Source organism: Papio anubis, chromosome 18, assembly GCF_008728515.1.
Source record: "Papio anubis isolate 15944 chromosome 18, Panubis1.0, whole genome shotgun sequence".
NCBI lineage: Eukaryota > Metazoa > Chordata > Mammalia > Primates > Cercopithecidae > Papio > Papio anubis.
Genome location: NC_044993.1, coordinates 15,588,557 through 15,729,769, shown reverse-complemented (window position 1 = coordinate 15,729,769; position 141,213 = coordinate 15,588,557). Strand labels below are relative to the sequence as shown.

General features: G+C 48.8%; 3 protein-coding genes across 13 annotated transcripts in view; all 3 read right to left on the bottom strand.

Moving 5' to 3' along the window:
- Nucleotides 1-11,555: 11,555 nt before the first annotated feature.
- On the bottom strand, nt 11,556-34,062 carry LOC101008159 (C-type lectin domain family 18 member A). Of its 8 annotated transcripts, XM_017954481.3 has the most exons (16): nt 32,406-32,639; nt 32,240-32,289; nt 31,933-32,122; nt 26,998-27,097; nt 23,999-24,228; nt 23,386-23,477; nt 21,012-21,251; nt 16,451-16,548; nt 15,911-16,032; nt 15,646-15,753; nt 15,055-15,147; nt 14,577-14,683; nt 13,819-13,948; nt 13,428-13,524; nt 12,430-12,521; nt 11,556-11,920 (listed from the first exon to the last, which is right to left on the bottom strand). In XM_017954481.3, exons 5-16 carry the CDS (start codon nt 24,120-24,122, stop codon nt 11,883-11,885), a joined length of 1,341 nt encoding a protein of 446 aa, XP_017809970.2. In that variant the 5' UTR covers nt 24,123-24,228; nt 26,998-27,097; nt 31,933-32,122; nt 32,240-32,289; nt 32,406-32,639; the 3' UTR covers nt 11,556-11,882. The 8 variants fall into 8 exon arrangements, with proteins under 8 accessions (XP_017809970.2, XP_031513956.1, XP_017809969.2 ...); XM_031658096.1 differs by adding an exon at nt 33,868-34,062 and having other exon boundaries at nt 31,933-32,493; XM_017954480.3 differs by having other exon boundaries at nt 31,933-32,069; nt 32,240-32,639.
- Nucleotides 34,063-40,483: 6,421 nt separating this feature from the next.
- Nucleotides 40,484-88,247, bottom strand: PDPR (pyruvate dehydrogenase phosphatase regulatory subunit). 4 transcript variants are annotated; one of them, XM_009198688.3, is made up of 18 exons: nt 87,672-88,247; nt 79,787-80,045; nt 72,859-72,992; nt 70,742-70,823; nt 70,485-70,648; nt 68,755-68,876; nt 67,877-67,994; nt 66,989-67,138; nt 61,839-62,031; nt 60,680-60,804; nt 57,028-57,183; nt 56,692-56,825; nt 55,557-55,705; nt 54,682-54,794; nt 51,894-51,988; nt 49,343-49,432; nt 44,004-44,186; nt 40,484-41,042 (listed from the first exon to the last, which is right to left on the bottom strand). In XM_009198688.3, the coding sequence occupies exons 2-18, from the start codon at nt 80,008-80,010 to the stop codon at nt 40,638-40,640; spliced, it is 2,637 nt and encodes an 878-aa protein (XP_009196952.2). In that variant the 5' UTR covers nt 80,011-80,045; nt 87,672-88,247; the 3' UTR covers nt 40,484-40,637. The 4 variants fall into 4 exon arrangements, with proteins under 4 accessions (XP_009196952.2, XP_017809963.2, XP_017809964.2 ...); XM_017954474.3 differs by lacking the exon at nt 67,877-67,994 and having other exon boundaries at nt 70,485-70,823; nt 87,672-88,245; XM_017954475.2 differs by lacking the exons at nt 67,877-67,994; nt 79,787-80,045; nt 87,672-88,247 and having other exon boundaries at nt 72,859-72,994.
- A 31,493-nt stretch (nt 88,248-119,740) lies between these two features.
- GLG1 (golgi glycoprotein 1) overlaps nt 119,741-141,213 on the bottom strand; it is a 147,985-nt gene continuing 126,512 nt past the window's right edge. The window contains exons 15-27 of the mRNA XM_031658095.1: nt 140,233-140,346; nt 139,307-139,395; nt 137,929-138,046; nt 136,753-136,845; nt 134,347-134,484; nt 131,720-131,843; nt 130,856-130,998; nt 130,501-130,602; nt 128,523-128,630; nt 126,117-126,237; nt 124,592-124,698; nt 120,969-121,132; nt 119,741-119,922 (exon numbers count right to left, since the gene is read on the bottom strand). Coding sequence (XP_031513955.1) covers nt 119,847-119,922; nt 120,969-121,132; nt 124,592-124,698; nt 126,117-126,237; nt 128,523-128,630; nt 130,501-130,602; nt 130,856-130,998; nt 131,720-131,843; nt 134,347-134,484; nt 136,753-136,845; nt 137,929-138,046; nt 139,307-139,395; nt 140,233-140,346 — 1,497 coding nt within the window. The 3' untranslated portion in view covers nt 119,741-119,846. The remainder of the gene's footprint in view (nt 119,923-120,968; nt 121,133-124,591; nt 124,699-126,116; nt 126,238-128,522; nt 128,631-130,500; nt 130,603-130,855; nt 130,999-131,719; nt 131,844-134,346; nt 134,485-136,752; nt 136,846-137,928; nt 138,047-139,306; nt 139,396-140,232; nt 140,347-141,213) is intronic.

Here is a 141,213-nt window from a genome sequence, read left to right as displayed (position 1 = left end):
CCACATCTGAGATTATCTTTGTTTTTTTTTTGTTTTGTGTTTGGAGACAGAGTCTCGCTCTGTCGCCCAGGCTGGAGTGCAGTGGAGCAATCTCGGCTCACTGCAAGCTCCACCTCCCAAGTTCACGCCATTCTCCTGCCTCAGCCTCCCGAGTAGCTGGGACTACAGGCACCCGCCACCACGCCCGGCTATTTTTTTCTATTTTTTAGTAGAGACGGGGTTTCACCGTGTTAGGCAGGATGGTCTCCATCTCCTGACCTCGTGATCCGCCCACCTCAGCCTCCCAAAGTGCTGGGATTACAGGCATGAGCCACCACGCCCGGCCTGTTTTTTGAGACAGTTTCACTCTGTTGCTGAGGCTAGGGTGCAGTGGCGCAATCTTGTCTCACAGCAGCCTCCACCTCCTGGGTTCAAGGATTCTCCTGCCTCAGCCTCCCGGGTAGCTGAGACTACAGGCACGCACCACCACACCTGGCTAATTTTTGTATTTTTAGTAGACGGGGTTTAACTACGTTATCCAGGTTGGTCTCAAACTTCTGACCTCAAGTGATCCAGCCACCTCGGCCTCCCAAAGTGCTGGGATTACAGGCATGAGCCACCGCTACCAGCCCGAGATTGTCCTTTCTGTCTCCTACAACACCTGGCCCACCCTGAAAGTCACATCTTCCCCCTTCTCCAGTCTCAGGATAAACAGCAGCAGCGCTTCTCGGAGAAATCTGCACACCGGACGATACTTTCCAAAGTCCTTTCACATTTTGTAGAGGAACCCTGTGACCTAAGAAGAGCGCATATCTTCACCCCATTTCTCAGATGAGTAAACAGAGGCCCAGGGAGACAAAGTTAACTTGCACAAGGCCAGAAGTGGGGATGTAATCAATCCACGCTTGTTTCCTAGGCATGGAATCTTTCCAATACCCTAGTACTCACCCACACTCTCCCCCAGCACTGTTTCTTTAAGTCTGTCAATGTCTAGCCAGCAGCGAAACCCAAACCTTTGTGTAGCCTGAAACAAACATCTGCAACTGTGCTGGGAACAGAAGTCACACAGCAGGCACTGTGTTCAGGTTCAAAGCATATATAAATGGTGTGTGAGCTGGGCATGGTGGCTCACACCTGTAATCCCAGCACTTTGGGAGGCCGAAGTGGGCGGATCATTTGAGGTCAGGAGTTCAAGACCAGCCTGGCCAACGTGGTAAAACTCCATCTCTACTAAAGTAAAAAAATTAGCTAGGTGTGGTGGCACGTGCCTATAATCCCAGATAGTCGGGAGGCTGAGGCAGGAGAATCACTTGAACCCAGGAGGCAGAGGTTGCAGCGAGCCAAGATCACGCCACTGCACTCCAGCCTAAACAGAATGAGATTCCGTCTCAAAAAAAAGAAAGAATGAATGGTGTGTGGAGAGGCCCAGCCAGGACCACAACAGCCTGCTTCAGGGGCAGCCTTGGGCTGTTCCCACTTACCAGGCAATTTTTATTTCATGCACTTTTTTCACCTACATCAAAGATGTATAGGGGCCGGGCGTGGTGGCTCAAGCCTGTAATCCCAGCACTTTGGGAGGCCGAGATGGGTGGATCACAAGGTCAGGAGATCGAGACCATCCTGGCTAACATGGTGAAACCCCATCTCTACTAAAAAATACAAAAAACTAGCCGGGCGAGGTGGTGGGCGCCTGTAGTCCCAGCTACTCGGGAAGCTGAGGCAGGAGAATGGCGTGAACCCGGGAGGCGGAGCTTGCAGTGAGCTGAGATCCGGCCACTGCACTGCAGCCTGGGCGACAGAGCAAGACTCCGTCTCAAAAAAAAAAAAAAAAAAAAAAGATGTATAGGGCCGGGCACAGTGGCTCTCGCCTGTAATCCCAGCACAGTGGGAGGCTGAGACAGGCAGATTGCTTGAGCCCAGGAGTTTGATAACAGCCTGAGCAATATGGCAAAATCCCATCTCTACTAAAAATATAAAAAATAGCCAGGTGTAGTGATGTGCTTCTGTAGTCCCAGCTACTCAGGAGGCTGAAGCAGGAGAATCACTTGAGCTCCAGAGGTTGAGTCTGAAGTGAGCTGAGGTCACTTCACTGCAGTCCAGCCTGAGTGACAGAGTGAGAACCTGTCTCAGAGAGAGACAGAGGAAGAAGAGGGGGAGAGAGATAGTGGGGAAATCAGAGGTGGAAAAGAGAAAGAGAAAGAAAAAAAGAAAAAGAAAAAAGAAAAAGATTGAGAAAGAAAAAAAAGAAAAAAGGAAAGAAAAAGAAAAAAGACAGAAAAAGGAAAAAAAAAAGGAAAAAGAAAAGAAAAAGAAAAAATGCTGCATCTGTTTGAAGACAAGAGTCAGCTGAAGCTGATTCAAGGCGTGCTGGGAAGTCAGGTGGGCCACCCCTGTGCTTCCCGCGCGCAACCAGATCACCTGGTGGAGGTACCATTGGTTTTGGGCCCCTCTCTCAGCATTCTCCACTGGAGAAGACAGCTCTACAGCAGAGAGCGAGGGTGGGAACCTGCTCACTGCTGTCTGCTCAGGGCTGGGCATGAGGCAGGTGCTCAATAGGGGTCTGGGGAATAAATGAATGAACCATCACGGGGCCAAGCACCTGGAAGCGGGCTGGCAATGCTTGCTCGGGACTCCGGGTTCAGACAGCTCCCCACGTGGAGTTCCTCCTGCATTGCCACAGCTGAGTGCGTGGAGCACGGGTAGGGCAGCTAATGAGCAGGGTCATCATGAATGACAGATGACACCAGGACAGGGGAGGTCAGTAGCCAGATGGGAAGAAAGCAGAATGAAACAGCGGTTGGGGCCGGGCGCGGTGGCTCAAGCCTGTAATCCCAGCACTTTGGGAGGCCGAGACGGGCGGATCACGAGGTCAGGAGATCGAGACCATCCTGGCTAACACGGTGAAACCCCGTCTCTACTAAAAAAATACAAAAAACTAGCCGGGCGAGGTGGCGGGCGCCTGTAGTCCCAGCTACTCGGGAGGCTGAGGCAGGAGAATGGCGGGAACCCGGGAGGCGGAGCTTGCAGTGAGCTGAGATCCGGCCACAGCACTCCAGCCTGGGCGACAGAGCAAGACTCCGTCTCAAAAAAAAAAAAAAAAAAAAAAAGAAACAGCGGTTGGCCAGGTGCAGTGGCTCAAGACTGTAATCCCAGCATTTCAGGAGGCCGAAGCAGGTGGATCACCTGAGGTCAGAAGTTTGAGATTAGTCTGGCCAACACGGTGAAACTCCATCTCTACTAAAAATGCAAACGATTAGTCGGGCGTGGTGGCGCACACCTGTAATCCCAGCTACTCAGGAAGGTGAGGTAGTAGAATCGCTTGGACCCGGGAGGTGGAGGTTGCAGTGAGCCGAGGTTGCACCACTGCACTCCCACCTGGGCAACAGAGCAAGACTAGTCTCAAAAAAAAAAAAAAAAAAAAGGGCCACATTGATGGAAGGACAATAAAGAAATTGAGTCCAGGCGCGGTGGCTCACGTCTGTAATCCTAGCACTTTGGGAGGCCGAGGTAGGTGGATCACCTGAGGTCGGGAGTTCGAGACCAACCTGACCAACATGGAGAAACCCCGACTCTACTAAAAATACAAAAATTAGCCGGGCATGGTGGCACATGCCTGTAATCCCAGCTACTCGGGAGGCTAAGGCAGGGGAATCACTTGAACCTGGGAGGCGGAGGTTGTGGTGAGCTGAGATTGCGCCATTGCATTCTAGCCTGGGTAACAAGAGTGAAACTCAAGAAAAAAAAAAAAGAAAAGAAAGAAAAAAAGAAAAAGAAAGAATAAAGAAATTGGGCCAGGCACAGTGGCTCGTGCCTGTAATCCCAGCTCTTTGGAAGAATGAGGTAGGAGGATTGCTTGAGCCCAGGAGTCTGAGGGTGCTGTGATCACACCATTAAACTCCAGCCTAGGTGACAGAGTGAGGAGCTGTCTCCCCACCCCCATCCCCCAAAAAGAGAAGGTAACTGGGCAAAGAAGTTATTTTTAGTCAAGACTGGCTTTCATCATATTGGCCAGCCTGATCTTGAACTCCGGACCTCAGGTGATCCACCCACCTCGGCCTCCCAAAGCGTTGGGATTACAGGCGTGAGCCACGGTGCCCAACCTTGTCTTCTCTTTTAATCCTCACAATCCTCTCACAAAGCAGGTGTTATTAACACCTGCGTCTTACAGAACGGTTAACAGATGTGTCCGGGGCTGCATGGAGAACTTGAGAAAGCAATGAGATCTCACTCCCCTGACCCGTGACCAATACCCTGTTTCAAGAAGTTAGATGACATCACAGATACTCAGGGCACCCAGATGCAGGCAGGGCCTGGTCCTGCCAGCTCCAGGCCTTGCTGCCTTCACACCAGGCCGCTCTCTACTCACTTCACCCTGCATGGAATGTAATGGTGAGGCCCTGGTCAGAACACGGGGCTGACTAAGCCAGCACAGTAGGCTGAGTCCCAGATCAGGTGGCTTTTTTTTTTTTTTTTTTTTTTTTTTCCCCCTGAGACGGAGTTTCACTCTTGTTGTCCAGGCTGGAGTGCAATGGCGCCCTCTCAGCTCACTGCAACCTCTGCCTCCTTGTTCAAGGAATTCTCCTGTCTCAGCCTCCCGAGTAGCTGGGATTACAGGCGCATGCCACCACACCTGGCTAGTTTTTATATTTTTAGTAGAGATGGGGTTTCCTCACATTGGTCAGGCTGGTTTCAACCTCCTGACCTCAGGTGATCCACCCACCTTGGCCTCCCCAAGTGCTGGGATTACAGGCGTGAACCACTGCGCCTGGCCGCTTTTGTTTTGTTTTGTTTTGTTTTGAGGCGTCTCACTGTCATCCAAGCAGGACTGCAATGGTGGTCTTGGAGTGCAGGCTGGTCTTGAACTCCTGACCTCAGGTGATCCTACCACCTTGGCCTCCCAAAGTGCTGGGATTACAGGCATGAGCCACCACGCCCAGCCCAAGGTGGCTTATTGCAGTGGATGTGAGCCATTATTCTGGTACCCCACATCTGAACACCCTTCCTGTGTTACAGGTGTCCCCAGACTTTGAGACAGAGCTTGCCTTACCTGAAAGAAGCTGAAAATGGCCTTTTAGCTGCCTCCCTTCCCTGGCCTCCCTTGCGGCTTGGGCCTGGGTACTGACTTAGCTCTTCCAATCAGACCCATACACCCAACTTTGTCTTTTTTGTTTTTTGAGACAAGATCTCACTCTGTCACCCAGGCTGGAGTATAGTGGCACAATCTCCCACCTCAGCCTCCTGAGTAGCTGGGACTACAGGCGTGCCACCATGCCCACTAAATTTTGTATTTTTTGTAGAGTTGACGCTTCACTACGTTGCCAGGCTAGGCTCAAGCGATCCTACTGCCTCAGCCTCCCTAAGTGCTAGGATTACAGGCATGAGCCACCATGCCCAGCCTGTTTTGTTTTTAAGAGACAGAGGTCTTACTCTGTCACCCAGGCTGGAGTGTAGTGGTGTGATCATAGCTCACTGTAGGCTTGAACTCCTGGGCTCAAGTGATTCTCCCACTTCAGCCTCTCAACAGGCTAGGACACAGGCACACGCCACCATGCCCAGCTGTTTTTTTTTTTTTTTTTTTTTTTTTGGCTAGACGGGGTCTCACCCTGTTGCCCAGGCTGGTCTCAAACTCCTGTCCTCAAGTGGTCCTCTTGCCTTGGCCTCCCAAAGTGCTGGGATTATAGGCGTGAGCCACCGCACCTGGCCTTCACTTTGAATTAAAGTGGCAAACAGGAAGAAGCATCATCTCAACAAATGATGGTGAAAGCGGCAGCGACTACATCCAGCTTTCACAGGTGGCAGCTTCTGTCCCCCTTCGGGGGTGCCAACTGTAGCTTCTGTGCCAGCACAGGGGTCTTCATCTGGCCAGCTTTGCCCAATGGCCTCTTCCAGATTTGATTTTCTGACCCTTTCAGAGCTCCTGGGAACTAGCCAGTACCTCTGACAAACTCCTTTCTGCTTGGAGTTGCCAGAATTTTCTGTTGCTTAAAACTAAGAACCTATAACCTATATTCTCACAAAAATAGGACCAGGCCTGGACAGAGCAAGAAGCCCCGAAGGAAATAGGAGCAGCTGAAGGCTGGAAAGTGGCCAGAGGACAGTGAAAATCCAGCCGCTTTAAGGGACAGGACACCAGCAGCCCCATGGCGCGCCCTGGCGAGACAGCTAATCCCATTGTCCCCTGGAACAAAGTACCCATCAAAGGCAAGGCTTTGGGGGACCTAATGCCTCCTGCTATAGAAGAGGATAAAGACTGCACTGAAGTCAGTATCTCCTGGGCAAGGCGGTCATGTTAACCGCGCCACACAGCTTAAATGAAAAGAAAGACAAGCTCAGAATCCAAATTCTTGGCTCAAGGCATGGTTACAAAACCGGAGTGTGCCTGGCCAAAATGGTGAAACCCTGTCTCTACTAAAAATACGAAAATTAGCTTGCTGTGGTGGCGGGTGCCTGTAATCCCAGGTACTCAGGAGGGTACTCAGGCTTGTACCCCAGGACGTGGAGGTTGCAGTGAGCCGAGATCGCGCCACTGCACTCTGGCCTGGGCGACACAGTGAGACTTTATCTCCACAAAAAAAAAAAAAAAGAAAACTTGATTGTACCAATATTTTGCAGCTGAGAAAGCAAAAGAGGCTGAGAGAGCAGAAAAAATGAACTGAAAACTTGATCCAATGGATACAGAATGACCAAGGGGACCTACACCTTGAAAGGTCTTTATCTGGTAAACAGTGAAGTGTGGAGACCAGAGGCTATTAAAATTAGGCTGTATGGAAAGATAGGGGAGCCTTAGGTACCTAGCACCCCCTGTCCCCTCCTCAGCCACCCTTGCCAACCAAAGCATCCTCCCTCTTTGTCACTCTGAAGATCCTAGCGGCAGAAACTCCCTGGCAGGAATTAGGTGTCTACGTGGCTGAGGTGTGGCCTGCAGCGATGAGTGGGTCTGTTTCCACACAGCTATAAAGAAACATCCAAGGTTGGGCGCGGTGGCTCATGCCTGTAATCCCAGCACTTTGGGAGGCTGAGGTGGGCGGATCACCTGAGGTCAGGAGTTCAAGACCAGCCTGACCAACATAGTGAAACCCCCCTCTCTACTAAAAATACAAGATTAGCTGGGCATGGTGGTGCACACCTGTAATCCCAGCTACTCGGGAGGCTGAGGCAGGAGAACCGCTTGAACCCAGGAGGCGGAGGTTTCAATGAGCTGAGATCCCACCACTGCACTCCAACCTGGGCAATAAGAGCAAATCTCCATCTCAAAAAAAACAAAAAAACAAACCCAAGGCTGGGCAATTTATAAAGTAAAGAGGTTTAATTGACTCACAGTTCCGCACGGCTGGGGAGGCTTCAGAAAACTTACAACCACGGATGAAGGGGAAGCTGAAACCTCCTCCACTGGGCAGTCAGGAGGGCGTGAGCGTGAGAATGAGGAACTGCCATGCTTTAAAACCATCAATCTCGTGAGAACTCACTCACTGTCACGAGAACAGCATGGGGGAAACTGCCCCCATGATGCAAGGACCTCCACCTGGTCCATCCCTCGACACGTGGGGATTATAATTCGAGATGAGATCTGGGTAGGGAAACAAAGCCTAACCATATCGGTGGGAGGGATGGCAGTTATTTCCAGGGTGGGCTGTATCCTCTTCCTCCAGCCCACATCTCCTGCTTCCCAAACTGGTCACCTGGATGCCCTGGGTGACCTGAGAAGCCAGGTGCTAAAGATGTCAGGACCTCAGTCGGCCTGGGTTCCCCCTTCCCCATTTCACTTGAGAGAGGAAGAGCCTTTCATGAGCAAGAGCTAGCCAGCAGCTAGAATTTCCCTATGTAACACACCTTGTAATGACCCTGCCACAAAGGAGCAAAGGAGTCTCCTTATAAGCCCCACCCCTCATTTTCTCCAGAATTAAATAACAAGTCAGATCCCCGCAAGTCTAGGAGGGTACTGAATCATCAAAAAACTCCAGGGAGAAGATACTGAATCACCAAAAGAAACAAAAGATTTTGCTAATTGATATTGGCTTACAATATATGGTTGGCTAAAAATTTTTTTTAATTGATATTGGCAAAAATCTGGGAAGCTGATCTGAGAATGAATTCTGAGGGTGCAGGATGGGCGAGGGAGGAAGGGGATGTTAGAAAAGGATGAATGTACTGATATTGAGGATTCCACAGGGACAGCTTGAGAAGCTGGGATTACAGGCGGGAGCCACCGCATTAATGTAGTACTTTCTTTTTTTTTTTTTTTGAGACGGAGTCTCGCTGTGTCTCCCAGGCTGGAGTGCACTGGCACAATCTTGGCTCACTGCAAGCTCTGCCTCCCGGATTCACGCCATTCTCCTGCCTCAGCTTCCCCAGCAGCTGGGACTACAGACGCCCACCACCACGCCCGGCTAATTTTTTGGTATTTTTTTAGTAGAGACGGGGTTTCACCATGTTAGCCGGGATGGTCTCGATCTCCTGACCTCGTGATCCACCTGCCTCAGCCTCCCAAAGTGTTGGGATTACAGGCGTGAGCCACTGCTCCCAGTCTAATGTAGTACTTTCAATGCTGAATTCAGGACAGTGCCAGGCAAACTCGGACAACTGGTCAACCTAGCTGTTAAGTAACTAATTTGCTCTAAATCAGTTATTAACCAGCAGGGCCTGTATTCAAATCCAGGTGGGCTGACTTCAGACTCAAAATTGTTTGCTTTTGCCAGTGGTTGTCAATCTTGAGCATGCAAACCGAGAGGCCTTGTTAAAATTCAGATAGCCCCTCTTCAGGGTCTACAATTCAGTAGGTTGGGGCAGGCTAGAATTTGCCTAACAAGCTCTCTGGTGATGCTGACACTGCTGGACTAGGAACCAACTTAGATCTTTGTACTCATTTTTTTCACCTCCAGATAAGGACTTTTTAACTTTTATTTTGTGAGACAAGGTCTCAGTCTCTCTCTCAGGCTGAAATACAGCTTATGATCATGGTTCACTGCAACCTCAAACTCTTGGGCTCAAGCAATCCCCTGCCTCAGCAATACAAATAAACATATTGGAGGCCAGGTGTGAGACTCCACCTCAAAAAAAAAAAAAAAAAAAAAGTAAAGGAATAGGGCTGGGCGGGGTGGCTCATACCTGTAATCCCAGCACTTTGGGAGGCCGAGGCGGGCGGATCACAAGGTCAGGAGACAGAGACCGTCCTGGCTAACACGGTGAAACCCCAAGTCCACATTTGTATAAAAATACAAAAACTTAGCCGGGCGTGGTGGTGGGCGCCTGTAGTCCCAGCTACTGGGGAGGCTGAGGCAGGAGAATGGGGTGAGCCAGAGAGGCGGAGCTTGCAGTGAGCTGAGATCGCGCCAGTACACTCCAGCCTAAGTAAAGAAATAAAACAATGGCTACTACAATAAAGCAGCCTCGAAGGCTGCTGGTTGCTCATGTTTATGGTTATTTCTTGATGATATGCTAAACAAGGGGTGGATTATTCATTGCCTCCCCTTTTTGACCATATAGGGTAACATTCTGGCGTCGCCACAGCATTGTAAGCGGTCATGGCGCTGGTGGGAGTGTAGCAGTGAGGATGTCCAGAGGTCATTCTCATCGGCATCTTGGTTTTGGTTGGTTTTGGCCGGCTTCTTTACTGTTTTACTGCCAACCTCCCATCTCATCCTGTGACTTAGAAATGCCTCAACCGTCTGGGAACGCAGCCCAGTAGGTCTCAGTCTCATTTTACTCAGCGCCTACTCAAGATGGAGTTGCTCTGGTGCAAAGGCCTCTGACAGAAGCTAAACACAGGTGGGGGCTTTCTAAGAAGCAGATCCAATGCCCACTGCCCTTCCTCACTCCCCTAATAGATGTAGGGCACCATGGAATTTTACAGACTGAGGGACATACTCTGGGTGAGAAGAGCTTACCCTATCAAGGAAAAGTAAGTTCCCAGATGAAACACCACAGACACAAACGTATTGTAAGTCAGGCTTTGTACGTTTTCCAAAACTCACTACAGGGATCCCCTTTGAGGTGCAGAATCTTCCTGTATCACGATAATCATGATTCCTTTGCCAAGGCCTTTTGATGTCATGGTCCGTGTTTTCCTCCGGATCCTTGGGCATGAGGAGGCAGGAGAGCCTAGCAGAGTGAGTGACAAACGCGAGGGAGGTGCAGCGGGGAGGGAGTGAGGGCGGCCCAGGGCCCAGCCAGGCGGGAGCCGCGCAAGAGGAGGACCAGCCAGCCAAGGGCGGGCGGCTCCAGAGGAGGCCCGGGACTCCCCAGTTTCCCAGCCTCTCGCACTGCACGCGGATCCCTGCCCTGACGCTGATTCAGGGGGTCAAAGCTTCGGAACGGGGCGGACCGCGGCGATGACTGGAGGCGCCCCCGTTTCTCTGGGTGTGGCCTGCGGACCCCCTCGGGAGCAGGTCGTCCCGCACCGGTGTCTGCCCCGGCCCCCAGGGACACCTGCACCCGCCCCACTCACGACGGTGCGTCCGGTCCCCAACCAGGCGTGGGGCGGGGTGCGAAGGTCGCGGTTCGGCCGCCCAGCCCGTGCTGCCCCCACCGCCCCCAGGCCTCGGGCAGCGCGCGCCAGGGCCACCCACCTCCCGGGCCACCCACCTCCCGCGGGCATGCGCAGGGCGGCCTCTCCGGACGCTGCGGCCGCGGTCCCGGCCCCGAGGGCTGAGCGCCTTCGGGGACGGTAGAGAGAGCTGGAGGCATCTGTGTAATCGCCCCGCTTAGGTCCGCGCTGAGTCGGGACGCAGCACAGCTGCCCGCGCCCGCTTAGACAGGCGAAGCCCTGGGAGGCAGTGGGAGAGGGAAAGACTGGGCCGGCGCGGGGCCGTGCGCCTGGAACCCCAGCGCTTTGGGAGGCCCACGATGGCGGATCACTTGAGCCCAGGAGTTCGAGACCAGCCTGAGCAACATGATGCCACCCCGTCTCTACAAAAAACACAAAAATTAGTGTGGCGCGGCAGTGTGGACCTGTGGTCCCAGCTACTTGGGAGGCTGAGGCAGGAGGATCGCTTGAGCCTGGGAGGTCGAGGCTGCAGTGAACCCTGATTGCACCCCTGCACTCCAGCCTGGGCGACAGAGCCAGACCCTGTCTCAAAAAAGAAAAATAAATAAATAAACAACAGCCAGATTCACTGGGTTTGACTCCCAGCTGTGTGGTCCTGTGCAAGTCAAACTCTCTGTGCCTTCAATTCTTCACCTGTAAACTGGAATAGTGATAACCTATTGTGCGGTGAGGTTTGAGGAGCTGGGTGAGGGAGCGGGACTGCACAGATTCTGACCACCATCGGTCCAGGTGCGATGACACTCCGCCAGTGGGGGCAAGACACACGCGTGGTCTCCCAGACATCCAGAGCAGCTTCTATTAATACCCTGCCTGCCTGGGCCCAGCCATGAGAACTGCCCCTCCCCGAGGCAGAGTCTGGTCTTCTTCTTCTTGGGGAGCCCCAGAACTTCCAGAGAGTGTCCTGGACCATGAAGGCGACCAGGAAAGGGAATAGGTGGATGGAGGCCTCTGCAGTGAATCCTCAGGCCCCCTCTGGTCTCTCCAGGGTCGTCCTGGATAATCTGGATTTCCCTTTGAAATAAGCATGCACAGGTTCAGCTGATTCATAACTTAGTTTAATACCCTGTGGGGTTCATGCCACAGGGAAGCTCCGCTGCCCCACAGGGCCTGGGCCAGGTAGAAGAGAGCAGCCTCTTTGGACCACTGGCGGCGTCTTCTCCTTCAGCGTCTAACACTCACTCCCTGGCCCTCACTGGCCTCCATGCCTCTCTCTGCCCAACTTCCGGCAGAGTGCAAGGTCTAAGACCTCTTTGGACATGAGGCATGTGGTCTTCACCTGGCCCTTGTTCCAGACAGGTGGGCAGACAGGTAAGCAGAGCCGGTGCACCCAGGGCAGGCGAGGGAGCCGTGCGGCCAGGCCTCAAGACCCTGGACCCCACCGGGAGATGTGCTCTTGGGCTGGAAGGAAGCAGAAGAGAGCAGGGCTCGATGGCAGCCCAGGCAGTCCCAAAATGGGGGCACTGCTGCGCTCAGTCTGGAAGTGCCCATGGCCGTGGTTCCTGTGATGCTCCCGACCTTCCTAGCAGGGGCTGCTGGGAGCTGGTGCCATGCCAGGTTTCACCTCTGCCTCCACCATAGCTCATGGGGCTCCCAGGAACACCGAGGAACCCAACAGGTTCCCAGGCAGTAGCTTTCATGACAGGAGGAGAGGGTCCTTGGAGAAATTCCCTGCAGAGCTGCAGCTCTAGGCCTGCCTGTGTGGCCTTGCTGTGTGACACTGGGCCTGTCGTTGCCCCTCTGGGCTCAGGAGCCCACAGGTACAAGGCCCTGAGCAGGGCATCCTCCATGGCCCCGTGTGCCCAGACTTGCTCTGAACCTGCCACCTAGATACCCTTGCAGGCTGGACCAGGTCAGCAGCACCCCCAGGGACAGGGATCAGAGAAGGGGAGCCTCAGGAAGGCCCTCACCAAACTGGCAGATGTAACGGTTTCGGGTTTTGCAGCGCTGGTCGTTCCAGTTGAAGGCAGCTGATGCCTGCAGCTCCACGCAGTTGCCAAACCTGCAGGCCAGGGTGTGGTGCTCAGGAGGGAAGAGTGAAGTCAGGGGTCCGCGAGAGGCCTAAACCCTCCAGCCATCAGGACCCTGCATCTCAGGGGCTCCAGAGCCCCCATCTGCAGATGGGGCTGCTGGGAACCAGGCCCATCCCCGAGCCCCCATCCCTGCTTCCCAGACCACTTCTCAGGGAAGCCCCTTCCTGGGGTAGCAGCTCTGCCTACCCCATGGCAGCACGCAGCCACACCAGCCTGTGGGGACGGTGTGGACTGGAATAGACAGCACACTTGAGATGTATACCTGGGAACCCAACAAGGCCGACTACCTCCAGGCAATAGGCCAGGGGCACAGGCCGGCTGCTGGCAAGGAGGGCTGGCTAAAATCACTGGAGCCCTTGGTGGCCTGGCAGCAGGACCACCTCCACCCCGGCCCTGGGCATTCCTGGGCTTTGAAGAGCAGGGTGGGGCCACATGACCAGAGGGTTCTTGGTACAGGATGGCTGGTGGGTCCACAGGTTCGGGGTTGTATTGTGAATGACTGCAGGGGGGGGTGACAGCTAAGGAATGCTGGCATCAGTGTAACTGATGCAGGCAGAGGGCACGTGGAGGGAGGGGTGAGTGGATGAGAGTTGGAGGGATGGAGTCACAGCCAGAGGACACTGGGGATGGACAGATGGATGGAGGCTTCCTGGGCCCCTCTCTCCCACGTGACATGCCTTCCGGCTTGCATCTCCCTCACCACAGCACTGGCCCACACCAGCTGTGCCCACAACTCTCTGGCACCTGGGCAGGCACCAGCCAGGGCCCAGCCAGGCAGCAGGATGGGGAGGCGGCTCTTCAGTGTAGCCTGGGGGCTCTGCCAGGCAGGCCCGAGTGAGAGGGAGGCCCAGGGGAGGGAGGCACCCCACACTCACCCCTGGTTGTCAGGCTGCCCAAAGGCAAAACTGGTGAAGGCCTGGTGCTCCCCTGTGGCCCAGCGGAAGGAGTCCTTGGCGGTCTTATAGGTGAGCCCTGGGCCGGGATAGTCGAGGTTGGCCCACGGCCAGAGGTCCCCCGGCCCACTCAGACCCTGGAGTCTGCTGCCAGCTGCTTTTCTGGCCCCTCCTCCCAGTGCTGGCAGCCCCCATGTGCTCCCTACCTGGGCCCTCCCCAGGAAAGGGGGTGAGCAGCCAGCCCCGCTCTGGGCTCCAGGCCCTTACCACACCCTCGCCATCTGCTGGCAGCTGCCACAGCCCAGGGTTCCTGCAGCAGGGTGGGGCATCACAACCCCTTACTCACCACACCCCCAATCAGCCGGGCACTCACCGATCCAGAAGTTCCTGGTCTCGAAGTCACTGTCAGTCACCTCGTTGGTGGTCTCCAGGCGGCCCAGGTAGAAGGCGAGGATGTCCTGCACTTTCTGGCTCTTGATCTGGGCCAGCACCCCACCTTTCCTCTGTAACCCCACCCCAGGTCACACAGGCAGGGCTCCCAGGAAGGCTGCCCCTTCCTGCCACCCCTGCCCATGGGCGAGGATGTCACGTGTGTGCTGGCCAGGCTGTCATCACCCCCAGCCCGCACATCCTCCCTTCCAAGAGCAGGAGTCCCCTCTGTTCACATCTGCTTCTCTTCTCCCTGTGCACAGCGGCCTGACCGGCAGCCCACAGGCCTGGGCAAGGTCTGGCCCCTGAGAATGTTCTGTTTCACCTGCACAGTGTCTTCAACATATCTGAGTTGATTGCCAACCCCAGAAATTAACTGTGGTTTCGAGAGCTGCCAGTGGAAGTCTGAGCTGCTGGTTTTATTGAGCAGCCCCGAGCTCTGGCCACTCTGATCTTGCATTCCCTCCTGCAAGGCAACCTGAAACTCCCTTAGATGGAGGTTGGCCTTGACCTTGGCCCCTCAGGTCAATAAGTGACCTCCTGGCTTCTATGAGCCTCAGAGTCCATGACCCCTGCTTTCTGCTGATGAACAGGGTGAGGTCAGAGACATTGAAGAAACCATCTCTCACTCCAGGGTCCCTCCATTAAGACCCTCACTTGAGGCCCTGGGGGGGTCCCTGGGAAGGTAGGGGTGACCGTCACCTGGCATTTCATCCTGGCTCTGTAATAGGTGTCTGCCTCTGAAGACACCATGAAGCAGTCTCCGTCGATTCTCAGGTCACAGGTGTGGAAGGGAAAATGCACCTTGGCTGGGGTAGGGGAGCCTGAGTTTGTGTGCGGACTTCAGAATCCCTGCCCTTTCCTGCCCTGCCAGGGAGCTAAGCCCCTTCCTCCAGCCACCTGCTCCAAAAGAGTGCGTGGTGAGAGTCAGGAGTGTGCTGGTAAGTGTGGAACATTGAGCTTGCTCTCTCTCAAAAGAAAAAAAAAAAATCCATGATTTGTAGCATTTGCCAATTTCTTTGGTGTAAATATCCACGCTGTGGCCGGTTTCAAGCTCTCAACATGTTGTCACCGAATTAGTTGGAAAGAGGGGTACACAGTGGGCTCCTGGGAGCTGACGCCCCATTGAAGGGGGTCTTGGGAGGGGCTGGCTCTTTGGGGGCCCTGGGGCAGGACTCACTGGCACACTGGGCTCCCCCGTAGCCGACGTCACAGACGCACGAGCACTCCTCCTCCCGAAACCGGCCGTGCACACACTGCAGGCTGCACCGCACTGCCAGGGCAGGGCAGTGGGGCAGAGGCTCAGCTCCCAGCCTTCTGGACCCCATGCTGCCCCCAAAGGCCTCGAACATCCAGGCAATGCCAACCACAGCAAGAATACCCCTCCCAGAGACAGAACCCACAAAGGCTTCTGACTGCTGGCATGCCTGGTGTCTTTGGTTTGGTTCCCACTGTAGAGTGAGGCATATCGGAGTTTGGGAGGTGACCTGCCCATAGTCACAGAGTGGGTTAGGATTGAGGGGCGGTGGGGCAAGAAGCCACTTCTGGATCCTAATTCTGTCCTCCTCCCAAAGCCTAAGGGGCTGAACCTGATTTCACTGTGAATCTCCTGCACAGCTCAGGGTCTGGCAAATAGCCAGTGCTCTGCAGTGGGCAGACTCAGGGAGTACACGGTCAGCACCCCTAACACCCTTGAGACTCAGGAAGTGTAGCAGCCCCAGGACCTGCCGCGAGAGCAGCGCTGGGCACACCCAGGTTCCAGTGCCCTCACCTTGGCAGTACCTGCCCGTGTAGCCAGGGGGACAGTGGCAGTGGCAGGTGCTGATGTTGAGACGTCCATGGTTCTGGCAGCTCATGCGACAAGGGTTCCTGGGGACCTCTGGTCAGAGGACGAGGGGACTCCGAGAAAAAGGTCTCCTCCCAGCAGGCCGGGCAGGAGCCTCCCTGGGTGCTGAGGGCCGGGGCTTCTGGGACAGCCCAGTAGGATGCTGCCACCCCTACCCCAGGGTCACCAGACCGAGCCCTCATGCACTCACCACAGAGCCCCCCTGCATGGTCCCAGGCTTTGAAGCAGCCCGAGACGCTGGCTGTGCAGAGCGAACACCAGGCGCCCTTCTTATAGGGGACGATTGTCTTTCCGTTGACCTCCCAGTTGCCTCTGTGAGGACGAGCAGGCACCACAGGGTGTGGGAGGGCCTGGCCTTGGGCAAGGCAGTGGTGGGTCCCTGCTGCCTGCCCCCCTGGCCCCTGCAGTTCCTGCGGCCTGGCCAGAGAGTTAGGGAGCTGGGTGAGATAGAGAGATTCCCTGGGAGAGAAGAGATGACCTCCAAACGAATCCTGGACAAACTCCCTGATACCAGGACTGGTACCCAGGAAGGGGCATCCACAGAGCAGTACCTTCTGCATGGCCACAATCTTCAGCACCCTCTGCCTTTCCTCTCCTCCCTTCTCCCACCAAGGGTGCAGAGGAAGGTGTCGGACTTTACTTTCAGGTGGATAGGGGGGCATCTCACCCTCAGTGAAAGCGCCCCTCCCTGCCTCCCAGACATCCCAGCAGAGGGTGTAGCAGGGCTTACCCAGGGGAGTAGGCACAGACAAAGGCTTCTATCACTGCCTGGTCTGCAGAGCACAGGTGCCGCCCACAGCCCAGCTGGCTTGAGGTGGCCCACACGAGCTACAGGAGACACAGGGGATCAGAAACCCTATCGTGAACTCCTGGGGAGGGGAACACAGCTTTCACTATCATCCAGGCGGACAGAGGGCTCCCTCACCTCCTCGGGGGCTCAGGAGCAGCAGCTGTCCTGGGCAGGGGTAGAAGTATGGGTGGGAATAGTCCAGGAAGGCTTTTTAATTTTTTTTAATTTTTTTGTTTTTGAGATGGAGTTTCACTCTTGTTGCCCAGGCTGCAGTGCAATGGCACAATCTCGGCTCACCGCAACCTCCACCTCCTGGGTTCATGCGATTCTCTTGTTTCAACCTCCCCAGTAGCTGGGATTACAGGTGACTGCCGCCACGCCTGGCTAATTTTTTTTGTATTTTTAGTAGAGATGGGGTTTCTCCATGTTGGACTGGTCTTGAACTCCCAACCTCGGGTGATCCGCCTGCCTCAGCCTCCCAAAGTGCTGGGATTATAGGTGTGAGCCACCATGCCTGGCCTAGGAAGGCTTTCTTAGTTGAGAGGGGAATGGAGAGGGGAGGGCTAGCAGATACCTGAAGGGAGGGGAGATCGTTGATGGGCAGAGGGGACTAGCCAAAAAAAGACTGGGACATCAAGGGCCTTGTGACTGCACTATGACCACAACCCTTCACTTCTTGCACTAGCCCACTCTTTTAAATGTGACTCTGCAGCTTTTTGCAGTAAGGAGAGGTGTCTCTTTCCTTGCTCCTTGAATCTGGCTGGCCCTGTAACTGGTGTTGGCCACCAGAATGCAGCAGAAGCGATATTGAGCTGATTTTGAACCTGGCCTTAAGAGACCTTGCCATTTCCACTCATTCTCATAGAACCATGCTCAGCCACCACATGAACAAGCTCAGTAAAGCCTGGTGGAGGTTGAAAGGCCTCATGGAATACAGATGAACCACTAGAGGCCTTTTTGCACAGCCAGCTCCCAGCCAGCCCCCTAGTTGATTGCAGGCATATGAGTGGGCCCAGCCAAGACCAGAAAACCTCCCTGCTGAGCCCAACCCAAGTGGCTGACATGCAGAATCGTAAGCTGCTAAATTTTGGGGTAGAATGTCATGCAGCAAAAGCTAATGGATACAGCTCTGCAAACCAGTTTAAAGTCTTAGAATCAGCGACAACTTGGGAATAGCACAAATGGCCAAAATATAAGAAAAGTGAAACAAACTCTCCAGTAGAGACTAAAAATTACATGTACAAGACTGGCTTGTAGCAGCCAGATGTGAACATGTGATCATATACATGTATCCAACACTTAAAGAACATGTATTGTTTTTCGGAATGCATGGGACTTCTGCAAACCACAAAGCAAGACTACACATTAGACCACTACGCAAGTTTCAACAAATACCAAAGAATCAACACATCCTACAGGCCACATTCTATGAATCAGTGCAATGAAATTTAAACTGAATAATTTACAAGTAAATTAAGAAGATAACATAGTTCAGAAACTTAAAGATACACTTCAAAATCTAAAACAACATCATGGCTAGGTGTGGTGGTTCACATCTGTAATCCCAGCACTTTGGGAGGCTGAGTTGGGTGGATCATGTGAGTTCAGAAGTTCCAGATCAGCCTGGTCAACATGGCAAAACTCCTTCTCTAATACAAATACAAGAAATTAGCCAGGCATGGTGACATACACCTGTATTCCCATCTACTTTGGACCTGAGGTGGGAAGATCACCTGAGCCCAGGAAGTTGAGGCTGCAGTGAGCTGAGATTGCACCACTGCACTCCAGCCTGGGCGACAGAGCCGGACCCTGTCTCAAAACAAACAAAGACAATATCATGATTGGAAATAGAAAAAACATCCCTAAATAATAATGAAAACATTAAATATCAAAACTTATTGGATGTAGCTGAAATCGTTTAAAGGGAAATTTATAGCTTTAAATGTATATAGTAGAAACAAAAAAGATTTAAAATTAATGATCTAAACATTCATATCAAGAAGATTAGAAACAATAACAGAGGCCGGGCACGGTGGCTCATGCCTGTAATCCCAACAGTTTGGGAGGCCGAGGTGGGTGGATTACCTGAGGTCAGGACTTTGAGACCAGCCTGGCCAACATGGCAAAACCCCGTCTCTACTAAAAATACAAAAATTAGCCGGGTATGGTGGTGGGCGCCTGTAATCCCAGATACTCAGGAGGCTGACATAGGAGAATCTCTTGAACCCAGGAGGAGGAGGTTGTAGTGAGCCGAGATCACGCCACTGCACTCCAGCCTGGGTGACAGAGCGAGACTCTGACTCAAAAAAACCCAACAAAAACAAAATAAACAAAAAACAACTAACAACAAGAAAACAGGGTTAGGTTTTTCACATCTTTGAGTCTGACAAAACTTAAGGAGCCAGGGCTGGGCGCAGTGGCTCACGCCTGTAATCCCAGCACTCTGGGAGGCCGAGGCGGGCAGATCATGAGGTCAAGCGATCGAGACCATCCTGGCTAACACGGTGAAACCACGTCTCCACTAAAAAATACAAAAAATTAGCCGGGCGTAGTGGTGGGTGCCTGTAGTCCCAGTTACTTGGGAGGCTGAGGCAGGAGAATGGTGTGAACCCGGGGGGCGGAGCTTGCAGTGAGCTGAGATCGCACCACTGCACTCCAGTCTGGGCGACAGAGCAAGACTCCGTCTCAAAAAAAAAAAAAAAAAATTAAAGAGCCACAAGATCTTTGGGAAGTGAAAACTGGTTTGCTGGTCTCTCCAGTTGGTGTAATCACTTTGGCAACACCTAGTTGTAGGCACATGTTCTTTTTTTTCTGAGACAGGGTTTTACTCCTGCTGGCCAGGCTGGAGTGCAATGGTACAATCTCAGCTCAGTGCAATCTTCACCTCCCAGGCTCAAGCAATTCTCCTACCTCAGCCTCCCAAGTAACTGGAACTACAGGCACACACCATCACACCCGGGTAATTTTTGTATTTTTTGTAGAAGCAGGTTTTTGCCATGTGGCCCAGGCTGGTCTCAAACTCCTGGGCTCAGGCAATCCTCCCACCTTGGCCTCCCAAAGTGCTGGGATTACAGGCGTGAGCCACCACGCCCAGCCTTATGTAATACTTAAACATGCACAACACACTTGCATAAGTAGTAGAGGTATTCAATATTTCCTGGGATTTCGCTTGTGTTTTTCAGTGCCATACCTTAGCACCTGAACAGTGCCAGGTGTGTATAGAAAATCCTCAACAAATATCTGTTGAATGAAGAGAAAAAATGGAAACTTGCTTGGCAGTGATGCTCCTGAACTTCAAGAAGATTCCCTCCAGGGAGGGACAGCAGGGAAAGGGGAGGAGCGGGGCTTTAGTTTAGTAGCATCTTCTAAACCTAGGTAGTGGGTAAGAGTGGGGCCATTTTAAATTTATGTTTGAGGCCAGGCACAGTGGCTCACACGTGTAATCCCAGCACTTTGGGAGGCCCAGGCAGGTGGATCACTTGAGGTCAAGGGTTTGAGACCCAGCCTGGCCAACATGGTGAAACCCCATCTCTACTAAAAATACAAAAATTAGCCGGGTGTGGTGGCTCATGCCTGTAGTCCCAGCTACTTGGGAGGCTGAGGCAGAAGAATCACTTGAATCTGGGAGGTGTAGGTTCTAGTGAGCTGCGATCACGCCATTCCACTCCATTCTGGGTGACAGAACAAGACTTCGTCTCAAATAAATAAATAAATAAATAAATAAATAAGTTTATGTTTGAAATTATTCATATTTCAGATTGAAAAAAAGTGGCTTAGGCCAGGCGTAGTGGCTCACGCCTATAATTCCAGCACTTTGGGAGGCTGAGGTGGGCAGATCATTTGAGGTCTGGAGTTTGAGATCAGCCTGGCCAACATGGTGAAACCCCATCTCTACTAAAAATACAAAAAAAATGAGCTGGGTGTAGTGGCGCGTACCTGTAATCCCAGCTACTCGGGAGGCTGAGGCACAAGAATCGCTTGAATCTAGGAGACAGAGATTGCAGTGAGCTGAGATCATGCCACTGCACTCCAGCCTGTGGTGACAGAGTGAGACCGTGTCTCCAAAAAAGCAAAAATATGGCCAGGCACAGTGGCTCAAGCCTGTAATCCCAGCACTTTGGGAGGTTGAGGCGGGTGGATCACGAGGTCAGGAGATCGAGACCATACTGGCTAACACAGTGAAACCCCATCTCTACTAAAAATACAAAAAATTAGCCGGGCGTGGTTGTGGGCGCCTGTAATCCCAGCTACTCAGGAGGCTGAAGCACAAGAATCACTTGAACCCAGGAGGCGGAGGTTGCAGTGAGCCGAGATTGCACCGTTGCACTGTAGCCTGGGTGACAGAGCAAGACTCTGTCTCAAAAAAAAAAAAAAAAGTAAAACTAAACAAATTGGAGGAAAAGGAATCCCAACATTTAGGTCAAACTAGCCTCTTCTGAGATGGCCCAGCAGGAGCCTGTATCTGGGAACTGGCACGCTGGCCTCACTGCAACACACTCACCTGTGTGTAGTGGGTGCAGGTGGCATTGCGGGCACACTCCCCTGCCGCGTGGCTGTACCGCTGCCCCTCTGCAAACCACAGGCTGACCACTTCGACAAAGGACGCTGAGCCCGCGGGCAGCAGCTGCACGTTCCAGCCCACTTGCAAGGTGCGCCACGGGGCAGACGCCAGGCTCGGGGTTGGGGTTCCACAGAGGGCTGCCCTGGCTTGAGCCAGTTGGGCCAGGCTGTCACTCCAGTCCTGGGGGAAGCACAAACAGAGACATCTGTGGGAGGCCTTTGACTGCTGGGCCAGGCCTCCCCTACCATCTCTGAGCATCCACCGGGTGCCAGGTCAGGAGGCAAAGAGAGCACTGGATGAGGAGTCCTGCTGGAGGAAGCAGTGGTGTTGTCTGATGCTCGTCCAGGAGGAGCCCGGCCTCTCAGGACTGAGCCTCCATCTCTGAATCCTGTTGTGGGCATCCTTCAGCCCTGCCCAGGCAGTGGGATGGGCTCCTGCTGTCTTTCTCCCATCTGGTCATGTGAGCAGTGCCCACCCCTGACAGACTGGTTCTGTGTTTGGGCCCTGGCCGTTGTCAGAAAGGCTCCCCTACTCCCACCGGGCCATGCTGCCCTCCTGTGATGCAAAACGCCCTACAGCCACGCCTCTCCGCCCTGGTCTCCTGTCCCCGTACCCGCCTCATCGGCTCCCTACCACGCACAGCTGACCCCGCCCCCTCCCTCTTCTTCTTTTTTTTTAAGACAGAGTCTCACCCTGTTGCCCAGTCTGGAGTGCAGTGGAGCAATCTCGGCTTACTGCAAACTCCGCCTCCCAGGTTCAAGCAATTCTCCTGCCTCAGCCTCCCGAGTAGCTGGGATTAGAGCCATGTGACACCACATCTGGCTAATTTTTGTATTTTTAGTAGAGACAGGGTTTCACCACGTTGGCCATGCTGGTCTCAAACTGCTGACCTTAGGTGATCTGCTTGCGTCAGCCTCCCAAAGTGCTGGGATTACAGGTGTCAGCCACCGCGCCCAGCCCCCTCCCTCTTCTTAAACAAGGGGCCTGGCAATCGCCACCCCTGGGTGACCTGCTGCAGACCCCTGATCTCCCGAGACTCCCTGAGCTCATCTGTAAATGGAGCAGGGAGGTGCCTGTAGGATAGAACTCAAAAGCACTGAGTGGGTGCAGGGTGGGGGGGCCCTCAGGGCTGCACCCCAAGCCGACTTTGCCCTGCACTAATGTCCATTGGGGTTTTACCTCTCATGAAGGCTCCCTGGGGTCCCTCAGCAACCCCACACCTCCACAAGACCTTCAGTCTCCACTGTGTCCAGAGAAGGGGTGCCCCAGAGCCCTAGAGGCCCGGAGGGTGCTTGGGGCCGGGCCATGAGGGAGGCTGAGACATGGAGCTCCATTTGCACATTTATGGAAATGAAGTTTTCTAGGACTTTGACGAAAGGGCCCTGGAAAGGGTGCCAACTGCCAGCCATTGACTGCCGCAGGCCCTCCTGGGGTCCCAGGCAGGAGTACCCACCACGGAGGTCACAGCTGGGAGCAGCCCTGGCGGCACAGGGTCTGAGCCTGAGGAGCGGCAGAGCTGCTCAGGGCGGGGAAAGGGAGAGAAGCGACCTCCCCCATTTAGCCACCCCACCCCCACCTCCTGGGAAACTGACCCTAGAGTGCTCAAGGACGCCACCGTGGCCGCCTGCCTCGGAGGAGTTCATGGGAAGCAGCCATGGGGAACCCTCCCGCCCCCACCACCCTGCCCTGGCTCCCTGGCCTGCTAACATGGGCTGGGGCTGCTGGGGTCCCAGACAATGGGGGGCAGCGTTTCTGAGCCCCCAGATGACAGCCCCAACCCAGCAGCCCCAGCCGGGCTGGTGGAGAACACTATACCCCCGATTCCCGGCCCCTGCTGAAAATGTGGACGACTGAGTGAGCAGAGAACATGGGCAAGGCCTGTCCTAGTGGCTCAGATAAGCTCAGGAGGAGGCGCTGGGTCCTTGCACAGAAGCGCCTCCCCAGCCCAGCAGGACCCTCTCCCTCCCTGGCCCGCCCGCCCTGCAGGGGTCCTTCCCTGGAGGAGGGGATCCGGCTCCTGCAGCGGCTCCTGGTCTCCATGGCAACAAGATGCCAGGGAAGGCCCAAGGTCCTGCCCTTCAGGCAAGTGGGAGCCAAGGGGCCCGACCTCCTGAACTGAGGGTGGGAGGTTAAGAAGTTGCAGAGACCTCCAACAACCAGGGCCTTGGTCCCTCAGGGCCAAAGTGCCTGGCTGTGCCTTCCCACCCTGGTCAAGTGGAAGAGTGCCTGGACAGGCGTGGCCTCCCGAGCTGCCCTCTGGGGTCTGTGCCTCCAGCCGCCCCCCTGGCAGAGCCCAGCTGGGTCTGGTACTCACCAGCCTCCGCATGTCAGCCGCAGGGGGCTGGACCCAGCTGCGCAGGCGGTTGTGCAGGGAAAGGAGCAAGAAACTCTCCTTCCTGTTCAGGGCTGGGGTGGGGAGACAAGGGAGTTCTTTCCGTTCTTAGGCAGCCCGAGGATGGGGGCACCTGGACCCACCACAGCAAAATAAGCACGCCCTCGGAAAACAAGATGGGAGAGGAGTATGGTGGGTGCAGGGGACGGGGAGCACAGCGATGCAGCCAGGCTGAGAGAGAGACCAGGTACAGCAGGCGTGGGCTGAGTGCTGGGGTCGGGGTGGCGGGAGGGAACAGGGGTGGGGGCTGGGTGTAGGGGGGCCAGCCCTCGCTCCCAGCAGGCCCCTGTCTGGGGCTCCTCTGGGCCACTGAGTTTCTCCAGGCCCCAGCCACAGACTCCCTCGGGCATTCCTCCTTGACCCCAGCCCTGGCCCCCTTCCTCCTCCTCCCTCCCCAGTCCAGCATCCACCCCTCACCGCCCCAGGCTGTCCCAGGGCTTCCTCATTAAACCACCTGCAGGACTGGCCTGGGGCTCAGGCTTCCAGAAGTCTCCTAGCACCCACTCCACCGAGCTCCTCACCAGGTGTCCCTTACCTCTGGCCATCGGAGCCTGCTCCTGTAGCTGGGGTGACCACACCTCTGCCCAGGTGGTGCCAAAGAAGGCCAGGAGCACAGCCAGGAGGTGCCCCCGGCCAGGCGAGGTCTCCGAATGCAGCATGGGTCTGTTGGGCCTGTCAGGCACTCCGAGCACAGCCTGGCTCAAACACCCGGCTTGTTTCTCAGGCTGGATGGAGCTATTCACAATCTCCAGGAGTCAGGCTGGGCTGGTGGACAAAAGAGGGAGGCTGGTGAGTGAGTAATCAGTGTGTCCAAACAGCCTCCTGTTGGCGCTGGCATGAAAAGAGACGACTCCGGGGGATGCCTGCCTGCTCTGGCCTCAGCCTGGCCAGCCCGCCCCCGACAGCAGGCAGAGTGGCGTGCACTGACCCCGTGGCCCCTGCTAATCATTGTAGGATTATTAGCGCCCTTGGGGAGCCCCCAGAGACCCCGCTGATTGGCCCACGGACATTCCAGGGCTGCGGATTAGTGACCAACGGCTGTGTCCTGGCTGGGACAGTGTCCTCCGAGCCCACTGATGGCTTCCACTCCCCAGTCCTGGGCCCTGGGAGGAGGCTGGGACCTCGGCTATGGTCCTTCTGGTGAGCAGGAACTGGGCAAGACCCCAGGGGAGTTCTTTCCTTTCTCGGGAAGCTCGTCCCAACCCCCCAGCCATGAATTAAACATAGGCAAGAGGTAACCGCACACCAGAGAGGTGCGATCTGTGGGCCTGAAGAGGGGTGGGCTGAGGCCGCACCTGCGCTAGGAAAAGGGTGCCTTAGGAAAGTCTGTCTGGGCAGTGTCGGGGGCTGGGCCCAGCCCCGGTGCCCACTACCTTCACCCACATGACTATGGGCCATGGGGGAGTGAGGCAGGAGGAGTCAAGGCAGGCGGGGACCAGAGCACGTGATGCCCTTGGCTGACTCCAGTCCTGCTCAGATCAAGTCTGCTTCTAGACAGGCGGTGAAGCAGGAGGGCAGCACCTTGCCATGATGTTCCGTGGCCCAGCCGTGGTTGGCATGATCCCACCAGAGTGAGCTGGAGCAGATCTGCACCGTGGGCCACGTTTCTCAGAAAATACAGGGCTGTCCTGTGGGCCGCAGCCTAATGCCCACATTCCTCTCGGGGCAGATCAAAGGTTATTCGACCAGGTCACAGCCTTGCAAACCAACTACGTCCTCCTTCTGGAGTTTGTGTGATCCCTGGCCCGAGCCCGCACCTTCTCGGAGCAGGGTTCCAACTCTGTGGAAGCTCCGCTGAGATGCAGGTAGGGTTGGCTTTCCTGGGGAAACACCAGTGGAATGCGGCTATCGTCATGGGTGCCAGGGATGCGGACGAGGCCAGGCATACAGGACGTGCAGGCAGTCTGGAACTGCGTGTCCCCCACAATACCTAGGGGCTCAGGAGTTTCTTCTCCCTCAAACAGAAACCCAGCACCCTCAGGGTCACCGCATGCGGGTCCTAGCAATGCTTAATAGTTACCTGTTTTTTGGTGTATTTTTATTTTTTAGACAGTCTCACTCAGTCACTCAGGTTGGAGTGTTATAATCTCAGCTCACTGCAGCCTTGACCTCTTGGGCCCAAGTGATCCTCCCACCTCAGCCTCCCAAGTAGCTGGGACCAGGTGTGTGCCACCATGCCTGGCTTATTTTTAAATTTTTTTGGTAGAGACAGGATTTCGTCGTGTTGTCCAGGCTGGTCTCCAACTCCTGGGCTCAAGCGATCTTCCCACCTTGGCCTCCCAAAGTGCTGGGGTTACAGGCATGAGCCACCACACCTGGCCATGCCACCTGTGTTTATCGAGCTCACAAAGCCTGTTTGCATGTGTGAGATCAATTATTGAACTAAAGCCTGTTTGCATGTGTGAGTTCAATTATTGCCACAAGAACCCGGTGCAGTAGCAGGTGGGACGCCCGTCGTGGAGATAAGGAAATGGGCTCAGTGTGTCTAAGGGGCTTATCCAAGGTCACTCAGCGAGGGCATGGAGCATCCCAGCTAATCCAAGGTCTCTGCCTTCCCATTCCCAATGCTTTAGTTCACATCCTGACCTTTCTCAGTGCACTTTCCACAGCTCTGCTGTGCCGGGTAATAAAAGACCCACTTCCTCCTCTTGGGCTTCCATGGCAAACATGGCCAGTTGACCCATATGGTATGATGCCAGGCACTTGGGACAGGTGGGAGAAAAATATATTTTGGGGATTGGGGGGAGCAACTTTTGAAGGGCTCCATGGCCCTGGCTTACTGCAAGAAGAGTCCCAGGCCGGGCACGGTGGCTCATGCCTGTAATCCCAGAACTTTGGGAGGCCAAGGCAAGCAGATCACTTGAGGTCAGGATCTCGAGACCAGCCTGGCCAACACGGTGAAACACTGTCTCTAGTAAAAATACAAAAATTAGCCGGACAGGGTGGTTTAGCTGTAGTCCCAGCTACTCGGGAGGCTGAGGCAGGAGAATTGCTCGAATCTGGGAGGCGGAGGTTGCAGTGAATCAATATGGCACCACTGTACTCCATCCTGGGCGACAGAGCGAGACTCTGTCCCACCCCCAACCCCTCAAAAAGAAAAAAGAGTCCCAGGAGAGCAAGGTTCATGAGCCAGAAGAGAAGCTGAGTGGATAAAAGATTAATGAGACACTGGAAGGCCTAGGCTGGAACCGACACGCTGTGTGACCCTGAGGATGGCACTCCCACTCCTGAAACTCAGTATGCAATGGTGTAGAGCTAGGATGACCCCTCTGCTGGGCCCCTAACCAGGGCATCGCAACTTGGTTTCCAAGGTACTTCCTCCTGGGCCCAGACTTTTTACTGCAGCCTGCTTGGTGGCCGGGGTGGGTCTGGAGAATGGGCAGCCTCATTCTTGCAAGGCAACTTTCCCCAGGTGAGGCTATTACAGGGTTTACATCTGCCACCCAGACTGTAGGATTCACATTTTGCTATATTTTCTTTATCACCTGTGTCTCTATCTATCCCGCCCCTCTCCAGCTCATGTACAGTTGATACCTCTTCTCCCAGTCTGCACTTGAAGGTTATAGCGATCAAGTCATTTTGTCTCTTCCTGAAGCAGCTCCTTTCTTTAAAGCCTTGAAATCTTGTTGATGGTCTCCAAAAACAAAACAAACAAACAAACAAACAAAAAAAAAACACGAAACAAAACAAAACAAAACAAAAAACCATTCAACTCTAGGAGAGTTGTGGCCACATTTTCTTCTAAAAATTATATGTCCAGGCCAGGCATAGTAGCTCACACCTATAATCCCAGCACTTTGGGAGGCCAAGGTGGGTGGACTGCTTGAGCTCAGGAGTTTGAGACCAGCCTGGGCAGCATGGTGAAACCCTGACTCTAAAAAAAATACAAAAAATTAGCTGGGCGTGGTAGCATGTGTCCATAGTCCCACCTACCTGGGAGGCTGAGGTGGGAGGATAGCCTGAGCCGGGGAGGTCAAGGCTGCAGTGAACTGTGATCATGCCACTACACACCAGCCTGGGTAACAGACCAAGATTCTGTCTCAAGAAAAAAAAAAAAAATTAGGCCAGGTGCAGTGGCTCACGACAGTAGTACCAGCACTTTGGGAGGCCGAGGTGGGCAGATCACCTGAGGTCAGGAGTTTGAGACCAGCCTGGCCAACATGGCAAAATCCTGTCTCTACTAAAAATACAAAAATTAGCTGGGTATGGTGGCACACACCTGTAACCCCAGCTACCTGGGAGGCTGAGGTATGAGAATCACTTAAGCCCAGGAGACAGAGGTTGCAGTGAACTGAGATCACACCACTGCACTCCAGCTTGGGCAACAGAATGAGACTCTAAAAAAAAAAAAAAAATTCATGTCTATTTAATTTTTTAATTTTTCTCGAGATGAAGTCTGGTTCTGTTGCCCAAGAAAAGAAGAAGAGGGAGTGCAGTGGCACAATATTGGTTTACTGTGACCTCTGCTTCTGGGGTTTGACCTCCACATCCCAGGCTCAAGCCATCTTCCTACCTCAGCCTCCTGAGTAGCTAGACTGTGGGTGTGCGCCACCAGACCCAGGTAATTTTTTTTTTTTTGAGACGGAGTCTAGCTCTGTCACCCAGGCTGGAGTGCAGTGGCGCCATCTCGGCTCACTGCAAGCTCTGCCTCCCGGGTTCACGCCATTCTCCTGCCTCAGCCTCCCGAGTAGCTGGGACTACAGGCGCCCGCCACTGCACCCGACTAATTTTTTGTATTTTTAGTAGAGACGGGGTTTCACCGTGTTAGCCAGGATGGTCTCGATCTCGTGACCTCGTGATCCTCTCGTCTCGGCCTCCCAAGACCCAGGTAATTTTTATATTTTTAGTAGAGATGGGCTTCACCATGTTGCCCTGGCTGGTCTCAAAGTTCAAGCTATCTGCTGGGATTACAGGCGTGAGCCACTACACCCAGCCCCAAATTAGTATGTTGAAGTTCTAACTCCATTACCTCCGTGTCACTGTATTTAGAGATAGGATCTTTAAAGAGGTAATTAAAGTTAAATGAGGTCATTGGGGTGGGTCCTGATCCAACCTGACTGGTCCCGTTATAAGAAGAGACACACAGAGGGAAGGTCCCGTGAAGACACAGGGAGAAGGCAGCTGCAGACAAGCCAAGGAGAGAGATCCTCAGAGGAAACAAACCCCCCCGCACCTTGATCTTGGCCTTTATGCCTCCTGAGAAAATACATTGTTTTTTAAGCCACCCAGCATGTGGTACCTTGTATGACAGCCCTAGCAAATGAACACAGCCCTTATGAAAAACGTACAGCTAATACCACACTTAACAGTGAGACCAAAGACTTTCCTCCCTAAGATCAAAACAAGGCAAGGATGTCTTTCCTCACCGGTTCCACTAAACATTGTACTACTGAATGTGCAATGTGTGCATTAATTAACAAAAAGACATTAAAGGCATCCATACTGAAAAGAAAGAAGTAAAACTATCTTCATTTGCAGATGATGTAATTCTACTGTAGAAAATCCGAAGGAATGTTTAAAAAAAAAAAAACCCTACTAGAATAAAGGTCTCACAATACAAAATTAACACACCAAAATTCACTGCATTTCTATAAACTGGCAATAAACAATCCAAAAATGAAATTGAGAAAACAGTTCCACACACGGCCAGGCACAGTGGGTGACATCTGTAATCCCAGCACTTTGGGAGACCGAGGTGGATGGATTGCTTGAGGTCAGGAGTTCAAGACCATCCTGGTCAACATGGTGAAACCTCATCTCTACTAAAAATACAAAAAATTAGCCAGGCGTGGTGGAGGGCAACTGTAATCCCAGCTACTCAGGAGGCTGAGGCAGGAGAATTGCTTGAGCCTGGGAGGTGGAGGTTACAGTGAGCCGAGATTGCACCACTGCACTGCAGACTAGGCGATAGAATGAGACTCATTCTCAAAAAAAAAAAAAAAAAAAAAATCCATACATATAAAACTGTAAAACATTGCTGAGAGAAACTAAAGATCTAAAAAAATGCATAGACATTTCACATTCATGGAATAGAAGACTCAATATTGTTTTGTTGTTTTTTGAGACTGAGTCTTGCTCTGTCATCCAGGCTGGAGTGCAGTGGCGTGATCTCTTCCTACTGCAACCTCCACCTCCCGGGTTTAAGTGATTATCCTGCCTCAGCCTCCCAAGTAGCTTGGCTCACAGGTGCCTGCCACCACACCCGGCTAATTTTTATATTTTTAGTAGAGGCAGGGTCTCACCATGTTGGCCAGGCAGGTCTTGAACTCCTGACCTCAAGTGAGCCGCACACCTTGGCCTCCCAAAGTGCTGAGATTATTAGGCATGAGTCACCACACCTGGCCAATTCTTGTATTTTTAGTAGAGACAGATTTCACGGTATAGATGAATGGTAATTCTCCCCAAATTTGTCTATTAATTCAATGCAATGCCCATCAAACTTCCAAAAGATTTTCGTTGTTGTGTTTATTTTAAAGCAGTTGAGAGGCCAGGTGTGGTAGCATGTGCCTGTAATCCCAGCTATTTGGGAGGCTGAGGCAGGAGGATCCCTTGAGCCCAGGAGTTTGAGACCAGCCTGGGCAATATAGCAAGATCCATCTCAAATTGGATCTTAAAATTGAATCTTAAAATTGGATCTTAAAATTTGCATGGAAACGCAAAGGAATTAGAATAACCAAAACACATCTGAAAAAGAATAAAATTGGAGAATGTATACTACCTGATTTCAAAACTTGCTATGAAACTTCTAGTAATCACATCTATAAGATATGGAAAAAGGATAGACATATAGATCAAGGGAACAGAATGAACAATATACAAAAAAACTCTTATATTTATGGCCAATTATTTTGTTTTATTTGAGGGTCTTGCTTTGTCACCCAGGCTGGAGTGCAGTGGCACCATCATTGCTCAGAGTAACCTCGAACTCCTGGGCTCAAGCCATCCTCATGCCTCAGCCTCCTGAGCAGGTAGGACTACAGGCACGTGCCACCATACCCAGCTGCTTTTTTTTTTTTTTCCCAGACAGGGTCTCACTCAGCCTGGGTGACAGAGTGAGACCCTGTCTGGAAAAAGCTCTGGGGTTCAGGTGATCCTCCCACCTCAGCCTCCCGGGTAGTTGGGACTATGGGCATGCAACGGCATGCTCAGCTAATTTTTTGTATTTTTGGTAGAGACGGGGTCTTGCCATGTTGTCTAGGCTGGTCTAAAATTCCTGGGCTCAAGTGATCCTCCTGCCTTGGCCTCCCAAAGCACTGATATTACAGTTGTAAGCCACTGCGCCTGGCCATTTTCTTTTTCTTTTTCTTGTTTTAAGCGAGGTCTTGCTCTGTCGCCCAGGCTGGAGTGCAGTGGTGCCATCTGTCACTGCAAGCTCCACTACTCGGGTTCACCATTCTCTTGCCTCATTTACTCCCGAGTGGCTGGGACTACGGCTTTCCTGCCATCACGCCTGGCTAATTTTTGTATTTTAGTGAGATGGGGTTTCACTGTGTTAGCCAGGATGGTCCTGATCTCCTGACCCTGTGATCCACCTGCCTTGGCCTCCCAAAGTGCTGGGATTACAGGCTTGAGCCACTGTGCCTGGCCTTTTTTTTTTTTTTTTTTAAGATAGGTCTCACTATGTTGCCATGGTGGGTGCAGTGGCTATTCACAGGTGCAGCCATAGTTCCTGTCTCAGCTCCTGGTCAGCCTTCTTCTTTTTTTTTTTTTTTTTTTTGAGGCGGGAGGCTGGCTCTGTCCATGCAGGCTGGAGTGCGGTGGCCGGATCTCAGCTCACTGCAAGCTCCGCCTCCCGGGTTTTTCACCTTCTCCTGCCTCAGCCTCCCGAGTAGCTGGGACTACAGGCTCCCATACCTCGCCCGGCTGGATTTTTTGTATTTTAGTGAGACAGGGGTTTCACCATGTGTTAGCCAGGATGGTCTCGATCTCCTGACCTTGTGATCCATCCCGTCTCGGCCTCCCAAAGTGCTGGGATTACAGGCTTGAGCCACCGCGCCCGGCCCAGCCGCTACTTCTTAAAATGTTTCTCTGGTTCATGTTTCAGAGTCTGGTTCATGACTCTGCTACACTTCAGTTTCAAAAGCTGGTAGCAAAGGAAAGAACATGCCAAGAGCTGAGGTTCTGCTGTGATGAGACCACCCAAGCTCCCTGTATCTATACTAAGGGATCTGTTGCCCAGGCTGGAGTGCAGTAGTGCGCCTCACTGCAACCTCCGCCTCCCGGGTTCAAGCGATTCTCCTGCTTCAGCCTCTCAAGTAGCTGGGATTATAGACATGCACTACCACACCCGGCTAATTTTTGTATTTTTAGTACAGATGGGGTTTCGCCATGTTGGCCAGACTGGTCTTGAACTCCTGACCTCAAGTGATCTGCCTGCCTCGGCCTTCCAAAAAATGCTGGGATTACAGGAGTGTGCCACTGCACCCAGCCTGGATGACTTAGCTTTTCAAGGCTTACAGAAGTTGGTACCTTGTGTAAATAGGCTGGCGAGGTCTGGATGCCAGATGTTCTTCTGAGGTTGCTGTTCTCATAATTGCTGTATTCAAGTATGTCACGCAGTTGAGATGAAATGCCTAGAGCACAGTCGCGGAGTGGGACCAGCTGGGCTGAGGAGGGAATGAAGTACAAACATCCATCGATGTTCAGGGCCCTGAAGCAGCTGGAAAGCGCAGGCGTTCAAATCACCAGAGGCATGGCTATATCTGCTCACATATGATGCTCACAGATGCATGTCCTGGGCATGGAAACAGAGCTCCCCAGACCATGGTTAACTCACCGCATGCATCTGGAGTTCAGAGTTCAGTCCACACCAAGGCGCAGTGGTTACTTTTATAAATAAACAAGTCACAATGAACATAGTTAAAAGATATCAGTACTAGTGGCACTTGGGGACTCCAGCCCAGCTCCCATCACAAGCAACTGGCCACCAGGTCTGGACCCACGTCCTTTGCTCTTGGCCTACTGAGGTCATTCAGTTTTTTTCATCTCCCGCGACCTGGAAACCCAAGGGAGCAGGCCGTGCAATTCATCCTGGAAGAGTAATAGAACAGCTGTCGTGCATGGAAAGATCTTGCAATGGGTCAAGTATTATATTTTTTGAGACAGGGCCTTGATCTGTCGCCCAGGCTGGAGTGTGGTGGCACGATCATGGCTCATTGCAGTCTTGAGCTTCTGGGCTGAAGCGATCCTTTCACCTCAGCCTCCTGGGTAACTGGGACTACAGGCACGCACCACTCTACCTGGCTAATTTTTTGATTTTTGGTAGAGACTGGGTCTCCCTAAGTTGCCCAGGCTGGTCTTGAACTCCTGGGCTCAAGTGATTCTCCTGCCTTGGCTTCCCAAAGTGTTGGGATTACAGGCGTGAACCACCATACCAGTCTGGGTCAAGTATTTTATATTCATTAGTTGAGTTTCATAACAACCCTATAAAGTAGGCATCACTGTCCATTTTAAAACAAGTAAACAAGAGGCCTAGGAAAGGCAACCACCCACGGTCATACACCAAGGAAGAGGCAATGCTGGCATTCAGGCCCAGGCCAGTAAACCCAAAGCCCCATGCCCTTGACCCACCACAACAGTCTGGGATTCTGAGGGGCTTCAGTCAGGTGACACCTCAGACCTAAGCATCTTAAGGTCCCTAACTGTGGAGTATTTCATGAGAACAAGCCACTGGAGGGTAAGCACACATTGCTCTTCTCAAGGGAGGGTGTACTAAAGGAGCCTCATCTCAGCCCCCCTGTGCCATGGAGGCCACACTGGGTGAGCACCCTTGGGAGGGAGATGCATAGCCTGACTGGGGTGCTAATGGTCCCAGCACTGGGCTCTCATGCAAACAGCTGTGTGAATCCAGGAGGCTCAAATCACGTGCCACAGCGCCACCTACTGGCCAGCGAACAACAACATCCTCCTGTTGTAAAGTTAGTAAACAATCATGTAAAAAATTTCAGGCCAGGCGCGGTAGCTCACGCCTGTAATCCCAGCACTTTGGGAGGCTGAGGTGGGCAGATCATGAGGTCAGGAGATCGAGACCATCCTGGCCAACATGGTGAAACCCCATGTCTACTAAAAATACAAAAAATTAGCTGCGCGTGGTGGCGTGTACCCGTAATCCCAGCTACTTGGGAGGCTGAGGCGGGAGAATCCCTTGAACCAGGGAGTCAGAGGTTGCAGTGAGCCAAGATCGTGCCATTGCACTCCAGCCTGGTGACACGGCACTCGGCCTAAAATCCTTAAATCTTAAAAGACATTTTAATGATTTTGCCCTCCACTTTTTGCCCATTCATTTAATTATCTGTTAAACACCAAACACAACGTGAGGTGTTGGAGTTTGGGAGAATTCGAGTCCTTCTCAGAGAATTCGAGACTTACAGAACCAGCAGGGCAGAGAACCAAATAAAGACACACCAGAAACGGGTGTGTGAGGACCCCAAAGGAGGCCATTCTCTTGGGGAAGCAAAGGCTCCACTGTGGGATGATGGTGGTCTTGGGCTGAGCTTCTGAAAGACAGGAGGGGCCAGGCGCAGTGGCTCACGCCTGTAATCCCAGCACTTTGGGAGGCCAAGGCAGGTGGATCACTTGAGGTCAGGAGTTGGAGACCAGCCTGGCCCACATGGCGACACCCCGTCTCTACAAAAATACAAAAATTAGCTGGGCATGGTGGCGCGTGCCTGTAATCCCAGCTACTCTGGAGGCTGAGGCAGGAGAATCACTTGAACCTGGGAGTGGAGGTTGCAGTGAGCCGAGATCACACCACTGCACTCCAGCCTGGGCAACAAAGCAAGACTCTGTTTCAAAAAAAAAAAAAATTAGTTGAACAGGTCAAGTCCAGCGACTAACGTGTGGATGGAAGCTGGTGTAGAAAGCGAGCACTGGCTGTTTCTCTCAGTGTCGTTTCCACAGTGTGAGAACACGACCCCTCTTGCTTTCCACACAAACCTGAGCACACACGTGCCCGCGTGGAACGTCAGGTGGCAAGTTCCTCCTATGAGGTCAGCTGTAGGCAGATGGCCGGTTGGAACTTCAGGAGGAGTCGGGAAGCTTTCCCCCCCAGTCACTCCAGCGTTGCAGGGAGGGTAAGATAAACACCTGCATCTTCCCTACCCCCATTCACAAATCTTTCCTTACACTGTGGTAACACAGGGAGGCACACATACTCCTCTGCACACTGTTTATGCTTTCTGGTAGCAAGCACGTTTAAGTCGCTACAGATGAAGAATATTTCACAAGCAGCCGTGCAAGAGTAGTTAAAATGTCTGTTTATTCATTTACAAACCTAGTAACGTCAGAAGAAACTCAGTGGAAACCTTGCTTGGTGGAGACAGTGCACAGTGTTAGTGCCACATTCACAGGGGCAGAAATGCTCGGTCACCCTGTGCACCCAAAGTCACCAAGGATCTCTAGAAAAGATCCCACTTACTGAAGTGCCTCGGATGTCTTCAGGGCCACATTGTAACTACACAGGAACAGAGAAGACCTAAGCTGAACTGCACACTGACAAACACAAACGATGAGTCACAGGACTCTACAGTAATTACAATGGCATTTTTATACATCCCAAGTGTTGACCAGAGAGTAAAGTGTTAACTGAGCTGCTAGAAAACCCTTCACTGAAAGAGCTTTCTAGCCCACGCCCATTGTTCTGAGGAAGGAGAGGCTATGTGGGGCGGATGGGAACCCACACGCTGAGATGAACTTTTCTCTTTCTTCCAATCTGCACCCACCATCTGACATTCTGGAGTGTAAGGCACTAGAACCTGGCTTAGAGAATAGCAGGGCTCTAAGCTCCAGTTCTTGGTGTGCAAAGGAAATTCTGACATAGATCTTTTGAAAGAGATGCTAAAAAATCCTCCCTATCTCCTGTAATTTCTGTCTTTGACAGGAAAACAAGAAGGCAGAAGATGGTTTGAAAGGATAAAAACAGGTGCATCTAAGAATGAGAAAAATGGCCCATGAAGAAATGTGTAACTCTCCAAGAGATGCAGACACTCTGCTCGGAGAAGTCAAGAATCACAAACAACTCTTGATGTTTTATGGACAAAGGGGAGGCAAAGGCATACAAAAATACTCAGTTATCTTGAAAAAGAGTGTACTGGTAGTGATCAGGGCTGCAAAGACGAGCCCGGTATTGACAATGGGGGAGCCTTACAACTCAGCACCTTGAAGTGTTGGCCCGAAATGGTGGCAGGGAGGAGGTGCTGACGGAGACCCATGGGCACCACTTACTGTGTGTACACAGGGCCTGGGGCAAGCCTCACACATCTACCATTTCTTCCACTCAACTGTGCTTCTCCTGAATCCATGTGCCTGAAATGACATGTGCAAGGTGAACATTCTTTATACTGTGCTAATACTGCTTATATCAATGTTTGTGATGGGTGTTTGGGGGATGGGGTGCAGCAGGAAAATTAGAACGGCAGGAGGTTCTTATTTATTATTAACCACTGTTGACCAAACCTCTAACTTAGATTTTTTTTTTTTTTTTTTGAGACAGAGTCTCACTCTGTTACCCAGGCTGGAGTGCAGTGGTGCAATCTTGGCTCACTGCAATCTCTGCCTCCTGGGTTCAAGCGATTCTCCCACCTTGCTGGGCCTCCCAAAGTGCTGGGATTACAGGAGTGAGCGAACACACCCGGCCAACCAAGCCCCTATCTTAGATGTTAAAGAAGACCCTGATTGATCACACTGCCGAAGCAAGAGAGACATAAAACTGACCCTTGTAGCTAACCCCTGAAAGCAAGCCAACGCAAATTGCTCCACCAGGCCAGTATTCTAGGGCCAATATGGAAACTGCGGGTCACAGAAGATTCCCTTCTATTTCAGGTTCTCAAAAAGTGGTGTAGACTCAGCCAAATGCCAGGAAATGTGTCCCTACACCAGAGGAGAAGCAGAGCCAGAAATGAAGGCTACAGGTTGAGTGCTTCCTGTCAGCGAAGCACTCAACGCTCTTGGAAAGCTGCCATCATTCTTGCACCACTACTGCCACCAAGACGGTGGCGAGGGAGGACGCTAAATTTCAAATACATGCAAAGACAGGTAATATACTGTGGAAGCTGGAGGTTTACTTTTCATACACTTTAGTTACTTTCTTGGAAACAGCAGTCCAGGAAAGCAAGCAAACAGGTAGAACTCCGGCTGTGCATGAGGAGATGATCCAGGGCCAGTGTGCCTCCCAGTGAGAACCAAACAGGAGTGGCCAGGCTCTACTCCTGGGGCCAGAGTGAAACCGGGGTTTAATCACTGGGCAATGTGGTCTCTGTGTCTCTGGCCTGAATGAGATCTCTTGAATGTGGGGGGACAGGGATCCCTGGAAGAGCGTGAAAAATACAGTGGTCATTGTGCAGTTCTCTCTGCTGGAGCCTGTCCTGCCCTCATTTGAGGTGCTGTGACAGCAATGCAAGGTGAAAGGAGATCAAATGGCCCAGCTTAGCAGTTAGTGTTTGTCCCTTTTTGCTCCTCAGAGTTCCTGAATGAGAGATTTTCTGGCTTCAGTACCAACGATCACAGAAGGAACATCTTCCTGATGCAAGCTTAGATGGAAGTCAATGACCCTGGCAGTGCTAAGAAAAGAAGTCACACGTGGTCTGACAATGAAGGGGAGGTAACTAAGGGCATTTCAAGGGAGGGGAAGGCCCACGGAAAACTGGCAACCCTCAACCCTGGGTCTCCATCTGTTTATGCCAATACACGTTGTGTTCCTAGGTTCGGATGGCATACACCGACAAGAGAAGGCAGAGACCATCCTCCATGGTGAGCACAAAATGCTATGACAGGTAATTGCAGCGAGAAAAAAGCACCCAACTCCATAAAGCCAAGTACAGTCACATACAAGTACAGCCAAGTACAAGAGTCCAGAATCCTTCAAATCTCTAGGGAGAGAAGACAAACAGGCTCCCCGGAATGAGCTGAGACACAAGGCAAACCCTTGGAAATGACACACAGATGAGGACGCTGTGGTTGTCCCTCCTTATTCCTGCTGGATTTGCAGCCACGGCTCTGCATCTGGGGCATCTACTGGCCCCCTCTGTTCACTCAAGAGGCCACTGCCTCTCAGGAGTCCAGAATGCTCCGACGTCTGACACCGATGGTCAGGAAGTTATGCTGCCCTCTCCTCTTGACCAGCTAAGAGGCTTGGACACTAGACAGAGGCAAAGCAATTATGTCAGAAGCAGGGGAGTCATTCACTGTCAGATCTGTCTGTTCGAAGAGCTCACATTAGACCAATTACAGAAAGCCACCAGACTCACACAGCCTATATTTTAATGAACCAGGAGAGACTTCAAGGATGAACTCTAAAGTGCTACAAATCTGTATGTTTGGGGCACTCAATAAACAAGTGATGTCCTAGAAGATCAACATCCCGTTGGTCTTAGGAGTATGACCCTATTCACGGACAAGGTGTTTCAACTGACAGCCTGAGTGCTCACCCCTCCATACTCCTCTCCTAGCAAGACAAGCACTCTGTTGCTCAGAGGGGGAAACGGACATCATTTAACAGGAGGCCAGGGTTCTAGTTCAACAAACAGTGTATAATTTTGGACACAGCATCAGATTTCCTGACTTCTTAGAAAGGACAGCTAATTAAAAACATGTCAATCTCTGGTAATTAGTTGGAGATTAACAAGGGCAGAAGAGAATCCAAGTCTTTTTTTTTTTTTTTTGAGACAGAGTCTTGCTCTGTAGCCCAGGCTGGAGTGCAGTGGCGCGATCTCGACCTCGGCTCATTGCAAGCTCCGCCTCCCGGGTTCACACCATTCTCCTGCCTCAGCCTCCTGAGTAGCGGGGACTACAGGCGCCCGCCACGGCGCCCGGCTAATTTTTTGTATTTTTAGTAAGAGACGGGGTTTCACCGTGGTCTTGATCTCCTGACCTCGTGATCCGCCCGCCTCGGCCTCCCAAAGCGCTGGGATTACAAGCGTGAGCCACCGTGCCCAGCCGAGAATCCAAGTCTTAAAACTCTATGTGGGATACACTTCTGATGAAGCTTCTATTTGACTAATATACTGTGATGATGGCACTATTCAATTTTAAACTACGGAGACAGCTTTTATTCTTTCGATTTGGATCCTGGTAAGTGGTGATACTGCTATGTAACAGTTAAAGCACAAATGTATTGCCAAAGTTAAGTTTGAAGAGTTTTGTCTATGTGTAACTAAATTCTGGATTCAATTACAAATACATTTTCCTTTACAAAGATGGCTTTGGAGGGGTGCAAATGCTACGTGTCTGGAAGAGCAGGGGAGGCCTGCAGCTCCCAGTCAGCCGTCTCCATCTTTGGAGGTAAGTCTGCTCCCTGCTGGTAACGCCTGCATATGCCCAAGGGCCTGTTCCTCCTCTCCCAAGGCACTCACAGCTGCTGTTCACTGGTCCACCCTCCAGCCGGCAACACCTTTCCTCCTCTCCTCCTCTCTGCCTAGAGGCAGCATCTCTCGGCTAGTTAAGTACACACCTGCTCTAAGACAACTAGACCCCCAAACAGAATTCTCATCATATGCTCCTTTAATAAGCCAACTAGAACTGTCCAAAAAGGTGGACACTAAAGTCAGTAATCACTAGGAGTGGTCTAGTTGGGGAAATGGCAAGAAATGTCTAGAAGGAGCCAGCCTAAGTGGGTAAACAGAGATCCCAAAGAAACACCAGAGAAGGCAGACACCTGAGCATTTTAACCTGCTCTAATGAAATGGAAGGATCTCCCTTAATACACTTATAGACCTAACAGAGCTAATGCTTCCAAGATACCAATACACCAAAGGTTAGAGTTTAGCTAACCAAAATGTTTTATAGCAGTTTGTTTGCACTTAAAAAAAGTCAGATTAGGGCAGTTGATATGCAAGGGGAAAATGAAGTGTTGAGGCTGGACTGCTGATATCTAAGTTTCACCTTGGGAAAAGAGACACTGCCTGAAAGTGCACGGCACTCCTGGGCACGCACGTCGTCTTCCAGAGGATATGGAAGGGTGGGTGGAGGGAAACAAAGAGCCTGGGGTGAAAGGAGGAAAAGCAGTCTCTAGCCTTATGCAATGTACAACCCTTGGACTCAGAACTCTCAGTGGACTAATGTGGGTCACCTCTGCGGAGCTCTGCTCTGTGCTGGAGAGTCAAACCCAGGATTCTGGCAGCTCTCTGGAACTCAGCACGGCCCACAAGGTTGAAGGGCCCAGGACAACACACCTGATCCCTTTCCCTCCCTGTTCTAAAAGGAGAGAAACATGACTTTATGGGCCAACTGTGAAGGGGACAGGTGAGGCTGACCTGACAAAGTCAGGCACACTGGGAGAAGAGGAGGGAAGGACGGCTGAACTTTGGACAGCTGAGAGAAAAGCAGCATCGTTTCCACAGCAGACCACTCAGCGTCACTGCGGCGGGGACATTCTGAGGTCAGACCCTTTTGACTAGGAAAAGCAACACACAAGGCAACATGGTTTTTCCCTTTCAACCACTGTGGCTTACTTGCTTACTCAACTAAGAAAGAAAAAGCAACCTTATTATAGAGATCAGCAAGAGATGAAGAAAATTATAGGGAGGCTGCCCTGGCCCAGAGGTCTGCTAACAACTTCTGCAGGGAGGATGAGGGTGGTGCCCGGTTAACTGCTTATCTCCACTACAGACCAGAGAACGTCTGTGCGATGCCTCTCATCAGTGAGGTAGATGATCATCCTCTTGCCAGAGGTATCGAGTGCCAGCCCACAGCACAGCGGAACAGGAGAACGAGCTGCCCCTCAGGGCTGCATCCAACACACAGCAACCCCAGCAGAATTAATAGGCTGCTCCAAGAAAATGGAACCCAAGGGAGAGGGACTCGTGCCCCGAGGCCTGCACCACCCCAGCTTGCTCTGCTTTGAGATGCAGAATTTGAAAGCAGCTGTCACCGTCACTCATGTCCACAGTGGAGCTTGTTTCTGTCCTGCCTGTCAGACACACCTCCTGCCACCATGAAAGCTGAGTGGGGGTGGGAAGGGAAAAAGAGTCCAGAGTGAATATTAGGAGGAGGAGGTGGAAGGACAAGGAAGGCTGCAGAGCAAAAATTTTTAAAGTAGGTCAAGTTCAAAATTATATCAAGGAGATGAAAGACGGGAGGCAAAAGCTCCATAAGAGGAACGGAGGCAGAAGGAAGAAAAGCTCCAAGGTGACGCCCGCTCCAGGACAAGATGATGGGGAGAAGGTGAGGCTGCCCTGGCATCACTTCCCATGTAAGTCACTCAGCTCCATGTCATCCTTTCGGCGCTTCTGGGTGAAGAGGGAGGCGACGGGGTAGAGCTTGGCCTTGGCCTGGAAGCGGTATCCCGCGATGTCAATCTCATACTCTCCCCGGTTGATGAAATCCGCTGTCACCACCTGCTCTTCCCCCGTGTCCTCGGAAAAATTGTGCACAAAGCCCAGGCAAACGTGGCGCTCGAGGCTGTAGCTGTAGGCACTGCTGGTGGTCTTGCCAACGTACTGCCCATTCCGGTAAATGGGCTCTCCCCACCAAGGCCAAAGGTCTAGGTCTGTGTCATGGTCGTCCAGGATGAACATGGTGAGGCGTTTACACACTCCATTCTGCTTCTGCAGCAGGAGGGCATCACGACCAATGAAATCCATGCCCTAAGAAAGAAAGGAACTGCCAAGTCATCCAGCGACACTAAGACCCTGGGCACAGAAAGCAGCACCGTGGGAAGGGTCCCCTGGTGTCACAGCAATGACACAGAGAGGGGCACAGCCGCCTCCAACCACAACCATGCCAGCTTTTGGGAAATGGTGTGATTTCCACCATGTGAAAAACTGCATGTGAAATATAAAAGACCCCTTGGTAATTTTTGTAACAACAGAGGTACACATTTTGTTGCCTATTTTATAAACATAAAGTCACAAGACCAGATAGAACAAAAACATTTAGGAAAAAAACTCACTCACTTAATAAAATACCCTATCAGTACAGTACTTTAGAAGAATGTTTTTCTTTTTTTTTTTTTTTTTTTTTTGAGACGGAGTCTCGCTCTGTCGCCCAGGCTGGAGTGCAGTGGCGCGATCTCGGCTCACTGCAAGCTCCGCCTCCCGGGTTCACGCCATTCTCCTGCCTCAGCCTCCCGAGTAGCTGGGACTACAGGCGCCCACAACCACGCCCGGCTAATTTTTTGTATTTTTAGTAGAGACGGGGTTTCACCGTGGTCTCGATCTCCTGACCTTGTGATCCGCCCGCCTCGGCCTCCCAAAGTGCTGGGATTACAGGCGTGAGCCACCGCGCCCGGCCAAGAAGAATGTTTTTCATATCGGCCAGTTGCGTTGGCTCACGCCTGTAACCCCAGCACTTTGGGAGGCTGAGGCGGGCGGATCTCCTGAGGTCGGGAGTTCAAGACCAGCCTGACCAACTTGGAGAAACCCCATCTCTACTGAAAAAAAAAAAAAAAAAAAAAAAACAAAATTAGCTGGGCGTGGTGGCACATGCCTGAAATCCCAGCTACTTGGGAGGCTGAGGCAGGAGAATCACTTGAAGCCAGGAGGCAGAGGTTGCAGTGAGCCAAAATCGTGCCATTGCACTCCAGCCTGGGCAACAAGAATGAAGCTCCGTCTCAAGAAAAGAAGAAAAAAAAATAGTGATTATCTTTAAATAGACAAAATGTGGGTGATTTTAGTTTCCTTTTTTATATTTCCCAAAATGAGTTACTTTTTTTTTTTTTTTGGAGATGGAGCCTTGCTTTGTCACTCAGGTAGGAGTGTAGTGGCATGATCTCAGCTCACTGGACCCTCTTCCTCCCAGGTTCAGGCAATTCTCACGTCTCAGCCTCCCGAGTAGCTGGGATTACAGGTGCCTACCACCACGCCCAGCTAATTTTTATATTTTTACTAGAGATGGGGTTTCACCATGTTGGCCAGGCTGGTCTCGAACTCGTGACCTCAGGTGATCTGCCCAAAACAAAAAAACCAAAAAAATTAGGCCGGGTGTGGTGTCTCACATCTGTAATCCCAGCACTTTGGGAGGCCAAGGAGGGCGGATCACCTGAGCTCAGGAGTTCAAGACCACCTTGGCCAATGTGGCAAAACTGTCTTTACCAAAATACAAAAAATTAGCTAGGTGTGGTGACACGTCTATGGTCCCAGCCACTTGGGAGGCTGAAGTGGGAGAATCACCTAAACATGAGAGGGCATTGCAGTGAGCCAACACTGCGCCCCTGCACTCCAACCTGGGTGACAGAAAGAGACCCCACCTCAAAATCAAAAACAAAAGAAAAAGCCCACAAAAATTAGGCAGCTGACCAAAAGATGACTAGTTTGTACAAATATTCGTGGCATATTAATGCATCACCATAATTAACTCGGAATAGCCTCCCAGAAAGTACTAGAAATAAGTGGGTTTTTTTGTTTGTTGTTTTTTAATTTTAATACAGAGACGAGGTCTTGCTGTATTGCCCAGGCTGAGCTCAAGTGATCCTCCTGCCTTGGCCTCCCCAAAGTGCTACGATTACAGTTGTGAGCCACTGCACCTGACCAAGTGTTGTCTATTTATTTTTATTTCTTTTTTTTTGAGACGGAGTCTTGCTTTATCACCCAGGCTGGAGTGCAGTGGTGCAATCTTGGCTCACTGCAACCTCCACCTGCTAGGTTCAGGTGATTCTCCTGCCTCAGCCTCCCGAGTAGCTGGAACTACAGGTGCCGACCACCACGCTGGCTATTTTTTGTATTTTTTGTTTTGTTTTGTTTTGTTTTTGCCTCCCAGGTTCATGCCATTCTCCTGCCTCAGCCTCCAAGTAACTTGGGACTACAGGCACCCGCCACCACGCCCAGCTAATTTTTTGTATTTTTAGTAGAGACGGGGTTTCACCATGTTAGCCAGGATGATCTCAATCTCCTGACCTTATGATCCACCCGCCCGCCTCAGCTTCCCAAAGTGTTGGGATTACAGGCATGAGCCACTGCACCCAGCCTACTTTTTGTATTTTTAGTAGACATGGATTTCACCATGTTGGCCAGGCTGGTCTCGAACTCCTGACCTCAGGTGATCCGCCTGCCTCAGCCTCCCAAAGTTCTGGGATTCAGGCATGAGCCACCATTATTATGTTTTCATTTGAAGATATTTTACCCTATAAAGTTTTCGTTCTCATTTACCTGATGCTAACATCAAGGCCTCAATCTTTTTCCTTTTTCCTGTCATATCAGTTCTTCTTCCTAGTCTAGTGCGGATTCACTACTCAGGAAGCTGAGTGAAAGTGGAGTCTGGATAAACACAGTACCTGGCCGGGCGCGGTGGCTCAAGCCTGTAATCCCAGCACTTTGGGAGGCCGAGACGGGCGGATCACGAGGTCAGGAGATCGAGACCATCCTGGCTAACACAGTGAAACCCCGTCTCTACTAAAAATACAAAAACTTAGCCGGGCGAGGTGGCGGGCGCCTGTAGTCCCAGCTACTCGGGAGGCTGAGGCAGGAGAATGGCGTGAACCCGGGAGGCGGAGCTTGCAGTGAGCTGAGATCCGGCCACTGCACTCCAGCCTGGGCGACAGAGCGAGACTCCGTCTCAAAAAAAAAAAAAAAAAAACAAAAAAAACAAAAAAAACAAAAAAAACACAGTACCTTTTCTAATTTCACCCGAGACTCTCGTCCACATTCCAGGGGCGTGGTGAGGTTATTTATATCCTGACCCCAGAAGGCAAAAAACTTCTCAATTCGGAGACTGCGAAGAGCATAATACCCAGCATTCCGGATTCCATATTTCTGGCCAACACTCATCACTTCATTGTACACATGCAGGGCGTACTATAGGAAGAGATGGAAAGTTAGTAAGCAGTAGACCTTCAGAATTAAGCATGAAGCATGTCTGGAAGAGCTGATGGCTCACACTATTAACATGGACAAGAGAGGAGGCGTATAAAACTCCCAGGATGTCTCATCCTTGACACACTCAGGGCATAGCCCAGGGGTGATGAGCTGGGGTCACCCCAGCCTGGACTTAAGCTCCATGAGAGCAGGATCCATGTCTTTTTACCTTTCTAAAATGTCTCGTGTGGTAATTCTAGCACACAGCAATTTTTACATAATAATTTGTAGAAGCACTCTTACCATTTGGTAAATGGCCAGTCTCATCATCATTTCTAAAACAGTCCACTAATGCTCCAGGGTCTTCATCTGATTCTGGCTTTGTTCTTTTGCTCCAGTTTCCCAACCACTGTCATGCCCTCATGTGCTGGCCCAAGCTGTGAGGCCCAGCTCTCACACGTAACTTGAGACGTGTGCACACATCGGATGACGGTGGGGGAGCCAGGAAGGCAGGGCTCGCCTGCTCATGTCCCATAGCATTCAGGCTCTCAAGCTGCTCTTTTCTTGGTTTCAGAAACATGTATATTATCAGATCAGTGAACAGAAGGTTTTCCAAACGGAAGGCAAATATTCAATCCCTGTCTGAACATACACTGTTAAGTATAAAGTCCAACAAAAATGAGACTACACTGTTTGCTTTAAAAACTATAAAATGAAATCTAAAGCAAGACATAGCAAAGAACCAGCTTCAGTAATACTGCAGTTCTTTATCCTAGCGCAGTATGTTTCTATAAACTGCACCACTGTAGCTGAACAGGCATCTACCAAACAGACCACTACAATCAATTATTTTACTTCATTTTATTTCATTTCATTTTTTTTTTTTTTTAATTTTATTTTTGAGACAGAGTTTTGCTCTTCGCCCAGGCTGGAGTGAAGTGGCGCTATCTTGGCTCAATGCAACTTCCACCTCCAGGGTTCAAGTGATTCTCCTGCCTCAGCCTCCCGAGTAGCTGAGATTATAGGCGCACGCCACCACACCCGGCTAATTTTTGTATTTTTAGTAGAGACGAGGTTTCGCCATGTTGACCAGGCTGCTCTAGCACTCCTGACCTCAGGTGATTCGCCCACCTTTGCTTCCCAAAGTGCTGGGATTACAAGCATGAACCACTGTGCCGGGAAGACAACTTTAAATGTGGAAAAAAGGAATCCAAGCTATTGCATGCAACACTCGCCTGTGGTATGTGTATAAGGGAAACACCTGAATCAGCCAAGGTGGGTGCAGGAGACCCACAGAACGCGGCAGAATGAGAAGACAGAGCTGGCGTCTCTGGGGAGCGTGGTGCTCTCCCACCTCAAGCTCAATCCCCGGTTCTTTAGCCAAGAGGATGGCCAAGGAAGAAAGAGGTAACCAGGTGACAAGCGTTGGGCCAGATCCAACTACATGACTAATGGCAAAATCAAAGAGAAGAGTGGGTCTCCATCATTCACTCATTCTTCTCACAAAATACCAGAGATTTAGTGTGAACAAAACGAGAATCTGCCATGTGCCCCCATGTTTTGGAAGACCTCTTCTCAAAGAGACAAACATAAGCTTCCTGGACAAAAGCCAGCTTATAGAGAACCCAAGCGTGGCACAAACAATCTCTTTGACTCATGAAAAATCGTAAGAAAGGCAACAGCTCAGGGAAATCAGAAAGCTGAAACCAAGGCCTCCAAGCAGGGATGAAGCTGCTAGAGCCACAGAGTCTCCCCTTCCTGATGAGGTGTGACCACAAGCATCTAGGTGACAACACCTGAACCACTGGGTGGCACTTCAGAATCAACATGTCTGCACAGGCCAAGCATGGCAGCTGCATCTGTTTAAACTCTTCCCAAGTCTTGAACAATCTCTTCATCTTCATATTGTTATAATACTTCTGAGTGTGGAAAAGCAGATGAAATGTCACGCGCTGGCCGGGCGCGGTGGCTCAAGCCTGTAATCCCAGCACTTTGGGAGGCCGAGACGGGCGGATCACGAGGTCAGGAGATCGAGACCATCCTGGCTAACGTGATGCCCGTCCTAAACAAAAAAAAATACAAAAAACTAGCCGGGCGAGGTGGCGGGCGCCTGTAGTCCCAGCTACTCGGGAGGCTGAGGCAGGAGAATGGCGTGAACCCGGGAGGCGGAGCTTGCAGTGAGCTGAGATCCGGCCACCGCACTCCAGCCTGGGCGACAGAGTGAGACTCTGTCTCAAAAAAAAAAAAAAAAAAAAAAAAGAAATTTCACGCGCTGATATATCTGTGCTTTGATAATTTAAAAAGGGTCGGGCACAGTGGCTCAAATAGTTAAAAGAGGGCTGGACACAGTGGCTCATGCTGGTAATCCCAACACTTTGGGAGGCTGAGATGAGAGGATCATTTGAGGCTAGAGTTAGAGTCCAGCCTGGGCAACATATGCAGACTCTCATTGCTATAAAAAAATAAAAAATAGGCCGGGCGCGGTGGCTCACGCCTGTAATCCTAGCACTTTGGGAGGCCAAGGCAGGCAGATCACGAGGTCAGGAGATCGAGACCATCCTGGCCAACACGGTGAAACCCTGTCTCTACTAAAAATACAAAAAATTAGCCGGGTGTGGTGGCGTGCGCCTGTAGTCCCAGCTACTCAGGAGGCTGAGGCAGGAGAATCGTTTGAACCTGGGAGGCAGAGCTTGCAGTGAGCCGAGATAGTGCCACTGCACTCCAGCCTGGGCGACAATGGGAGACTCTGTCTGAACAATAAATTTAAAAAAAAAAATAGCTGGGCACCTGTGGTCCTACCTACTCAGGAAGCTGAGGTGGGAGGACTGCTTGAGCCCAGAGGTTCAAGGCTGCAGTCAGCTATGATCATGCCACTGCACTAAAAAATAGTAGTAAATAAGGTTGAGGCAGTGGCTCACACGTGTAATCTCAACACTTTGGGAGGCTGAGGCGAGAGGATCACTAGAGTCCAAGAATCTGAGACCAGCCTAGGCAACATAGCAAGACCCTGCCTCTACAAAAATAAAATTAAAAAATTAGCTGGGGATGTTGGTACATGCCTGTAGTCCCAGCTATTCAGGAGGCTGAGGCAGGAGGATCACTTCAGCCTGGGAGGTCAAGCTGCAATAAGCCAGTCTGGGTGACAGAGCAATGCCCTATCTCACCAAAAAAAAAAAAAATTTAGGCCGGGTGCGGTGGCTCAAGCCTGTAATCCCAGCACTTTGGGAGGCTGAAACGGGTGGATCATGAGGTCAGGAGATCGAGACCATCCTGGCTAACACGGTGAAACCCCGTCTCTACTAAAAAAATACAAAAAAATAGCCGGGCGAGGTGGTGGGCGCCTGTAGTCCCAGCTACTCGGGAGGCTGAGGCAGGAGAATGGCGTGAACCCGGGAGGTGGAGCTTGCACTGAGCTGAGATCCGGCCACTGCACTCCAGCCTGGGTGACAGAGCGAGACTCCGTCTCAAAAAAAACAAAAAACAAAAAATAAAAAAAAAAATTTAAGAGAAAACCTATCACTAAAAGTAATATGACTAACATCAAGAAGAAAACAAGCATGCCTACAATCATTGCTACCTGTCACAATAGGACAAAGGAAGGAAATTATAGGAAGAAAGACTGTGGGCCGGGTGTGGCAGCTCATGCCTGTAATCCCAGCACTTTGGGAGACCAAGGTGGGCGGATCACCTAAGGTTAGGAGTTCAAGACCAGCCTGGCCAACATGGTGAAACCCCGTCTCTACTAAAAATACAAAAATTAGTTGGGTGTAGTGGCACGCCCTGTAATCCCAGCTACTCGGGAGGCTGAGGCAGGAGAATCGCTTGAACCCGGGAGGCGGAGGTTGCGGTGAGCCTAGATTGCGCCACTGCACTCCAGCCTGGGGCATAAGAGTGAGACTTCATCTCAAAAAAAAAAAAAAGGAAAGAAAAGATTGTGGAAAAAGAAGAAACTATTACTATTTGCATATGATTAGACTGAACTCAGCCTGCAGACCTTTTTATAACAGTAAAAGACTAGAAATATCATAAATGTCTATTAGTATCGGAATGAATTAGAATGAATGGAATGCATGAATGAATGAATGGAATGCTATGCCACTGTTAAAAAATAAAGAAAAAAAGAACAAGGAAGCTCTTTTTCTTTAGGTACTAACAAAGAAAGAGCTCTAAGACAAATTGTGAAGTGACGCTGGGTGCAGTGGCTCACGCCTGTAATCTCAGCACTTTGGGAGGCCAAGGTGTGTGGACCACTTGAGGTCAGGAATTGGAGATAAGCCTGGGCAACATGGTGAAGCCCCGTCTCTACTAAAAATGCAAAATTCAGCCAGGCATGGTGGTGTGCACCTGTAATCTCAACTACCTGGGAGGCTGAGGCGGGAGAATCACTCGAACCTGGGAGGCAAAGGTTGCAGTGAACTGAAATTATGCCGCTATACTCCAGCCTAGGTGACAGAGTGAGACTCTGTCTCAAATTAAAAAAAAAAATTGTGAAGTGAAAAAAAAAAAACAAAACAGGATGACGAATAGCAGTATGCTTCCATTTCTGTTTTTAAAAAGGGGGCTTGGCTGGGTATGGTGGCTCACACCTATAATCCCAGCACTTTGGGAGGACAAGGTGGGTGTATCACCTGAGGTCAGGAGTTTGAGACCAGCCTGAGTGACACGGCAAAATCCGTCTCTACAAAAAATTACAAAAATTAGCCAGGTATGGTGACACATGCCTACAGTCCCAGCTACTCGGGAGGCTGAGGTGGGAGGGTGGCTTGAGCCCAGGAGGTCGAGGCTGCAGTGAGCCATGGTCATGCCATTGCACTCCACCCTGGGCAACAGAGTGAGACTGTGTCTCAAAAAAAAAAAATTAATTATAAATTTGCTTGCAATATGCATACAAATCTCAAGTGCCATATTAAATACTAATATTATTGGTGACAGTTGGTGAGAACTGATCAGACGGCGCCAAAGACTTTTTAAATGTATTACCTATTCAAAAAAACTTACATAACTTAGTTAAAAATGGTCAAATCTCTTCAATGCAGCCTACCTCAGTTCCCAAGGCCCAATCAGATACAGCTCTCCAAACCTGCCAGTGCTGGTGAATGCCGGGAGTGCCGGCACCCCACAGTGGTTGTGGGAAGAAGGGAAGGGTGCCCTCTCACCTCTATGGGGATGTACAGCATGAATCCTGGCTCTCCTGTGTGCGTCATGCTCATCACCCGGATCCCATTTGCATAGCCCACGCTCATCTCCTGCAGGGACAAAGATAGCAGTCAGCCTGGGCACTCACATTGCTTGTTAAGGCGGGACGCCTGGGGAAACCTTTCATTAGTGCTGCACCCTCTGCTTACTGTTGAGTGAAACAGACGCCAAGGCAAGAATTTCATCCTGAAAGCGGTGAATTTCCAGGTCCTGAGGCACTGAGAATGGAGCACTGCCTCTGTGACACCTCTACTTTCTACTGTTACCATCTCAGGAGTTTTAGCCAAGCTGATGGTGGAGAGTGGAGGGAAGTCTTTGACAAGCACAAAATATTCCTCTTTGCCAGGTCCTTGTGTTAGTCAGGGGTTGCAGGCACAATGAGGATAAGGCGAGTGTCTTCTCTGGGGAACTCAACAGACAAACCCTGGCCACCTGCCATACAAAAGATGATGCCGGATGCCCACAGACATGATTCATCTGCTATCCTGGGGTCAAAGACGGGCTTCCGATTCTCAGGACATGTTACATAGATGCTCAGTTCCCTAACAGCGGCCACTGATGCAATCACTGTTCCTATAAAGGAAAGTGGAAAGTCCCGGACAGCACTAAAGTGAAGTGCTTCCATAGGAGGCTGACAGGATGTGGCACTCGCCGGGTGTTGAGCATACGGGTCACTCCTCCAAGCAGGAGAGCGAACACTGGGAGGGGTCCACTGACGGCTAACAGTGGAGAGTTTACTGTTGCTTCACTTTGCCTCGGAGAAGGAAAACTGTGAAACAATTTGTAGGTGTTACCAACTTTGAGTGAACTTCCAAGAGTCTCCATCAGTAACTGCCTGGAATGCTGGTTACAGGTTGCCAAGATGTCTGTCTGTCTGGCTGTCTCTAATCAGCTGCTTCCTGGGGAGGATTCTGTTGTCATTGCTTTCATTCAATTACAGTTTGTTTCACTCAGCTCTGGTAGCCACTTACAGGAAAGAAAATTATGTAAGAAGTTCAGAGATTCACCTACGCCATTTCTTCTCTGAAGATGCCACAGACACAGAAGTTACTCTGTGTACAGAGAAGAGACCACAGCGCATGGAGAGAAGGGACCTAACTTCGACAGGCATTTTTGTGTGCGTCATAATCCTGTAACTTCAAATTTTAATCCAGTGCTACAGAAACCAAAAAGCATACAGACTTTACATTTAGAGAACCTAAATCCACTTCAAAGATATCCTAATGCTTATCAAATAAGGAAAGCTTGGAGTGTAAAAAATAAACAAATAAGGCCAGGCACAGTGGCTAACACCTGTAATCCCAGCACTTTGGGAGGCCTTGGTGGGCGGATCACCTGAGGTCAGGAGTTCAAGACCATGCTGGCCAACATGGTGAACCCCTGTCTCTACTAAAAATACAAAAAATTAGCAGGGCATGGTGGTGGGCACTTATAATCCCAGCTACTCGGGAGGCTGAAACAAGAGAATTGCCTGAATTCCGGAAGTGGAAGTTGCAGTGAGCCGAGATCTCACCATTGCATGCCAGCCTGCGCAACAAGAGTGAAACTCTGCCTCAAAATAATAACAACAAATAAATATACTCAGTCACTTCTTTGCTAATGAAGGGCAGCACATTTTTTTTTTTTTTTTGAGACAGAGTCTTGCTCTGTCACTTAACCTGGAGGGCAATGGCGCAATCTTGTGCAGTAACCTGGAGTGCAATGGCTGCAACATCTGCCTCCCAGGTTCAAGCCATTCTCCTGCCTCAGCCTCCCGAGTAGCTGGGATCACAGGCATGCACCACCACGCCTGGCTAATTTTTGTATTTATTTATTTATTATTTATTTTTGAGCTAGAATCTCACTCAATATATTGCCCAGGCTGGAGTGCAATGGCATGATCTTGGCTCACTACAACCTCCGCCTCCCAGGTTCAAGTGATTCTCCTGCCTCAGCATCCCGAGTAGCTAGGATTACAGGCATGTACCGCCACATCCGACTAATTTTTGTATTTTTAGTAGAGATGGGGTTTCGCCATGTTGGCCAGGCTGGTCTTGAACTCCTGACTTCATGATCTGCCCAGCTCGGCCTCCCAGAGTGCTGGGATTACAGGCGTGAGCCACTGCACCTGGCCAGCGCACTCTTTTATTTGAGACATAGTCTCACTCTGTCACCCAGGTGGAGTGCAGTGGTGTGTTCTCGGCTCACTGCAACCTCTGCCTCCTGGGTTCAAGTGATTCCCGTGCCTCGGCCTCACAAGTAGCCGGGATTATAGGCGTGTGTGACCACACCTGGCTAATTTTTGTATTTTTAACAGAGACAGGGTCTCACCATGTTGGCCAGGCTGGTCTCAAACTCCTGACCTTGGGTGATCCACCTGCCTTGGCCACCTAAAGTGCTGGGACATGAGCCACCTCACCCAGCCAAGACACTCTTTGTGGGTGTTAACACCATAGTAAGAACAGGGAGCTGCCACCACTATGAAAGACACATTCTCTACCCATTTAAAAACAGAACTTTATCAGCACTCACCTTGCAAAAGAGGCTTGGGAAGTGGTCTGGAGTCATAGGGGCATAGGACAACTCGGACAGCACATCCACAGCTCGAGGGCCAATCAGATTGAGGGCTAAATGGAAAAGAACAAGAGATGTCCAGCTCTCCTGCTGAACAGGTGAGCCAATCGGAAAGGTCTACTGTAGACTTGCTCAGCTATAGCCAGGCCTGGGTGCCGAGACCAGGAATACGTCCCTTTGCTTAGGCACTCCAAGGATGGATGCTAAGCACCCCGATTCTGGTGAATACACCTCTGCCAACAGGGCCTGTGAATGCAGCACGGCTGGCCATAACTGCCCACACAATTTCCGTTCCCCTCCTTTTCCCAGCATGGCTAAGTGATGGAAGAAGCCCCAACCCCAAATCAGTACCTGGAGGAGATCTGCCCAACCAAAAAGTATATAGACTTTAAATTCGGAGAAGCTAAATCCACTTCAAAGATATCCTAATGCTTACTACATAAGGAAAGCATTATTCCAGACACTGGTGTTTGGGATATCAGTTTGTGCTAATTACACATCATCCATCCTAAGCCAGGCTAGAACATGACTTTTATTCAGTAACATTCTGTAGTATGCCAATCCAGGAGCAGGATGTAAATCATATTCGCTACTACAAGGAATTGAGAATGAGGCCCTGGGAGAGCAAACGCTGGTGGGGCCAAGGGGCAAGATCAGTTAGGTGGGAGGGCGGGAGGGGTTAAGTTGAGACGGCTGAGGGTGAGAAAATCAGGGAACCAAGTCATCCTTAAAAATTAGGTACTCATGGCTGGGCGCGGTGGCTCAGGCCTGTAATCCCAGCACTTTGGGAGGCCGAGATGGGGCAGATCACGAGGTCAGGAGATCGACACCATCCTGGCTAACATGGTGAAACCCCGTCTCTACTAAAAATACAAAAAATTAGCCGGGCATGGTGGCAGGAGCCTGTAGTCCCAGCTACTTGGGAGGCTGAGGCAGGAGAATGGGACGTGGAGCCTGCAGTGAGCCGAGACTGCGCCACTGCACTCCAGCCTGGGTGAGAGAGCAAGACACCGTCTCAAAAAAAAAAAAAAGAAAAATTAGGTACTCATTAAAAAAAAAAAAACAACTTTAAAATTTACTCATTCATTCAAAAAATAAATGACCTCCTACATGCAAGCTGTAGGGGACAGAGCAGTGAACAAAACAAATAGAAACCAAAGCACTAACTCATTTCACACTTCACCTACAAAAAGAGGAAGGGGCTGGGCATGGTGGCTCATGCCTGTAATCTGAGCACTTTGGGAGACCAAGGTGGGTGGATTATCTGAGGTCAGAAGTTCGAGACCAGCCTTACCAACATGGTGAAACCTGTCTCTACCAAAAATATAAAAAATAACTCACGCCTGTAATCCCAGCACTTTGGGAGGCTGAGGTGGGTGGATCACGAGGTCAGGAGATTGAGACCATCCTGGCTAACATGGTGAAACTCCGTCTCTACTAAAAATACAAAAAATTAGCTGGGCGTGGTGGTGGGCGCCTGTAGTCCCAGCTACTTGGGAGGCTAAGGCAGGAGAATGGCGTGAAACTGGAAGGCAGAGCTTTCAGTGAGCCGAGATCACACCACTGCACTCCAGCCTGGGCGACAGAGCAACACTCCGTCTCAAAAAAAAAAAAAAAAAAAAATTGGCATGGTGGCATGTGCCTGTAATCTCAGCTACTCAGGAGGCTGAGGTAGGAGAATCGCTTGAACCCAGGAGGTAGAGGTTGCAGTGAGGGGGGATCGCACCACTGCATTCCAGCCTGGGCGACAGAGTGAGACTCCATCTCAAAATAAATAAACAAATACTTAAATAAATAAATATAATTAAAAATTAGTTGGGTGCAGTGGCATGTGCCTGTGGTTCCAGCTACTCTGGAGGCTGAGGTGGATGGACTGCTTGAGCCCAGGAGGTTGAGGCTGCAGTGAGTTACGATGGTGCAACTGCACTCCAGCTTGGGCAACAGAGCAAGATCCTGTCTCAAAAAAAAAAAAAAAAAGTCTTAGAAATCTACTTTTTTTTTTTTTTTTTTTTTTTTTTTGAGACAAAGTCTTGCTCTGTTGCCCAGGCTACAGTACAATGGCATGATCTTGGCTCACTGCAACCGCCGCCTCTCAGACTCAAGCGATTCTCCTGCTTCAGCCTTCCAAGTAGCTGGGACTATAGGCGTGCACCATGTCTAGCTAATTTTTGTATTTTTAGTAGAGATGGGGTTTCATCATGTTGGCCAGGCTGGTCTTGAACTCCCAACCTCATGATCCGCCCACCTTGGCCTCCCAAAGTGCTGGGATTACAGGTGTAAGCCACTGTGTCCAGCCTTCAATTTTCTTTTCTTTTTTTTTTTTTTTTGAGACGGAGTCTCACTTGTCTAGGATGGAGTGCGGTGGCGCGATCTGGGCTCACTGCAACCTCTGCCTCCCAGATTCAAGTGATTCTTCTGCTTCAGCCTCCCAAGTAGCCGGGACTACAGGCATGTGCCACCATGCCCAGCTAATTTTTGTATTTTTAGTAGAGATGGGGTTTCACCATATAGGCCAAGCTGGTCTTGAACTCCTGAGCTAGTGATCTGCCCACCTCGGCCTCCAAAAGTGCTGGGATTACAGGCGTGAGCCACTGCGCCCTAGAGATCAATTTCCTGTGACCAGAGAGCCTCTTCTATGCTAACTCTAATGTTCATTTTTGAGGGTCAAATGTAAAGAAGGCAAACGTGGAAGACATATCTGCATCTGCTGGCCTTTTCCACGTGGCAGAGCCTGAGGCCCCCGTACCTGTGTACTTCCAGGTGACGTCCTCCAGAAGCAGGTTGCTGTCTTTCGGCATGTGTTTCTTAAGCCAAGCCCAACAGTGGACCTGCTGGTCGGTTGGAGAGATCATGAAGAAACTGAAAAGTTAGACCCCAAAATAATCAAAAGCAGGCAGCAGAAAAAGGATCAGGAAACAATCAAATCTTATTTAGTTTCAAAGCAATGAGGCAAACACTAGGAAAAGATTTCTTAGCTTTCACAGAAGGCCAGTAGCACCATTCTAGGATATACCACCTAACAACAAAACAAAATTCTAGCTTCCTGTTAGTGCCAAGAAATTATACAGATTTATTAATGTAAGACATCGGCTGGGCACAGTGGCTCAGGCCTGTAATCCCAGCACTTTGGGAGGCCAGGGTGGGCGGATTGCTTGAGCTCAGGTGTTCAAGACCAGCCTGGGCAATGTGGCAAAATCCTATCTCTACAAAATACACAAAAATTGGCTGGGTGTGGTGGTGGCACCTGCGGTCCCAGCTACTTAGAAAGCTGAGGTGGGAGGATCACTTGAGCCCAGGAGGTGGAGGCTGCAGGGATCCATGATTGCATCACTGCACTCCAGCCTGGGTGACAAAGTCAGACCCTGTCTCCAAAAAAAAAAAAAAAAGACAAGACAAGGCATCTTCTCCCACTAGGGTACAGAATCTGGTGGGCTTTTTAAAATTTTCCTCCTGGTGATTTCTTTTTGTTTAGGACTGCTAATAAACTGGTTTTGATTTCATGTAATGATTCTTAGTCCCTGGGATTTATGGTTCCTGGAGAAGCTCCTGAGAGCCTCTGCTACCGTACCCCTAAGGAATCAATGTGTTGGAGGGAGCAGAGAGGACGGCAGCTCATCTCACCTGCGCTTGTTCAGTCGTGCTATGCTGCAGTCATTTTCATACCCTCCACCCTCGTTGAGCATGCCGGTATGCACAATGTGGCCCACAGGCACATCCAGGTCATTGGAAAAGAGGTACTGTAGAACTTCTAATGCCTGATCCCCAGTGGACTGCAGGGTTAGGGAATGAAACAAGAGAGAGTGAGCGTGAGAGCACCTGGCTGGGCCACATGGCCCCACCAGCAACGAACCTCACTGAGAAAATTCAATCAGCCAATTCCCACGTGACAACATTTGCAGACGTACTCCACTGCAAGAAGCTCCAGGCAATGCTAGCTATTGATTCTTATGATAAACAGGCCTCTCCAGCAAATCAAAAATCTGAAACAAGTAGCTAAAATTTCAGAAAAATGTTACGATACAGACGAAACACAAAAATATACCAGAATTCTTAAGAAATCAGTTTTTTGTTTTTGTGTTATTTTTTAGATGGAGTCTCACTCTGTTGCCCAGGCTGAGTGCCGTGGCACAATCTCAGCTCACTGCAACTACCACCTCCTGAGTTCATGTGATTCTCCTGCCTCAGCCTCCCTACTAGCTGGGATTATAAGTGCCCGCCACCACGCCCGGCTTTTTCTTTCTTTTTTTTTTTTTTGAGACATTCGTTCTTCTCACCCAGGCTGGAGTGCCACGGTGCAATCTCAGCTCACTGCAGCCTCCATCTCCTGGTTTCAAGCAATTCTCCTGCCTCAGCCTCCCAAGTAGCTGGGATTACAAGTGCCCGCCACCACGCCTGGCTAATTTTTTGTATTTTTGGTAGAGACGGTTTCGCCACGTTGGCCAGGCTGGTCTTGAACTCCTGATCTCAGGTGATCTGCCCGTCTTGGCCTCCCAAACTGCTGGGATTACAGGTGTGAGCCACCACTCCTGGCCATAATTTTTGTATTTTTAGTAGAAACGGGCTTTCACCATCTTGGCCAGGCTGGTCTCGAACTCCTGACCTCAGGTGATCCATGCCCCCTTGGCCACCCAAAGTGCTGGGAATACAAGCATGAGCCACTGCACCCACTCAGGAATCAGTTTTGAAGAAGAAAAACAAAAGGCATTCAATAAATATGCAGTTTCCTAATCCATTATTTTGGTTCCCAAATACTTACTGTTATCTCAAACTTTGTGAAAGAGGACATGTCAATGACACACACAGCTTCCTTACAGCACTTGACTTCAGACTCCACGATGTCAAACCAATCTGGCTTATAGAAAGTCTTGCTCTGCTCCAATGCCAGGAGGTCTACGGAATGGAAAAATCACAAGGTGGAAAGAAAATGAGGGAACTTACACTGGGGAGTCTCCCTGTACAGTTTAGTGTAGTCCAGGTGGTTCTTATTCTTCTGTAACACATTCTAGCTTATGCACTTGAAAATACATTTTATTAATTCCCAGTACAAAAAAAAAAAAAAAAAAAAAGCAAAAATGAGAATGTGACTTCTTACCCTTGTCAGGGGGAACAAAGTACTTTGGCCTCTCAAATCCGTGTTTCTCCATCCACCTGGCTCCCTGTGCATCCAGCCGGTCGTAGAGAGGAGAGGTGCGTAACTGCCTACCGGTCTGGAAGTCCCAGCGGGGAACCTTCAGATCATACATCAAAGCTAGACAGACAAGAGTAGTCTATCAAAGCCCAAGACACAGATTCGCGACCTGAGTAGCCAATATCCACTAGACTCTGAAGTTGTTTCTATTCAAAAGAGCTTTCCAGGCTAACGTAGTTTTTTTTTTTTTTTTTTTTTTGGAGATGGAGTTTTGCTCTTGTTGCTCAGGCTGGAGTGCAGTGGCACAATCTCGGCTCACCGCAACCTCCGCCTCCTAGCTTTAAGCGATTCTCCAGCCTCAGCCTCCCGAGTAGATGGGATTACAGGCACGCGCCACCGCGGCAGGCTAATTTTTTGTATTTTTAGTAGAGATGGGGTTTCTCCATGTTGGTCAGGCTGGTCTCAAACTCCTGACCTCAGGTGATCTGCCTGCCCCGGCCTCCCAAGTGCTGGGATTACAAGTGTGAGCCACTGTGCCCAGCCCAATTTCCAGGCTAATGGAGTCTAATTTTCAAAATTACCGAGTGTATCAGGCATGCTCCAGAAGGAAAGACAATCCTGACAAGCTGCTGTCGTCCCTCCCTGGAGGTACAGAGCTACGTGTCACGGCATGACACGGCCTGTATTCACATTCAGCATTCCACATTAGTTGGGAGAAAAGTCAGGGTCCTAAACCTTGCTAAGCTTCATAGCAGAGATGAAGGTTACTAAGTGGGACACAGGTGGTAACAAAGTGCGAAAAAACAGCACTCAATTCTTTTTTTTTTTTTTTTTTTTGAGACGGAGTCTCGCTCTGCCGCCCAGGCTGGAGTGCAGTGGCCGGATCTCAGCTCACTGCAAGCTCCGCCTCCCGGGTTCACGCCATTCTCCTGCCTCAGCCTCCCGAGTAGCTGGGACTACAGGCGCCCGCCACTGCGCCCGGCTAGTTTTTTGTATTTTTTTAGTAGAGACGGGGTTTCACCGTGTTAGCCAGGATGGTCTCGATCTCCTGACCTTGTGATCCGCCCGTCTCGGCCTCCCAAAGTGCTGGGATTACAGGCTTGAGCCACCGCGCCCGGCCAACAGCACTCAATTCTTCATCGTGCCTGTGTTAGGATCTCAGACCTATTATAGACATTTCCTCCCTGATAACTCACTTCTCAAGTGAAAGGTTATGTATTGTAGCTTGATTAGGTGGCTCTGAAATCAGAGAAGTTACATTCTATTGTACCAATGACATTATTCACACAACAAAGCTAGGGTCAGTATTCGTTTCTCTTAGGCCAGGTGCAGTGGCTCATGTCTGTAAACCCAGCACTTTGGGAGTTCAAGGAGGGCAGATCATGAGGTCAGGAGTTCGAGATCAGCCTGGCCAACATGGTGAAACCCTGTCTCTACTAAAAATACATAAATTAGCCAAGCATGGTGGCAGGCACCTGTAATACCAGCCACTCGGGAGGCTGAAGCAGGAGAATTGCTTGAACCCAGGAGGCAGAGGTTGCAGTGAGCCGAAATTGTGCCACTGCACTCCAGCCTGGGCAATAGAGCAAGACTGTCTCGGGCCGGGGCGTGGGGGATTCATTTCCCTTAATGTCCAATCTTCAACAACAACAAGTAAAAAAAAAGCCAGAAAAGTGTGATCTGTGGTCCCTTGCAAAGAGAAGACCTGATCTCACACCATTCCAAACAAAAGGTACATCAAGGCTGGGGGAGGCTGGGAGACAGAAGGAAGCCAGGTGGGGTTCTCTGCATGGTGACAATCTGTCCATATCCTGGTACTTTAGGTTCTACCTTCCCCATTTTCTTTTCTTTTTTTTTTTTTTGAGACGGAGTCTCACTCTATCGCCCAGGCTAGAGTGCAGTGGTACAATACTGGCTCACTGCAACCTCCGCCTCCCAGGTTCAAGTGATTGTCCTGCCTCAGCCTGCCAAGTAGCTGGGATCACAGGCACGTACCACCACACCTGGCTACATTTTTATATTTTCAGTAGAGACAGGGTTTTGCCATGTTGGTCAGGCTAGACCTCCTGACCTCAAGTGATCCGCCCACCTCGGCCTCCCAAAGTGCTGGGATTACAGGCATAAGCCACCGCGCCTGGCACCTTCCCTATTTTCTATGTGTCTGCCATTTCTATTTCATGAGAATTGGAGAAGGTTACCAAAAGTGTCCTATCACCAAGGAGAAACTCAAGCTCAATTACGATTTGCACAGGTTCCAAAGTAACGATAGGTGGGGAAATCTAGGCTTATAATAGTTCACCTTTAAAAAAAAAAAAAAACAACTTTCATTTTTTATTTTTTTGAGACAGGGTCTCAGTCCCACTGCCCAGACTGGAGTATGTAGTGGCGCCGTCATGGCTCACTACAGCCTTAACTTCCCCAGGTGATTCGCCTACCTCAGCCTCCCAAGTAGCTGGGATTTTAGGTGTGTGCCACTACGCATGGCTAATTTTTTGGTTTTGGTTTTAGTACAGACAGAGTTTTGCTACATTGTCTAGGCTGGTCTCAAACTCCTGACCTCAAGTGATCTGCCTCCCTCAGCATCCCACAGTGCTGGGATTACAGGCATGAGCCACCACGCCCAGCCAAGTTCAACATTTTAACCAAAGTATTTGCTAAAATTAAAGAACCTTAGCAGTTAAACATATCGCTGTTAGGCCCTTCATCTCCATGGATGTACATCCTCTTCCCAGGCCAAAAGTGAGCACTCAGGCATTAAAGGCCATCCAGAGTCCTCACCATCAATGTTGTTCAACTACCAAACTAACAGTTTACTTGTAACCAAGAATGGTGGTCACAGCCAACACAGCAACTTAGTGCTGAGCATAAGTATATCCAAAATATTTAGATATCATTTGGCAAAGTCTGAGAACAGCTCCTCAGTACAGGAAAATGAAATTACAACTTGAACCCACATGGTTTAGTTCAATTCCTGATACAAAAGCTTTCTAAGGGTTTCCTAGAAAATAAATCAGAGATCAAGGTAGAATAACAAATTAAGACGAAGTGGCCAATCCTTCAAAGTTGCAGCAGGGTGAGAACAAGGGAGTGAGAGCAGGAATGTATGTTTTGTATTTATATGAGAAGTGGTTCCCAATCTCGCTGCTGTAGGGTGGATTAACGATGAAAGTCACTCACGGAAGCCTGAAGCTCTGAGAATAACGTGGAAAAATTCTCTGACTTGGAAAGAAAAAACTAAGTGGGGAACGAGAAAGCATTTTCTCAAAAAAAAAAAAGTGGGAGTGAGAAAGCATTCACTTCGACATAGGGGCTCTCAAGGCAAACTGGGAAGAATGCATTGCTTAGAATATTTAGGAAGCTGCTATGTACCATCTGTAAATCCTATTCTACTTTCTTGTTCCCAGAAGGAAACAAGGTCCGATGCACTGAAGAAAATGTTATGTATATATCACGAGGTGCTTAAAGCCCCTTACTCAGGCCTGAAACAGTCAAATCAGATGCCCAACTCAAAGCGCTTGTTAAAGAACTGAGGAAAACTTTGCTCCTTCTGAATGACAACACGGACCACCGGGAAGACACCTGCAACTAGGAGCAACTGCGATAATGCTTCACTTACGCATGACTTCCATGACCCGGTGGCGCAGAAAGGTACGGCTGCTCTGGAGGGCTCCAAAACGTTTCAGGTCCAATTCCCAAACGTTTTCTGAGGGATAACCATGTACCATCCATTCGGCAAGGTACCTATATAGACAAAGGGCACTTGTTGGGGCTCAGGTGTGAGATTTGAGAAGATAAAACTAATTTCTACAAATTGAGAACTAATAGAATCAAAATACCCTAAATTGCCACAGACCAGTTGAATGGTTTTGGGAAATTTCCTTAACTTTTCTGGAAGAAACGAACATGGGTCTGTGTACTGCTCTGAAAAGACTACTATGAGGATTTTACCCCAGATGATAAGATTCCCTAGGAGGTATTTAACATATAAGCTGGCCAGACACATTGGCTGATGCCTGTAATCCCACAACTTTGGGAGGCTAAAGCAGGGGATTGCTTGAAGTCAGGAGTTTGAGACCAACCTGGGCAACATAGTAAGACTCCATCTCTACAAAAAAAAAAAAAAAGTTTCAACGTGAGCCGGGTGGCTCACGCCTGTAATCCTAGCACTCTGGGATGCCAAGGCAGATGGATCACCTGAGGTCAGGAGTTCGAGACCAGCCTGACCAATGTGGAGAAACTCTGTCTCTACTAAAAATACAAAAATTGGCCAGGTGTGCTGGCACACGCCTGTAATCCCAGCTACTCAGGAGGCTAAGGCAGGAGAATAGCCTGAACCCAGGAAGTGGAGGTTGCAGTGAGCCGAGATCATGTCACTGCATTCCAGCCTGGGCGACAGAGGAAGACTCTGTCTAAAAAACAAACCGTGTATTACCTAGTTCAGATACCTACCTCAATCAACATACTTGGCTACCAAACTCAAATACACACTCAAATGACCAATATTTGTTACAACTGAAAAAGTATAAAAGAATATCCCACAGGATCTGTGGCTAACTCCAAAAGATGAGTTGCAAAAACATTTTGCTAGATGACATTTCTGGAACATGGGGAGTCTCCCATGCAGGGGACAACTCCAAAATTACATGTATCTTCTTATTAGTCTTAACATACTAGATTAAATATACCACACATCATATTAACAAGTAATTCTAGAAGGGAAGAGACCCAGCAAGCTGACTTATGTTCACAGCTGACTCTGAGGGAGAAAGACTTACTTTCCGGCTCCTCCACCAAATGAAAGGCCAGCAGAGTTCATTCCTGCCAGGACAAAGTAGCCCTGCACTGCAGGAGACTCGCCCATGATGCATCTCATGTCTGGTGTGAAGGTCTCTGGGCAATTCACCAACTTCATGATCTCCAGAGTCTCTAATTCTGGCATCCTCCTCAGAAGGGAACTCAACAGAGGCTCTGAGCAATAACAACAAACCCAAATAGAGTTCTCACCTTTAAGGAATTAAACCACTTTCAACCCTCTACTTTTTTACTCCCTCTCCTTTCAGAAAATCTCTTGAAAAAAAATTTTTTTTTTTTGAGATGGAGTCTCACTCTGTCGCCCAGGTTGGAGTGCAGTGGCACGATCTCAGCTCACTGCAACCTCTGCCTCCCAGGTTCAAGCGATTCTCCTGCCTCAGCCTGCCAAGTAGCTCGGATTACAGGCACGCACCACCATGCCTAGCTAATTTTTGGTATTTTTAGTAGAGACGGGGTTTCGAACTCCTGACCTCAAGTGATCTGCCCGCCTCAGCCTCCCAAAGTGCTGGGATTATAGGCGTGAGCCACTGTGCCCAGCTGAAAGAGATTTTTTTAAAGACGAGCCAACTGGCCATTTATCACAAAGAAGAAACCTTGGTAGAATTACAGGATACAGCTGCAAAATACTTGGTATAAAGACTGAGGAAAAAAGATACTGGTTAGAAAGGAAAGCAGCATAGACTAGCAAGTAAAATATAGCTACAGATAATAATCTCGAAGGGATCAGTGTGAGTGGAAACGCTCTTAAATGGCAGCCACAGAGATTTTAATAAAAGGTAATGTTCTGAGCTGGGCACGGTGGCTCACGTCTGTAACCGTAGTACTTTGGGGCCAAGGTGGGCGGATCACTTGAGGTCAGGAGTTCAAGAGCAGTCTGGCCAAAATGGCGAAGCCCCGTTTCTACTAAAAAATACAAAAATTAGCCAGTTGTGATGGTGGAAGCCTGTAATCCCAGCTACTTGAGAGGCTGAGGCAGGAGAATCGCTTGAATCTGAGAGGCGGAGGTTGAAGTGAGCCGAGATCGTGACACTGCACTCCAGCCTGGGTACCAGAGTGAAACTCCATCTCAAAAAGAAAAAAAAAAGGCAATGTTCTGCATTGGAATAGCTGCAAAAGACAGACTTTCACCCTGCTTTAAAGGAAATCTACCATTAGGGCAAATTCAGTGGGATAGCAGGAAAAAGATGAAACAAGACCAGAACTGGATAATGGGTACATGGGGGCTCATCACACTACTCTCGCCAGGTTTATTTAGTAGAGACACAGTCTCTAGTCTCGCCATGTTGCCCAGGCTGGTCTTGACTTCCTGGGCTCCAGTGATCCTCCCATCTCGGCCTCCCAAAGTGATGGAATTACAGGTGTAAGCCACTGCGCCCAACTTCTATCCACTTTTAAAAGTTTGAAATTTCCCATAAAAATTTATTTTAAAAAAGAGCCCATCAAGGGTCAGAGAGAAATTCTTCATTAGAGACTCTTTCATATCTTTTTAATTTGGAACTACGTAACTATATTCTTTTTTTTTTTTTTTTTTTTTTTTGAGACAGTCTTGCTCTGTCGCTCAGGCTGGAGTGCAGTGGCATAATCTCAGCTCACTGCAAGCTCCGCCTCCCAGGTTCATGTCATTGTCCTGCCTCAGCCTCCCAAGTAGTTGGGACTACAGGTGCCCACCACCACGCCCAGCTAACTTTTTCTATTTTTTAGTACAGACAGGGTTTCACTGTGTTAGCCAGGATGGTCTCGATCTCCTGACCTCGTGACCGCCTGCCTTGGCCTCCCAAAGTGCTGGGATTACAGCAGCCTCCCGGGTAGCTGGGGTTACAGGTGCACGCCATCACGCCCAGCTAATTTTTATATTTTTAGTAGAGATATGGTTTCACCATGTTGGCCAGGCTGGTCTCAAACTCCTGACCTCAGGCGATTCACCCGCCTGAGCCTCCCAAAGTGCTGGGATTACAGGCCTTAAAGGCCAGGTGCAGTGGCTCATGCCTGTAATTCCAGCACTTTGAGAGGCTGAGGCAGGTGGATCACTTGAGATCAGGAGTTCAAGACCACCCTGGCCAAATAGTGAAACCCCATCTCTACTAAAAACACAAAAATTGGCTCTGTGTTATGGTGTTATGGTGTGCGCCTGTAATTCCAGCTACCCAGGAGGCTGAGGCAGGAGAACTGCTTGAACCCAGGAGGCGGAGCATGCAGTGAGCTGTGATTGCACCACTGTACTCCAGCCAGGGCAACAGAGTGAGACTCCATCTCAAATGAATGAACGAATACATAAATAAATAAAATTATTTTAAAATTTAATAAAACACTACACTAACAAAACAATTCTGAAAAACAAACCAAAAATAATTCTGGTTTTTTTGTTTGTTTTTTGAGACGGAGTCTTCGCCCAGGCTGGAGTGCAGCGGCGCGATCTAGGCTCACTGCAAGCTCTACCTCCTGGGTTCACGCCATTCTCCTGCCTCAGCCTCCAGAGTAGCTGGGACTACAGGTGCCCGCCACCACGCCCGGCTAATTTTTTGTATTTTTAGTAGAGACGGGGTTTCACCGTGTTAGCCACGATGGTCTCGTGGCTCATGACACACCCGCCTCGGCCTCCCAAAGTGCTGGGATTACAGGCGTGAGCCACCGCACCCAACCAATATTTCTGTTTTCTAAAGAGCACTTCAATTTTATATGAAGTCCTACTGAAAGCAGTCTCCTCCTAAAACCTCAGCAATGATTTTAGATGAATAAAGAATAAGCAGGGGTCAGGCACGGTGGCTCATGCCTGTAATCTCAGCACTTTAGAAGGCCGAGGTGGGCAGATCTCCTGAGGTCAGGAGTTCAAGACCAGCCTGACCAACATGGAGAAACCCCATCTCTACCAAAAATACAAAATTAGTCAGGCATGGTGGCACATGCCTGTAATCCCAGCTAATCAGGAGGCTGAGGCAGGAGAATCACTTGAACCCAGGAGGCAGAGGTTGTGGGGAGCCGAGATCACACCATTGTACTCCAGACTTGGCAACAAGAGTGAAACTCCATCTCAAAAAAATAAAATAAAATAAAAAAGAAGAGCTGGGCACAGTGGCTCACGCCTATAATCCCAGCACTGTGGGAAACCAAGGCAGGCAGATCACTTGGGGCCAGGATTTCAAGACCAGCCTGGCCAACACGGTAAAACCCTGTCTTTACTGAAAATACATAAACTAGCTGGACATGTTGGTGCACGCCTGTAATCCCAGCTACCCAAGAGGCTGAGGCATGAGAATCACTTGAACCTAGGAGGTGGAGGTTGGACTGAGTCAAGATTGTGCCACTGCACTCCAGTCTGGGTGACAGAGCAAGACTCTTATCTCAAAAAAAAAAAAAAAAGGCCAGGGGCAGTGGCTCAAGCCTGTAATCCCAGCACTTTCTGAGGCCAAGGCAAGTGGATCACCTGAGGTCAGGAGTTCAAGACCAGCCTGATCGACATGGCAAAACACCCGTCTCTACTAAAAACACAAAAATTAATTGGGCATGGTGGCAGGTGCTTGTAGTCCCACCTACTCTGAAGACTGAGGCAGGAGAATCACTTGAACCGGGGAGGCAGAGGTTGCAGTGAGCCAAGATCGCGTCACTGCACTTCAACCTCGGCAACAGAGCAAGACTCCATCTCAGAAAAAAAAAAAAAGCAGCTGGATATGATGGCTCATGCCCGTAATCCCAGCACTTTGGGAAGCTGAGGCAGGAGGACTGACTGAGCCCAAGAGTTCGAGACCAGCCTGGGTAACATAGCAAGATCCCATCTCAACAAAAAATTTAAAAATCAGCTGGGCGTGGTGGCAAGCACCTGTAGTCCCACCTACTTGGGAGGCTGATGTGGCAGCATCGCTTGAGCTCCCAAATTTGAGGTTACAGTGAGCTATGATCATGACATGGCACTCCAGCCTAGATGACAGGGCAAGACCCCATCTCACACACACACAAAATGGTAGAGACGACTACACACACACAAAGGGCTAGGCACAGTGGCTCACGTCTATAATCTTAGCACTTTGGGAGGCCAAAGTGAAAGGATCACTTGAGCCTCGGAGTTCGAGATCAGCCTGGGCAACATGGCAAGACCATGTTCTTTTTTTCCTACCAAAAAGAAAAAAATATAAGCTGAGACCAGGAGTTTGGGGCTACAGTGAGCTGTAATTATAATTGTGCAACTGCACTCCAGTCTGAGCCACAGAGCAAGGCTCTGTCTCAAGAAATAAAAAAAAAAAAGTAAAACTAAGAATCAAATAAAATTTAATAAGAATAAGCCAGGCCGGGCGCGGTGGCTCAAGCCTGTAATCCCAGCACTTTGGGAGGCCGAGATGGGCGGATCACGAGGTCGGGAGATCGAGACCATCCTGGCTAACATGGTGAAACCCCGTCTCTACTAAAAAATACAAAAAACTAGCCGGGCGAGGTGGCAGGCGCCTGTAGTCCCAGCTACTCGGGAGGCTGAGGCCGGAGAATGGCGTAAACCCGGGAGGCGGAGCTTGCAGTGAGCTGAGATCCGGCCACTGCACTCCAGCCTGGGCGACAGAGCGAGACTCCGTCTCAAAAAAAAAAAAAAAAAAAAAAAGAATAAGCCAAATGTCCAGTAAACAAGATTTTAGCCCCCTGAATGTGCTACCTAGTAACTTCATCCTTAGACCGGGCAAACTCACCGTCTGTAACCACTGTTGTACCCCATGGCGTTGTTATAATCATTAAACAAGCAACTATTCTTGAAAATACTTTGATAAATATAACATCTTAGACAAATATAAGGCAGTACTGTTGGCCGGGTGCGGTGGCTCAAGCCTGTAATCCCAGCACTCTGGGAGGCCGGACGGGTGGATCACAAGGTCAGGAGATCGAGACCATCCTGGCTAATACGGTGAAACCCCGTCTCTACTAAAAATACAAAAAAAAACTAGCCGGGCGAGGTGGCGGGCGCCTGTAGTCCCAGCTACTCGGGAGGCTGAGGCAGGAGAATGGCGTGAACCCGGGAGGCGGAGCTTGCAGTGAGCTGAGATCCGGCCACTGCACTCCAGCCTGGGCTACAGAGCGAGACTCCGTCTCAAAAAAAAAAAAAAAAAAAGGCAGTACTGTTATAATGTAGTTCACATACCAAAGTGATCCCAGTCTTCCTGTAGATTCTGAATCTCCAGCTGGTTCTTGCCCTCAGTGAAAATTGGTTTCGGGTTCTTCTCAAAGCCCCCAGACAAGATGCCACCCTGCCAGTTCCGAATATAAATTCTTCCATCAGCATCCACAATAGCTGAGGAGGAGAAATGACATGGAGTGGGGAGTGGAAGAAAAAACAAGGGCTTAGAGGCAAGTTAGTTTTCTAAATAGACAGAAAAACCAAACAAAAACACCCATCCCATTAATGGCTTTATTAATGAAAGAACATTCAATGAACACAAACATTCATTAGCTTTAAAATACCTTTTGAGGTCATGGGGGAAGATCCTCCCATTTAGACTTTCAGTGGAGACTGTTTCTCTGATTATCCCTTTCCTAGAAGCTTTGACTAGACCCCACAAACAAACCACATAACTCCCACTGTGCTAAGCGAAAGTTTAACAGAAAGGGGGATTGCAGAGCCCATTCTAGGCATGAAGACCATCAAAAGGATGTGAGAACCCTCTCCTACAGTGCTTGGAACCACTAACTCACCTAAGTCTATTGTTTACCTATGACGTTTCTACAATCTATAGCATTCAAGTCAAAAAGTCAACATGACAGTCCAAATATTCTCAATGACCTCTGTTTAGGACTAAAATTAGCTTGCAAAATGAAAATAAAAACAAAAAAATTTATTAATGGAAATTTTGGCCATCCTTTCATAAAGAGTTAATAAAGAAAAGTCAGAATTGGGTCCACCTCCCTGTAACATGCTCTAGAAATGAAAGACTTTTTCAGACACAGTCTGTCCTTAGCAGAAAGTTTTCCTTTTCAAAGGACAGGATACTGGCAAAGAAACAAGATTTTTTTAAAAAGTGCAAGTCCTCACTTGGTGTGCTGCTCTGCAGAGGGGTCTCCAAGGGGCGAGTCAGGAGGTAGAAGTGTTCGCAGGCATGTAGCGGGATACTAACCGGCTCCTCGTTGGACAGACCCAGCTCGTATGCCCACTACAAATGGACAGGTTTTGTAGGTGGGAAGAGGAACAGAAATACAAATGAGCAAGTTCAGCCTCTTGAGATTAATTCCAAGTGGCTTATGTGTGCTCTTGCTACAGTGTCAAGTGTGGGAAGTCAGCCTGCTTTAGTTCAATTATTTGGATGGGGAGCAATACTACATTTTTTCAGCCGTAGAAATTACTTTGAGATCAAAGGAAGAGATATTTACCAGCTAGTCAAAGGAGCTCATGGGAACCAAAGGAGGTCCTTTCGATAAAATGCCTGGGTTCAACTACAAACCCCAAAGAGCAATCACCAAATGAACTTCACATGGCGAAAGTATTTCTTAGTTCACTTCAGGAACATAGCATGGAAGGCAAGAGCCAATCTGCTCTGAAAGAAGCAGTGTCCTGGAAATTAGTGTCCACATTCCTGACACAATAAAATAGCCTAATAAGTTATTTGCTAGGTTGCAGAATGAAATGTAACACCAAGACCCAGCGCCAAGGATTCACGTCAATGCCTGACCATTTGCTGGCCTTCCTGACCAGGATAGCACCCGTCAGCCTAGTATGGAGGAAGGACAAGGTCACACATGCTTCTATTTCGGACTAAGTATAGGTTTCTGATTTAGAATACCCTACAAGAAACAGTGTAGTTACTGATATCTGTATAATCAATCATAATACTAATCTTACTTCTCTACACCAAAAAAATCTTGAGGACAAACGTTAAATAAGAAAATCAGAGTGCAGCGTTGGTGCTGACCTACCTGGCCGGCACAGTTGACAAAATACTGGCATTCAATCTGTCCTTTATCTGTCTCCACTCCAGTAACTTGACCTTTTTTGACCATTACATGAAGAACAGATGTCCGGTCATAGATCTGAACACCTGTTCCAAGGTAAAGAAAGAGTTGGTGTTTCATCTGATGTACCAGAATGTAGACATCTGCAGCAGGTTCTCCGCCCAAAAGAAACACCGATGTCAAGTCAATGCTTTATTACTTTATTTTATTTTTGAGACGGAATCTTGCTCTGTTGCTACGGGTGGAATGTAGTGGTGCAATCTTGGCTTGCTCTCTGCCTCCTGGATTCAAGTGATTCTCCTGCCTCAGCCTCTCAAGTAGCTGAGAATACAGGCGTGCACCACCATGCCCAGCTAATTTTTGTATTTTTAATAGAGATGGGGTTTTACCATGTTGGTCAGGCTGCTCTTGAACTCCCGGCCTCAGGTGATCCACCTGCCTTGGCCTCCCAAAGTGCTGGGATTACAGGCATGAGACACCACGCCCGGCTCAATGCTTTAAATAAAAAAAAAAAACCCTAGAATCATATCCTGAGACTATGTAAATGGGCCTTGCTCAAGATTGAAAATAGCAAGTCAGTTTAAAAACAGACTTTAGAACACAATAATTAAATTCCAGGAATCACAGACTATGGAGCAGAGAGGAGAGGATGTAAAAAAGGCACCTTGGCCGGGCGCGGTGGCTCAAGCCTGTAATCCCAGCACTTTGGGAGGCCGAGACGGGCGGATCACGAGGTCAGGAGATCGAGACCATCCTGGCTAACACAGTGAAACCTCGTCTCTACTAAAAATACAAAAAAAAAAAAAACTTAGCCGGGCGAGGTCGCAGGCGCCTGTAGTCCCAGCTACTCGGGAGGCTGAGGCAGGAGAATGGCGTGAACCCGGGAGGCGGAGCTTGCCGTGAGCTGAGATCCGGCCACTGCACTCCAGCCTGGGTGACAGAGCGAGACTCCGTCTCAAAAAAAAAAAAAAAGGCACCTTAAGTGGTAACCTGCTCACACCATTGATATGATACCCTGGACACTAGTAAGTTTTTCTCTCATTCAGTGCAACACGGGCTCATGATTTCAGGTGTGGATTAAACTTCCAAGGTGTGTTTTCACCTTGAACTTCTAAGTCCTGTAGGGGAAAAATATTACCTTAAGTCCAAAAGGCATTAATCAGCCGGGCCCAGTGGCTCATGCCTGTAATCCCAGCACTTAGGGAGACCGAGGTGGGTGCATCATCTGAGGTCAGGAGTTCAAGACTAGCCTGGCCAACATGGCGAAACCCCGTCTCTACTAAAAATACACAAAAAAATTAGCCAGGTGTAGTGGCGCACACCTGTAGTCCCATCTAATCAGGAGGCTGAAGCAGGAGGATCACATGAACCCAGGAGGTGAAGGCTGCAGTGAGCCAAGATTGTGCCATTGCACTCCAGCCTGGGAGAAAAGAGAGAAGCTCTGTCTCCAAAAAAGGAGCATTAATTAGCACTAAAAGCAGTTCTTTGGAACTTAAAAAATGTGGCCCTGAGGGAAAACATTTATTAACAGATAAGCAAAATATAAGACACGGTGTTCAAAAAATGGAAGCTGGGTACCCCAAAGAGGATAATCTTTCCAAACTTGAGTTGGTGTAACTGCCTACTGTGAGACACTTCCTTAGGTAACGTCTTCCCTGCTAACCAATCTTAAGAAAATGCAAAAACCTGCTCACCATTTTGGGAGGCTGCACTTGCCAGGGCAAGAGCCACGTCAGCAGAGGACACCACTGCATCCTCGGGAACATGCATGGCCCCCACCAGGTCGTGCACGTTGAGGAGATGGTGAAGTTCGGCCACTTTCTTGGGGGAGATGATCTCAGAAGGGATACCTATGACACTGCCACAGAACACAAGGGACAATGACATTCACAGGCTCTTTGGCAGAGGCCAGTGTGGTAAAGTCAGGCCACGCTTCTAGACTCTTACGTACTTCAGCCTTGAGTTGATGCGCTTCAGGGAGATCAGTCGGTCCTGAGTTTGGGCCAGAAAGATTGAGCCTGTCCTTGTGTAACCTGTAAGAAAAATGAGCCCAAATGAGAAAGATCAGACCAAATGTAGGATGGGAGAGTAGAAAATGCACTAGATTATAGCTTAGAAGACCTGTGATGAATCCTGGGACTGCCACTCAATATCCTTGGGCAGGTAAATCAGCTTCTCTGAGCTTCTTCGGAAAATTTTAAGAACTTCAGATGCGCTAAGGCTCCATGCCCTAACCAAACATTCTCAGCTAACAGTTTTGTGAGGTTGTGAGGATCAAACGAGATTCTAGGCCAGGTGCAGTGGCTCACGCTTGTAATCCCAGCACTTTGGGAGGTTGAGGGGGGCGGATCACCTGAGGTCACTAGCTTGAGACCAGCCTGGCCAGCATGGTGAAACCCTGTCCCTACTAAAAATATAAAAATTAGCTGGGTGTGGTGGTGCATGCCTGTAATCCTAGCTACTGGGGAGGCTGAGGCAGGAGAATTGTTTGAACCCAGCAGGTGGAGGTTGCAGTGGGTCAGAATTGCACCACTGCATTCTAGCCTGGGCGACACAGCAAGATTCTGTCTTTAAAAAAAAAAAAAAAAAGATTTTGGGCAGGGATTCGACCTTGAACCCATCCCTATTCTTCCTTCCTTTTAGGCAATTTCACCCTTTCTCCTCCTAGTCTTGGGGGAGTGTAATCCTTGGCAAAGGCCACTCACAATAACATCAGCTACCAAGGGTCAGATTCTCCCTTCTCCTTCCCCAGTATAGCCAAACAGTGGGCACGTGACCTAAGCTTATCCAATCAGACCCTCCTGAAATAGTCAGTCTTGAGCACATAGGTGAATGGCTAGAGGTCCCCATCTCAAGGGCAGCATCGTCCAGACCAGGCTGCTCCTGTTCTGGCTGAGGGACTGCCTGCGGTGCAGTCCCCACATCCTGGCTTCCAGGTTGCCTCCAGCTGGCAGCCTCCTACCAACTCCACAGGCCCCAAGCTCCTCCCAACAAGCTCTAAGTTGGCCAGTCAATTCCTGTTGTTTGTAATCAACACACCTGATATAGAACCATAATTACACTTGGGCCAATGACAATCCTCCTAAAATGCAATGACTCTTAATTCTTATAAAGAAAAAGTTGAAGCAATTTGGTATCTTCTTTTCTTTTTTTTTTTTTTGAGACAGAGTTTCACTCTGTCGCCCAGGCTGGAGTGCAGTGGCCGGGTTTCAGCTCACTGCAAGCTCCGCCTCCCGGGTTCACGCCATTCTCCTGCCTCAGCCTCCCGAGCAGCTGTGACTACAGGCGCCCGCCACCTCGCCCGGCTAGTTTTTGTATTTTTTAGTAGAGACGGGGTTTCACTGTGTTACCCAGGATGGTCTCGATCTCCTGACCTTGTGATCCGCCCGTCTTGGCCTCCCAAAGTGCTGGGATTACAGGCTTGAGCCACCGCGCCTGGCCAATTTGGTATCTTATTTTCAAAAGAAGTACAGTCAGGATAATTTACATATTTTCTTAATTTATTAGTAGAGGCCAGGCGCGGTGGCTCAAGCCTGTAATTCCAGCACTTTGGGAGGCCGAGACGGGCGGATCACGAGGTCAGGAGATCGAGACCATCCTGGCTAACACGGAGAAACCCCGTCTTTACTAAAAAATACAAAAAACTAGCCGGGGGAGGTGGCGGGCGCCTGTAGGTGGCGGGCGCCTGTAGACCCAGCTGCTCGGGAGGCTGAGGCAGGAGAATGGCGTGAACCCGGGAGGCGGAGCTTGCAGTGAGCTGAGATCCGGCCACTGCACTCCAGCCTGGGTGACACAGCAAGACTCCATCTCAAAAAAAAAAAAAAAAAAAATTTATTAGTAGAGATGGGGTTTCACCGTGTTAGCCAGGATGGTCTCGATCTCCTGACCTCGTGATCCGCCCACCTCAGCCTCCCAAAGTGCTGCGATTATAGGTTTAAGCCACCAAGCCTGGCCAACTCAAGTCTTAATTACCAAAGCAGCAGGCAAACCTGGCAGAGGATCAGATACAGAACTGAATATAACAGTCTCAGGGACAGGCAAAACAGTAAACGGAAGACACTTGCTTACCTGTTTGGATCCCTGTTTCTTGCTCTAACTGATGGTAGAGTTTGTTTGAGTAGTCTGCCATCTTCTGCTCAATGGTCAAGTGCCTGGCGGTGCTCAGGATGCCAGCACAAAACCTCGTAGAGCCAGCAGCCAGCCTGCAGGATGGATGCAAAATGCTATTAGGTACATTGACGTATCTGTGAATACAAGGTCAAAGTTTCTCATTATAGTACTGTTTCTAATACCAAAAGATGGAAACAAGCTGGGCACAGTGGCTCACACTTACAATCCCAGCACTTTGGGAGGCCAAAGTAGGAGGACTGAGGACTGCTTGAGGACAGGGGTTTAAGATCAGCCTGGTCAACACAGGGAGACCCCATCTCTACCAACAACAACAAAATTAGCCAGGCATGGTAGCACATGCCTGCAGTCCCAGCTACTTGGAAGGCTAAGGCCAGAGGAGCCCTTGAGTTCAGAATGTAGAAGCTGCAGTGAGGTATGATCACACCACTGCATTCCAGCTTGGGCAACAAGGTGAGAAAAATGTTCACTGACATGGGACAGATTTAAAATTTTGGATAGTTTAGGCCAGGCACAGTGGCTCATGCCTGTAATCCCAGCACTTTGAGGGGCTGAGGTACGAGGATCACTTGAGGCCAGGAGTTGAAGACTGGCCTGGGCAACATAACCAGACCGTGTCTCTACCAAAAAAATAAAAAATAAATAAAAATAAATAAATAAAAATAAAGGCCAGGTGCTGTGGCTCACGCCTGTAATTCCAGCACTTTGGGATGCCGAGGTGGGTAGATCACAAGGTCAGGAGATTGAGATCATCTTGGCTAACATGGTAAAACCCTGTCTCTACGAAAAATACAAAAAATTAGCTGGGCATGGTGGTGGGCGCCTATAGTCCCAGCTACTCGGGAGGCTGAGGCAGGAGAATGGCGTGAACCCGGGAGGTGGAGCTTGCAGTGAGTCAAGACTGCACCACTGCGCTCCAGCCTGGGCGACACAGCGAGACTCCGCCTCAAAAAAAATAAATAACTAAAAGTTAAAAAAAAATAAAAATAAAAGTTAGCCAGGCTCCCTGGGAGGCTGTGGCAGGAAGATCCTTTGATCCCAAAAGTTTACACCTGCATTGAGCTAGGATTGTGCCACTGCACTTCAGACTAAGCAACAGAGCAAGACTCCATCTCTAAAATAAAATAAAATTTTGGAATTCATCTGTACAATGGAATACTATGCAGCTACAAAAAAAAGAATGAAAAGGTCTTTATGTACCAACATGGAACAATCATAATGAAAAAGCAAGGTGAAGAACAGTGTGTAAGGTATACTCCCACTTATATAAAAAAGGGAAAAAATGTAATAAATGCATATCCATACACACACACACACACAAACCTACCAACACATAATTGCTTACAGAAGTAGAGAATGTAACTAGAACTTAACTTCCCTCCAGAGAGGAAAGCTTTTTGTTAGAAGTGAAGATTGAGGGCTGGGTGCAGTGGCTCACGCCTGTAATCCCAGCACTTTGGGAGGCCGAGACAGGCAGATCACTTGAGGTCAGGAGTTCGAGACCAGCCTGGCCAACATGGCGACACCCCATCTCTACTAAAAATACAAAAATTAGCCGGGCATGGTGGCGGGCACCTGTAATCCCAGCTATTCAGAAGGCTGAAGCAGGAGGATCGCCTGAACCCAGGAGGTGGAGGGTGCAGTAGGATCGCCTGAACACAGGAGGCGGAGGTTTCAGTGAGCTGAGGCTGCACCACTGCGCTACAGCCTGGGTGACAGAGCAACATTCCGTCTCAAAAAAAAAAAAAAGAAGATTGAAAAGGAGTCTTTTTCCTGTACACTCTTTCACATATTTTCTTTCTTTCTTTTTCTTTTTATTTTTTGAGATGCTTTTGCGTTTCGCTATTGTCACCCAGACTGGAGTGCACTGGCACAATCTTGGCTTACTGCAACCTCTGCCTCCTGGGTTCAAGTTGTTCTCCTGCCTCAGCCTCCCGAGTAGCTGGGATTACAGGTACCCGCCATCATGCCCAGATAATTTTTTTTTTTTTTTAAGAGATGGAGTTTCGCTCTTGTCGCCCAGGTTGGAGTGCAATGGCATGATCTCGGCTCACCACAACCTCCACCTCTCAGGTTCAAGCGATTCTCCTGCCTCAGTCCCCCAGGTAGCTAGGATTACAGGCGTGCACCACCATGCCTGGCTAAATGTGTATTTTTAGTAGAGATGGGGTTTTGCCATGTTGGCCAGGCTGGTTTCGAATTCCTGACCTCAGATGATCCACCTGCCTCAGCCTCCCAAAGTGCTGGGATTACAGGCATGAGCCACCGCACCCAGCCTCTTTTACATATTTTCAATTTTGAATCATATAAATACATTGCCTACTCAAAAGTACATAAATTTTACATTGAAAAAAAAGTTCTCTAATTTGTGGTAGCAACAGAAGATAAAGAGCTCCCAAGGACCCAGTTTTGCAAGGGACCCATATGTCAAGAAAGCAGGTGGGGGTTCTAAGGTCATTTTCCCCAAATTATTTATCACTCAGTAAATAAACTACCATCTGTGTCAACATGCCTGTCACTGGAGTTTACTGTATTTACTCTAATAATGATAATTTCCCCGTAAGATTGTCAGCTCCCTGAAGAGATGTTTCTATCATCTTTGTAACTGTGTGGAGCTCCACCCCAGGTGGGAGTTCCATTATCTGGCTGGTGGTCAGCACCTATAGCTCTGGTGATGTCTCTGCTGGGAGAGCACTCCTCGAGCAGCTCTGACAGTGGCTCTTGCCCTTGGGGGTACATTAGAGTTCCCCAGGAAGCTTTTAAAAATACTGATGCCTGGCTCACCCTTAGAGATTCTGGTTTGTTCTGGGGAGAGGTCTGGGCATTGGTAATTGTTAAAAGCTCCCCAGCTGATTCTACTGTGCAGACAGATTTAAGAATCATTGATCTATGAGAACAATAGTGAAGATGGAGAAGAGGAACAATTATAGATAAAGGGGAGTATAAAACCATTTCACAAGTCACTGATAAGGCATAATAATAATTATTACTTTTTGAGACAGTCTCACTCTGTTGCCCAGGCTGGAGGGCAGTGGCACAAACTCGGCTCACTGCAATCTCCGCTTTCCAGGTTCAAGCAATTCTCCTGCCTCAGACTCCTGAGTAGCTGTGATTACAGGCACATGCTACCATGCCCAGCTAATTTTTGCATTTTTAGTAGAGACAGGGTTTTGTCATGTTGTGCAGCCTGGTCTTGAACTCCTGACCTCAGGTGATCCACCCACCTTGGCCTCCCAAAGTCCTGGGATAATAGGCATGAGCCACTGCACTTGGCTGAGGCATAATTTTTTTTTTTTTTTTTGAGACCGAGTCTTGCTCTGTTGCCCAGGCTGGGGTACAATGGCGTGATCTTGGCTCACTGTATCCTCCACCTCCTGGGTTCAAGCAATTCTCCTGCCTCAGCCTCCCAAGCAGCTGGGATTACAGGTGCACACAACCACTCCCAATTAATTTCTGTATTTTTAGTAGAGACAGCATTTCACTATGTTGGCCAAGCTGGTATCGAACTCCTGACCTCAGGTGATCCACTCGCCTTGGCCTCCCAAAAATGAACCTCCCTAGAGTCTTCCACTTACAAACATTTACACTGAAATTAGTTTATCATTTTTTGTGGAAATACCTGATAATTAAATTTGAAAGGATTTCAAAAAATAGGAGACAGACTTTGACATCAAGGAAGCATTATGAGGCCAGGTGTGGTGGCCCAAACCTGTAATCCCAGTACTTTGGGAGGTTGAAGTGGATGGATTACTTGAGCCCAGGAGTTTGAAGCCAGCCTGAACAACATGGTGAAATCACATCTCTACCAAAAATACAAAAAATTAGCCGGGCGTGGTAGCGCATGCCTGTGGTCCCAGCTACTCACAAGGCTATGGTGGGAGGATCACTTGAACCCAGGAGGCAGAGGTTGTAGTGAGCCAAGATTGAACCACAGCACTCCAGCCTGAGTGACAGCGTGAGATCCTGTCTCAAAAACATTAACAAAAACAAAACCCACTTTTGCTCTTAAAAGTATCCACTGCAGGCCACGTGCAGTGGCTCATGCCTATAATCCTAGCATTTGGGAGGCCAAGGCAGGTGGATCAGCTGAGGTCAGGAGTTCAAGACCTGCCTGGCCAACATGGTGAAACCCCAACTCTACTAAAAATACAAAAATTAGCCAGGTGTGGTGGCATGCACCTATAGTCCCAGCTACTTGGGAGCCTGGGGCAGGAGAATCGCTGGAATCCGGGAGGTAGAGGTTGCAGTGAGCCGAGATCATGTCACTGTACTCCAGTCTGGGTGACAGAGCAAGACTCTGTCTCAAAAAAAAAAAAAAAAAAAAAAAGAGTATCCACTGCATAAAATAGAAATCCATGAGTCTAAACTAATGTGTGAGAGTGTGTGTGTGCGTGCGTGTGTGTGTGTGTGTACACAAATATATAACTGAGTAAATAAATGGGGGAGAAGGAAATCTCTTCCTGACAGCAATATGCCAACTATAATAAATGTAGAAGGATGATCAAAAAATCACCATTTGTCGATCATCATGGTAGTGGCTGACTCAGGCAACAGTTGTCAACGGATGCTAAGCCCGGTAGGTGGAGGTCTGATACGAACTGATATGAACAGGATATTGGCATAATCTCAGAATCCATCTCTTCTGATAGGGCACTGGCCCGTTATAAAGGGAGAAAACAGGGTCTCTGTGCTAGAGATGCTTGGAGGACACCAACATAACTGGGTGACCAGGGTTATCACCACCAGAAGTGAGACAGGACAGCTATACATCTTCTGATGTGGTGCACTGCTGAGAGTCCAGCCTAATTTCTGTGGTCTTACTGTCAAAAATGTATGACCTGGTTGTGAGGATGGATGCACAACTCTGTGAACAGAATTCGGCACTTAACAAGAATGAGTGGCATGGTATGCAAATTGTATCTCAATACAGTGCGTTTACAAAAGTCTCTAACCTGAGTCTGATCATAAGACAACAGCCTAGGCTAGGTGTGGTGGCTCACAGCTGTAATCCCAGCACTCTGAGAGGTCAAGATGGGTGGATCACCTGAGGTCAGGAGTTCGAGACCAGCCTGGCTAACACAGTTAAATCCTGTTTCTACTAAAAAAATAGAAATTGGCCGGGCGCGGTGGCTCAAGCCTGTAATCCCAGCACTTTGGGAGGCCGAGACGGGCGGATCACGAGGTCAGGAGATCGAGACCATCCTGGCGAACACGGTGAAACCCCGTCTCTACTAAAAAAAATACAAAAAAAACTAGCCGGGCGAGGGCGGGCGCCAGTAGTCCCAGCCATCTCGGAGGCTGGAGGCAGGAGAATGGCGGAACCCGGGAGGCGGAGCTTGCAGTGAGCTGAGATCCGCCACAGCACTCCAGCCTGGGTGATAGAGCAAGATCTCATTCTCAAAAAAAAAAAAAAAAAAAAAAAAAAAAAAAAAAAAAATAGAAAATTAGCCAGGCGTAGGACCTATAATCCTGAAGCTACTCGGGAGGCTGAGGAGAATCGGGCGAACCCAGGGAGACAGAGGTTGCAGTGAGGGCCCTGCACCACTGCACTCCAGCCTGGGTGACATAGCGAGAGTCTGGCTCAAAAAAAAAAAAAAAAAGAAAAAGAAAAAGAAAAAGAAAACAGCCTAGGCAACACAGGGAGATCCCACCTCCACCGAAAAATACAAAAATCAACCAGACATGGTGGTGCATGTCAGCAGTCCCAGCTACTTGGGAGGCTATGACAGAAGAATTGCTTGAATCCACAAGGTCAAGGCTACAGTCAGCTGTGATAGTGTGACTGCACTCCAGCTTGGGTGACACAGCAAGACCCCTTCTTAAAAAAAAAAAAAAAAAAAGGAAGAAAAAAGAAAACATTAGCTAAACACAGGTTGAGAATTATCAGAGTGGAAGGCCTGTATTTTTTTTTTTTTTTTTTTGAGACATAGTCTCGCTCTGTCACCCAGGCTAGAGTGCAGTGGCATGATCTCCACTCACTGCCACCTTCACCTCACGGATTCAAGCGATTTTCCTGCCGCAGCCTGCCGAGTAGCTGGGATTACAGTTGTACACCACCATGCCCAGCTAATTTTTGTATTTTTAGTAGAGACAGGGTTTCACCATGTTGGTCAGGCTGGTCTCGAACAGGTGATCTGCCCACCTCAGCCTCCCAGAGTGATGGGATTACAGGCGTGAGCCACCACGCCCAGACAATACTGTTGTATGAATCTAACATTACCTGTGTAGTGGTATAATATTAATGATGGATTATAAGAATCCATTCTGTAATCTCTGTAACTATTACAAATTAATATAAAGGGATTTAGCTTACAAGCCAATAGAGCAGAAAATACTTGACCTAAAAAAAGGCAAGCACAGAGAAACTAAGCCTATAAAGCATATTTCTTTTGGGGAATGTGAACAATGTTAAGAACTAGCAATTAAGCGAACACAAGCAGTTGTCTACTTTGCTTCAATGCAATCCACATTATTTACAAACACAAATTTCTGTCAAAGTCTAAAATGCTGCTGGGTATAGTGGGTCACACCTGTAGTCCCAGCACTTTGGGAGGCCAAGGTGGGAGGACTGCTTGAGGCCAGCAATTCAAGCTCAGCCTGGGTAAGAAAGCGAGATCCTGTCTACCAAAACAACAACAAAAAAAAAAAAAAAAAAGAAAGGAAAAGGAAATTTGTCAACTCTCTAAAAATCAGAGAACATGAGCATTACTAATCATCATTCAACAAAACTCAGGAGATTCCACCTTGCTGCTTCTCACGCTACTTAGCAACATTTAGATTCGCTACTGGTGGGGCAGTATCTCTGAAAGGAGAGGAAATCTTAGATTAGAGCAGCACAGCCATGAGCCAAATGCAGTCTGATCCTTACCTGCCCTGCTCCAAAAGGACAATATCCTTCCACCCCATTTTGGAGAGGTGATAGGCCACAGATGTGCCCATGATTCCACCTCCACAGATGACCACCTGTGCCTGGGTGGGCAGGGCCATGGAACGTGCCTCCGCAGCTGACGCGCTGTTTCTTGCAGAGGACCAGTTCTGCCATCCTGGGCTGGCTCTTTGTCTTCCAACAATTGACAGCAACCGGTAGAACATCACGTCTCTCACCAAGTAGATCTCAGGAATTTAAACTAGACAGAGAAACCAAACATATTTCACGCCATTCAACTCAGTGCATGGGATTAATGAGAAAGGGATTTGACAAAGAACAAATCATTCAGCAAATATTTGAGGGCAGCCACGCGTGGTGGCTCACGCCTGTAATCCCAGCACTCTGGGAGGCCAAGGTGGGCGGATCACGAGGTCAGGAGATCCAGACCATCCTGGCTAACACGGTGAAGCCCCATCTGTACTAAAAATACAAAACTAGCCGGGTGTGGTGGCAGGCGCCTGTAGTCCCAGCTACTCGGGAGGCTGAGGCAGGAGGATGGTGTGAACCCGGGAGGTGGAGCTTGCAGTGAGCCGAGACTGTTCTACTGCACTTCAGCCTGGGCCACAGAGCAAGACTCCGTCTCAAAAAAAAAAAAAAAAATTTGAGGGCATACTGAGTTTCAGACATTCTGCTAGCAGTGGACAAGAATGGGGAAGTCCATCTTTATGACATTTACATTTGAGAGTTTGCGTGTGTGAATGAGGAGAGCACCAATCAATATACAAATAAAGATACAAATAAAACAAGTAAACAAAGCTAACGTGATAGAGTAACTAGGGGCATATTTAAAATAGGATGGTCAGAAATAGCCTCCAAGGAAGTGACACTTGGAAACAGACCTGAAGGATAAGGAACGAGCTACACATTTGGGAGACACTGAGATGAGCATGTGCAAAAGCCCTGAGGTAAGACAGACCAAGAACAAAAAGGAGGCCTGCACGCACACAACATGGGGAGTGTGGGGAGACGATCTAAGACAATGCTGCAGAGGCAGGCGGAAGCCAGTGACACACAGCCTTGGGTGCCATCAGCAGGAGTTGGAATTTTATTCAAAGTACAAAGGAAAATCACTAACACAGGGAAATCCCTAGCAGGGGAAAGAAATGATCTGGGATGTTTTTCTTTTCTTTGCTTTTTTTGGCGCAGGGGGCGGGGGGCTGTTTTTCAAAGGTAGGTCTGGCTCCACTGTGGAGAGCGCATGGTAGAATTAAGAAGAACAGAGTCGACTTCCTGGGCTCAAGTGATCCTCCCACCTTGGTCTCCCAAAAGTGTTGAGATTACAGGCGTGAACCACCGCCGTTGGCCAAAGCAGGGTTTTAATAAACTTAATCTATCAGCAAAACAGATGACTGTTCAACTTTCAAGAAACTGAAGAAAAACCTACTGGTTGTCCATGCAGTCATGTGTACAGGAGGATGAGGACTTTGAGATGAGAGGCGGTAGACAAGGGGGCCTCAGGGCAGCTCACTGCTAGTCACCTCCTTACCGCCTCCACTGCCAGCCACAGGACCCACAGACACTCCACAGTCAGCCCAAATTGTCCAAGGCCAAGGTATCTATGTCCATCCATCACAGAGGACTCTCACAATTGCAACCAATGCAAGCACAGACTGTGTCCAGGCTGATATCCCATCCAACTGGAGACAAACTGTCTTGGCCAGCTTGTGAATGCCACCATGCCTCTCACCCCGGTCCCTATTAAGCACCATCTCAAGACAGAAGCTTCTCTACCCAGCTAGTCTTTCCATAATCTCATCTCCATGTGACCACTGTACTTCCCATGACCCAAGCTCTCTTCACTTTCCCCCCCTTCAAGCCCCTCTACTGCACCGTCTAGAATACCTTCCCCGAAGGCAAGCACCTACCCCTTTGCTGACATTCTCTCTACCCTGTCCCAATGGCAACACAGCTCTCCTGGGGAACTGCCACTGCCTAATGGCCAGCCCCATCCCACTGACCTCAATGTCAACCTCCTGGCTTCTGACCCGTGACCACTTGGTTATACTTGAAAACTGTCCTGCTCCTTGGTGGCTTAGGCTAGCACATGTTAAGCCACAGGCAGACCTCTGTCTGTATTCAGGTTCAGAGCCCAGCTGCTCCTCTCTCAACCTTCAACTTCACCTCCTTTCTTCCCTCATTCTAAGCAGATAACCTGTCTCACCTCATTCCCTGAAACCCTTCCTATAGACCCACTTGCATCTGCAACCATCTCTTCCTTCCTTCTTTTACCCACCGGAAAGTTAATCTCCCCCAAGTGCCCTGGATCCCACTTCCTCCTCTCTTCTCTCGACCCTAGCTCCATCAACTGCTCTGTCTCTTTCATCTACCTGCAACGTTTCCCTCCCTTTTTGCTCCTTTTCCTCAGCATTTTTTTTTTTTTTTTTTTTGAGACAGAGTCTCGCTCTGTCGCCCAGTTGGGAGTGCAGTGGTGTGATCTCGCCTCACTGCAACCTCCATGTTCCAGGTTCAAGCAATTCTCCTGCTTTAGCCTCCTGAGCGGCTGGGACTACAGGCGCATGCCACCACGCCCAGCTAATTTTTGTATTTTTAGTAGAGACGGGGTTTCACCATGTTGATCAGGCTGGTCTTGAACTCATGACCTCAGGTGATCCACCCACCTCCACCTCCCAAAGTGCTGGGATTACAAGCGTGAGCCACCACGCCCAGCCTTAATGACTTTCTGATGCCCTCAGGGAAAAGGCAAAACTCTTTTCATATCAAGTGCAAGATCCTTCACAGTCTGGTTCTTATCTGTGGTCTCACTTCTCCTCTCCCCACACTCTGACCAAGCCAGACTGAACAACCTGTAATTCTCCAAACATATCAGGTGATGCGTGAATGTTCTATTCAGCTCCAGGTTCTGTGCATGCTGATCCCTCCTGGCATGGTTCCTGCCACCCCTTCCACAAATACAGGTAATCTCCTCAGGTCACAGCCTCTTTGACATCTTTTTTTTTTTTTTGAGATGGAGTCTCGCTCTGTCACCCAGGCTGGAGTGCAGAGGTGTGATCTCAGCTCACTGCAAGCTCCGCCTCCTGGGTTCAAGTAATTCTCCTGCCTCAGCTTCCCAAGTAGCTGGGACTATAGGTGCCCACCACCACGCCCGGCTATTTTTTTCTATTTTTTAGTAGAGGCGGGGTTTCACTGTGTTAGCCAGGATGGTCTTGCTCTCCTGACCTTGTGATCTGCCCGCCTCGGCCTCCCAAAGTGCTGGGATTACAGGCATCAGCCACCACGTCCAGCCCCCTCTTTGACATCTTATCTGATACTCACCCCCTCCTTCTCCAAAACTTGGTTAGGTGGCTCTTCTATGTTCTCCTATAGCACACTGCACTTCTCCCAGCACAGAACTTACCACGCTGCACAATGGTCTGTTTGCCAATCAGAGAAGCAACACGCCAGCACAGCAGGGAATCCAGGCTTTGGGGGCGGACAGGTCTGGGTTTGAAAATATCCCCACCTCTCACTAGCTGTATGACTTTCAGCAAGTTACCAGATCTCTATGCTTTGAGCTCCTTATCTGTAATATGGGCTAGTAACACCTACCTCACGTGGTTACTGCAAAGACTAAATCAGACAAGGCAGGAAGAACATGGTACAAGCACCTAAGAAGCACTCAGTAAGTAGTGGTTATTTTTTATTATTTTTTGAGACGAGGTCTGTCACCCACGCTGGAGTACAGCGGCATGATCGTGGCTCACTGCAGTCTCAACCACCCAGACTCAAGCGATCCTCCCACCTCAGCCTCCAGAATAGCTGGGACTACAGTTGTGCACCATCACGCTCAGCTAATTTTAAAATTATGAATATTTGTAGAAGAGAGGTCTTACTATGTTGCACAGGATGGTCTTGAGCTCCTGACCTCAAGTGATCTGCCCGCCTTGATCTCCCAAAGCGGGATTTACAGGTTGGAATTACAGGCTGAGCCACCACACCTGGCGTATTATTTCCTTATTATAATGGAACTAAGAGCAGAAACCTTATAAATTGCTCAATTTTCCTAGCATTCAGCATAGGTATCTAGGAAATACATGTTGATGCATGAATGAGAACAGAGAACAAAGATGGGGGGAAAATCAAGGGTAGGTCCCTAGATTTGAGGAGATATCTAAATACCCGAGAAAATTATTTTTATTTTTATTTATTGTGAGACAGAGTCTCAACTCTGTCACCCAGGCTGAAGTACAGTGGTGTGATCTCGGTTCACTGCAACCTCTACCTCCCAGGTTCAAGTGCTTCTCCTGCCTAAGCTTCCTGAGTAACTGGGATTACAGGTGCCTGCCACTGTGCCCAACTAATTTTTTGTATTTTTAGTAGAGATGGAGTTTCGCCATGTTGGCCAGGCTGGTCTCGAACTCCTGACCTCAGGTGATCCACCCACCATGGCCACCCAAAGTGCTGGGATTACAGGTGTGAGCCACTATGACTGGCCAAGAATTATTTTTAAAGCTAATATTTGTATAAGTAGTTACAATGCACCAGATACTGCCTATGTATATAACTAATTTAATCCTCACAACCTTATGAGGTAGATATTAGCACTCTACACTTGTACAGGTAAGTGAAAGTCACTCACCCAAGGTCCTACCAAATTGTTGAGCAGCAGAACCCTGTCAATTTGGCACTAGTGGCCTGCTATTTAATCATGACTCCACGCTACCTTTCAAATGAAAGCACATGGTAAGGAAAGGACAGCTGTGAGGACTGAACTATTAGGCACATCCCCCTAACAGGAAAAAGGGAACTGCAAAGGTGGCAGAACAAACACAGTTAACAGATGAGTTTTAAGGTGGAATTTAAAAAAACTTCAGGCTGGGCACAGTGTCTCACACCTGTAATCCCAGCACTTTGGGAGGCCGAGGCGGGTGAATCATTTGAGGTTGGAAGTTGGAGACCAGCCTGGCAAACATGGTGAAACCCCGTCTCTACCAAAAATACAAAAAAATAGCTGGGTGTGGTGGCGGGTGCCTGTGGTCCCAGGTACTCATGGTGCGGCCACCATTGCATCTTGGGCCAGACTATCCAGTTCCCTTTTGTTGGATTCAATACTGTCTCACCACATAAGCCAATCTCGTGTTTTATTAATTTTATTTTATTTTTTTTTTTTTGAGACGGAGTTTCGCTCTATCGCCCAGGCTGGAGTGCAGTGGCCAGATCTCAGCTCACTACAAGCTCTGCCTCCCGGATTCACGCCATTCTCCTGCCTCAGCCTCCCAAGTAGCTGGGACTACAGGCGCCCGCCACCTTGCCCGGCTAGTTTTTTTTTTTGTACTTTTTAGTAGAGACGGAGTTTCACCATATTAACCAGGATGGTCTCGATCTCCTGACCTTGTGATCCGCCCGTCTCGGCCTCCCAAAGTGCTGGGATTACAGGCTTGAGCCACCGTGCCCGGCCCGTGTTTTATTAATTTTTAAAATATTTTTGTTTTGTGGAGATAGGCTCACTATGTTGCCCAGGCTGGTCCTGAACTCCTGAGGTAGGAGGATCGCCTGAGCCTGGGAGACAGAGGTTGCAGTGAGCCGAGATTACGCTACTGCACTCCTGCCTGGGTGACAGAGTGAGACTGTCTTAAAACAAAAAAAGGCCAGGCGCAGTGGCTCACGCCTGTAATCCCACCACTTTGGGAGGCCAAGGCAGGTGGATCACTTGAGGTCAGGAGTTCGAGACCAGCCTGATCAGCATGGTGAAACCCCATCTCTAACTAAAAACACAAAAATTAGCCGGGTGTCGTGGCTTGCACCTGTAGTCCCAGCTACTCAGGAGGCTGAGACAGGAGCACTGCTTCAACCAGGGATGTGGAGGCTGCAGTGGGCACAGTCGCACCACTGCACTCCAGCCTGGGCAACACAGTGACACTTCTTCTCAATAAAAGCCCAGGGAGCTTGGCGCCAAAAAAGGGATTTCTGACCTTGTGTTCATTACGACCTTCAAAAGAGTGAAGTGGTGAGGGCATGAGGGCAGAGGAAAAGAAGGGCTTAAGACAACGAAGGAAAGGAAGGCACCAGAGTCTAGCACTTTTGCTGTCAAACCTAAGCCTATAGGGTTGGCGCAAAACCAAAGCAAAGCTTGATAGCAAAGGAGGTAAAGCCACGGGAGAAGAAACTGAAGACGTCAAAGACAGAAATGAAGCACATCATCTGGTTTAAAACAAATCATAGGCCGGGCGCGGTGGCTCAAGCCTGTAATCCTAGCACTTTAGGAGGCCGAGACGGGCGGATCACGAGGTCAGGAGATCGAGGCCATCCTGGCTAACGCGGTGAAATCCCGTCTCTACTAAAAAATACAAAAAACTAGTGGGGCGAGGTGGCGGGCGCCTGTAGTCCCAGCTACTCGGGAGGCTGAGGCAGGAGAATCGCGTAAATCCGGGAGGCGGAGCTTGCAGTGAGCCGAGATCCGGCCACTGCACTCCAGCCCGGGCTACAGAGCGAGACTCCGTCTCAAAAAAAAAAAAAAAAAAAAAAAAAGAACAAATCATACATTTTTTAAGGTTCTGGAAAATGACCGTATAATATTCTCTGCTAAGAAGAATAACTTCTGCTAAACAACCGTAAGACTGCGGCTGGCTCTACTGAGATCTGCTTATTCCAACAAGACCAAGGTGCTAGTTCTAACTTCGAGGTGTCCCTCTGTATGGCTTCGGCGTTGCACACAGTGGACCGCCGGTCACAAGGAAGACTGGATGAGCATGGGTGGGTTCACACAACATTTTCCACACTTGCCTCAGCAAAAGAACCACCTGGGACACTTGTTTAAAAACGACAGATTCCCAGGGTCCACCTCTGCAGAGTCTGATCCTGCCACTCCAGGGAGCTGTATTTTTCAACAAGTACACCAGGCGATCACGCGAGTTTAAGAAATGAACACAAGTTGGCCGGGCGCGGTGGCTCATGCTTGTGATCCCAGCACTTTGGGAGGCTGAGGCGGGCGAATCACGAGGTCAGGAGTTCGAGACCAGCCTGGCCAACATAGTGAAACCCCCGTCTCTACTAAAAATACAAACATTAGCCGGACGAGGTGGCGCGCACCTGTAATCCCAGCTACTTGGGAGGCTGAGGCAGGAGAATTGCTTGAATCCAGGAGGCGGAGGTTGCAGTGAGCCGAGATCGCGCCACTGCACTCCAGCCTGGGCGAAAGAGACTCCGTCTCAGAAAAAAATAAAAAAGAAATTAACACAAGTCCCTGTCACTGGAAAAGCATACCCGCCGGGCAGGCTCCTCCTCCACCACCAGCCCCCAACCCCGTATATCATGTTTATATGCATGCGAGACACGGGCTTGGAGATTCTTGTTTCAAATTCGAGGTATCACACATCGGCCCCCAAAGGTCAAACATTAAGAAGGAAGCTCACTGCCTTGGCCCAGGCTTTTCTAGGTGACTTCTTCCTCAGGACTCTGCAGCAGTCTTACTAGTTATAAAGCACAAGCGGACCGCACGTCTCAACGCGGGAAAACAGTTCCACCTGCAGGGATGCGACCGGGCTAGGCGAGCTGGAGTTGGCTCTGCGCCGCAGGGGTGTGCAAGCCCGAGAGGGGGGAGCCCGAGGTCACCCCGCCCGCCCTGGCATCGGGGCTGAGGTGCAGGCGCCTGGAGGAGCGGTGCGCAGGCCCAGAGGTAGCCGAGGACACGAGCGGACAACATTCCGGGGACCAAGTACTGGCGCCTGGAAGCGCCTTCGCGAGGCCAGGCGGAAACGACTGGAAGCGGGGGCTTGCGGAGACCACCCCCGGGCGAAACCAAAGGAGAAAGAGGGGAACCCAGGGGTCCCGGGGCGCTCAGGCCCGCGCGGACGGGGAGGCCAGAGTGGCCCCGCAGCTATCTCCTTACCTCACGGGCCCCCACGGGCTCCGCGCTCAGCTACAACCCGGCGGGAGCAAGGCGGCTGCCACAACGGTTGCCGGGGGTCGCCGCGGGCCGGAAAGCGGGGTTCGGGGATGGAAAGGGGGCGGGGCGAAGCGAGCAAAAAGTTCCGGGGAAGCCGAGACCGCGACCTTCCGCGCTTTACGGCCCCTGGGCAAGGGTACGCCTAGCGCGTGACCTCAGCCGCGCACGAGCACGCCGTGACGCCCTCGCGGAGCCCCGCCCCTGCCACGTGAACTTGTTTGGGTCTCGGGAGGCACCGGCCCCAGGGCCTCTTTGCCAGCCTCAGAGGCGAGCTATGGAAACTTTGACTCTTAGGGCCGTTTTGGAACCCGGGCCTTGGACCGGCGGGGTTTCTGCACGTGGAACCGGAACGTCTGAGATGACCGCAGATCCTGTGGAGGGTGGGGAGCGCGGGAGTTCTTTCTTCGCTCGAGGCCTGTGCCAGGGCTTACTCCAAATCCAGTGGGTCCCCAGTCCTAAGCCACAAGCAGTCTCGGGGAAAAACGCTTCTCACCCCCGTGGGAGCGCGGCTCTTGGAAGTGGCTCCGGGCTTTCTTGGGCGAGGCTTTCACAGAGCAGATCGGAAATCCATTCTGCTGTCCCGCCCCACCTCGGAGGACGGACTAACGGACCTGAGTTCCCGGCCCTATCTTACTCCTCCCAGTTTCTCAGCTTGGCTCAGCTCAGAGGAAGAGGAATCACTGAAGCCTCAGAGAAGTCTCCACTCACCCCTTCCTCACCGTCACATCAGTCTTTTCTTTCCTTCTAGAACTCATCACTGTCTCAAGGACATAAGTTTGATGACTGTCTTTTCCACTGGTGTAACACGGTCTCTGTCGACAGAACCTTAGTCTTATGCACAGCTTTATTCTTAGCACCCAGAACAGTGCCTGGCACCTCATCCACTAAATATGATATGGATAAGGGGCTCATGGTGCAGTCACCATTGCATCTTGGAAGACACTATCCAGTTCCCGTTTGTTGGATTCAATACTGTCTCACCACACAAACTAATCATCTTGTGTTTTATTAATTTTCTAAATAATTTTTTTTGTAGAGATAGACTCAACTATGTTGCCCAGGCTGGTCCTGAACTCCTGGCCTCAAGTGATCCTTCCATCTCAGCCTCCCAAAGTCCTGGGATTACAGGCGTGAGCCACTGTGCCTGCCCCAATCTTGCGTTTTATTGCTGGCCACCAGTATAGCCCGGCACTGTGCAGGATGATAGGATCCAGCAGTGTACAAGAAAAATGGGGTTTCTGCTCTTAGGGAGTGGCAGTCAAGTTCCAGGGACCCCTCTGTCACAAGGCCAGGCCACAGCCTACATAGTTTATACCCCATTTACTGGCCAGTCAACTCATACAAAGACAACCCAGATGAGGTCTGCAAGAGAGCAGACTGAAACTATGCCATAGGCTCCTGTGCTAGATAAATACTTCCATATTTTAGCTAGGATTGAATGCTTGGGGACACCCACCTGTCTAAAAAAGGAGAAAATCCTGACCGATGTGAGACATTCTCTGGGAAGGCTTTCCTGATGCCCAGATGTGGCAATTTCATGAAAAAGATCATAGGTTTTCCTCATGAACCATTTGGTTCAAGCCATTTCCAGGCACATGAATTTGGGAGACACTTGGTTGTCTACAGGAGATGGTGGATGAAATGAAGTTAAATACTTAATGTATTGATTTCATTCTGTTTACATGCAATAAGTAGCAAACAAATGGTATAGATCTGTCCCTGATTTCCTTCTCCATCACCATGATCGGCCTCCACTTCAAAATGCTAAGTCTGGTGGGTGCCGTGGCTCATGCCTGTAATCCCAGCACTTCGGGAAGCCAAGGTAGGTGGATCACCTGAGGTCAGAAGTTTGAGACCAGCCTGATCAATATGGTGAAACCCCATCTCTACTAAACATACAAAAATCAGCTGGGCATGGTGGCACATGCCTATAATCCCAGCTACTTGGGAGGCTGAGAAAGGAGAATTGCTTGAACCCAGGAGGCGGAGGTTGCAGTGAGCCAAGATTGTGCCACTGCACTCTAGCCTGGGTGACAGAGCAAGACTGTCTCAGAAAAAAAATAATAATAATAAGTCCTAAGACCCGTTTCATTGTCAGTGATGGGTCTTATCCTTAGTAGGTTCTTACAACCACTGATGCAAGGGGGTTGAGTGTTTTTATTTTATTATTATTTTTTTAGATGGAGTCTCACTCTGTTGCCCAGGCTGGAGTGCGATGGTGTGGTCTCGGTTCACTGCAACCTCTGCCTCCCAGGTTCAAGCTATTCTCCTACCTCAGCCTCCTCAGTAGCTGGGACTATAGGCGTGTGCCACCACGCCCGGCTAATTTTTGTATTTTTAGTAGAGACAGAGTTTCACTACATTGGCCAGGCTGGTCTCAAACTCCTGACCTTGTGATCTGCCTGCCTCGGCCTCCCAAAGTGCTGGGATTACAGGCGTGAGCCACCGCGTCCAGACTATTTTTATTTTTTGAGATTAGGTCTCACTCTGTCATCTAGGCTGGAGTGCAGTGGTGCAGTCACAGCTCACTGCAGCCTCAACTTCCTGGGCTCTAGCAATTCTCCCACCTTAGCCTCCCGAGTAGCTGAGACCTCAGGTGTCTGCCACCACCCCCAACTAACTTTTGTATTTTTTGGTAGAGATGGGGTTTTGCTATGTTGCTCAGGCTGGCATTGAACTCCTGAGCTCAAGAGATCCACCTGCCTTGGCCTCCCATTGTGCTAGGATTAGAGGCATGAGCCACCATGTCCTGCCCTAAACAGACGTTTTAAACTGCGCTTGTTAACTCCTCTTGTGAAATCTTCATCTGCAGTGACCTGGTAAATGTATTTGCTGCCACACAGGATAAACAGTGTACAGACAAACATTTGACATACCTATGTTACCACAGTGTAAGAATGAATTTGGATCTGAGGTCGTTAAGATGCAGGCATTTATCTTACCTCCCTGCAGCACCCTCATGGCTGTGGGGAAGGCCTCCCTCCTCCCTCTGAAGTTCCTCTCGCTGTCACTAGACTGGACATCTGCCTACAACCAACTTCATAGAAAGGTCCTGACACCTCGCGTGCTTCTCGTGTGCTTGAGAGCCTGTGTTTGTGTGGAAAGCACGGATGTGCATATATTCTCATTCACACCATGGGAAGAGAAGAATGTTGTGAGTAGCAATGAGTACTTTTTTTTTTTTTTTTGAGACAGAGTCTTGCTTTGTCACCCAGACTGGAGTGCAGTGGCGGCGCGATCTCGGCTCACTGCAAGCTCCGCCTCCCGGGTTCACACCATTCTCCTGCCTCAGCCTCCCGAGTAGGTGGGACTACAGGCACCCGCCACCACGCCTGGCTAATTTTTTGTATTTTTAATACAGATGGGGTTTCACTGTGTTAGCCAGGATGGTCTTGATCTCCTGACCTCGTGATCCACCCACCTCGGCCTCCCAAAGTGCTGGGATTACAGGTGTGAGCCACCGCGCCCAGCACAATCAGTACACCAACTTCCATCCACAAGTCAAAGTGCATTTCTGCAGTAAATCAGCTGTGATGGACTCAGTCCTGTGCTGGAGCTATTTCACAAAGTCCATATAAGACAGAGTAATAGTAAAACCAGCTGCCTTGCCAGGCACTGTGGCAAATGCCCTAACTGTGTTATCTCATTGAAACGTCCCTGAAACTGTAGACATGAGAAAATTCCTGCTTCACCAATGAGGAAAGTGAGGCTTAGAAAAGTACATTCTCAAGTTGCAGAAAATAAAAATGAGGACTCCCATCCAAGTCTTTAATGCATGAAATAGTGACCTATTCAAGTAAGAGCAAAGTAATGTAGAGACCGGTACATTAGGATCACGGGGGAAATCTGAAACAATACCCACTGAGTAAATTGAGAGCAGCAGGGCTGGAGGATAGACTCAGTATTTCTAAAGAATTTTCCCCAGGGCCGGGTGTGGTGACTCATACCTGTAATCCCAGCACTTTGGGAGGATGAGGTGGGAGGATAACTTGAAGCCAAGAGTTTGAGACCAGACTGGGCAACACAGTGAGACCCCATTTCTACAAAATAAAAAAAAAAGAATAGGGCTGGGCGTGGTGGCTCATGCCTGTAATCCCAGCACTTTGGGAGGCTGAGGTGGGAGGATCATGTCAGGAGATCGAGACCATCCTGGCTAACACAGTGAAACTTCTTCTTTACTAAAAATACAAAAAATTAGCCGGGTGTGGTGGCGGGCGCCTGTATTCTCAGCTACTTGGGAGGCTGAGGCAGGAGAATGGCATGAACCTGGGAGGTGGAGCTTGCAGTGAGCCAAGATTGCACCACTGTACTCCAGCCTGGGCGAAAAAGGGAGCACCCAATAAAAAAAAAAAAAAAAAAAAAAAAGAATAAGTTGGTATAGTGGTGCAGGTGCTACTCAGGAGGCTGAGGCAGGAGGATTACTTGAACCTGGGAATTAGAAGTTACAGGAAGCTATGATTACACCACTGTGCTCCAGCCTGGGTAACAGAGCAAGACCCTGTCTCTAAAAATAAAAGGGTTTTTTTTGTTTTTTTTTTTGTTTGTTTTTTTGAGAGACAGTCTTGCTCTGTCACCCAGTCTGGAGTGCAGTGGCACAATCTTTGCCCACTGCAACTTCCACCTCCCAGGCTCAAGCAATTCTCATATCTCAGCCTCCCAAATAGTGAGGAGTACAGGTGTGCGCCACCTAGCTCAGGTAATTTTTGTATTTTAGTAGGGATGGGGTTTCTTTTCTTTTTTTTTTTTTTTTTGAGGCGGAGTCTTCACTCTGTCGCCCAGGCTGGAGTGCAGTGGCACCATCTCAGCTCACTGCAAGCTCCGCCTCCCGGGTTCGCGCCATTCTCCTGCCTCAGCCTCCCGAGTAGCTGGGACTACAGGCGCCCGCCACCGCGCCTGGCTAATTTTTTGTATTTTAGTAGAGACGGGGGTTTCACCATGTTAGCCAGGATGGTCTCGATCTCCTGACCTCGTGATCCGCCCGCCTCAGCCTCCCAAAGTGCAGGGATTACAGGCGTGAGCCACCGCGCCCGGCCCAGGGATGGGGTTTCGCCATGTTGGTAAGGCTGGTCTCAAACTCCTGGCCTCATGTGATCCACCTACTTCAGCCTCCCAAAGTACTGGGATTACAGGTGTGAGCCACTGTACCTGGCCAAATTTAAGTTTTGAAAAAAGAATTCTCCAGGAATTTCTCTGTCTTTTTTTTTTTTTTTTTTTTTTGAGAGGAAGTCTCACTCTGTTGCCCAAGCCAGAGTGCAGTGGTGTGATATCGGCTCTCTGCAACCTCTGCCTCCCGGGTTCAAGCGATTCTCCTGTCTCAGCCTCCCGAGTAGCTGGGACTACAGTAGCATGCCACCACGCCCAGCTAATTTTTGTATTTTTAGTAGAGAAGGGGTTTCACCATGTTGGCCAGGATGGTCTCGATCTCTTGATCTCATGATCTTCCCACATCGGCCTTCCAAAGTGCTGGGATTATAGGTGTGAGCCGCCGCACCCAGCTAGGAACTTCTCTTATATCTAGAAGCCACTGGATGTCAACTAAGAGTCCTGGGGAGAAATGGTATTTATTTAAAGCTTTTTTAAGAGGGAAGGCTTGCACTGGGTCTTAATGAAAATACAGAGGACAAAATTTTTCCTTCTGTGTCAGCTCACGTAATCTTTCTGGCAATCTCATGAGGTAAGTTTTAGCAGATGGAATAGACACAGATGTAACATGACTTTTACAAGATCACACACCTAGGAGGAAGGACCAGAAATGGAGCTCTTCCCATGTCGAATATCTGAATCCAATGATCTTTGCACTATGCCATAGGACAGGTGGCCAGGAAGGCATCTGAGACTGGGTGATGTAATGGCTGGACACAGAGACAGAAAAGACAGGCAGTGTAACAGGAAGGAATGCAACTAGCTATGGTAGATTGGATGTTGTTTTCAATTCCTCATTCCCTATTGCCATGTGACCTTGCAGTGGACGAAATGGGGGGAGTACGATTCCTGTCCCACTGATGTTGGTTGGCTTAAAACATTATTATTATTATTATTATTATTATTATTATTACTTTGAGACAGAGTCTTGCTCTGTCACTAGGCTGGAGTGCAGTGGTACAATCTCGGCTCACTACAACCTATGCCTCCTGGGTTCAAGCAATTCTTCTGCTTCAGCCTCTCATGTAGCTGGTATTACAGGAGCACGCCACCACACCCAGCTAATTTTTGTGTATATATATATTTTATATATATATATTTTTTTAGTTGAGTTGAGGTTTCACCATGTTGGCCAGTATGGTCTTGATCTCTTGACTTCATGTTCCGCCTGCCTCAGCCTCCCAACATGCTGGGATTACAGGTGTGAGCCACTGCGCCTGGCCAACCAAACTTATTTTTTAAGGTGGTAGAAGCCATAGTGTGCAGATCTGGAGACTGGCCTTAAGAGGTGTTGAGCATGTCATCAGCCCTCCTCACAAGTTTATGCCCTGAGTAGTTGTTGGATTATGGAAGGTGAAAGATACTTGAAACAGACCTGAACTCAACCTGAAGCCAAGCCTGCTGACCCTCAGCCTGAAACACAGCTGTCCAGCCAGACCATAGTCACCTGTAGTCTCATGAGCATGGCAAGGCACTGAATTTTGGGCTGGTTTACTAGGTAGCCTTTTTTTGCAGCTCAAATAAAGGCTCTCTGATAGTGCAATTTATCTAAGAATGGTGAAATCAGGGCCTCTGCCTTCTTAAGAAAATCTTCACTCACTGCCGTCTTGCAAGTCCGTGGTCTTATTCTGCTTATCCAACTAATTCTGGAGCAGCTACATTTGGGAATCCTGTAGGCTCACATCTACAACAATCTCTTCGTCCTGCCTTCTAAGTCAGCCCCTTCTACTCCAGTTCTAGGAATGGTCAGCCACAGCAGAAACCTGGGACTCACCTGGTCTCCCCACTCGCCTCTCCCTCCGCCTCCTGCTTATCACCCAGCCTCAAAGGGTCTGTCTCCTCAGTGCCTCTCTGTTCGGACCTCTCTGTCCCACCACCGCTGCTGTGGTTGAGAGAGCTGTCAGCCCTGACTTAGAGAACAATCTTTTTTTTTTTGAGACAGAGTCTCAGTCTGTCGCCCAGGCTGGAGTGCAGTGGTGCGATCTTGGCTCACTGCAACCTCCACCTCCCGGGTTCAACTGATTCTCCTGCCTCAGCCTCCCGAGTAGCTGGGATGCACCACCACGCTCGGCTAATTTTTGTATGTTTAGTAGAGACTGGGTTTCACCATATTGGTCAGGCTGGTCTCGAACTCCTAACCTTGTGATCTGCCCGCCTCGGCTTCTCAAAGTGTTGGGATTACAGGCGTGACCCACAGCACCCGGCCTGAGAACAATCTCTTATTGATTTTCCTGCTTCTCATGTCCTCCTGTCCTCCCTCTGCAGAGTTGTCTTTGTAAAATATGGGAGGTCACTTTACTCACTGCCTTGAAACCTTTGAGGGACTCCCCTTTGTCATGAGACAAAGCTCCAAGTCCTTAGCCTGGCCAGCCAGGGTCTCCAGGGTGTGCCAGGCTGCACTGCCCCAGGGCTCCGGCCCATGCTGCGTGTGATGCGGGGCCTGCAGCTGGGTGCATGCTCCCCGTCCACAGCTGGATCTCACCTCGAATCCTGCTCTCCAGTCACACTGAGAGGTTTCCCACTCCCATCTTTTGCTTACTAAAATGCCTCCTGGCAGCCGTCCCCTGTGCTTGTGGAAAGTCACAAGGATTGAGGATCACATGAACCCCCACTCCCCCAAGTGGTCCTGACAGAGCCCTCCTGTCTTTCAAAAGCCCAGCCCAAGACCACCAACATACTGCAGCGGAGCCTTTCTTTCCAAGAGAATGGCCCCTTCTGGGGTCCCCACACGCCTGTTTCTGATATGTCTTTATTTGGTTCTCTGCCCTGCTGGTTCTATAAATTCCTCTGAGGACTCGAAACTCCAACACCTCACATTGTGCCTGGTGTTTAACAGATGATTAAATGAATGGGGAAAAGTGGGGAGCAAAATCTTTAAAATGTGCTTTAAAATTTAAAGATTTTGGGCCACGCACTGTGGCTCACACCTGTAATCCCAACCCTTTGGGAGGCCGAGGCTGGTGGATCACCTGAGGTCAGGAGTTCGACACCAGCCTGGCCTACATGACAAAACCCCTTCTCTACTAAAAATGCAAAAATTAGCCAGGTGTGGTGGTACATGCCTGCAGGCCCAGCTACTGGGGACGTTAAGGCAGGAGAACCGCTTAAGCCCAGGAGGCAGAGATTGCAATGAGCCAAGATCGCGCCACTGCACTCCAGCCTGGGCGACAGAGTTAGACTCCGTCTCAAAAAAAAAAAAAAAAGGAAGAATTTTTAATGTTTTGAAATGTTTAGGCCAGGTGTGGTGGCTCATACCTGTAAACCCAGCACATTGGGATGCCAAGGTGGGTAGATCATCTGAGGTCAGAAGTTCGAGACCAGCCTGGCCAATATGGTGAAACCCCGTCTCTACTAAAAATACAAAAATCAGTCAGGCATGGTGGCGTGCGCCTGTAATCTCAGCTGCTCAGGAGGCTGAGGCCGGAGAATCGCTTGAACCTGGGAGGCGGAGGTTGCAGTGAGCCAAGATCGCGCTACTGCACTCCAGCCTGGGCAACAGAGTGAGACTCCATCCCATAAATAAAAATAAAAATAAAAATAAAAAATTTAAATGATTGTTTGCCAACTTTACAATAGGACGATGTAGTTGCTCACCTATCAGATACGATTCCTTTACTGCTTTGGTCCACATTCCCGGGCCAGTAGGTGGCGCTGTAGCGCATGATTTGAGCGTCCTGGGTTCACACAGGCTCTCGTGCGGAGAGACCCATTAGCAACCGAGTAAGGCTACGCAAGTCTCCCTCCCAAGGCTGATCACCTAGCGTGGTCTCAGTGGCACAGGGGGACTGAGACTGAGGCTCCTTTGGTGCAGCCTCGAGAACAGTAACGTGCCTTTTTCCTCCACTCTCTGTTCTTGGTGTATGACCTTGGGAGGTTACCTTTCCTAGGCCTATTAGGTCCTCCTGAGAAACAGAACCAATAGGAGATGTAATATGTGGGTGTAATTAGTAGATGTAATTAGTCTCTCTCTATATAGAAAGACTAATCTTAAGGAATTGACTCACATGATTGTGGAGACCGGCAAGTCTGAAATTTGCAGGGCAGGCTGGAAACTCAGGGAAGAATTGATGTTGCTGTCCGTCTTGAGTTGAAGGCAGTCTGGAAGCCAAAATCCTTCTTCCTGGAGGAACTTTAGTCTTTTCTCTTAAGGTCTTCAACTGATTGGGTGAGGCCCACCCATATTATGGAGGGCTTTACTGCTTTACTCAAAGTCTACTGACTTAAATGTTAATCACATCCAAAAAGTATCTTCACAACAATATCTAGGCTGATGTTTGCCAAACAGCTCAGCACCAAAGCCTACTGAAGTTGACACATAAAATTAGCCAGCACAGCATCCACTTGCTTGCTTGTAAAATGGGCAGTGACAAAAACCTTTTTTTTTTTTTTTTGAGATGGCGTCTCACTCTGTCGCCCAGGCTGGAGTGTAGTGGTGCGATCTCGGCTCACTGCAAGCTCCACCTCCCGGGTTCATGCCATTCTCCTGCCTCAGCCTCCTGAGTAGCTGGGGCTAGAGGCACCCGCCACCACACCTGGCTAATTTTTTGTATTTTCAGTAGAGACGGGGTTTCACCATGTTAGCCAGGATGGTCTCGCTCTCCTGACCTCATGATCTGCCCACCTTGGCCTCCCAAAGTGCTGGGATTACAGACGTGAGCCACCGTGCCCGGCCAACATACCTTTTTTGGAGACTCAACTCTGCATATAAAATACATGGCCAGTTGTAAAAATCTTCCCGTACATGACAGCTGCTTTTTTGATTTTTTTTTGAGATGAAGTCTCCCTCGTCACCCAGGCTGGAGTGCAATGGTGCAATCTCGGTTCACTGCAACCTATGCCTCCCGGGTTCAAGTGGTACTCCTGCCTCAGCCTCCCAAGTAGCTGGGATTATGGGTGCCTGCCACCACACTCGGCTGATTTTTTTTAGTAGAGATGGAGTTTCACTATGTTGGCCAGGCTGATCTCGAACTCCCAACCTCAGGTGATCTATCCATCTTGGTCTCCGAAAGTGCTGGGATTACAGGTGTGAGCCACTGCACCCAGCCTACTTTTCTTATTACTCTCGCAAGACGAACCGCATGGCCTAGCCCCTTGGGTTTCTAGGTTGTGGCAGATGACTGGAGATGAGCAAAATGAAATGACCCTAGAAGGCCCAGAGACATTCAGCTCGAGAAGCAGATAACCCAGGTCCAGGTGTGTTGGTCAGCTGCTTGTGATGAAAGCTGGGCTGGAGTCCACAAGTGCCACTGGCACCGACGTCTTCTAACCAAGCTCCTTGTGTCTGTTTACTAACTATGTGGGCTTAGTGTAGACCTCCTCTAGGATGCAGCCTGGGAGTTGGTGCAATGGTCTAATCGCAGGGAGCTATCTTTGCATGCCCAGGACATGCCCCTGTGTGCATATCCTATGTGAGTAGCTCTCCTCCTGGCCCCTGGGGATCTTGGCTAGCATGGGACCTATGCTTTCCAGCATCTTCCGGGCCCTGCATGTAGCTGGAAGTTTGTGCTTCATTTCCTTCTCAGACCGGCTGGCCCACTCTGCTGCTGTGCTCCAGAACATCTCCAATGGGTGACCAGTTTGAACACCCAACCTCTGCACCTATCGTCTGGCTTAGAACCTTTCAGCAGCCTCACAGGAAAGCTTTGTGCCCAGTCTTCCCCAGCCCATCTGCACAGGGACCAACTGCTGCCAGCCTTGCAGAGCAAAGGTGGTCAGGATGGTTGGCCACAGAAAAGGGTGCAGACATGGGGAAGGCTGGCTAGAGTCTCATCCAAACAGAGAGGAGAGCCCATACTTGTGACACATTCCACATTCTCCTTTACCCGGCAGCTTTTTTTTTTTTTTTTTTTTTTTTTGAAACAGGGACTCAGTCTCCCAGGCTGGAGTGCAGTGACACAATCACAGCTCACTGCAGCCTCGACTCCTGGGTAGAGCGACCCTCCTGTTGACAGCTATTGTGAAGCCTTGGTTCTCGTCTTCTTGGTTTAAAAGAATTTAAACAAGAGACACACAGCAAAAGAAGTGCAGCATAGAGTCATTTATTGTAAAGAAAAAATACTATTTTGAAAAGTATAGGCTGGGCTCGGTGGCTCACGCCTGTAATCCCAGCACTTTGGGAGGCCGAGGCGGGCGGATCACAAGGTCAGGAGTTTGAGACCCACCTGGCCAATATGGTGAAACCCCATCTCTACTAAAAATACAAAAATTAGCCGGGCATGGTGGCGAGCGCCTGTAGTCCCAGCTACTTGGGAGGCTGAGGCAGGAGTATCGCTTGAACCCAGGAGGCGGAGGTTGCAGTGAGCTGAGATCGCACCACTGGACTCCAGCCTGGCCAACAGAGCAAGACTCCATCTCAAAAAAAAAAAAAAAAGTTAAGTACAGAATAGACAGCGCCCTGAGATAGCATTCGTAAGGATGAGACAGCAAAGACTGGTGCTAGGGAGGCTCCCTTTTTGGCAGTCTTTCGTGATTATTAAGGGGGTAGGAAGAGGCATTACTAGTAGGCAAGTTCTGGGTGGTCTTCTTGGTGCACATGTGCAGTGGTTGTACATGCTTGTTTATACATTGCAGGTCTCTTTAGCATCTTTTATTTTTTTTTATTTATTTATTTATTTTGAGACGGAGTCTTACTCTGTCACCCAGGCTGGAGTGCAGTAGTGCGATCTCGGCTCACTGCAACCTCTGCCTCCCAGGTTCATGTGTTTCTCCTGCCTTAACCCCTCTGAGTAGTTGGGATTACAGGCATGCACCGCCACACCCGGCTAATTTTTGTATTTTTAGTAGAGACAAGGTTTCACCATATTGGCCAGGCTGGTCTCGAACTCCTGACCTCAGGTGATCCACTGGCCTCGGCCTCCCAAAGTGCTGGGATTACAGGCATGAGCCACCGTGCCTGGCCCCTTTTCATTTTTTGTAGAGACAAGGTCTCACTATGTTGCTCAGGCTGGTCTTGAGCTCCTGGCTTCAAGCCATCCTCCCAAAGTGCTAGGATTATAGGCATGAGCCACTGCACCCAGCCACTACCTGGCAGCTTTTAAGTCAAAGCTTAGTGGAATCATGGGAGGGAGAAATTCTAGTGTCAGCAAGCGAGGAAAAGCAGACCTGGCTCTCCTCTCCAGGACCAGTTAGTGCCAGAGCTCTGGACCTCACAACACACTGCTTGTTCCAGGCTCCACTTTTTCTTCTCAAAATGCTTTATAAATGCCTGGTCCCCATCCTCTTTGGAGTAAGGGTTAATGGTATTCTTCAGGTACTAAAATAAGGCACAGACTCTCTTCATATGACCTGGTACAACACCTCATCCCAGATGTGAAATCCTGTTTGCCTAGCCAGGCCATGCTTTCCTCCTCCAGGCAGGCTTCCAGATCTCCAGCTGCAACTACTCATCCAATCAGGAGCCAAGAGAACACGAGAGGCAGACAGGGTGCCGCCTGCAGCCTTCTGCAACCTCCAGCCCCAGAATCCCTTAGCACCAGTTTATAAATGAAAGAGGTTTAGTTGACTCACAGTTCCGCATGGCTGGGGAGGCCTCAGGAAACTTACAATCATGATGGAAGGCAAAGCAGGCATGTCTTACATGGTGGCAGGCAAAAGACGGCAAGAGCAAGAGCAGGGAAAAGTGCTTTATGAAACCATCAGATCTTGTGAGAACTCACTCACATTACAAGAAAAGCATGGGGGAAATCGCCCCCATGATCCAATGATTTCCTTTCCCTTCCTTACAGGTCCCTCCCTCGACACCTGAGGATTACAATTAGAGATGAGATTTGGATGGGGACACAGAGAGAAACCATGACACGGGCTCTCCAGAGAAGCAGCCCAGCTTTGGGAAATTCAGTTCTCCCATCTGACCATCCAACCCAACAAGGCTGCTGACTCATACAGGACCAGCTTAGTATTTTTCTTAAAGGCACTACCTTTTTGTGACTAATTTTTAGAATTGATTTTTATTATTTTTTTTGAGACAGAGTCTCACTCTGTCACCCAGGCTGGAGTGCAGTGGCGTGATCTCGGCTCACCACAACCTCTGCCTCCCGAGTTCAAGCAATTCTCCTGCCTCAGTTTCCTGAGTAGCTGGGACTACAGGTGCATGCTACCACGCCCTGCTAATTTTTTGTATTTTTAGTGAGATGGGGTTTTGCTGTGTTAGCCAGAATGGTCTCGATCTCCTGACCTCGGGATGCACCCGCCTCAGCCTCCCAAAATGCTGGGATTACAGGCGTGAGCCACTGCGCCCGGTCACTAGAATTTAATTTTTATCACATATATAGATACTAGTTTGAAGTAATACTATAAAGCTTATAATGATGAACAGCAGCTCCCTGACTCACCACACCCTTGCAATTCTCAATCCCTAGGAGTAATAACTCTCAAGTCTTAGAGCTCTTATGGTAATTAACTATTAATTCATACTCATACTGTTATTTTACTGGTTTTCAGGTTTCAGATATTCTCTAATGACTAGGAAGATGATTTTGCTTTCAGACCACACATACACTCATCGCCCCTCTTGCCACTCATCCTTTAAATTTGACTCTTTTTCCCTTCTGGGGTTAAATCAATATTCATTGTTTACACTGTTTTAATTATGCAAATATCACTACTTGAGGCATACCACATACTATAATTACATTTCTGTTAGTTTTCCTTTAACTAAAAATGTCTTAATTTCACCTTCATTCTTGAATGATGTATTTGGTGGATATAGAATTTTGGGTTGACAGTTATTTTCTTTCAACTCCTAATGAAGTTCTTCTGGTTTCTATGATTTCTGATGAGAAGTCCAAGTCATTCAAATCTTTGTTTGTCTGAAATTTGTCTTCTCTGTTTTCAAGATTTTCGCATTTTTTTTTTCTTTTTGAGACAAAGAGTTTGGCTCTGCCACCCAGGCTGCAGTGCAATGGCACAATCTTGGCTCACTGTAACCTCTGCCTCCTGGGTTCAAGCAATTCTCTGGCCTCAGACTTCCTAGTAGCTAGGATTACAGGCACCTGCCACACCCCTGGCTAATTTTTGTATTTTTAGTAGAGATGGGGTATCACCATCTTGGCCAGGATGGTCTTGAACTCCGGACCTCAGGTGATCCACCCACCTCAGTCTCCCAAAGTGCTGGGGTTACAGGCGTGAGCCACTGCGCCTAGACTATTTTGCATTTTCAATAGTTTGCTCATGAGGTGCTTAGGCATAGTTCTCTTCAAATTTATTTTGTTTGGGGCTTATTGAGTGTATTTATTTATGAGATGGAGTCTCACTCTGTCACTCAGGCTGGAGTGCAGTGGTGCGATCTTGGCTCACTGCAACCTCCACCTCCTGAGTTCAAGAGATTCTCGTGCCTTGGACTCCAGAGTAGCTGGGACTACAGGCGTGCACCACCATTTTTTTGAGGCTAATTTTTGTATTCTTAGTAGAGATAGGGTTTCACCACGTTGACCAGGCTGGTCTTGAACTCCTGACCTCAAGTGACCTGCCTGCCTCGGCCTCTCAAAGTGCTAGGATTACAGGCATGAGTCACTACCCCTGACCTTACTGAGCTTTAATCTGTAAACTTATTTACTAAAGTTGGGATGTTTTCAGTTATTATATTTTTAAATATTTTTCTTCTATGTTTCCCTATCAATTTTTTTCTCTCCTTCAGATTTGATTATTTCTATTATCCAACTTCATCTTCACTGACTTTTTCATTGGTTTTTTAAAATTTTTTTTTCTATTTTTTTTTCTTTTTTCACTGACACTTTCCTTTTCAACTCCATTTTACTAGTAAGCTCATTGCTCTGGTTTTAATGTGTCCCCCAAAATTCGTGCATTGATACCTAATGGCCAATGTGATCGTATTAAGAATTGGGGCCTTTAGTAGGCAATTAAGTCAAAAGGTTGGAGCCCTCATGGATGGGGTTAGGGTCCTTAATAAAAGATCTTTCAGGGGCTGGGCACCGTGGCTCATGCCTGTAATCCCAGAACTTTGGGAGGCTGAGGTGGGTGGATCACGAGGTCAGGAGATCGAGACCATCCTGGTTAACACAGTGAAACCCCATCTCTACTAAAAATACAAAACATTAGCCGGGCGTGGTGGCGGGTGCCTGTAGTCCCAGCTATTCAGGAGGCTGAGGCAGGAGAATGGCGTGAACTTGGGAGGTGGAGCTTGCAGTGAGTCAAATTTGCGCCACTACACTCCAGCCTGGGCAACAGACCGAGACTCCGTCTCAAAAAAAAAAAAAAAAAAAAAAGAAAAGATCTTGCAGGAATGGGCTCATTCTCTTCTGCTCTTCCACCATGTGAGGACATAGCATTCATTCCTTCTGGAGGATACAGCAAAAAGACACCGTCTCAGAAACAGAGAGCACCCCCTAGCAGACACCAAACCTGCCTTGATCTTGCACTTCCCAGTCTTCAGAACTGTAAGAAATAAATTTCTATTATTTATGCATTACCCAATTTCAGTTATTTTGTTATAGCAGCTCAAATACAGTAAGACACTCATCTAGTGATTACTTTTTTTTGGAGACAGAGTCTCACTCTTGTTGCCCAGGCTAGGGTGCAGTGGCACGATCTCGGCTCACTGCAACCTCCGCCTCTTGGGTTCAAGCGATTCTCCTGCTTCAGCCTCCCAAGTAGCTGGGACTACAGGTACGTGCCACCACACCCAGCTAATTGTTTTTACTAGAGACGGGGTTTCACCATGTTGGCCAGGATGGTCTTGATCTCTTGACCTCATGATCCACCTGCCTTGTCCTCCCAGAGTGCTGGGATTACAGGCATAAGGTACTGTGCCCACCCTGTTTTTTTTTTTTTTTTTTTTAAGACAGAGTTTCGTTCTTGTTGCCCAGGCTGGAGTGCAATGGTGCTATCTCAGCTCACTGCAACCTCTGCCTCCCAGGTTCAAGTGATTCTCCTGCCTCAGCCTCCTGAAGTAGCTGGGAGTACAGGCACCCAGTTAATTTTTTTGTATTTTTAGTTGAGATGGGGTTTCACCATGTTGGTCAGGCTGGTCTTGAACTCCTGACCTAAGATGATCCACCTGCCTTGGCCTCCCAAAGTGCTGGGATTAAAGGTGTGAGCCACCACACCAGGCCCAGATATTATCTTGTTAGTCTTCTTTTCTACTTCTCTGCTGAAATTTCCTAGCCTTTTTAATTCATTAAAAGCATATTTCCCTTTATATCACGGAACATAGAAGAGCTACTCTAAACTCTTTTTCTGATAATTCCAGTGTTTGGGTCATCTTAGGGTTGGCATCTGCTACTGGCTTCTCCCTTAAGAGTGGGTCATATTGTCCTGGCTCTTCATCTGTTGAAGCATTACAGATTGTATCCTGGACATTGTGAATGCTATATGTGTAAATTCTAAATTCTGTTATACTGCTCTGAAGAATGTTGATGTTTTGGTTTTAGTTGGCAATGAACTCTGTTACATTCAAGTTGCAGAATGTGATCACACTTGCATCTGCAGTGACTGATTACAATTCGGTTCTTTTTTTCCTTTTTTTATTTTTTTTTTGAGGACAGAGTCTGGCTCTGTTGCCCAGCCTGGAGTGCAGTGGCGCAATCTCAGCTCACTGTAACTTCTGCCTCCTGGGTTCAAGCGATTCTCCTGCCTCAGCCTACAGAGTAGCTGGGACTACAGGTGCCCACCACCATGCCCGACTAATTTTTATATTTTTCGTTGAGACAGGAGTTCACCATATTGGCCAGTCTAGTCTCGAATTCATGACCTCAAGTGATCCGCCTGCCTCGGCCTCCCAAAGTGCTGAGATTACAGGCATGAGCTGCCATGCCTGGCCACAATTCGGTTCTTTAAATAGTAGTTACTGTTGGCCTGGCGCAACAGCTCACACCTGTAATCCCAGCACTTTGGGAGGCAGAGGCGGGCGGATCATGAGGTCAGGAGTTCAGACTATTCTGGCCAATATGGTGAAACCCCATCTCTACTAAAAATACAAAAATTAGCCAGGCGTGGTGGCGCGTGCCTGTAGCCCCGGCTACTCAGGAGGCTGAGGCAGGAGAATTGCTTGAATTCGGGAGGCGGAGATCGCAACACTGCACTCCAGCCTGGGTGACAGAGCAAGACTCCGTCTCAGAAAAAAAAAAAAAAAAAAAGGGGCCGGGCGCGGCTACTCATGCCTGTAATCGCAGCACTTTGGGAGGCCGAAGCGGGAGGATCACGAGGTCAGGAGATCTAGACCATCCTGGCTAACATGGTGAAACCCCGTCTCTACTAAAAACACAAAAAAAGTAGCCTAGCCGGGCGTGGTGGCGGGCGCCTGTAGTCCCAGCTACTCGGGAGGCTGAGCCAGGAGAACGGCGTGAACCTGGGAGGCGGAGCTTGTAGTGAGCCGAGATTGTGCCACTGCACTCCAGCCTGGGCGACGGAACGAGACTCTTTCTCAATTAAAAAAAAAATAAATAAAAATAAAATAAAATAGTAGTTACTGTTTCTGACTTGTTTCTAAACTGCTTCTAGTTTGTCCCACATACGCATATTCTCCAGAGGCTTGCGTGAGTTTACACATGGAATTGGGAGTTCCCCACTCTTTGGCTCTCTCCTGGCTCACTCAGCCCAGATTACTGATGCAACTTCGCTTGTTTCCAGAAACATGGTGAGTTTCACTATTGTTTTTTTTTTTTTTTTTTTGAGATGGAGTCTGACTCTGTTGACAGGCTGGAGTGCAGTTGCGCGGTCTCGGCTCACCTCAACCTCCGCCTCCTGGGTTCAAGTGATTCTCCTGCCTCAACCTCCCAAGTAGCTGGGATTACAGGCACGCGCCACCAAGTCCAGCTAATTTTTGTATTTTTAGTAGAGATGGGGTTTCACGATGTTGGCCAGGCTGGTCTCAAAATCCTGGCTGCAAGTGACCCTCCAGCCTTGGCCTCCCAAAGTGCTGGGATTACAGGCATGAGCCACTACACCCAGCCTAGAGATCAGTGTTGTTGATAGCTTTGTTTTTTGCTAAAATTTACTTATAATGAAAAGCACAAGTGAACCATTTCTCTTTTTACGTGATTTTTTGGGAATATAGTGATGCATGTGTGCTTTTTTCCATAAAGCAATACTTCTCTTAAAGTCTGCCTAAAAAATGAAAATTCTTGGCTGCGTGCAGTGACTCATGCCTGTAATCCCAGAACTCTGGGAGGCCGGGGAGGTTGGGGGTGGATCACGAGGTCAAGAGTTCAAGACCAGCCTGGTCAACATAGTGAAACCCCATCTCTACTAAAAAAAAATACAAAAAAATTAGCCGGGCATGGTGGCGCACGCCTGTAGTACCAACTACTCAGGAGGCTGAGACAGAAGAATCGCTTGAACCCGGGAAGCGGAGGTTGCAGTGAGCCAAAATTGTGCCACTGCACTCCAGCCTGGGCGACAGAGCTAGACTTCCTCTCAAAAAAAAAAAGAAAATTCTTGCTTTTCTTCCTCTCCTTCCCCTTGGGGTTTGGTTTTAGGCTCTCTGATGATAGCCTGTGATCACGATGTTGATGTAAAACCACTCTGGCTTTATCTGCTGATCGATCAGTTCTAACAGCCCTATAGGCTGTGGGTTTCCTGTTTCACATTTGACAGTGGTCACTTCTCAGAATATTCTTTTCCTATCAACATGCAATTAAATCCTTTTACTGCTGCTCTTGTGAACACTTTTGGACACTGACAGTTACACTGATATGTAACTGAGCAAACTTTGCTTTGCCTTTATTTTTGAAGTTGCCTGTGCTCACCAGACGATCTGATACTCCACATGGAGAAGCTCCGACCTCAGGGTTGTGGGAGTGTTAATTGTTTCCTGCGTTTCTTACCAGGCATTGCCAAGTGACTAGACTTAACCTTCTCGGGAAGACTCGAATGCTTTCCCCTCTTTGACCCCACTCGTCATTAAGGCATAGCAGATTCTCAAGTTGACCTTTCATACTACTGACTCTCACGACAGTCTGCCCATTGGTCAATTTATGCTTAGTGACTTGTGCTTCAGTTAGGAGACTTATGTATGCTTGTTTGTTTTTTTGAGACACTCTCACTCAGTCACCCAAGCTGAGTGCACTGGTGCAATCACGGTCACAGCATCTTGACCTGCTGGCTCAAGTGATCTTCCCACCTCAGCCTCCTAAGTAGCTGGGACTACAGGCGTGCACCACGACATCGAGATAAATTTTTTTAAGAGATGGTGTCTCACTATGTTGGCCAGGCTGGTCTCAAACTCCTGGCCTCAAGTCATCCTCCCACCTCAGCCTCTTTTTTTCCCCTGCGAGTTGCAATTATAACTGAGTGAAACAAACTGTAACCAAATGAAAGCAGTGACAACAGAATCCTCCCCAGGAAGCAGCTGATTAGAGACAGCCAGACAGACAGACATCTTGGCAACCTGTAACCAGCAACTTCTGGAAAGTTACTGACAGAGGCTCTTTGAAGTTCAACCAAATTTGGGATCAACTTGGCTGGGCATGGTGGCTCACTTGAGGTTAGGAGTTTGAGACCAGCCTGGCCAATATGGTCAAACTCCGTCTCCACTAAAAACACAAAAATTAGCCGGGTGTGGTGGCACATGACTGTAATTCCAGCTACCTGGGAGGCTGAGGCAGGAGAATCGCTTGAACCTGGGAGGCGGAGGTTGCAGTGAGCTGAGATTGTATCACTGCACTCCATCCTGGGTGACTCTGTCTCAAAAAAAAAAAGAAAAAGGAAAAAAAAAAAGGCTGGGATCCACCTACAAATTATTTTACAGTTTTCCTTCTTCTCTGCGGCAGACTGAAAGCAACAGAAAACTCTCCACTGTTAGCTATTGGCGGAACTCTCTCAGTGTTCTCTGCCACTTGGAGGAGTGACCCCTACACCTGTGTCCAGTGAGTGCTGCACCATGTTGGCCTCCTAAGGAAGCGCTTTGCTTCAGTGCTGTCCAGGACTCCCTACTTTCCTTTACAAGAAGAGCAATTACATCAGTGGCCCCTGTTAGGGCACTGGGCTGCTGTTTTAAAAATCAGGTGCCAAGAACATGTACAAGAATGTTCACAGGAGCATTACTCCTAAGAGCCAAGGTGGAAACAATGGAAACATCTTTTTTTTTTTGAGACAGGGTCTTGCTGTGATGCCCAGGCTGGAGTTCAGTGGCGTGATCTCAGCTCACTGCAACCTCTGCCTCTTGGGTTCAAACAATTCTCCTGCCTCAGCCTCCTGAGTAGCTGGGACTACAGGCGCCTGCCACCACCCCCGGCTAATTTTTGTATTTTTAGTAGAGACAAGTTTCACCATGTTGGCCAGGCTGGTCTCAAACTCTTGACCTCAGGTGATCCACCCACCTCAGCCTCCCAAAGTGCTGGGACTACAGGTGTGAGCCACCGCGTCTGGCCTGAAATAATGCAAACATCTATCAACTAATGAATGGATAAAAAAAATAGTACATCCACACAATGGACTATTACTCTACAATGAAAAGGAATAAATTTCTGATACATGCTACAACCTGAACGAACCTTGAAAACATGTGAAAGAATCCAGCCACAAAAGGTGACATATTGTGTGGTTCCATTTATTCAAAGTGTCCAGAATAGACAAATCCATAAAGACAGAAAGGTTCATGGGTACAAAAGGAGTTGGGGTGAATGGGGGGTACACTTTAATTAATTTTTTTCAGCTGGAGTCTCACTCTGTTGTCCAGGTTGGAGTGCAGTGGTGCAATCTTGGCTCACTGCAACTTTCACCTCCTGGGTCAAGTGATTCTCCTGCCTCAGCCTCCTAAGGAGCTGCGATTACAGGTGTGCACCACCACACCCAGCTAATTTTTGTATTTTTATTAGAGGCAGGGTTTCACTATATTGGCCAGTGTGGTCTCAAACTCCTAACCTCAAGTGATCAGCCTGCCTCGGCCTCCCAAAGTGCTGGGATTACAGGCGTGAGCCACTGCACCCGGCCAGGGGGTACAGTTTAAATGGCTGAATTGAATGAAATGTGTTATATTTCGATAAAGCTGTTTTTTAAAAAAGTTACAGGTTTCTGACCCCATGGTGGCAGGCAATGACCCTGTTCTGTTCTGATCCAGGATCATCTTTTGTTTGGCAGGTGCCCAGGATTTTTGTGCAGAGCCTTCATACCTGTTACTGATGGAAGCTCTCTGAAGTTCAAACCGAAGTTGGGATCTGCCTACAAATTGTTTCACAGTTTTCCTTCTTCTCCAAAGTGGAGTGAAATCGAAGGAACGCTGCTGGACACGGTGAGACCTGGAGGACTTTGTATGGGATAACCTTCGGTTCCCTGATTTTTTAACATGAATCTAATACTCTGCACCTGGCTCCATCTTCTCGACAGTGACATTCGTAAGAGCCAGAAGGCAGCGTTTTTGTTTTTGTTGTTGTCTGGATTCTGGATTCTGTTCCACTAGTCCATCTGTCCATCCTTGTACCAGTACTCCACTGTCTTCACATTACAGTAACTTTTTGGTCTTGGTTCCTGGTAGTATATGTCGGAGGTCTGTTGTTCTTTTTTTTTTTTTTTTTTTGAGACGGAGTCTCACTGTGTCTCCCAGGCTGGAGTGCAGTGGCACGATCTCGGCTCACTGCAAGCTCCGCCCCCCGGGTTCACGCCATTCTCCCGCCTCAGCCTCCCAAGTAGCTGGGACTACAGGCGCCCGCTACCGCGCCCGGCTAGTTTTTTGTATTTTTAGTAGAGACGGGGTTTCACCATGTTAGCCAGGATAGTCTCGATCTCCTGACCTTGTGATCCACCCGCCTCGGCCTCCCAAAGTGCTGGGATTACAGGCTTGAGCCACCGCGCCCGGCCAGGTCTGTTGTTCTTTAAGATCACCTTGGATGTTCTAGGTCCTTTACATTTCCATATAACATTTTAGAAACAGCTTGCCATTTTTCCACCCACAAAAACCATGCTGGGATTTGGTTGAGATGACTTTGACACCACACATCAGTTTGGGAAGAACCGACAACTTTATGCGTATACACAGTATATCCCTCCATTTAGTTACATTTTGTTAGACTTAGAATTTGATGCTTTTTGATGCTATCATAAATTACACAGTTTTGGCAATTTCGTTTTCTATTTGTAGCTATTAGGTATAAATACAGTTTATTTTTCTGTGTTCACCTGATACTCAGTGACCTTGCTAAACTAACTTATTAATTCTAATGGTTTATACATTAAAAAATTTACTGTATATTCCATCAAGTTGTCTGGAAATAATAAGTTTTATTTCTTCGTTTCCTATCCTTATGCTTTGGTTTGTTTTTTGAGACAGGTCTCATTTTGTTGCCCAGGCTGGAGTGCAGCGTCAGATCTCCGCTCACCACAACCTCCACCTCCTGGGCTCAAGCAATCCTCTCGCCTCAGCCTCCTAAGCAGCTGGGACTACAGGGGTATGCTACCAAACCTGGCTAATTTTTGTATCTCTTTTGGTACACACACAGTTTCACCATGTTGCCCAGGCTGATGTTGAACTCCTGGGCTCAAGCAATCTGACTGCATTGGCCTCCCGAAGTGCAAGGATTACAGGAATGAGCAGCCATGGCCAGCCAAAAAAAGAAATTTTTTTTTTTTTTTTGAGACGGAGTCTCGCGCTGTGTCACCCAGGCTGGAGTGCAGTGGCGCGATCTCGGCTCACTGCAAGCTCCGCCTCCCAGGTTCACGCCATTCTCCTGCCTCAGCCTCCGAGTAGCTGGGACTACAGGCGCCCGCCACCACGCCCGGCTAGTTTTTTGTATTTTTAGTAGAGACGGGGTTTCACCATGTTAGCCAGGATGGTCTCGATCTCCCGACCTCATGATCCACCTGCCTCGGCCTCCCAAAGTGCTGGGATTACAGGCTTGAGCCACCGCGCCCGGCCTTTTTTCTTAATTATTGATTGACTAAGACAAGCTTTCACTGTCACCGAGGCTGGAGGGCAGTGCGACCAAGGAACACTGTAGCCTCAACCTCCAGGACTCCAGTGATCCTCTGCTTCAGCTTCCTGAGTAGCTGGGACTACAGGCGCAAACTACCACGCCCAATTTAAAAAGTTTTTTTTTTTTTTGGTAGAGATGGGGAAGGGGGGGTCTTGCTATGTTGCCCAGGCTGGTGTTTTATTTTAAAAAATCCAATCTTTTATTTGAGGTATTAGTCTGTCCTTGCATTGCTATAGGAACTACCTGAGACTGGGTAATTTATGAAGAAAAGAGGTTTAATTGACTCACAGTTCTGCAGGCTATACAGGAAGCATGGCTGGGGAAGCCTCAGGAAACTTACAATCATGGGGGAAGGTGAAGGGGAAGCAGGCAAATCTTCCATGGCAGAGCAGGAGACAGAGAAGGGAGAAGAGTTAGATGCTTTTAAACAACCACATTTTGTGAGAACTCACCATCATGAGGACAGCAAGGGGAAGTCCACCCTCATGATCCAATCACCTCCCCGCTGACCTCTCCTCCAATAATGGGGAATACAATTAGACATGAGATTTGGGTGGAGATACAGAGCCAAACCATATAAAGGCGTTTAGACCATTTACAACACAATTGTTGACATGGTTTGGTCTATGTCTTTCTGATGGATTGACTCCTTTATATTATTAAGTGTACATCTTTATCTCTAATAATGTTTTCTGGTCTTAAAGTCTACTTTGTCTGATATAGTATAGTTATATCAACTGATATCTTTATTTTTATTTTTTTTATTGAAACGGGGTCTCACTGTCACCTAGGCTGGAGTGCAGTGGCATGATCTCGGCTCACTGCAACTTCCGCCTCCTGCGTTCAAGCGACTCTCTTGCCTCAGTCTCCTGAGTAGCTGGGATTATAGGCGTGCACAACACCTGGCTAATTTTTGTATTTTTAGCAGAGATGGGGTTTTACCATGTTGGCTAGGCTGGTTGAACTCCTGACCTCAAGTGATTCGCCTGCCTTGGCCTTCCAAAGTGCTGGGATTACAGGCATAAACCACCAAGCCCAGCCTCACTAGTTTTATTATCCACTGATGCAACTTGCTTGAGACAATTTTACTATGGTGGTTATCAAATGGTGATTTTCTAATTCTGTAATTCCTTCTGTGTTCATTAGTTCGAGGTCTATGGGATGTAGTGTTGATAGGGTTCTGTCTACTTCACTTGCCTCTGTTCTGAGGGCCTAGCTCTCCAAGTCTTTCAACTGAAATCCCGTAGTATTCCCCAGGTTCCCTCCTTTTAAGAGATCTTGAAAACTATCTACTCAGCACTGTGACTCTGCAAAATTCTGCTCTGCTTTAGAGAGGTCTAGGCTTAGTGTTTTGAGTTCGCATCTTGTACATTCAGCTTTCACCAGATGGCTTGAGACCTAGCCATCTATTTGAGGCCATTCAAGCCTCCAAATTTTGTCACTGCAGCTGTTGCGACTATAAAAACATAAAAAACCTGGATCCTCAGCCTCTGGCCAGAGTTGGCAAATTCAAGTGGCTGCAGGCTGTCAGCACTCCTGTCTACAATCCTGACTCTTAAGTTACTGTTGTGTCTGCAACTCACTTAAACAAAAACCTCGCCTCTGGCTTCCATTTTCTTTTGTAAATCTCCATCTTAAGAAATTCACAGGCAGGGCGAGGTGGCTCACGCCTGTAATCTCAGCACTTTGGGAGGCTGAGGAAGGGGGATCACCTGAGGTCAGGAGTTCAAGACCAGCCTGGCCAACATGGCAAAACCCCATCTCTACTAAAAATATAAAAATTACCCAGGAATGGTGGCGGGTGCCTGTAATCTCAGCTACTCGAGAGGCTGAGGCACAAGAATCGCTAGAATCCGGAAGGCGGAGGTTGCAGTGAGCTGAGATCACGTTATTGCACTCCAGCCTGGGCGACAGAGTAAAACCCTGTCTCAAAAAAAAAAAAAAAAAAAAAAAAAAGAAAAGAAAAAAAAAAAGAAAAAGAAACCAGTAATTCTAGCACTTTGGGAGGCCAAGGCAGGTGGTTCACTTGAGGTCAGGAGTTCAAGACCAAACTGGCCAACATGGAGAAACCCCATCTCTACCAAAAATACAAAAATTAGCCGGGCATGGTGGCATATGCCTGTAATCCCAGCTCAGGAGGCTGAGGCAGGAGAATCACTTGAGCCTGGGAGGTGGAGGTTGCAATGAGCTGAGATTGCACCACCATATTCCAGCCTGGGCAACAAAGTGAGACTCTGTCTCAAAAAACAAACAAACAAAAAAATCTGGGAAAGTATTAGACCCAGTCTGTGGTTCTGTCTCCAACTCTCTGGGGCCCCTCAGGTGAGTCCTTTACCTTCTCTGGGCCTCAGATCCACCCGCCTACCTATTACACCCAGTTCTGAGGCTACAGAGTGAACAGAAAAGAAAACCACTGCTGTCCTTACAGAACTTAAGCCTAACTTTTCCATCTATGAAATGGGGATACTAGAACCTCCCGGAGAATAACTGAGCCAGAGAACTTGCTCTTTGGGAGGTGGCAGTGGCAGACAGGAAAAGCCCATGGAAACACAATGTCAGAGGTCAGCCCAACCTTTCACCTGGGCCTGTGTGCCCTGCAGTGAAACCTGAATAGACCTTCACTGCTGTCACCTACTGCTACCTAGGGCTGTTGGATACCGCTCAGTTCTGTGGCATGATCTGCTCTCTGGAGAAATCGCTGCTATTCGGCCCACCCTAAGGGGTCTCCCAGCCAAATGGATCAAGGAGCAGTCCCCGGTTCCAAGACCCGGGCAGGAGAAAGCATACTCCTGCCAGGGACCTGGAGTATGACAGCCAAGCCCTAGCAACTGCCTAGTCCTCAGAAGAGCTGCCTGTGCTCCAGCCTCTACCTCCTCGTTTGAGCCAGGTTCCTCCTAGTCTGCTGCCTCTGTTGCCCCTCTCCTCCCAGCTTTTCTCTTCCACATCGGCCAGGTGTCTCCCCAAGTACAGGGTGTTTGACAAGACACTGTTGTGCTGTGGGCTGTTGTGGGTAAGTGAGGTGGGGATTTAGGGCCGACGCCAAGAGCTCCCAGGGAAGGCCTGTCTGAGGAGTCGGCAGCATCCTGGGTTGGGGACGTTCCTATCTTCTCCTGCAACCTGATGGAAGCTGGGGTTTTAGTTTGGTCATTCAGGTCCCCAGGCTAATCTGGCCAGTAAGAGGGACAGTGCCGGGTGGGGTAGGCATTCCTGGGCACTGCTGACCAGCTGAGAAGGGCCTCCCCTCTCTGCACTTCACTTTTTCATCAAGTGAGAGTTGGATGTCTAAGGTTCTCCTCATTTTGGCTAAAACTCTTTAATTCCTAGCCCCTTTTGAGGACAAATGCCAGATGCCTCTGAGGATTACGTTGGCCAAGGACTTTTTTACCAGAAATATTTTCACACATAAAATGTGAGGGTGGGTGGGGGCAATACATTCAGACTACTAAGGCTTCAGCTGGGCAGCTGTCTCCATCACCGCCAGGGCCTTAGGGGCTGTGGGCCTTAGGGGCTGTGGAGTCCACTTATGGGGCAGAGTGGTGCTGGGGTAGGTGAACCAAAATCTCCCTTGTAGGGTGCACTGGTGACAAGGAGCCTGAACCATGGACCCCACTTTCCTAAGCTTAGATCAAAGCAGGCAGCCTCTCACGACACTCACGGACAGGCTCCCCACATGCAGAGACTGATGGCTGCCTTGGGCTCTCTAGACAGAGCAAGATCTGCAGAGACGACTCACAAGGACCCCAAGTCCCTCCTCCTTCCTCCTCTACTCTTCACCTTCTCCCAGCCTCTCCTCTATGTCCAGGCCCACAGTCTCCTAGGTGACAGCTGCCTATGATGGGCATGAGTTCTGAGAACAAACCCTGGGTCCCAAGTAACTGCCTCCTCTCACAGCACATCTCATTCCTCAAATCGTAGTATGGATATTACTACTTTAAGAAACCCCTGCTACCATGCAAATTCCTGAAGCCATTCATTTTTAACACGCAGACGCAAATTCACTTTGCCAAGAGCGGAAGCAGCAGAAGGCTCAGGGAGAAGGTCTAGTAAAGGCTACTCACCCAGGGACTGGGCTGCTGGAATGTGAGGGAGAGGACTGACAAGGGGGTGATGGGGAAGGGTGGCTACTGAAGACCAGGCGCCTCTCAGGACCAGCCACCCACGTGTCAGATCTGTACACAGAGCTGCCAGGTTCTGCTCTCCCCAGGAAAGAGCCTCATGATGTGGGCTTAAACACCTCAGTAGAATGAGTAATTCTGGACACAATGGCTCAAGAGTCAGAAAACCCCAGATGTGACTTCCAGCTCTGCCACTAGCATACAGAAACCAAGGGCATCAAAGTCCCCAGTCCTCTAAAATTCCTTGAGTCCTACTCTCCTGGACCTAACTGGTCAATAACTAAAGACCTGATCAGCAAGGTTTGTGAGCATCGGTTGGCAAGTTCAAGGCCACTGCTCCCACTAGCAGAGAGGTGGTTGAGGTTCCTCCCAGTCACCACAGAGAAGATTTAACAAGTAAAAACCTGCAAACTCTTTATTAAATTCTCCCATTTCATCTGTACAGAAAAAAATGCACATTATGTTCAGAACATATCTCAGTAACATCTCAAAATTACACAGCATGAACATGTAAAAACAAGGGACCACCAGGATTTTATACACAGAAAGGAAACCCATTTACAAAAGAGGCTTGTTAATTGTACTTTTTTTCTTTCTTTCTTTCAAAAACAAAACAAAACAAAAAAAGTGAAAGGCCTAAGATCTTACACAGCATTTGCTGTACAGTCTGTTTTCCGGCTGGACTGGCTTGGGAACACTGTCCTGGGGGAAGCCGCCCAGGAAGCTCTCCTGCTGCTGGCTTTCCGGGGGCCTCCAGCCAGCACACTGCAGGGGGACCTGGAGGGCCCGTTGCCACCACCCTAGCATGTCTGACAGAAAGCCCTGCTGGGCTCTGGGGTCCAGATGTCAACTCTACACTGGGGAAGGCAAAACACAATCTAGAGGCACTGTCTGAACTTTCTCCTGGCCCAGGGAGATTTCTCCACTGCACACAGCACAGTGTCCTATACGTGTGTCATGGTAGAGCAGAAGGAATGGGAGAGGACCACCGGTCAGGATCCTGTCACCATCAGCCTGAGCAGACAGTCCCATCTTTATGATCCAGGTGACAAATAGTCCCTGGGGATCTCACCAGATGGCTTTGGGGAGCTCTTCACCCTGAAGATTCAGTCTGGTTTGCTAATGACTTGTCTGTTATCTGAAGTCTGCGGAGGAAGGGCCAATAAGGGGTACAGATAGAGAGATGAGCAACCAAAGACCAATGGGAGGGAACGTAGGCAAGAACCTCAGACCCGGCCCCAGGCCCTCTGGGAAACGAAGCCTAGCGGAGAGGAGGCGAGCGTGGAGGAAGGAAGTGTCCCTCAAGGCCCGAGAGAGTCCCACAGCACCAGATGCTGCATTTTACAAAACCACTTAGGTGCTGCCCAAATGGTGAGAATTAAAAGGAAGGATTCTGATTTTTCAGGTTTTTCAAACTCGCAAGATGTTGAAATACAAGTAAATATACCAAAATGCACATAATTGAGGCCAAGGTGGGTGACCACATGTGGTCAGGAGTTCGAAACCAGCGTGGCCAACATGGTGAAACCCCGTCTCTACTAAAAATGAAAAAAAATTAGCCAGGCATGGGGGTCCGTGCCTGCAATCCCAGCTACTTGGGAGGCTGAGGCAGTAGAATCACTTGAACCTAGGAGGCAGAAGTTGCAGTGAGCCGAGATTGCGCCACTGCACTTCAGCCTGGGCAACAAGAGTGAAACTCTGTCTCAAAAAAAAAAAAAAAAAAGCCTGGGCACGGTGGCTCACGCCTGTAATCCCAGCACTTTGGGAGGCCGAGGTGGGCGGATCACGAGGTCAGGAGATAGAGACCATCCTGGCCAACATGGTAAAACTCTGTCTCAACTAAAAATACAAAAATTAGCTGGGCGTGGTGGTGCATGCCTGTAATCCCAGCTACTGAGGAGGCTGAGGCAGGAAAATGGCTTGAACCAGGGAGTAGGAGGATTCAGTGAGCTGAGATCGCGCCACAGCACTCTAGCCTGGTGACAGAGCGAGACTCTGTCTCAAAAAAAAAAAAAAAAAAAAAAAGCCATTATGGCCAAAATTTAGGCTGACTGTGCCAGGCCGGGCTGGTTGACTTCCAAGGTTCCTGGTCCAGCTTCCTTCTCCTTAGATTAAGTTCTGACTTGGAGTATGTTCTGTGGCAGGGGAGGAAATGGGAAGGGAAGGCCTCTTTTCAGTGAAGCAACCTCCTCTCCCCAGATGACTCACTGTAGTAGGAACTTCGGGGCAGAAGTCGCACCACAGGCCTGGAGGTTGGGAGGATAGGAGACACTTCCAGAAGCCACCCTGACATAAGAAGAGAATCTTCTCTTGGGAAGGCCAAGGGAAGTCAGCCACATAATTCCCTTTCCAATCTGCCTTGATAAAACATAAAACATGAATGTAGACACCCTCACCACTGGATTCTTCTGTTAGTTGATCTCAGGTAACAGAAACAAATGAAATTTGACAGTAACTTTCTGTAGCATCTTCAGGGAAAGCTGTCTCTTCACCAGGATGCATCCCCACCCCAGCCAGCTGAGTGACTCACTGTTCCCAAGAAGAGTAAGGACAGCACGAGACAGCCAAAGGCCTGCGGTGTGTTCAAGTCAATACCTGCTCACTCAATACTAGCTCACCAGCCACCCTAGAATTCACCTAGCTTCCAAGGATGCACTGGCTCAGAACTGGGGCTGGTAGCCCGGGGATGATTGCTTTCCCGGGGGTGATCCCAAGCCTATGGAGTGCATGGCTGCCCTGCTGGCACTTCTTGCTAACAGGCTCGTCTAGGGACAGCAGCAACAGCAGCAGAAGTCCAGCAGGTACCCAGGTGAAGGCCTCACAGAGCTCCCGTCTGTGGGAGAAGCTCCACTGGGAACAGTTTGTCTTGTTCTTAATAGTTTGCCCAGACAGCTCACCTTCAGTACCCCAGAGCCTCCAGACTGGCAGCCCGGGCTCCAGGTGCCTCCAGAGGGCTGTGGGGCACACTATGCATAAGAGTCACAGAGACACTGGCATGAACTGGTAAGTCCAGATGACAGTGACACAGTTGCTGTAACTGTTAGCAAGTACCTGAAGCCTTAGCCTTGGCAAAACCCCCTACTCTCTACTTCTATTACTGTTGGTGGGCTGCACATCAGGAGAATAGACACAGGCCAGAGTCCATCATCCGCTCGCATCCACAGAAGGGTCACTGTTACTCTTCTTGACCATTTCTCAGCCAGCTGATTGACCTATGAGGCCAGGGACCGGGGTGTCCCAGGCCCTGTTTTGTTTTGTCAAATGAGGGACTTAATGAGTACGGCCAGTGCAAACTTCGCTGGCCGTGGAACTTAGAAACACTTGCTCAGGGCCCTGCCTGGGGCTCTCAAGAGCCAGTCACTGGAAAATGCTCCAACTAGGATGATGAAAGAAATTCTTGTAATAAGCAATTGAAGATACTGGCAGAGCTATCTTTTCTATTCTGACCATTTATAATGATGACAAATGTTTCGGCTGGGCATGGTGGCTCACACCTGTAATCCCAGCACTTTGGGAGGCTGAGGCGGGTGGATCATGAGGTCAGGAGTTCAAGACCAGCCTGGCCAAGATGGTGAAACCTGTCTCTACTAAAAATACAAAAATTAGCCAGGCATGATGGCGGTTGCCTGGAAAACCAGCTACTCAGGAGGCTGAAGCAGAGAATTGCTTGAACCCAGGAGGTGGAGACTGCAGTGACCTGAGATCGCGCCACTGCACTGCAGCCTGGGCAACAGAACAATACTCCACCTCAAAAAAAAAAAAAAAAAAAAAAAAAAAAAAAAAAAAAAAAAAAAAAAAAAGATGACAGATGTTTCAAGAACAAAATTCCTCATCAAACTTCCAAATCTGCAGACGACGAATGGGATTTTCTCTCAATTCAGAAAGAACAGAAATATCAAGACAATTAGAACTTTAAGGGTGTTTCCGCATACTGGGAAGGAGACTGCAGAGAGGAAGGATACCCCACCTGGTCAAATAGTGAACATCCATCCTACCTGCAAACCACACCAGACACGTCCGTAGGCACCTGCATGTACATGACATTCCTGGTTCTTGATATTAAGCCTCAGCGGTCCCCAGCCCCCAGGGGACCTGCAGAGACTCTCGGGCCACTCAGTCTGGCTGGCAGTGGTGGGAGGCAGTGTGTGCTGCTCGCACCCTGAGTTTCCAGTTTTAGGAGACTGAAGCATCCCAGACAGCTGTGGACAATCAGGAAGACCCTACGAGCAGGACCGAAGGGACTAAGCAGCTTAGCAGCTTCCCTTGGTGACTTGGCAGGGGGACAATCAGTTGGCTTCTGGAACCCACTGCCTCCAGGAAGGGCAGCAAAATAGAAAAAAAGAAAGAAAACCACAGTATTCAAATATATGTCAGTCAGATTAGACAAGGAGTAACTTGGATCAACTGATCCACAAACTGACACGCCTTGTACTGAACACCCTTCAAGGGAAGACGAGTGTCGCTCTGGTCCTGCAGCGTGCGTGGACCGTGCAGAGCAGAGGCAGGAGTCGGGGGCACCGAGGGCGGGCCTTGGTCTACATGGACAGTTTTAGGCACGTGATTTATAATACTTTGTGGACATCTAACAGGTTAATAAAATATATATTATATAAATATATCTCCTACTGTACACACAGCTCTCTTGTGCAGCCACTGTGATCTCATGCCCCAAACGAAACCAAAGGACAGCCAGGCTGAACTATGATGTCCAGACCCCTCCCTTTCACACCCCAGACTTGGCATCTCCACACTGGAGGAATGAGGCGGGATGGCCAAGAATATTGCTTTTATAAAGCCCATATTCTGCAAAGGTTGATGAGTCACCAAAATACAACATTTAGCCAATGCCTACCAGAGTGGGTACACACAGCAAACGGACAAAAACAAAAAAAACAGAGCAAATCCTCCATCTTTTAATGTGATAACTTTCCACACCCTCTCCACGTGGAGGCACAAAGGAGCTTGTCTGGGAAGTTTGTCTGGAGTGTGCAGAAAGGTCAGGCTGGACTGCCTGTCACATCCTGAGACCACACTAAACCTTTATAAGCCATTGTCTCTGACCTGTATTGTAGCCTGAAAAATAAAGCAGAGTGAGTCAAACCCCTGGCTCCCACTTCCTGCCCCGCTGCTCCCCACACCCATCTTTAAGGACCCCTCCCACCACAGTCCCGCCTCCCGATGAAGCGCAGAGCTTCCGGAGTGACTGCAGCCTCAGCAGGGCCGGTCCAGACACGGCTGAGTCCTGTGCTGCCCTGGAGGAGGAAGGTTCCTGGGATCCTGCTGCCCCGGGACTTGGGATCCAGCCTCTCAGTGCAGATGAGATGGATTGTTCAACTTCACAAACTTCCGGTCCCTTCCCCTCCCCAGCTGCCCTTGGTCTAGGGAGGCTCATGCTTTGCTTCAACGAAGTGAGGAGACCACAGAAATACCCATGGCCGTGGGGCTGTGACCAGCAGTGGCTGATTAGGGTAGAAACTGCAAAGTGTCACTGTCTCAGCAGAAGAAAGCAGGACCCCACACAGCCTGGGGAACGGCTGCCCACCCACTCCTCGGTGAAGACCATGGCCCTGGCGAGGCCCCAAGGTGCTTCTGAGAGATGAACGAGACACCTCAGTCATGGCACACTGGCTGGTGTGCTTCCCCTCCAAGTCCTGTCTTTGTTTTACACAGTCATAGGAAAGAAATAACCCCATTGCCCAAATCAAGCCTGGAGGAGATGCGTTACTATATACATTTTTTTCTTTAAAAATTTTTTTTTTTTTTGGTGGTTTTCTTAAAAAAAGCCTTTGAGTTGCAGGTCAGGTGAGTTGGTTCTGGAAGTACCGGAAGTTCTGTTGGTATGAGAGAGACTTGTCTACAGGCAGGTAAACCCAAGTTTGCCAACAAAGGCAGTAACCCCAGCGGCCAGCTGCTGCTGCTGCACGAACGGTGAGGAGGAGGAGGACACCATGGACATGAGTGGAGGCTGGACGGGACAACGCAGTGGACACCTGCTGATGCTCTAACACGGGGTTGGTGTCACCTCTGAGAAGAGTGAGGTGAGTGGGGATGCTATACAAGAGGGCTGTACAAACTGGGCACTGGATAGGTAGTTCCTTTGGTGGTCAAGGTGGCTCTACCTGTCCTTGAGCTCTCGTGTCACTCGCTTGGTGATCCGTCCACACATCAGACCAATCAGGAACAATATACAGATGCTCCCACTGATCACAGAGAGAATGTAGTTCTTAGACGGAGATGTCATTACTTGCATGGCAAGATCAGAGAAGCCATCTGCTGGGGCCACCTAGAATGACACAGGGCAACGTGATTCTCTGAGAGAGCACTGGGCTGGTGACAGTGCTAGGTCTAACTTATCCCTCTCAGTTCCTAGTTTAATTTATGTCTTTTCTTTTGGAGAGGGAGGGCAGGAGACAAGAAAAATCAACACAGAGCTATAACTCTTTTTCCTGATCATAAAACTATACACACGTCTACTGCACAAAATTAGAACTACAGAAAGAGACAAAGTGGTGCAGTCACCCATGATTCCATCACAGTGATCACCACTAACGTCACAACACTGAAGATGTGCCGGGCTCCCCCTGCCCTCGCTCATTTAGTCCTCACACGAAGCCTAGCAGGCAGATTTCACCACTCCCATACTCTGGATGGAGAGTCAGTGCCCAGGGGTGAGCATGGTTAAATGACTTCTTTTTTTTTTTTTTTTGGAGACGGAGTCTCGCTCTGTTGCCCAGGCCAGAATGCAGTGGCGCCATCTTGGCTCACTGCAAGCTCCGCCTCCCGGGTTCATGCCATTCTCCCGCCTCAGCCTCCGGAGTAGCTGGGACTACAGGTGCCCACTACCATGCCTGGCTAACTTTTTTTGTAGTTTTAGTAGTGACGGGGTTTCACCGTGTTAGCGAGGATGGTCTCGAACTCCTGACCTCGTGATCCGCCTGGCCTCAGCCTCCCAAAGTGCTGGGATTAGAGGCGTGAGCCACTGCGCCCGGCCTGTTAAATGACTTCTACAAGGCCACGAGTTCTTCTATCTTTTGATTTATGCTCTTTAACTGCATTTGCTCCCTTTCTTTAAAAAATAAAGAGAAAAGTTGAGACTGTTTTGTACATTCTATATTTTGTAAATTCTATTTTTTTTTTTTTTTTGAGATGGAGTCTCATTCTGTTACCCAGGCATTGTGCAGTGGCACAATGTCAGTTCACCACAACCTCCGCCTCCCGGGTTTAAGCGATTCTCCTCCTTCACCCACACGAGTAGCTGGGACTACAGGCGCACACCACCATGCACAGCTAATTTTTTTGGTATTTTTAGTAGAGACGGGGGGGGGTTTCACTATGTTGGGCAGGCTGGTCTCGAACTCCTGACCTTGTGATCCCCCCGCCTTGGCCTCCCAAAGTGCTGGCGTGAGCCACTGTGCCTGGTCTTGTAAATTCTATATTATTTGTAAATTCTATATTTTGGCTTTTTTTTTTTTTTCACTGAGTTGGGGTCTCGCTCTACTGCCCAGGTGGGCGCACAGCGGTGTGATCACAGCTCACTACAGACTCAAACTCTTGGGCTCAAGGGATCCTCCTACCTCAGCCTCCTGAGTAGCTGAGACTACAAGTGCACTACCATGCCTGGCTAATTAAAAAATTTTTCTTGGCTAGGTGTGGTGGCTTATACCTGTAATCCCAGCACTTTGGGAGGCCGAGATGGTGGACCACGAAGTCAGGAGTTTGAGACCAGCCTTGCCAACATGGTGAAACCCTGTCTCTACTAAAAACACAAAAATTAGCTGGGCATGGTGGCGCTCGCCTGCAATCCCAGCTACTGGGGAGGCTGAGGCAGGAGAGTCACTTGAACCTGGGAGGTAGAGGTTGCAGTGAGCCGAGACTGCACTACTGGACTCCAGCCTGGGCAACAGGGCGAGAAACCGTCTCAAAAAAAAAAAAAAAGTTTGTTTTTTTTTTGTAGAGATGGGGACTCCCTATGTTGCCCAAGCTGGTCTCGAACTCCTGGGCTCAAGTGATCCTCCTGCCTCAGTCTCCCAAGGTGCTGGGATTATAGGTGTGAGCCACTGACCCAGCCTGTATTTTGACTTTTTTCATTCACCATTATATCATAAGCATTTCCCACATCAAAAACAATGTGCAGGCCGAGACCAGCCTAGACAACATAGCCAAGACCTTGTCTCCACAAAAAAATTATAAAATTAGCTGGGTGTGGTGGCATGCACCTGTGGTCCCAGCTATTCAAGGACGATCACTTGAGCCCAGGAGTTCGAGGCTGCAGTGAGCCATGTTCGCACCACTGCACTGCAAACAAGACTTATATTGACAGAATATATTTAACCGTCCTCCACTTGTGGACATTTATAATTTAATGTCAGCTAGTTTTCATCCTCAGTTTTCCAATGCTTTCCCTAACGGACCTCAGTGGTAGCCTGCTATGGCAGAATCGAACAGAAAGGGTCCCCAGGTGCACATGCGCCCATTCTTTTGCATCCTAGCCCGGCTGCTGAGATAGTGTGGCTCAGAGGCATCTGGGCTATTTCTATGCTCATATCATGTACACAGAACAGAGTAGGGAGGCGTGAGATGAATGAGATTTGAGCTCCAATAGTTGCCAACACAAAACAAGCCGTGAATTACTCTGAGTCACTCTGAAGCAGTAATACACAGCTCAAAGGAGTGGATACAATGAGGGAGAATGAAGTAATGCAGCATCTCCTGCTGCCGCTTCCCTGAGCCACCGGCTTCAAAGGCAACTTTCTTCCCTTGGGAGAAGGGTGAGGAGAGTGTTGACTACTGTGACAGACAGGGGCCCTCCCTTGTACCTTCCTGCTGTCGAGCGATGAAGACTTTCTCTGATTGTTCCTCTCGCCTTGTTATCCTTGACTTGGAAGTACACGGGTGATAAAATTGGTCAGGAAGGAGGGGTGGTCCTGGGATTACTCTCTTGATCTTAGGCCACTACAAACGTCTATCCCAATATGAGTTGATACAAAAGCATGGATCTAAAAACCAGAGGGACTCTGGGCAAGTCATGACCTCTGAAGTCAGTTTCCTTCAACGTAAAGTGAGGAAATAAGTCATTCTACTCACCTCACAGGGTTTCAAGGTTCATATGAGGCAATATGTCCACCAAAATGTTATATAAACTAAAAAGCAATGTATACACGAGAAGAACTGTTATTCTTCTCACTGAGGCTGAACCTCTGTAGGAAAAATTTCCCCAGCCCAAGTCTCCCTGGGTATCACACACATTCATGAGTGTCCTACAGTCCCTCTTCATCCCCTTCTTCTCCATGTTCCAGACCAGATGAGTACTGGCCTCACATATGTATTTTTCTCCTGAAGACTGTAAAATGATAAAAACAAGCTTCAAGATAGGCGAGGCTGGATTTCCTTCTTTTGCCATGGGCGTGACATCTCTTTTCTCTTTGGGTGACTCACTTTTCAGAAGTGAACAGTGGGCAAACTGAGAAAGGAGTGACCTTGGCAAAGCCATGCAGACAGTCTGATGTACAGGGAGATGGCTCCAGGCTTATGGACAGCCAAGGAATTTTAAAAGTACACTGACCAAGTTTTCAAACACACTTATTGCTAGCCTCACAATAAGGACAAGACCAGTGCAATATCTGAGACTGGACAACCACAGCAAGGAGAGCAGCATGGCCTTTGCTCAAGGATGACATGCAAATTGATGAAGTGCTCCATATTTTTTTATTTTTGTAAAAAAGGAGATTCTCTTGGTCATTACCTTTGCTGCATAACTCCACATTTCAATCCGGTCATTGAGGCGCTTTTTGCACTCGGGTTGTAACCTCACCCGCTTATCCTCCAGTGCTTCCATGAGACAGGACATTTCTGTGGGAGGAAACGAATAATAAGAAGAACGTGAAACTGTACAGAATAGAGACATTTCCGTAAAGATGGGGAAAAGGGTACACAACCACCAGAGAATTCAGATCTGTAGGCTCAACAAAGTTAAATACATACTAGGAAATTTGACCCAGGATCCAACAATGGAGAGAAATGGTAAGTAACCTCCAGGGTTGGCGTCCAAAGCCTCTCTTAAAACCTCCTTATTTTTAGAGCCAGGTGTGGTGGCAAACACCTGTAATCCCAGATACTTGGGAAGCTGAGGCAGGAGGATCCCTTGAGCCCAGGAGTTTGAGACTACAATATAGTAAGATCTTGTTTCAAAAAATTAAAACGAAAACAGGCTGGGCATAGTGGCTCATGCCTGTAATCCCAGCACTTTGGGAGGCCAAGGTGAGTGGATCATTTGAAGTCAGGAGTTTGAGACCAGCCTGGCTAATATGGCAAAACCCTGTCTCTACTAAAAAAATACAAAAATGGTGCCGGGCGCGGTGGCTCAAGCCTGTAATCCCAGCACTTTGGGAGGCCGAGACGGGCGGATCACGAGGTCAGGAGATCGAGACCATCCTGGCTAACACGGTGAAACCCCGTCTCTACTAAAATATACAAAAAACTAGCCGGGCGCGGTGGCGGGCGCCTGTAGTCCCAGCTACTCGGGAGGCTGAGGCAGGAGAATGGCGGGAACCCGGGAGGCGGAGCTTGCAGTGAGCTGAGATCCGGCCACTGCACTCCAGCCTGGGCGGCAGAGCGAGACTCCGTCTCAAAAAAAAAAAAAAAAAAATACAAAAATGAGCCAGGCATAGTGGTGGGTGCCTGTAGTCTCAGCTACTCAGGAGGTTAAGGTGGGAAAATAACTTGAACCCAGGAGGCGGAGGTTGCAGTGAGCCGAGATCATGCTACCACACTCCAGCCTGGGCGACAGAGTGAGACTCTGTCTCAAAAAAATAAATAAAACTAAAAACAAATAACTTCTATTCATTTCATTGGGCATATGTGGCTCAGAAAGAACTTTCACACCTGCCTTGGCTCCCTCCTCACATAGAACCTGTCTACTGAGTTCACTGTGGCCACCGGGGAAGTGTATGAAGCTGTCTTTTAGTTTGGGCACCGGGAAAAAGACCATGATGATGACTTTAACTTCTGCTTCCCTCACAAATACCTCAACTCTCCCTGTTCATCACATCTTTAGCTCTGGTCATGACGAGGTCAGTTCAAACTTGCAGGCTTATTCCTAAATTTATGATGGCATAAAGGCCTAGTTTTGGCATCACCCAGGTCCCCAGGGAATGTTGTCTATGACTGGGCTACAACTACAGACCACAGTAGCTGCAACTGATGTCTAATAGGGAATCTTTGCTCTTCCCAAGAGAGTTCAGACAGGATCAGAGTGAACACAGACTTACGACGCCCGCGGCCAGGGGTGATGGCTGCACAGTGGTGTTTAATGTCCAGGGCGCAAGCAGTATGAAGTACCGGGTCAACAAAGATGTCTGCTTTGCTTTCCTTCAGCATGTTTAAAACTTCCTGGAAAGGGAGGGTCATTGCGGACAGAGCTTTTGAAGGGGAAATGCATCAGATCTGTTGTCTGTAAATACTTCATATACAAATAAACAAGGGGGGAAAGTTGAGGGCTAACAACAGACACCACTCTGGGACAGGTTGCAAGGTGGTGATGATATACAGAATGCAGATGAATAACTACCTTTCAGAGATACAAAACTGTGTGTTTAAAAAAAGCAGGGGACTGTAAGTGACTATAAGATCAGATTTGGGTTTTTGGCATTCCCATATGTCATGTCATATCATTTTAAAGTACCTAAATGTTAATATTTTTATTGGTGTGATACAATTACTGTGTTACTTTAAGAAATATAAAAACGTGAAATCTTAAAATCAGAGTTATATGCTATATTAAAATTCTCAATCAGGACTGGGGTGGTGGCTCATGCCTATAATCCCAGCACTCTGGGAGGCCAAGGTAGGAGTTTGAGACCTGTGTGGGTAACAAAGCAAGACACCCATCTCTATAGAAAATTTAAAAAAAAATTAGCTGGGCATAATCGTGTGCCCTGCAGTCCTAGCCACCTGGGAGGTTGAGGTGGCAGGATCACTTGAGCCCAGTTTGAGGTTCAGTGAGCTATGACTGTACCACTGTACTCCATCCTGGGAGACACAGTGAGACCCTATCTCAAACAAAAACAAAAACAAAAACAAAAAAATTCCAATTAGATAAAGGCATATTTGTTTAAAATGTTCTACTTTACCGTTGTCCTCAGAAAAAAAAAAAAAAAACCAGAATGGACAGGGCATAACATCTACTACAAGAGCAATTCTTATTTGTGTTTATAGATGTCCTGAATGAGAGGAATATCAACACAATGGAACTGAAATAAACTCTGCAGATTCTCCATTTATACACAATGGAACGTTGGGAGGTAAAGATAGGCCAGAAATGTTTCCATAAATAAAAGTTAGTATGCTCCAGACAAGACTCTAGTTCCTATAAAACAATAGTGAGAGAAATCAAAACCAAAAACCAAAGGCCAAACAATATTCTAAAATCTGCCCCAAAGTTACATGGGATCATGTGATGATAAAGGAGGCAAAGGAAAATATACGGATCTAGCTTTCGACCACTCCCACCATTCCTCAGAAATGTGGAATCAGGAACATTTTTAACAGATGAAAAATTCGCACACAATATTCTCAATGATTCCATAATGACAGCAATGAAACTCTTTTTTAAAAGGTTAATTTTGGCCAGACGTGGTGGCTCACGCCTGTAATCCCAGCACTTTGGTAGGCCAAGGCAGGTGGATCACGAGGTTCGGAGATCGAGACCATCCTGGTTAACACAGTGAAACCCCGTCTCTACTAAAAATACAAAAAAATTAGACGGGGTGGTGGGCGCCTGTAGTCCCAACTACTTGGGAGGCTGAGGCAGGAGAATGGCATGAACCTGGGAGGTGGAGCTTGCAGTGAGCTGAGATGGCACCACTACACTCCAGCCTGGGCAACAGAGCGAGACTCCATCTCAAAAAAAAAAAAGTTACTTTTTTAAAAAAGATCAAGTATATTATTTCATTTTCAATTTTGCAAGATAATGTATGCTTAGTAATCATATTTTGACCAAAAAAAAATTTTTTTTTCAGATGGAGTCTCACTCTGTCACCAGGCTGGAGTGAAGTGGTGTGATCTCAGCTCACTGTAACCTCTGCCTCCTGGGTTCAAGTGATTCTCCTGCCTCAGCCTCCCGAGTAGCTAGGACTACAGGCGTGCGCCACCATGCCCAGCTAATTTTTGTATTTTTAGTAAAGATGGGATTTCACCATGTTGGTCAGGATGGTCTCAATCTCTTGACCTCATGATCCAGCTGCCTTGGCCTCCCAAAGTGCTGGGATCACAGGCATGAGCCACCACGCCTGGCTAACAAATGTTTTTATATAACATTTCTGAAATGAACTAGTTTTAGTTTCACTGATTTCTATAAATGTGGAACATTTACTGATTGATATATTGCTACTGGCATTTAGGTTTGGTAGTACACTCACAGTGTCTTTAAACAACGATCTAGTCATGGGGATGAGACATATTCATGTAATCAGTACATGTGAAAAGAATATTCACATTGTAGGAGATGAGCAGTCAAGACCAAATGAAAGTTTGGTAAGAAGGAACAGCAAGAAAAGAGTGCTGGGCAGAAGGTTTAGATTTTTGGTTTTATCACCAAGGTAGGCAGACTACAGCATTAAAAGGAAGAGGAAAAATAAAAGAAAATGAAGTGAGGAAAACAAGGTGACGGTGTTTACCTTTTTACACAATTCTGTTTTGATCTTGAGCAGGTTGACTTTGAGGCACTCTTCCACCTGACCTGTTTGCTCTTGGGCTGCTGCTTCTTCAGCACATAGACTGGAGATCTGTTCAGGAGACAAAAAAAACAAAGCCACCTCACTGAGCACAGAAATGAACCGACAGTTTCTTCTTTTTTTTCGTTTTTTGTTTTTTGAGACAGAGTCAAGCTCTGCCGCCCAGGCTGGAGTGCAGTGGTGCAATCTTGGCTCACTGCAACCTCTGCCTCCCAGGTTCAAGTGATCCTCCTGCCTTGGCCTCCCAAAGTGCTGGGATTACAGGCGTGAGCCACCGCACCCGGCCCTTACTGACAGTTTCAAAAGCAGGTGAGTCTACTGATTCCAATCAGCTCTGGACACCGCAGGATCTGTGCCCCCTCTTCACTGGCCTACTGCTGTTTTACAAGCCGGGGCAGTAGCACTGCTATCACCAGAACCCTTGGTCTCTAAACATGTCAGTTTGATGATCCTCCCACACCTGTGCCAGGGCTCATCTCAAACAGCTTCCTGGTGGGTTTCATACCCCTCCTCCTGTATTGGATGTCAGGCTTCATTCTTCACAAGGACTAGTACACAGAGCAGAAAATCAATAAATGTAGTATCTTTACACTGTCAATACTGAGACTTGAGTCAGATCTCAGGACTTGTCAAAAAGAAGGCTGCTACTTGATTCCACAGGAGCAAGGTTATATATAACCAAATAAAATACAAAAAGCAAATGCTTGACATTCACATAGGTTCGGGGTCAAACCAGACTCACAACTTGAAAGTGTTGCACACGTGCGCACCTGCACATACATGCACATATACACAGGAGTTGAGAAACATAGCCCACAGCAAAGACAAAAACATTAACTTTCCTTGGACAGTTTTATGAGTGAGCTTTTTTGTAATGGCTTTTGCTATGAGCTCCTGAAATATGTTGAACAGGGCTCTCTACAAGGCCTTTTCTAGCTAAGAAGTCCAATAATTTCCAAAGATGGGCACTTTCTTAAAGCCATTATAGAACTACTTTTTTTCTTTTTTTGGAGACAGAATCTCACTCTGTCACCCAGGCTGGAGTGCAGGGGTGCGATCTTGGCTCACTGCAAGCTCCTCCTCCTGGGTTCATGCCATTCTCCTGCCTCAGCCTCCCGGATAGCTGGGACTACAGGCGTGTGCCACCACACCCGGCTAATTTTTTTTTTTTTTTTTAGTAGAGACAGGGTTTCACCATGTTAGCCAGGATGGTTTCAATCTCCTGACCTCATGATCCGCCTGCCTCAGCCTCCTGAAGTGTTGGGATTACAGGTGTGAGCCACCGCGCCTGGCCTTTTTTTTTTTTTTTTTTTTTGAGACAAGAGTCTTGCTCTGTCGCCCAGGTTGGGGTGCAGTGGCACGATCTCAACTCACTGCAACCTCCGTCTCCCGGGTTCAAGTGATTCTCCTGCCTCAGCCTCCTGAGTAGCTGGGATTACAGGTGCGCGCCACCACACCTGGCTAATTTTTTGTATTTTCAGTAGAGACAGGGTTTTGCCATGTTAGCCAGGCTAGTCATGAACTCCTGACCTCAGGTGATCCACCCTCCTTGGCCTCCCAAAGTGCTGGGATTACAGGCGTGAGCCATCGTGCCCAGCTGGAAGTACTTTTATCTTTCTGGCAAGTCTTGGGTTTACCATACAGAATAAGGAGAAGAGAAGAACAAATTTACACAGAGAGCTATAATGAAAGAACACCCTTGTTCAATAGAGAAATATGGAACAATGCTTTAGAGTGTCAGGACTAACGCCAAGTTGAATTCAGTGTTATAGAGAACAGGAACGCAGAACTTGGAGAGCCTAGATGACCTTCAATTCACCAGATCATTCACAACTGAAGGGAGAGAAAGTAAACAACTTTTCTCCAATGGAAACTTCTCTGAGCAGCTCTGCGCGTAACCAGTTTTGCACGCAAATCCCACCTCGTCTGAGCAGTGCAGCTGGAGCTGAGGATCCAGGCGGTAGTCCAGGGCCGACTCCTGGATAATGATTCGGATCTGGTCTTCACAGTCTGAAGACAGGCGCTGCATGTGACAAAGGGAGGATACATGGGCTGATCAGAAAACGAAGCTTTTGCAGGACATGAAAAAAAAAACAAAAAAACAAAAAGAACAAGAAAAAACAAAACGCCTGCTTTTGATCTGGCCCCTTAGCCCCCCAGGTTGAGGAAGATATGAAAACGGTCTTGGGAAAAGGGGAGCAAGCTAGGGATTTCAAAAGAGAAAATTCCCAGAGGCTCCATAAATACACCTTTGTGGAGAGCCCAGGCCCGTTTACCTGGTCAGCATATCTCAGCTTGAGACAAGAGATGACTTGTCCTTCTAATTCTGAATCATCCTTGGCCTTAGTCAGGATACCGTGACAGAATTTAGGAATGTCAGCTTTACAGGCTTTTCTTAGCATGGGGTTTAAGCGGTAATCTACAGCAGAAAGCAGTGAGCATGTGACAAAACATTCCACCTGATTCACACATTTTAAGATATCCACCTTCCTAAAGGGAGCATATTATATCAAGGATCATGACTACAACCATGGATTTGTCTATTCAATAAACATTTACTGAGCTCTCACTACCCGGTTTCTAATCAGCAATATGACTTAGTTAACGAGTACTTCTGGAGGTCCTCAGGAATCTTTCTACTCTGCGGGGGTTTTGTGGGGACTCCAATACTCTAAGGAGTCCTCAGAAAAATCAAGGGGACATCAGCAACCTTCCCCATAACAGATATTTTTGAGAACACTGAGAAAGAAATACAATATCCAACTCACTGTGACCATTAAGTTACGAGGTCTTCCAACCCAGAGCTGAAATGTCTCTGTTCCAAACCAGATTACCCGTACATTCTCCTGGCACACTCATGAAGTTTTATTGAATTTCTAGATTTTTCTTTCCAAGGAATGCCGGCCCTGATTCCTTCTAAACGTTCTTCAAGGGCAGTTTTCTGGTTCTTGTGGCCTCCTCTCTCCCCTGACTCTCCCTCCTTTTTTCTGGATGCTCCTCAAAGGCGGAAGTCCTCCTGCTTACAGACTCCTCCCTTAAAATCCCCAGGCAACAAAGCCCTGGGAGTTTGACTGGATCACTCTGTGGCCACTGAATTCCAGATGCTCCACAGGGCCCGGAGGGCCAAGCCGAGGTCTTACCTGTGTTCTGGGTGATCTGGCGCTTCGTTATCATCTGTTTGCATTTGGGATCCATCAGTTCACTGTTTTTATTTTGCTTCAGGCACTGTAACATGGTTTTAGAATCTGCTTCTGGACAGAACCTCTGCAAAGAAACAGTTTTATACAAACAGCTATCCAAATGTGGCGATTAACTTCATCTCTGACCACTTTTTTTTTTTTTTTTCTGGAGACAAAGAGTCTCGCGGTGTCACCCAGGCTGGAGTGCAGTGGCACAATCTCGGCTTACTACAACCTCTGCCTTCCAAGTTCAAGCGATTCTCCTGCCTCAGCCTCCCGAGTCAGCCTCCCGAGCAGCGGGGATGATAGGCATGCGTCACCACACTCAGGTCATTTTTGTATTTTTTTTTTTTAGTAGAGACGAGGTTTCACCATGTTGGCCAGGCTGGTCTTGAACTCCTGATATCAGGTGATCCACCCGCCTCAGCCTCCCAAAGTGCTGGGATTACAGGAGTGAGCCACTGCACCTGGCCACTTTTTTTTTTTTTTTTAAGGCTAAGTCAAGTGAAGCAATGGGAGTGTAGAAAAACAAATAAATCTGTAAGTAGCTGTGATCAATTAGTTGTAAATAGCACTGCACTTGGACCAGCCTGTGATCACCCTTAACATCTATCCGAAAGCTGACAAAAGCAGCAGCCTGAAGGCATCATGTGGTACAAGAGGAGCAGCTAGGCCTGAATATGCACCCCACCCCAACTTCCCCTTTCTTCCTTATTCTCTACTATTTCTCACATTTCTTTCTATTGCCTCACTGGTTCTTACACAGGATTGGTTTCCTATCTAGTGGGTGAAGTTAGATGGCATCTCAGGAACTTACTTATTGTTTAAGCATGAATATAACACTGTAGCAGGTGGCTGTGCAGCCCTCAAGCCCTATCTACCCAACTCCAGTGGGAAAACCTAGGAATTCTCCACTAACCAATGTGAACAACGATGTGGGGTAAGGACCCATTTGGTTCATCTTAACTAAAGGGTTGTAATCCTACCAAGCAGTAAAGGGCTAGGGTCCTGTAGTGTACACTTACTGTTGTCCTTTAAGTCAGGGATCAGTTTTGTACTAGTAATAAACTCCATCTCTGTTCTGCTAATCCACATGTCTTCAAGTGTCACAATGTCTGATACACTCTGGTTGAGACACTTGAGCATTGAGCCTCTCTTCCTAGTTCTGTTTCTAGTTCTCTAAGTGTGTGATTATAATCTGCTGACATCTTGTTATGGAGACATGGATTGCTCACTGACTTTTAGAAAATTTTCCAAAGCTCTTTCAGATCAGAGCCTGACATTTCCATTTCTACATAGGACTCAATTTCATCAGGCCAATTAAAAAGACTGACACCGTAACTTTCAAAATTCTCTCTGGAATTTATTTGATAGTGTAAAAAGCAGCATTTTATTTTAAAGGAAAGCTGAAATAAAGGAGCTAGAACCTTTAGTTTAAGCTTTTTTTTTTTTTTTTTTTTTTTTTTTGAGACGGAGTCTCGCTCTGTCGCCCAGGCTGGAGTGCAGAGGCCGGATCTCAGCTCACTGCAAGCTCCGCCTCCCGGGTTCCCGCCATTCTCCTGCCTCAGCCTCCCGAGTAGCTGGGACTACAGGCGCCCACAACCGCGCCCGGCTAATTTTTTGTATTTTTAGTAGAGACGAGGTTTCACTGTGGTCTCGATCTCCTGACCTTGTGATCCGCCCGCCTCGGCCTCCCAAAGTGCTGGGATTACAGGCGTGAGCCACCGCGCCCGGCCTAGTTTAAGCTTTTTAAAAAAATATTTTTTTTCTTTTTTGAGACAGAGTCTTGCTCTGTCGCTCAGGCTGGAGTGCAGGTGTGATCTGGCTCACTATAGCCTCCGCCTCCTGGGTTCGAGTGATTCTCCTGCCTCAGCCTCCTGAGTAGCTGGGACTACAGGCATGAGCCACCACACCCGGCTAATTTTTGTATTTTTAGTAGAGATGGGGTTTCACCATGTTGGCCAGGCTGGTCTCGAACTCCTAACCTCAGGTGATCCTCCTGCCTCGGCCTCTGAAAGTGCTGGGATTACAGGTGTGAACCACCGTGCCTGGCCAACCTTGAGTTTAGTGTACGTGTGGCGAGATCAAGGAATGGACATCTAGGTACTTAGGTCAGCCCTGCTGCAGGGAACATCTGCTGGAGGAGAGAATGAAGCAAAACAACCCGTAGAACAGAAAAATCTTCTGAAAGTGGCAGATGGATGATCAGGACACTAGATGGTGACTTTCTCAGTATAGCTACCATTAACTGTCCTCAAAACCAATCATTTATTTATTGCACATCCATTTACTTGTGCTTCAGGTCAAAGTGAGGTCAGTTATCCCAGCTCTGTGGTTTCCAAACTTGAGCCTGCATCAGAATCCCCTGGGGAGGCTGTTAAGACGGGCTTCGTGCTCTAATCCGAGAGTTTCTGATTCAGCAGATCTGGAGGGGGGCCCAAGAACCCACAGGCTCCCAGGGGGTGCTTGCTGCTGCTCGTCTAGGGACCACGCTTTGAGAAAGCTGAGCCTGAGGAAGTTGCTGCCATTGCTTGTGCTTTGTTGTTTTGCTATTTACCCGTGCCCAGCTTTTGGTGTCAGCCCCTCACCTTTATCATCTGCTTGCAGACCCTCATGAGGGTGTAGTCTAGCTCTGGGTCCATCATCTCTGTCTCCTGCAGCTTAAATACTTTCTGGTGGCAGCGGGTGCTTAGCTGCTTCTTGTTTTCTTTCAGACATTCAATAATCTATGGCAAAAGAGTTACAGTCAAGTTAAGAGATGTCAGGGACTGCTCATCCATGTGTTCTAATTAAGTATTCGGTTCCAGTGTGTCTCCCATTTCTCTATCCATTTCTCATTCCCAGGCAATAGGAATCAGGATTTCCTCACCAAAGATAAGGATTTACAACCTTACAGCTGACAGCAAATCCAACTAGATAAAAACTCAGGATGACTGGCAGGCTGTGCTGGAGTATAATGGAAAAGAAACACAGCCAGCATTTCTGGTTTCTTCTGCCTTCCAGAGCTGCTCCTTGTCCAGATTCCCTCTGGAGCACACAATAGGCTCTCTGCATTTTCCCGGAGCCAACAGCTCCAACTAGACAGTGGGCACAAACCAGGAGGTTCAATTCAATCCACTATTTACCACCTGAGAAAGACTACTGGATGCTAGATATGAATCAGACCCAATTCTCAGCCTGATAAAATCACAGTTACACATGGCAAACTTATGTAAACAAGTAACTATGATTAAAAAAAGATGAGCTATCACTCAAAATACAAAAGCATAAAGTGTCATGAGATGAATTTTATTTTTTATTTTTATTTTTTTTGAGACGGAGTCTCGCGCTGTGTCACCCAGGCTGGAGTGCAGTGGCGCGATCTCGGCTCACTGCAAGCTCCGCCTCCCAGGTTCACGCCATTCTCCTGCCTCAGCCTCCGAGTAGCTGGGACTACAGGCGCCCGCCACCTCGCCCGGCTAGTTTTTTTTTGTATTTTTTAGTAGAGACGGGGTTTCACCATGTTAGCCAGGATGGTCTCGATCTCCTGACCTCGTGATCCACCCGCCTCGGCCTCCCAAAGTGCTGGGATTACAGGCTTGAGCCACCGCGCCCGGCCTGAGATGAATTTTAAGACAGTGAATTAAGTATATCCTGAAATCTTCCCTTCCCTAAACCTTTAGATATCATGAAAAGAAGGAAAGCAGATGGGAAGGTGCAGCAGCTGGGGCTATAGTAGGAAGCCATAAGACTTCTGGGAAATCCTCAAGGCATGGCCAATAATCACTAACTAGTTGAGGAACACTAATATCATAAGAAAGATGATAAATAAAATGAACTAAGGAGTCAAAAACTGAGGGCAAGGGGTAATAGAGCAATCAAAACAGAATTTTAAAATACATTAAAAATCCTCAGAACAACACAGAAGACAACAGTAAATAAGAATCAAGAACAGGTAGTTATGAAAAGAAGCAATGAAAAAGCTAGGAAATGAAAAACAAAACTTGACTGGTGGCCTCTCTAGAGTAGAATGGACAGAGCTGAAGAATAAATTATATGCTGGGAAAGAGAACTGAGGAATTACCTAAAATGTACTACAAAGAAATGAAAAGTACCAAAGAAAAAGTTAAAGAGACATGGAAGATGGACTCAGATGCTCCAATTGTCTAAAAGGAGTTCCAGAAGGAAGGAAAGGGAAAGCAATATGTGAAAGAGGAATGATTGAAAATGTCCCAGAACTGAAGGAAGACACAGATTGTGAGACTGAAAGAGCCAACCGGAAACACACACAAAACAAAAAGCATACCTAATTACATCACACTGAAATTACAGACCATTACAGATAAAGAGAAGACTCTAAAACCTATCAGAAATAGATTAACCACAAAGCAATGAGACTTAGACTGACATCAGACTTTGCACCAGCAATAGTATGATACAAGAGGACGATGAAGTAATTATCTCAAAGGATGAAGCCCTATGGCAATGCCCTTAACTAGAAGAGGTAGCTGAGTAATAAGGAGAACATTTTTTTAAAAATCACTTGTTTGTACTTCACTCCTGGCAATTCTGGATAGGGTCCTGTTTCTGTGTTTTTTTAAAAAAAGTATCCTAGGTGATTCTGATGTGACGTCTAGTTAAGAACTTCTGTGCAATGGGAACACAGTGAAGAAACAGTGAATTTTGGAGGTGCAGAGCATTGACAATGGTACAGAGGAGGCATCTGAAGGATCATTAGGAGTTTACCAGGCAGACAAGGTAGGGAAGAATGAGGTAACCTGAAAGAGGGAAGAAAATGAATAAGTGAGGAGTGCAGGTGAAGAACTCAGGGAAACGCAGCCTGATGTAGCTTAAGAAGGGATGATTAGGTTGGAAGGGATGAGATGGGTCCTGTCTCACCAGCAAAAAATAATGACTAAAATGTTACCTTCTTATGGGCACCAGCTTTTGAGAAAAGATTAAATGTTACCTTCACATTACTTTCACAATTAAAAAAAAAAAAAGCAAAAAGTTACCTGAGCATTGCCATATTGCACAGTGGAACAGTAGTTTTTGATGTCACTCTTGCAGGCTTCATATAGGTCTGGCTCCAGGCGGATGTCCTCCGTCTACATGAGGGAGCCAGCATGGAAAGGTGAGTCTGAGTTAGGCGGAGATGTCAAATGTTCTATAGACTTATTTGTTGATTGCATCTTGTCTAGTGACTCTGGCTTCTACATAGCAAAGCGGCCTTGCAGCAAGAGAATCAGGCTTTACTTTCAATTCTGTCACCAACTAGCTACATGGCCTTGGACCTTCTTCGCAAAATGGAATGCCAAGTCTACCCTGAAACACCTGATCTAGTCCTTTACAGGACTGCTGAGATGTGAAAATCACTTTGGAAAGTCAAAACCATCAATAAATGTAGAGTTCTACTTTTATTATTACTTTAATGAAAGAGCTAGGCTCAAAGTTAGGGAACCAAATCTTTCAGCTTGAAATAAGTCTCTCCGGTTTTTTCTGAGACAGAATTTCGCTCTGTCATCCAGGCTGGAGTGCAGTGGCACCATCTCGGCTCACTGCAACTTCCATCTCCCGGGTTTAAGAGATTCTCCTGCCTCAGTCTTCCAAGTAGCTGGGATTACAGGTATGTGCCACCATAGCTGGCTGAGTTTTGTATTTTTAGTAGAGATGGGGTTTCGCCATGTTGGCCAGGCTGGTCTTGAACTTCTGACCTCAAGTGATTCGATGACATTGGCCTCCCAAAGTGCTGGGATTACAGGCATGAGCCACCTTGCTGGCCTGTCTCTTTTAGTACAGGCAGGGTTTCATCACGTTGGCCAGGCTGATTCTGAACTGCTGACCTCAAGTGATCCACCTGCCTTGGCCTCCCAAAGTGCTTGGATTACTTGCATGAGCCACCGCGCCCAGCCCCTGAGGACATTACTGATCCGGTTATTGGATCACATGCTTAGTTAGAGCCTGTCTTACAGCTGGACTTCCAGTTATATGTGGGAAGAAAGGTTTTATCATTCAAAATCAAAAGAATGACACAGGAAGCTAATGGTCGTATGGTAAAACTTTTGCACAGGAATTCAAGTCTTAACCATCACAGTAGTGGATAAAATGCCTCCCCTTTGCCCTAGCCTCTCCCCAGCTTTCCAAGCCCTGACCCACTGTGGTTTCTGGGAGCAGAGGCTGGGAGGCATTACCATCTCCAGCTCCTCCACGCGGAGCTGCCTGCGGCACTTCAGGGACACCCTGTGCTCCTTGGCTTCCTGCAGAGTGTCGTTGCGCACGGTCGTGCTCAGGCAGATCACCACGTCCACCCTGCAGGTGAAAGGAGAAGCTTGAGGCTGGCTGGAGCCTCACGAGGGCAGATGGCCTGACAGCCAGGCTGCAGGGGGTGGTGGTCATACCATTAAAAATTCAAGATGCCCTTCTGGGGAATGTCTTTCCTGTAAGGCTCACTGTTTTTTTTTCCGAGGGTGCTAAAAGCTGCAATTTGACTGTGGGTGTCACGAAAGGCAGGCAGCAGCGTGAAGACTGACTACATTCCTGACGGAAGGGGAAGCCAGACAGGGCACATGTGTGCAAGGACAGTTCAATATGTGTGTTAAAAACATGTGACCACAGAGGAATGCTGCTCTTAACTCTAGGACTGTACCTTTGATCTACTGTGAAACTCACTCCTGAAAGGTAGAGAAACCTGAGAAAACTGGGAATTTGGTTTATATGAGGGCAAGTGTTCTAGAAATGTCCCTTTCAAAGAGCAACATGGAAGAATTTGGGCAACCACGCTGAAAAAGCTTATCAGTTTCCTCATTAACACTTAATTCTTTCTTTCTCTTTTTTTTTTTTTTTTTTGAGACGGAGTCTTGCTCTGTCGCCCAGGCTGGAGTGCAGTGGTGGGATCTCGGCTCACTGCAAACTCCGCCTCCTGGGTTCACGCCATTCTCCTGCCTCAGCCTCCCGAGTAGCTGGGACTACAGGCGCCCGCCACCTCGCCCGGCTAGTTTTTTTGTATTTTTTTAGTAGAGACGGGGTTTCACTGTGTTAGCCAGGACGGTCTCGATCTCCTGACCTCGTGATCCGCTTGTCTCGGCCTCCCAAAGTGCTGGGATTACAGGCTTGAGCCACCGCACCCGGCCCAAGACTTAATTCTTAAATGAATAAAGATTCTGTTTCTTCACTAAATATCTAACCCAATACAAAAACTGCTCCATCTTAGACGAGATGACATAACGGGACGATGCAGGGAAGAAGTCAGTTCACCTCTTTCACTCACACTGCACCCTGCTTCTCTAAGTACACAATCCAGCCCTACTTCATCAGTTAGATGGCTTAACCGGAAAAATTAAAAATTAAAAATGCTCCTTTAGCCAATGGGACCTCCAGGTGAGAACTATCATCGCCAGATGCTCTGTGCAGACAGTCCGAGTGTTTGTCATGCTATCAAAGGAGAGATGCAGGAGGCCTCCAGGGCTAACCCCACCAGGCAGCAGCAGGGCTGCCTGACATCTCGCATACTCATCCTGGAGCTAAGAGGGACTTCGGGAAGGTGGAATGAAGCAACTACAAGCTACATACTTCTTTTTTATGTTTGGGCAAAGCTTCAACACGTCCTCCTTGCAGGCCATTTTAAACTTGTAAGAAAACCGAAAATCCTTCATCTGCACCTGAAAGGTGAAGAGAAAGAAAGTCAGAAGTTTGGTGGCAACTTGTGGTCAGTAGTGGTAGGGGGCACTTTTTCATACAGCTCTCACAAGACCCTGCATGGCTTGCCCCACACCTGAGACATCACGACCTGCTCATCTCTCCAGTACTCCCCCGACAACAGGCCTCCCTCCCTCCCTCCCTTCTTCCCTCCCTCCTTCCTTCCTTCCATCTATCCTAAATAAAAATAGGACATATATTTGAAGAAAAAAAAATTTTTTTTTTTTTTTTTGAAACAGAGCCTCTCTCTTGTCAGCCAGGCTGGAGTGCAGTCATGTGATCTCAGCTCACTGCAACCTCTGCTTCCCGGGTTCAAGCGATTCTCCTGCCTCAGCCTTCTGAGTAGCTGGGATTACAGGCACCCACCATCATGCCTGGCTAATTTTGTATTTTTTGTAGAGACGGGGTTTCACCATCTTGGCCAGGCTGGTCTTGAGTTCCTGACCTCAGGTGATCAGACTGCCTCAGCCTCCCAAAGTGCTGAAATTACAGGCGTGAGCCAACCACGCCTGGCTGGAAAAAATGATTTTTTTGTTGTTGCTGTTGAGATGGAAGCTTGCTCTGTTGCCCAGGTTGGACTGCAGTGATCTCAGCTCACTACAACCTCCACCTCCCAGGTTCAAGCAATTATCCTGCCTCAGCCTTTCAAACAGCTGGGATTACAGGCATGAGCCACCGTGCCTGGCTGGAAAAAAATTTTTAACAGAACATCAGAGGTGCTCTGATGTTCCAAAAAAGGAAGGGATTCAGTCACCATCCAGGCAGCTATGATGGGAAATCGGCAGCCAGGTGTCACTGACCAGCTGGAAGTGGGTGACTCCGATGGCACACTTCTCATTCATGTCCTTCTGGTGTTTGTTCTGGATCAGACACTCCATTAGGTCCCCAGAGTCTATCTGGTTATCTGCCACATCCTGGGGAAGACAGCATGCATTTACACTTCATTGGTAACAATTAATGAACAAAACTTGTAGCCCAGTCTGAAATAAACGCAAGCAGGGTTGATTCTAGGAGCCCTCACAAAAAAAAGACACACCATAAATCGTAATCAAAATAAGTGTGAGGAATCACAATGGTATACATTCAGTGGCATAAAACTGACACAGCACTGTGTTCCAAATGAGACAAGAATATATGCTTTTTTTTTCACTTTCCCAAAAGCAGCTGGCTTTCGGGATAATATCTAACATAGCCTCCCAACTGTCAGATCCTACAGGTTCCTGCGTATGTTTCACTCCCACAATTTAAGTCGTTCAGTAAATGAGTATGAAATAATCAGAATTCACTCAATATTGAGGTACTAGGAGACAGTTGGAAGGAGGAGCCACTATTACTGCTAACAATTCCTGGGCTGATGCTAACAATTCCTAGGCTGATGTACTGGAATCAACCCTGCCACACTAATGGGGGCTTCCCTGTTCCATCTCTTCTTAAAAAGGGCAACTCAGTAACTGCTGCTAGCCGCAAACCTGCTTTTACCCACAAAAGTTAATCAAACACAGGTTCCAGGATGGTGGCACCTCTCTCTTGATCTTGTTTACTTTTTCTTTTTTCTTTCAGACAGGGTCTCACTCTGTTGCCCAGACTGGAGTGCAGTGGCACAATCACGGCTCACTGTAGCCTCGACCTCCTGAGCTCAAGTGATCCTCCCACCTCTGCTCCCTGGGTAACTGGAAGTACAGGTGTGTACCACCACGCCCAGCTAATTTTTTCTATTTTTAGTAGAGACAGAGTTTTGCCAAGTTGCCCAGGCCGGTCTTGAAATCCTGGGCTCAAGTGAT

Bases quoted from the DNA above. Each gene is read 5' to 3' on its own strand.
- PDPR (XM_009198688.3), bottom strand. From the start codon at position 80,010: ATGTTCTACCGGTTGCTGTCAATTGTTGGAAGACAAAGAGCCAGCCCA. The intron at 67,139-67,876 runs GTGAGGACTTGC...TCTCCTCCTCAG, and splicing joins TCTGCAGAGCAGCACACCAA to CTATTGTGGATGCTGATGGA. The intron at 60,805-61,838 runs GTAAGTCTTTCT...TTGTCTATATAG, and splicing joins TTTGGTGGAGGAGCCGGAAA to GTACCTTGCCGAATGGATGG.
- LOC101008159 (XM_031658096.1), bottom strand. From the start codon at position 24,122: ATGCTGCATTCGGAGACCTCGCCTGGCCGGGGGCACCTCCTGGCTGTG. The intron at 16,033-16,450 runs GTAAGCCCTGCT...TCGTCCTCACAG, and splicing joins GTCTGTGCCTACTCCCCTGG to AGGCAACTGGGAGGTCAACG. The intron at 15,754-15,910 runs GTGAGTGCATGA...TCCTCTGACCAG, and splicing joins CCATGCAGGGGGGCTCTGTG to AGGTCCCCAGGAACCCTTGT.